This window comes from Castor canadensis, chromosome 1 (assembly GCF_047511655.1).
Source record: "Castor canadensis chromosome 1, mCasCan1.hap1v2, whole genome shotgun sequence".
Classification (NCBI taxonomy): domain Eukaryota; kingdom Metazoa; phylum Chordata; class Mammalia; order Rodentia; family Castoridae; genus Castor; species Castor canadensis.
The window spans coordinates 19,421,407-19,539,913 of NC_133386.1; the positions used below are offsets into that span (position 1 = coordinate 19,421,407).

At 36.4% G+C, this 118,507-nt stretch overlaps 1 protein-coding gene and 1 non-coding gene across 3 annotated transcripts; both read left to right on the forward strand.

The window, feature by feature from the left end:
* Window positions 1-783: 783 nt before the first annotated feature.
* On the forward strand, window positions 784-83,779 carry Shprh (SNF2 histone linker PHD RING helicase). Of its 2 annotated transcripts, XM_074072637.1 has the most exons (30): window positions 784-993; window positions 10,719-11,382; window positions 13,822-13,951; window positions 15,910-16,125; window positions 18,256-18,334; window positions 18,989-19,139; window positions 20,984-21,092; window positions 21,598-21,854; window positions 23,250-23,906; window positions 25,014-25,265; window positions 25,952-26,030; window positions 30,877-31,040; window positions 31,147-31,403; window positions 32,481-32,602; window positions 38,411-38,499; window positions 40,426-40,518; window positions 43,967-44,074; window positions 44,963-45,105; window positions 48,096-48,269; window positions 48,569-48,631; window positions 53,234-53,459; window positions 54,013-54,156; window positions 54,988-55,089; window positions 58,340-58,411; window positions 61,193-61,381; window positions 73,133-73,225; window positions 73,957-74,043; window positions 74,784-74,962; window positions 82,177-82,257; window positions 83,345-83,779. In XM_074072637.1, the coding sequence occupies exons 2-30, from the start codon at window positions 10,741-10,743 to the stop codon at window positions 83,439-83,441; spliced, it is 5,055 nt and encodes a 1,684-aa protein (XP_073928738.1). In that variant the 5' UTR covers window positions 784-993; window positions 10,719-10,740; the 3' UTR covers window positions 83,442-83,779. The 2 variants fall into 2 exon arrangements, with proteins under 2 accessions (XP_073928738.1, XP_073928734.1); XM_074072633.1 differs by lacking the exons at window positions 784-993; window positions 10,719-11,382; window positions 13,822-13,951; window positions 15,910-16,125 and having other exon boundaries at window positions 16,462-18,339.
* LOC141416767 (small nucleolar RNA U13) lies at window positions 68,944-69,045 on the forward strand. Its single transcript, XR_012441364.1, has one exon. It is a non-coding gene; the product is annotated as a small nucleolar RNA U13 (small nucleolar RNA).
* Window positions 83,780-118,507: the final 34,728 nt, after the last annotated feature.

Sequence of the window (118,507 nt, forward strand, 5' to 3'; positions counted from 1 at the left end):
ACATGTTTTCAACTTGCCTCATGAAGTACTGGATAAGACAACTTATTGCCTTCTAAACTGACATGGGGGTAGCTCATGCAAATTATTTTTTTGGGGCTATTTTTGAGATCTGTAATATGGTCTATACTGGGTAACCTATGTATTATTCTGGACGTTCATCAACTTCAGTTCTTTTAGGCAGGAACATGCTTCAGTGTTTCTGAGATCACACCCCAGATGCCTCTCTGCAGCACATATTGAGTTCTTATTATGTTGTAAGTATTCACAGAGATCTCTGTGTTTCCTGGGTTTAGTTTACAGGATCCTGGTTCTGCAGACTCTGTTATTCCAAAGTTAACCAAGGGCAGGTTTAACTCTATGAGAACCACGCAGCAAAGGAAAATAGACTTCAGACAGTGGGAGGCCAGTTGCTGCACAACACATGTAGTCTTCCTCTCATCTTAAAATATTATTTACATTTCCCTTTAATGTCTGAACATTTAATTGAAGAAGATAAGCTTCATTTGAAGCAATAAAATAGACGCTTTTGGAGCAGTCTTTCCTGCCTTTGTTATTAAAGCCGAAAACAATTCACACCAGCCCTCGCTGCAAGGTGAGCTTCGCCCACTCCGGGCGGAGTCCCGCCTCCTCCTTCGGGCTTCCAGCCAATCGCTAGTGACGGAAGGGAGCGGCAAGCGCTATCGCGAGACTCTAACGGTATCCAGAGACGGGCTTTACAGAATGGACTTGCGCAGAAGAGCTGTATGAAGCCCGAGCCGGGGAAAGGGGGCGGGGCGCCCCGACGTGCGCGTTCACCTGACCCCACGCTACCGCGCGCAGCCGGCTGCTGGGCGCTGTGACTTCTGGGTCCCCCGGGAAGCCCAACACAACCCGGCATAAAGCGCGCGCGCCCACCTTGGGCAGAGGTGGCGGATTCCTGCCCGGGTTTGCAGGGGTATTAGAAGAGCCTGGGCCTGGTGAAGAGAGACTCGAGGGACTTGGTGAACCAGCTAGGTAGGTGCTTGGGTGACCAGAGGTCAGGGGTCAGGGGACAGAGGTTGGGGAGGGGAGACGTTTCTGGCTTGGCAGGGCCACTGAGAGGGGACTTGAGGTGTCCCGGAGCTGCGAAAGCTCAATCCTGCGCGAGCCTCCCGACCTTTTTCCCATCCCAGACTTGCGGGCCTGTGGACCGACTGAGGGACTTTACGGGGAGAAGATGGGGGGCCGTGGAAAAGGGGGTTCGGGCCGGCCGGCGGGGTGTTCGGAGCCCCCTCTGCGGTCCTCCTCCTCGCGCGCCTGGTTTGCCCGGCCTGCTGGGAGTCGCTGAGCGCTGACAGCCTGGCCCCGACTCGCCGAACATCTGGGTGTTTTAGGAGGACAACCTATCACTATAGACATATCCCGGGGGGTCTCGACCTGGTGCGCGGGATGGTATGAAGTGAAACCGGGAGACAGAGACTTCCACTTTAGTCTGCCCCAAAGTTCTCAGCTACTTTGGAGTCAGGTCCATTGCATTCGCATTCAGAACCAGCCTGTGTTTTGACTCTGCGGTAAAAGTAGGTTCTTGAATGAAGATGTGATTTGATCTCGTGCACAATTAGTAAATAATGACCACTAAGCTTTGTGCCTTTTTTCCAAATGGCTTGGCATTAGCATGAAGTAGAAACTCGAGATGTTTGGTTTTTTTCCCACTTAAATTAACTTGAGGCTTCCGCTGAACAAAATAACAATTTTAGAGTCATCACTGCTATTTTTAATTTTCTTAGTGGGCGATAAGAGTGATGATATTCCCTTGAATAGAAATGATCTGTAATATCTGTACTGTCATCAGAAAGACTGGTTTATGATCAGTAACTATGCTGGAAGCAGAGCAGTGGTGTTGTGTCTGTACCAGATAACCTGCCTGTGCTGTAGCTTTGAAGGACCACTCACCCATAAGCTGGCCGTTGAGGATAAACTAGTTATCTTATGAAAGGTGCCATTATATATTCTCTTCAGGCCAGAAAGATTTGGGGGAAACAGAATTTGCTGGTGAAAAACCTGTTTATGGGGGGGGGGCTATAACTATCATGTGTGAGGGTTCAGTAGGAGTAAATATTCTCACCTTGCTGGAGTAAACCCTGCAGAGAAGGAAAGAATTGTGGTAATACTAGGTCATAAAGGACTTTTCAGTCCCCGGTAATGATTGCACTTGCTTGCATAAGCCAACACTTTGGACGAATGTGGCACAGGCCTGCTCCTTGTTGACCTGGATAGTCTGAACCCTGATCTGTCATGGATTTATTGTAATTCAGGGCTTGTGTGTATTTTTAATGAAGAGATAATAATTTGGAGATGAATTTGCCAACTGTACATCACTAGGACAAAATACCTGAGAAAAACAATTTAAGAGAAGGAAAGGTTTGTTTTGACTCATGATTTCAGTCCATGGTTGGCTCCATTACTTTTAGGACTATGGTGAGACAGAACAGAACGGTGGTGGGAGCATGTGGTAGAAGATGCTGCTCACCTCTTGGCATCCTGGAAGCAAAAGCAGAGGCAGGGAATAAGATATAAAACCAGGTCATACCCTCAGTGACCTGTTCCTTTAAGGTTTCAGCTCCTAAAGTTTCCACCACCTCCCAATAATGCCATCAGATTTTGAATCCACCAGTAGGTTAATCCATTGATGAGTTCAGAGCCCTTGTGAGCCAGAAGGCTTACCGCTGAACACTGCTTCATTGAGGATCAAGCTTTCAGCACATAAGCTTTTGGGGGACATCCAGATCCAAACCATAATAGAGAAAATTCTGAGTTTAAGTTTAATTGATAGTCATTTGTTGTTTCTCTTAATAACTTAATATTTATGTTTGTTTATTTCTAGCAAACCATGCTTATTTTCTGTTAAAGATGTAACGTGGTCAATTTTTTCTGTATTTTTCTGGGCCAGAAATAGTGAAAAGTACTCTCCTATTATCTGTAGTCATCAAGAATGTGGTAAGAGACTTCTCCATGAGGAAATGTGAATAAAGTGCTCAAATGGAAGGAGATATTCAGGAAGTTAAGAGGTCTTTGTTTTACCTTATTTTGTTTATCATTTACATCCTGGTATTGACCTGGCTTAGGGGGCACAATACTATATAGGATGCTATTTGAGCTTTCAAGTAGTTCACAGTGAATACTGGTACCAGTTGGGATCAAAGTGGAGAGGTTCTTAACTCAGCTGTCTTGGTCATAGAAGGCTTTCTAGGGAAGACTGGGAGAGCCACTGGCAAGAACTGGTGAAAGGACATGCACAGTAAAAAGTTTTCTGCATTTAAATACAGGGCAGTAAAAGTATGATCCATATAGAAAACTTTACATAATCATATTTATTCAAACACTGGTGTTTAAGGAAAAGTAGTAGTAGAACCATCAAAGGTGTGATTGATAGGTATGGAGACACATAGAGAAGGATATGGGATATGGTTACTGATATATAGAATTTCATGAGTATTTATTAACTGCCAGTTCTCATTTTAGTTTAAGAAGGTCTTCCTGGATAGGAGTTCCTTAGGGAAAGGCTCAACTAGATTTTTTTTTTCTTTTCTTTTTTCCTTTTGTGTGTGTGTGTGTGTGTGTGTGTGTGTGTTTGCTTATCTGAAAACTGGACAAAGGGAAAACCTTTGAAATACTTTGAGGCTCTAATATTAGAAGAATCACATTGAAAGCAAACATCAAAAGGAATGTATTACTTTTGGTGGTGTACATAATTTAAAGATACAGAATGGGTTTTACCAAAGAACAGCATAAATAGTTGAAGGAATGTGTTCTGGTTTAATAATATCTCTGTTACAAGTTTATTGTAAGAATTGTGGCACTACTTGTCAAGTTCCATTGACTGTCACTAGGCTGGCCAGCTATTCTATACTTTGGAAGGAAAGAGATTTTAGTAGGCAACTGGTTTCCATAATAAGGTTTCTCCAATTTGGTGGCACAGTGGAATATTTTAGGAAGACTTAAAAGTAATGGGCACAGTGCTATAGCCCTACCCCCAGTCATTGTGACTTAATTGGCTTGGGTATAACATTGGCATCAAGACTTTTAAAATTTCTCTTCTTGTAATATACATTTAAGTTTAAAAAACACTCATCTGTGTACCACATTAATGTTTGGTTATAGTAATGTGTAGTTTAGAATAGCCTTAGGATGATAACAATTGAAAGTACAGTTAAGGAATTCATGTTAAACTCTGGGAGTGTGCTATAGTACTTCAGTTATTCTAATAATCCTTGTTTCTTCCCCAATTTAGAGATGAGAAAACTTGCACAGAATAGTTAGAAACTATTTCAGTGTCACATAGTGAGCCACGGTAGAAATTACAGTCTAAGACTTCAAAGTCCACATTCTCCCCTGCAAGCCACATTGCTTTGGAGATGTGACTCTATAGCCAGTTGCTTTTTGAGCTTTCAGAGTTATGTTAGATGTGCCATATTTTGTAACTGGTGCAATTCTCTTCCATCAATTCCCAACCCATATCCATGCTTTTGGCATGTATGTACTGTTCTGTAAAGAAGTGTAGTATATTTCCCATCTCTTGATTGTGGTTCCATCACTGTGACTAAGAAGTCACATAAGCTCATGGACACCAACCTCCTTTGAGTCACAGGGCCCGCATGCTCCTAAATAACAGAAATGTTCTGTCAGCCAGGAAGAAGGATAGACTTTAGGTGGGTAGTAATGTTACTTCAGTCTCTTTTGTGGTTACTAGTCTATTCATATTTTCTATTTTTTGAACCAATTTTGCTCACTTACAGCTTGTTAGGAAATTAATCCATTTTATCTAGATTTTTCAAGTTTATTAGAATAAAGCTCTTCTTACTATTCTTTTATAATTTTAAGCTCCGATTGCATCTAATCTTTGTTTTGGCTATTTGCATTAGCTTTATTAAGGTCTAATTTATATATAATAGAATACAATAATTTTAAGCGTACAATTTGATGAGTTCTGACAAACATATAGTACGTAATCATATAACCACCATCATAGGGCGCTTATGTCATCTCAGATCTTTCCCTCCTGCTCCTTTGCTGTCAGTCACCTCGTTTCACTTCTTAGCTCCTAGTTACTGCCAATCTGCTTTTCTATCATTGCCTTTTCTAGAATTGCACGTAAATGGAATCAAATGGTATGTGGTCTTTCACATCTAGCTTCCTTCATAATGTTTTAAAAATTCACCCATTTTGTTGTATGAATCAAGAGTTTATTTCTTTTCTTCACAGAATAGTATTCCATTGTATAAGTATGCCAAGTTTATTTATGTGTTCAACAGTTGATGGCTATTTGGGTTATCTAATGTTATTAGAAACTGATAGACTTTTTTTTTTTTGGTTGTTCTGGGGTTTGAACTTAGGCCTCATGCTTGCCAGGCGGGTGCTCTACCACTTGAGCCACTCCACCAGCCCAGAAACTGAAAGGCTTTTCCAAAGTGTTTCTACTGTGGCGGAATGTTTGAGAATTGAATTCTGGTTGCTACACACCCCCAGGGTTTTAAGTTGTAACCATCCTAGAGCATATGGAGTGGCATCTCCCTATGTCTGTAGTGGTCTTAATGTCTGATGATGGTGACATTATCATGTGCTTATTTGCAACTTATAGATCACTTTTGGTGAAACATGTTCAAAATTTATGTCCATTTAAAAATAAGTTTATTTCACTGTCTATCTTAGTGTTGATTTATAAAAGTTCTTTATATATCCTGCAAACATATCCTTCATCAGGTATTTGTTTTGCTAATGTTCTCTTCCATCCGTGTTTGCCTTCTTCTTTCCATAACAATCTTATGAAAAGCCAAAGTACTTCATTTAGGTGTAACTTCATTTATCATTTTCTTTGTCTCTAGTTTTTGGGTCTGATTTCCTATTTTAAAATTTTTGCCTCTCCCTCCTTAATCCAATGTCACTTAAATTTTTTTAATTTATTTTTTATTTATTTTTATTGTTTTATTCATATGTGCATACAAGGCTTGGGTCATTTCTCCCCCCTGCCCCCACCCCCTCCCTTACCACCCACTCCGCCCCCTCCCTCTCCCCCCCTTCAATACCCAGCAGAAACTATTTTGCCCTTATTTCTAATTTTGTTGTAGAGAGAGTATAAGCAATAATAGGAGGGAACAAGTGTTTTTGCTGGTTGAGATAAGGATAGCCAAACAGGGAGTTGACTCACATTAATTTCCTGTGTGTGTGTGTGTTACCTTCTAGGTTAATTCTTTTTGATCTCACCTTTTCTCTAGTTCCTGGTCCCCTTTTCCCATTGGCCTCAGTTGCTTTTAAGGTATCTGCTTTAGTTTCTCTGCATTAAGGGCAACAAATGCCCTTAGATGTAACTTCATTTATCATTTTCTTTGTCTCTAGCTTTTGGGTCTGATTTCCTATTTTAAAATTTTTGCCTTTCCCTCCCTAGTCCAATGTCACTTAAATTTTTTCCTCTATTTAAAAAGTTTTATAGTTTAAGCTTTTATATTTTAGGTATTGTCTGTTTGAGGTAATTCTTATATATGTTATATGGTAAAGGTCAAGGTTCATTCTTTTTGCATACGGATATCCATTTATTGAAAGGAATATACTTTCCCCATCAACTGCCTTTGAATTTCTTTCAAAAATTGATGGTCTGGGGCTGAGGTTATAGCTCAGTGGTAGAGCATTTAACCTGGCATGCATGAAGCCCTGGGTTCACCTACTGCATTTAAAAAAAAAAAAAGTCAGTTATCATGTGTGGGTCCATTACTGGACACTTAATTTTGTTCCATTGATCTGTGTGTCTGTCTTTGCATCACTGTCACACTATTTCGATTATTTTTGGCATAAGTCTTGGAATTGGTGTAATTCGTTCAACTTGATTCTTCTTTTTCAAATTGTTGAGGCTTCTAGATCCTGGACATTTCAGTATGAATTTTAGAACCACCTTGTTCCTTTCTACAAAAGAAGCCTATTGGCATTTTGAATGAGTTTGCTTTGACTCAGTAGATCAATATTGAGGACTTGGTGTCTTGATATTTTGTCTTTCAGTCTATGAACATAGTACAAATATAGCTTTGTGAATATACTTCTGTGTAATTTTTCTATCTTTATGTATGCTTGAAAGTTCTTAGAATAACAATTTTTAATTCAAAAAGTTGACTATCTTTTAAAGAAATTTAAAACAAGAAAAGTCCTATTGTAGTACACATATATTTTCCATTTATGCCTTTTATTACTTTGCAGAGGTATAGATTTCCATTTAATATTACATTTCTTCTACCTGAGAACTTGTAACATTTGTTGTAGTGTATGTCTGCAAGTAGTAAATGCTTTTGACTTTTGTCACCCATTCACCTTTATTTTTGGAAGATATTTTACCAGAGTTAGCATTCCAGGTTGAGGGAAGTGTCTAAATCAGAGAGGTAGGACTTGGAAGGATCCTATTGCTTTTTGACAGTTTAATTATGGCTTACGATTATCCTTGTGTTTGCGCTCCATGGGTTTCACTGATCTTCTTGGTTTCCTCATTGATAGTTTTTTGTTGTTGTTGTTTTAATCAAGTTTGGAAATTTTTCTTGCATGATATTCTCAAATATTTTTTCTTACACTCCTCCCTTTCTTTTCCTGTTGAGATTCCAACTCCATGGCCTGACATTCTCTAATAGGTCTCTGATGCTATTTGTTTTTCCACTCTTTGTTTATCCCTTTACTTCATTTTCAGTAGTTGCTTTCTCACTGGGCTTAAACACCCTCTGCTTGTTTTAAATTTTAATTTTGGCATGTCCAGTCTGCTAATCTCATGGTATAAACCTTTCATTTCAGACACTGTGCTTCCATGTACATTGGTTCTATCTCACTTCCTTGTGTATCTTCTATTTCTCTTCATCATTTTTGTGTTTTCCTGTACCATCTTGAACATATTCAGAATATCTGCAATAACTATTTGAATTTTTATGTCTTCTAATTATGCCATCTGTGACATTTCAGGGTCTTTTAAAAAAAATTTTGCCATGGGTCGGTCTTGTGTGTGTTTGCTTTAACCCCAGGCAAGGTTTTTTTGTGTTTTTTTTTTTTTAATTTGATGCCACATATTTTGTTAAATTTTGTGCTTGTTTTTAAGGTTTGTTTGGATGGGTTCAGAACAAAGTCATTTTTATTTTAGCTATTAATCAAGGCTAATTTGATAAGACAGTTCTCACTTCTGAGAACTATACATGTTTCCTCCTTTATTGGAGGTTTTTCCATAAACTATTCTGAGTATGGGCTTCAGGGATTGTTGTGCCTATTTATGTTGGTTGGTTCTTCAATTTTGACTATTTCCCTCAACTACAAATACAAATCATTACCATCTCAGAGATAAAGGGCCTCAACAGTATGTGCAGCTTCTTCCAGGCTGGTTTTTTGTGTTACAAATTTTGTTTTCTTAACTCAAAAGAGACCACCAGACTGTTGAGTTCTCCCTTCCTATGCTGCTCCTGGAATCTCTTTCCTAGGCACAAGCTGGGAGAAGAGCCACCAACCACCCTGCTTTGCCTGGTACTGAGGAGCTTCGTGGGGTTCAGGGCTTTCATTACTTGAATGGGGATGTCCCAGGCAAGCCAGGAATTGTTGGTTAGAGCTGTAAAAATTTATTTCCTTTGCTTTACTTTTTCAGAGATCACTGTAACAGTTGCTTCGTACTTACATCCATTCTGCTGTTGAATCATTAGCCTGCTTTTTTTTCTTTCAAATTTAATTAATATACTTTGTTCTTCTAAAGTTGCTCAGCATCTTCTGTTTTAGTCATCTTTTGGTGTTGTTGCTTCCACCGTTGAACATGGAAGCCCTCTTGATGATGCTTTTCTCTGTTGCACTAGAACATTGCTGCTGTTGCTTAACTTTTCAGTCTGTGTTGTTCTTTATTTTTTTTCTTTTTTTGTTTTTGTTTTTGCAGTACTCGGGTTTTAACTCAGCAGCACTCTACCACCTGAGCCACACTCCCAACCCTTTTTGTTTTAGTTGTTTTTTAAGCAGGGTCTTTTGTTCTTCCTTAGATTACAGTCCTTCTACCTGTGTCTCCCACATAACTAGGATCTTAGACGCGAACCATCTTGCCCAGCTTCTTTGTTGAGATGGGGTCTAGTTTTTTGCCCTCTGGCCTTGAACCACAGTCCTTCTAATCTCTGCCTTCTGAGTAGTTGGGATTATAGGGATGAACCACCAAGCCCAGCTTCCTTTGTCTTATTTTTCAGGAATTCTCTCTGCTCAACTGAGATTTCCTCTAGTGGTTTTGTTTTGTCCTGTTTTAAACAGGATTTGTAATTGAATTTTTTTCACTAAGACACCTTTTTCATCCCTTCCAGGATTGGTATCATATTATTAGGGATGGGGAGTTAGTAGCAATAAAGGAGTATGTTATGATCAGTTTGTCTTCAAGAAACCAAAACACAATTTATTGTCTGTCTTATATTAGAGTCCATGATTTAATTTATAATTATTTTGTATCTTTCCCTAAAATAGAGCACAGTGCTAAGTACTTAGTGGAGACTTGGCAAATACTAATTGGATTTTATCTTAAAAATGGATTTATTACCTTGTGTAGGTGGCTTGTGCCTGTAATCCTAGCTACCGGGGAAATTGAGATCAAAAGAATTGTGGATCCAGTCCAGGCCAGCCAAAAGAGTCTGTGAGACCCCATCTCAATAGAAAAAAGTGGGTGTGATAGAGCATTCCTGTATTGCAGCTACAGCAGGAAGCCTTAAATAGGAGGATCAGGGTCCAGGCCAGCCTGGCCAAAATTCAACACTGTATTTCTAAAATAACCAGGGCAAAAAGGGCTAGATGCTTGGCTCAAGTGGAAGGGTACTTCCCTATGAAGTACAAAGCTTTGAGTTCAAATCTAGTACCATCAAAAAATTTTAATGGAATTATTGAGAACATTTCTTAAATTGTACTTAAAGCCAAATTTTAATTTTTTATATACTCCCCGACCCAGCTGCTAAGCTAGAATAGACACTGTCATTGTGACTGTGTTTATCTCTGTGAATTGTCCTATATTGCATGTAGGAATTGGCTGCTGTTGAAGCAGGTGTAGTTCGGGGCAGACCTTATCAAGCTGCATTCAGCTCTGTTTCCTCCTTTGAGATGATTATGCTCTCTTCTCTTTTATCCCCTGTAGTTTTTTCTTTTCCTTCTTTTCTTCAGTATCTGTCCCATTTCTCCTAGTTGCCATCACCATCTTCTTCCTTATTAGCTATTCATTTTTTGTCTGCTATTTTTATTATTTAAAATTTTTATCTATACTTTCATTTTTCCCCTTTGAAAAAGAAAATATATTTTTAGGTGTTTTTAAGCTATGTAAGGGTCAAGTGAAGTTTTTTTTTTTTTAATGCTTTGGGATTATAAAACAAAATTGGAATTCTGTAGCAATAATATGAGTTTAAATATAACTGACAATTCAAATTAGCATTTCCAGGCTATTAGAAACTTACCTTCCTATCATGTTGCTTATCAAGTGTAGTTTTAGAATTTATTTTATACAACAGATTGTCTTTTCTAAATTTGTCCATTAAAGACCAATAAAACTGTTAGAATTTATTTGATAAATGAGATTGTGGGTGATGTGCTCCTTAGCCATGTGTGGCTTAGTTTACCCGTTCCTTTTTGCACATCTCTTGGAAGATTTATGTATGTGCTTGTAAGTTCAGGCTGACTTTTTCATGTGGGATGCTTGCCTATTCTAATCCTCTCTTGGTGTGCCCACTGTTTCGTTTATCTTCTAGCATTCACGTCTGCCACGTGAAAATGAGCAGCCGACGGAAATGTGCTCCTCCTGTGAAGGTGGATGAAGAAAAGCAACAGCAGCTTCGTTGGAACATGCATGAGGACCGGAGGAGTGAGTTGCTCACCTTGACTGATGATGAGCAGCCATGCCCAGGTGCAGACTCCTCTCCTGCTCACTTCATCTTGCTGGATGATAGTCCTCAGGAAAAGCTGGCTCGCAGGCCTAAGAAGAGGTGTTCTGAGGCTGTGAGCTTCTCAGAGCCAACTGAAAAAGACGAGACCTCTGCTGGTGTTTTTTCCTGTTTGTCTGTGAAGTTGAATGTTGTGATTTCTCCCTATCAGTTTGATAATTCTTGGAAAGCACATCTGGGAGAGTTAACTCTTCAGCTTCTTCCTGAACAGAGTTTAATTGAAAATTTTTCTGAACGGAGTTTTACATTGATGAGTTCAGAATCAAGCAATCAGTTCCTGATCTATGTTCATTCAGAAAGTGAAGACTTAGAGAAACAAGAAAAAGGAATAAAAGAATCGATCAGCTTTTGTGATAAGGGTATTCGAGTGGAGTCATCCTTCAGTGGTGAAATGTTGGAAGATTTGGGATGGCTACAAAAGAAGAAAAGAATAAAACTTTACCAAAGACCAGAAGGAAATCACATTATCAAGGTATTCAACTTCTGTAATGAGTTTTAAAGTTCTTCTTACATTGGCAGTTCGTTTTGAAGGTAACTTAGAAGGAAGGTCTGACAGACTAGCAATAAGTCTTAACTGCTAAGTTTAAAGTATACTTTATTTTGGACTTTGAATAACTGTAACAGCTGTTTTGTAGCTATTCATTTTGAAGCTATACTTTTTCAAGATGACCCTTCTGTTTCCTCCTTTCTATCTATACTCTTGTCTGTCTGTACTTGTTTTGTTCTCATCTCTATCTCTCACTGCAACAATCATTTGACCCTTTCTCTGGTTTCTGTCTTTCATTTTCAGATCCCTCATCTACTTTGTTTCAGGGATAGTACAATATGAATACAAATCTTTCCTGCCCAGTGAACCAAATAGCATCTTTCTAATCCTTTGATAGGCCCCCTGAGCCTCTTTTGTCACTTGTCTCAGGAACTCTAAAATGATTTGTTTCCTGCATATACCCTGTTGTCTTTTTGCGTCTGCATTTCCTCTGACAGTTCCTTTGCCTAGATTGCTCCCTTTCCTTTCTCTACTAACTCTTGGCCTTTCTTTAATATTCTGTCATTTTCTTAAATTCCATGGCTGGTGGTATACTCTTCTCCCTGAATACCTAATGTATGTTTTGACTTTTGTTTTGGCTACTTGTAGTATGCTTACGTTTTGGATCCTTCCCTCATTGCTAGATGGAATGAAGTCTTTTATCTTCACAGCCTCGTAAAGGGCTTGGTACCTAACAGATTTTCAGTAAATGAATGGATAAATTTGTAACTCATTTATAGCTTTGCCATTTACTAGCAACTAGCCGTATAATTTTGTCTGTGATTTTAACTTTTTTCCAATTGAAATGTAAATAATACCCATTCTTTCACTTTAGAATTGTGTTTAAAAGTCAAATGAGATAATATATATGAATGTATTATAAAAAGATTAATACGCTTTCCTGCTAAAACTTGAAAGAAAAAGAAATTCTGAAATGCTCAGTCACCTTTGCTGAACTGAATAGTTTTGTTTTCTTCTTTTGGCATATTGGAATTTCAACTCTGCCTCATGCTTGCGGGTACTACCACTTGAGCCATGCTTCAACCCTTTTTCTTTATCTTTCAGGTAGAGTCTGATGTTTTTTACCCATGTTGACCTATAATCTTCCTACTTGTGCTTCTGGCACAGTGGGATGACAGGCACACAACACCATCCTCAGCTTTCTTTGTTGAGATGGAGTCTCATAAACTTTTTGACTGGACTAATTAGTCCAGTCCGATCCTCCCAGTCCTGCCACCTGAATGGCTAGGATTATAGGCATGAATCTCTCACCCCATAGCTTGAAAACTGTTTCTTATGCATTCTCACTTTAAAAAGTAATTACATTTATAATGTATTTATAGTGTCAGAACTGACCAAAGCACAGGAGAAAATTTAGAAGTATTAGACTGCAGCTACTTCTTTCCTGAATAATGAAACTACATAACCAAGTAACTCTCTACCTATTGATTGTAAGTACAAAATTGAGGTTCAGTGGTAACAAGTATGTAAGAATTCATGGCCTGTATGTCTGCAAATGATGTCTTAATCTATTTTCCCAATCTTGATTTTTATAAATATTTAAATATTTATTGCCACTGTAGTAAGCCATCTCAAGGTAAACACCAGATCAATCCAAATAATAAGGAAATATAATATTTGGCACTCATTCCATGTAATGCTGAGGAGTTCTTTTTCTTTGGTGAAAGGATAGAGTATCTCAGTGATTAGGGAATCAGCCTCAACATCTGGAGAAATGAAGGAAACTGGCATTTATGGTCTACCATTAGAAAATTTTAAAATTGTATTATTTAGGCTCTCATGGGCTTCTTTTTATTTTGTAAACGATAACATTTGAGTCAAAATAATCATTACATTTCTTATTTATTTATCCTTAATATGAATGTTAGTATTCAAATTCAAGTATTTCAGTTGCACAGTTTCATACTGCATTGTTTCACTAGTCAAGGTACTTAACATTGGTCAAGGTCTGTTTTCCTATACATTTTAATATTTAATCTGATAATAAGGTTTCCCGAATTAGCTGTGCATAAGTATCTTAGCATATGTAGTACAGTCTTTTGGGGAAATCTGCATTTTTAACAAACTTCACTAATTATCTGATACTCATCAGGCTTTGGAATCAGTGCCTTGGAAGTAGAATTTGGTGTTGGTTTCAGCAAGGGAAATATTTTTTTCCAGCAACTCAAGTGTTACAACACATAATGAATTCATCATTGGCAGTAAACATATGTGGTATAATGTGGTAGGTCTGCATGTTGTGTTTGTGGACAGACACTGTGAATACCTGTAAACATGGTGATACCAAAAAGTGTTTTGTCTCACGCCCTCTTAAAGAATGGTGTATTCCAGTAAAACCATTTTGATGTTGCCAATTCTTTGTAGGTTGGGATTTATATTCTGGAAGCTGGCCTAGCAAAACTAGATTTTTTCAGTGATGCAAATTCAAGAATGAAAAAGTTCAATCAACTCATGAAGAGAGTGATGGAAAAGTTATACAATTTTATTATTCCAGGTAATTTTTAAGGTAAACTTTAAAATTGCTGTTAGTTTGGAGTTGTAGGCGTTCCTCAACTCCTACACATAACAACCAGAAAAACAGGTAATAAATACAATAAAAATTAAATGACCTACATAAAATCACCTTGTAGCAAAATTATACTCATCTAAAATGTTCTTATTAATATAATTTTTTTCATTTTTCTTTATTTGCTTAGCACTGTGCTTAACTTGTAGTAAATATTCAAGAAATGTTTGCAGAGTCAATATGCAAGTCAAAAGTCAGAGTCTAAATGTATGTGATCTTGTTGAATTTTATTCATCATGCCAGAGATCCTTGGCTGGTCTTTGTTCTACCTCTCCTTTGCAGTCTGACAAATAATCTCAAAACCCTGGTTTATATAAAGGCCACATGACATTGCTGTTTCTTGGTAAGACAGTGTATCCTTGGTCAGGACTGCAGTTTCAGAATTGCCTGTCATTGGTGCCAAAGGAGAGTGTGGATGGCTTGGTGCAGCCAACAGCACTACTGGAAACAGCTCACATTCTCCAGTTCTGCCTGGAGAATTAGCAGATAAGCGTTATTTTCAGGTACAATTTATAGAACATTCTTATACTGGAATATTTTGGAAATCACTTTCTAATCTTAGTCATTAAGTTGATCCTAAGCACATTATTTCAAAACTTCATAACCTATAATACTATTAATAGTAAATTATTTTGCAAGTTACACACTTACAAGGAGGAAAATCTGGTTTCAGAATTAGAAGGAATGCTTTCAAGTACATCCAAAACTTCTTAAAATTTATGAGAATTCTGTTATTCTGCCTTTAAAAAAAAATACAATTTGAACTTCTAAATACATTGTTTCTTAGGAAAACTTCAAATTAAAATTTAGATATTTGATTATGTAACTGTTGTAATAATATGAAATAAGCAAGTGTGTAACTATGCATTACTTGTGTGGTTTTGAAAATCCCAGTTTTTTATGTAAAAAAAATTAAGTTTTGTATTTTTTGGTGTAATCTTTTAGTTCTAGATCATAGTAGGTATGTCCTATAAAACCATACAAGCCTCTTTGAAAGCAATTCAGAAATAAATGGTTAATTTCTTCCCCTTGAAAAATGATATTTTTAATAAGGAATCACCTTAGGTGGGATATAAATTTGTTTATTATTTTTTCATGTTCCACAGGGCAATTGTGCCCACCCATGAATCTGATATTCTTACAAATTTATGTTATTAGTTTAAGCACTCATTTCCTAAGTAACTGATGCTGATACCAAATAAGTGTCTTTTTTAGCATAAGAAATAGAATGGGAATATTTCTAATATACATAGGAAAATTATATCATCCCTGTAATCCTGGCATTATCATTAGACTGAGGCAGGAAGATTACAAGTTCCAGGCCAGCCTGGGTTACATAGTGATACCCTGTTTCAAAAAACCAAAATAGTAAACAAAAAAAATTTGAAAATTGTATCTTGCATATGGATGTAAAATTGAGATACATTATCATTTTATAAAGTGCAAAGTATACTCACATTCAGTTCCTCATACTGTCATTAATATCCACAATGGTCAAAGCATGTGTCAACTTCTCTAAGGAAAACAAAAGACTGCCTTTGCTCTCAGTGGGGATGACAAGTACACGAGTGATTTCAGTACCAGATAGATTACAATGCGCTGTTAAAGCCAAAGTCCAAAAAGATCATGTGAACATAGAAGAGAACATTAATTCCAGCCTGGGAAAACAAGAGAAATGCCATAGAAAAAGTAGCAGATGAACTATCTTGAAGAACAATGGGTACATTTTCTGCTCAGTGAGGAATTGATAAGGATTTTCAGTCACAGAACATACTGTGCAAGGTGCTGGAGTGGGATGAGTGCATGGTGTCTTCTTAGAATAGGAATTGCCTGTGGTTATACCAGGCAGGTCAAATTGTGAGTGCATTTCTGTTGGATATACATAGATGTGTTGGAAGATGAGGAGGATTCGGAAAGTGAGACAGAGGGACAGGACATTGATGAGCTGTATCACTTTGTGAGGCGAACCCATCAACAAGAAGCGCGGCCAGTCCAAGTTGATGTCCAGCACCCTGCATTGACCCCTGTATTGAGGCCGTACCAGAGAGAAGCGGTCAACTGGATGCTGCGACAAGAGCATTTCAGAAGTGCTCCTGCTGGAGGCAAGTGTGCGATGCTTAAGGAGAGGTGCACCAATTACAAGGGTTGTGAAAGAAAGTGGGGACGGGGAGGAGCAATCATTAAGAAAGCACATTGAAGACAGGGTGGAACAGGAGTTACAGGAATAAAATTATTTTAATTTTATTCATAAAATAAAATTAATAAAAAATTAATTCATAAAAGTTTATTTAATGAATTTAAATTAATTCATTAATTAATACTATTAATTAATTAATTAATAATTAATAATGAATAAATTAATTCATTAATTAATACTATTAATTAATAGTATTAATTAATTTAATTTAATTATTTATTAATTTTTATTTAATAAAAAATTAATTCATAAAAGTTTAGCCTGACTTTTCTGGTGGCCTTCGTTGGAATTTTTAAAAACTAAAATTTGTTTGCAAGACTTGTCAGCTAAGAATTGCTTTTAGAACCTGGTCAGATAGGAATTCTGATATCCATCAGCATTACTTATTTGGAGATGAATGTTAATGACAAAACATGAATTTACAAAAGTGGGAGACTTCTGGGTGACTAATTTTCCTAGATTTACATTTTCTTTGCCCCCCTCCCAAAAAGAAATAATGAAAAGTCATCTATCAAGTATTTTTATTTTCTGCAATACTGGGGTTTGAACTCAGGGCCTGTAGTTGCTAAACAAGGACTACATATGTAGTCCTTTTGGCTTTAGGTTATTGTTCAATAGGGTCTCAAACTTTTTTCCCAGGGTTGGGTTTCTGGGTGTGTACCACCAATGTCCAGTGTCAACTGACCTCATTTCTGTGGGCCTGAAATGAGTCAGAATATTATGGCAGTGGGAGCATGCGGAGAAGGAGGCTATCACCTTTTGGCAACCAGGAAGCAGAGATCAAGAGAAAGGCTGGAGACAAGATAGAGTCCCCAAGGACTTGTCTCTAAAGACCTACTCTCTTTGCCTAGGTTCTCCCTCCTAAATTTCCATTATCTCCCAATAGCCCATCAGATTATAAGCCCATTGATGGATTAATCCATTAAAAAACTCAGAGCCTTCATGATCCAGTCATTTCCCAAAAGCCCTACCTCTGAACATTGCTGCATTGGGGACCACACCTTTAATATGTTAGCCTTTAGGAGACATTTCAGACCTGAATCATAGCATCAGTTAACACAGACTGTCCCTAAGTAGCCACTCGCCACACAGTTCTTGAGGTGAAATATGAATATCCAAATTGAGATGTTCTGTAAGTTTAAAATGTACTATGGATTTCAAGTAGTAACAAAACAAAGAATGAATGTAAAATGTTTTAATAATTTTTATCGATTATATATTGAGATAACATTTGAGTTACAATTCTATCAGACGGTACCGATGGGGGAGAGATTTGCTTCTTTCCACATAGTGTTTTTGTACTGTACTCCATACTGCACACATCAGTAATCCATTCTTCTTTTGCCACAAACATCTGGTTGATTAAAATCCCCATGTAACAGCAGGTCTTTTGTCCCTTGTGGTTCCCACAAATTAAAACTTTGTCTTTTAAATTTTGCATTTTATAAAAAAAGTTCATCTACTAATACCTTTTAAAAGCAACAAAAAATGACTTGCATTTCACTAGTAGATAGAGATGCACTTCCTATTTGCAGTTAATTTAAACAAGTTAACATATTAAGGGGAAAGACAGCAGAAGGTTCTGGTTGAAACAAGCTCAGTATTGAATATTAAGGTTTGAGGTACTGTTTTCCTCAATTAAGTAAGCCTGTTCTCCCACTCTCCAGCCCACGTAAGCGGCCAGTTATGGTTTGGGTAAATGTACTAGCTTATTAGCGTATGTCTTTTGCATAATTTTAAAATACCATCAACTTCTTGGATGACTTATAAAAGATAAGCTTTGTTGGGTAGGAGGTGGTTGTATATATTCCCACTGTCTTCCTGTTAACCCTCTGTATTTGTTACCCTGTGTTTCTGCCTTATTACTTAGGCATGTGCTAAGCAAGTGGCCTTTCCTGAATGAGACTTCTCAAGGACATAGGACTTCGGAATCAGTATTGCAGGATGTCCTGTCTCTTTATTTTTATCTTAATGTTAGTTTCTGACAGAAAGTAAAACAAACAAAAATTATTCTTATGGTTATACTTTTCTTTAGAAAGTTCTCTGCACTTCTTATGGCGAGAAATTGTTACATCTGAAGGGCTGAAACTCTACTATAATCCTTACACAGGCTGGTAAGGTAAAATTTTATTTACGTGATTGATTTAAAATATAACTATAGTGAGAAACTTTATGACATTGTAATATGTGCTCTTGGTTACTATCACGCATTCCTCAAAACAGAATGCTAAGTTAGTTTTCTTAACCATTTTTGTAACTAGGTAGATTTGTCATTTTTAGTAAATAAATGCATCTTAAGGACATAACTTAGTTACCAAGAACTCTTTAGTCTAAGTAAAGTGTTACCTTGTTTATTATAGACAAGTTTCTATACTTTTTATTAAACATGTGAATTTATATTTATTAACTGTTTTAGGGATCTATAAGCATAATTAATGAATCAGTAGTTATTGCCCTTCCTGTTTTTTACTTACGTATTCATAAAGGTCATACAAAGAAGGTAGACATGTTTCTTTTATTTACGAAAGAGAAAAATATGACAAATATTTATCAGCCCCACTCTTTTCAGACTTGTCAGCTCAGACAGTTTTTCGTTATTACAGTTCTTTTATCTATGGTCTGGAGATTTGAATTGTTTTACCTTAAGATATAATTTCAATAAACTTAGGCTTTTATGCATTCCTTCCAGCTGTTTTTATGATCACTAAGTAGGAAGAGTAAACTTTTCCTTACATTCCTGTGGTGTGTTTTCTTGATTTTTCCTTTAGCATCATCCGTGAGTACCCACATTCTGGGCCACAGTTGCTTGGTGGCATCTTAGCAGATGAGATGGGTCTCGGAAAGACAGTGGAGGTCTTGGCTCTGATTCTGACACATACTCGACAAGATATCAAACAAGACGCTCTCACCCTTCCTGAGGTAGGGAGGAGTATTGTCATGCTTGGGAAAGCAGGGGACATATGTTCCCAAACAGCATCATATAATGAACATTTGCTTGGTACTCGAGCCAGCACTTTCCGTTCACGCTGATGATTTTTATTAATGGTTAGTTAACTTCAAGTGAGCACAGGGAGTGGGATGTTTGTGACCTGGCAGAGTTTTCTCAAGTTTTGTTGGCCAAGTAGGAAGGGGATATGCAATCGACTACCACGCTTCCTACTAGCTGGCAGAGAAACTCCTTTAAACAGCATCATTGACTCTTCAGATGTTTTCTCACTGCTACAAGACTCTATATTACAGTAAATATTTAAGAACTATTTAAAAAATTATACAAATCTCATATATACATCTTAGACTCTAATAATGAGAACTTTTTGAAGGACAGGTAGTTTAATAGATTTTTAGAAGAAATAGACTCAAGTTCTTGTACTGAAACATGTAACTGTTTAAAAATGTAGATCTTAGAGTTTATATTCACTAAGGCAGCATGGTTTATAGCTCATATTTTCCAGTGATGAAATTTGAAGCTGACGTGTTAAACTCTGGTGAAATGAGACCACTGGTCAAGGACATAACTGCAGTTAATTACCTGTAGGGCCCACCAGGTTCACAACCTTAGTAAATTTGTAATCTCTTGATAGGATAGAGTTTGCAGAATTAGCCATTTGGACTTGAGTAGTGAATAGAAAAAAAAATCTATTTCTTGTAGAAAAATGAATCAGTGTAAGGTTTTAACTATTCATAACCTCTTTCTGGAATTTTCTACTCATTACTTATTTTAATTTGAAGTTATTATTTTCAGTATTATTTTAGATTCAATGTACTAATTCTGTTTTTAAAATACACCTTAAAAGATAATTTTAGAAATTCCACACTTTTTTTTTTCATTTTTCTTTTATTATTCATATGTGCATACAAGGATTGGTTCATTTCTCCCCACTGCCCCCACCCCCTCCCTTACCACCCACTCCACCCCCTCCCTCTCCCCCCCCAATACCCAGCAGAAACTATTTTGCCCTTATTTCTAATTTTGTTGTAGAGAGAGTATAAGCAATAATAGGAAAGAACAAGAGTTTTTGCTGGTTGAGATAAGGATAGCTATACAGGGCATTGACTCACATTGATTTCCTGTGTGTGGGTGTTACCTTCTAGGTTAATTCTTTTTGATCTAACCTTTTCTCTAGTACCTGTTCCCCTTTTCCTATTGGCCTCAGTTGCTTTAAGGTATCTGTTTTAGTTTCTCTGCGTTAAGGGCAACAAATGCTAGCTAGTTTTTTAGGTGTCTTACGTATCCTCACCCCTCCCTTGTGTGCTCTCGCTTTTATCATGTGCTCATAGTCCAATCCCCTTGTTGTGTTTGCCCTTGATCTAATGTCCACATATGAGGGAGAACATGATTTTTGGTTTTTTGAGCCAGGCTAACCTCACTCAGAATGATGTTCTCCAATTCCATCCATTTACCAGCGAATGATAACATTTCGTTCTTCTTCATGGCTGCATAAAATTCCATTGTGTATAGATACCACATTTTCTTAATCCATTCGTCAGTGGTGGGACATCTTGGCTGTTTCCATAAATTGGCTATTGTGAATAGTGCTGCAGAAATTCCACACATTTAGATAATTTATAATAATACACACAAATTTAGGAAGTAATAACTAATTTTAAGCTCTGGAATGAAAAATAATATTGTATATATGAAAAGAATGTTTAACCCTTTCATAATTGGGTAAAACTGTTTTGCATTTACTTAATGGAAGTAAGATTAATTTTAATGAATAACTCAGAATACTGAATGTGTGACTACTGAATGTTTCTATCAGGGAAAAGTGGTGAATTATTTCATCCCATCACATTGTTTTGGAGGAAAAGTAAAAGACACAGAAACTCAGATTATGGAATTCGAACCAAAAGAAAAAATTCAGTGCCCCCGTAAGTATGTCTCTCTAAGAAAATACATTCTTACAGTGATTTTTGTCATTTTTTTTCGTGTCTTGTAATTGTATGAATAATTGTTTTTGTAATTGTTATACTTTGTATAAATGGTTTTAACTGTAAGTCATATCTTAATAAAAATAAAGAGTTACTCTTTGTTTCGCTTGTGCAGGCACTTACTTGATTTATTGTATTTAGATTTCACAGCCCAGGATTGAAACCAAGCTTTGTTTATTCTCAAATACTACTAGCAAATGAGTTGCCTTTACTAATGGTACACAGACAGGATAATTATGAGAGTTGTCTTTTATAATTTTGAATGGTTGTTGTTTTGTAAGACTAATAAATTAACCTGAATAATTTATCCCTAGATTATTTCTATTACAATAATTTTTTATTTCAATTATTTTTCTTAGTCCTCAATATACATTAAGATTAACCAAGTTTCATTTTCATTTCATGTTAACCATTTTGGCTAAATTAGCATATCCTTTGCATTTAGCTACACGTGTGATGATCCTGACAGCTGTGAAAGAAATGAATGGAAAAAAAGGCGTTTCTATCCTTTCCATCTACAAGTATGTCAGTTCTATATATAGATATGATGTTCAGCGAAACAGGAGTCTTCTGAAACGGATGCTGAAATGTTTAATTTTTGAAGGTCTTGTGAAACAAATCAAAGGCCATGGTTTCTCTGGGACTTTTACATTGGGGAAGAATTATAAGGAAGAAGATATATGTGATAAAACAAAAAAACAGGTATTTTTTTCAGCATTTATTCAGTACTTTTATCTATATGTGTTGCCTTACAGAATAAGTTGACAGACCTCTACTTTGACCTTGAAGCTCTTACAGTCTGAAGATAAAATAAACACCTAGTTAGGGAAAGCACTTATGGCAATGGCTTATGTTTTCTCCCTTCTGAATGTAAGCTCCAGAGGAGTAGAAACTTAATTTTCATCTCCATTAAGCCCAGAGCAGAGCACTTGGCACATAACAAGTACTTAGTTGGGTGAGTTATAAAACTAGTTGGGTAGACATATTATCAGTTTAAGATAACTTCTTTATTTTATCATGTGCTGACAGAAGTTAAAAAGTTTGATTCACACTTTAGCAATATTAATAATGCCTTAAATTTGCATAATGCTTTTTAAACATTTCTAATCTTTCATATAAAATTCTCATTTTCCCAATGTTGTCATCTTATAAAACTTTTTTATTTTGTTAGAAAACTGCTTCCATTTGGCCAGCAATTTCAACTTGCTTTTAGGAAAATATTTGCAAACATAAATCAAGAAAAGACCAATGACAACCAGTCAAAATATGCAGCTACCAGATTGTCCACTGTGAAAGAAACAGCAGAAAAAAATTATATTTCCTGGAATAGGGAGTTCCTATATTATCCCCAGGCATCACAGAAGACTACAGTGAACTTCTATGCCTTTAGTAATCCTGCTGCTATCAGAAAATCTCCTCCAATTAATGCCATTGATTCTGTGTTAAGTGTCCTAACTCTTCTGTTTGACCTTAGCTCTGACACCACTTGGAAGGAGGTATTCCTACCACCTGTCTGCTCATCACACCCCCACTATGTTATATACCCCTCTTAGGTATTGCTATAGTACATTTCACTTTTTATTATTCAGAGACCTCTTGAGACCAGGGACCATATATTACCTATATTTATATCCTTAACATCTAATTATTCAAAAATAAATGCAGCAGGGGGCACAGAAAGTGAAAGAATAGGAATTTATTTGCTATTTGCAGTAAGTAGTACATTAACTTATTTTTTGAAGTACTTGGTGCTTTTGTAATTGCCCTTGTTTGTATGTTTATGTACTGTAAACTTGTACTATTTCATTGACTTAAGCAGACTATAAATTATAAGAAGTTAATACCAAAATGTCAATAGCTCTGTTTATCTTTCTGATCTTTGTTGTCTTCAGATCATACTTACATGGAGTAGAGCCTTTCACTTCTCTGCAGACTATAGAGAGGGTTCTGACAGTATAGATTAGAAAGCACTTAGCAAGAAAAAAGGGTAGCAAAGACTGGCTACTGGACTTTTTGTAAAGTATGTACAGAAAGTTGGGAGTTTAATTTCAGAAATATAACTGTTGGAATAAGTTAATTATATAATATTTTTTATAGGCAGTAGGAAGCCCAAGGAAAGTTCAGAAAGAATCCAGAAAAACAGGGAACAAGGACACAGACTCTGAATATTTACCATCAGACACTTCCGATGATGATGATCCTTATTATTACTACTGTAAGGCCAGAAAAAATCGTAGTAAACTGAGGAAAAAGCCTGTTTTTCTCACAAAAAAAGGAAAAAGTCAGCCTACCATCAATCCTGATTCACAAGGTTACTGTCCAGCTACTAGAGATTCTGCAGTTACTGATGTTTCTGTGTGCAGAAGTACATGTGCCTCTGAAGTCAAGCAAGATCAGGAAGCAAAGGACCATGCTAACTCTCTAAGTGCTGCTGGTCATGAGGTGCCCCATCATAACACCATGAGTCCCTATGATACCGCTGACTATCGCTTTGAGTGCATATGTGGTGAATTTGACCAGATAGACCGCAAGCCTCGTGTTCAGTGCCTGAAATGCCACCTCTGGCAACACGCAAAATGTGTGAATTATGAAGAGAAGAACCTGAAGATTAAGCCTTTTTACTGCCCCCACTGCCTCGTTGCAATGGAGCCAGTATCGACAAGAGCTACTCTGATCATCTCTCCAAGTTCCATCTGTCATCAGTGGGTGGAAGAGATCAACCGGCATGTGAGGTCTTCATCTCTTCGAGTCTTGGTAAGACACTTCGGGCTGAAGAGGGATAGAAACATGTAAATTTTTATATCCTCAAGATAGTTTTTATAATCTAGGGTTGCTTTTTGCTTGTCTTCATAGCTAAATTGTTGATATAATAGTAATATTGTCAGAGCTTTAAAAGGAAATTGAAAATAAGAAATGGGAGACTATATTCTTTCCTGACTTCAGAATTTCAGAAGTTAAGGCGCTATGAGTAGAAAGAAGGAAAGCTTTTCCAACAATTCTTGATCACGTCAGTAATGGAAAAGAATTGGGTTATCCCTTACTCTCAGAGAGAAATATAGTCTAATCACTGCATTATGTAATTTTAGCTGCCTGTCTGATCTGTCACCTCTTAGCTCCAGAATTGTCCACTGAAGCCTCAGTTACTTCATTGGTGAAATGAAAGTTTACGCATTTAACAAATTTTTTTGAGCACCTATTCTGTGCTGGCAATTGTACTAAGTTCTGAAAATGATACCAGTCACAGACTTACTATGAAGATGAAATGGTGTGATAAAATATTAACACATACTAAGTGGTCAATGAGTGTTACTGTTTATTAGCTTTGTCCATTCTTCTTTGATGCAAATGTTATTATAAGTTTTTTACATTTCGGCTACTATCATAGATATGAATAAAATAATAAATAAATTACAGTTTTTGCCATTGAATGACTTTGCTCTGTGTGAGTAGGCAAACTTTAGTTTGAGTCTTAGTTCTTTCAGTTTTGAGCAAGTCACTGATGTTTCTTATGTGCAGGGTAGGAACAATAACCACTAACAGGATTGTTGTTCAAGTTTGAAGATAATGCTTAGCCCAGGATCTGAAACATGAGAGGCGTGTTATACTACATTTTCATGCCATTGTGCCCTCACACAGCTACTGATTCTATCTTCCTATCAACCTGTTACAGTTCCTTTTGTATTGCTCATGTTATTTATCTTCCACACTAAAACATGTCTTTCTTTAGACAGGTATGAGATCTGTCTCTGAGCATGTGTGGTAGTACACAAATTGAAAGAGCTCAGTAATGGAATAAATGAATGTTCATTTGTCTTTGAAAAGCCTTTTTTGTAATAACTATTGGTGCTGATTATTTCCTAGGTATATCAAGGAGTGAAGAAAGATGGCTTCTTACAGCCTCATTTCTTGGCAGAACAGGACATAGTTATCATTACGTATGATGTCCTTCGTTCAGAACTAAACTATGTTGATATCCCACATAGCAATAGTGAGGATGGGCGTCGCCTGCGGAACCAGAAGCGATATATGGCCATTCCCAGCCCTCTAGTGGCTGTGGAGTGGTGGCGGATCTGCCTTGATGAAGCTCAGATGGTTGAATGTCCTGCAGTAAAAGTAAGAGACTCTAAAATCTCTTGAGAGTTGGGGAAGAAAAGGAGAACTTGAACAATTTAATAGTTGAGATACAGTTTACCCATAGCGTTGATATTGGCTGAACATTAGCTGTTAAACACTATACATTTCCTTTTCTCTAGTGCTGGGAACTACATAACCATTTGGAATTATTTTCATACTGTGACTCATTGCTCTGTATGCAGTACTCAGATATATTTGGATAAGATGTCAGTATGTGTACAATATAAATCAAAGCAAAGTGTATTTAGGGCTTTTTAAAGAATTTCTGCCAACTAGGCTTTGGTTTCTTTGAGCCAAAGTTTACTTTGGCAGTTTAGTCTCTACAAGAGATCCAGTGGTTACAGAAAATGCCATCTTAGGGCACAGAATTTTGATTCAGCCTTCATCATATATGTTTATTCTGTCTTCTTTGACCAGTCTGTAACCTGAACTAAATTCATGAATCAACTATTACCAAAGAAATTTCCATGTGTTGTATGTAGTGGTGTATTTTGGGGGATATTAGTCATTCAGCCTTGAGTGTGATAACTGTTAAATAAAGTAGGTGCATCTCACACGAAGCATAGCTTTCCATGCCCGTTTTCATGAATGAAAGGACACCTGACTTCTGCATTCTTCCTGTGACTCTTTGCTTTTTTATGAATTTCATGTTTTTCTCTCCTCAGGCTGCAGAAATGGCCCAGCGTTTGAGTGGAATTAATCGATGGTGCATCAGTGGCACTCCAGTACAGAGAGGATTGGAGGGTAACATAGGGTTTCCACATATATTGCCTGTATTTGAAAAGCTTACTGCTTCTGAGGAATAAGTACTATACATTTAACTTCTTGAAGTCCTTATTCAAGTGAATGTAATCATAGTTCACTTCAGATAGTTTCAAGCATTTATCTTCTTAAATGGAATTCATTTGATTTTTCTGGTTATGTGAGTGAGGACAGATGTATAGTGAGTAGTCCCATTGCCTTAAATTGAGCAATTGTTGTACCTACTAAACAGTATAGGTATAAATCTGAATTGAGCTTATGAGTTCTAAGTAGCACGTAGACAACAGAAGGAATCTGACGCAGGAGAGAAGACAGAAAAGAGAAAGAGGGAGGAGACGAAGGGCATTAATTTCAATTGACTGTTAAAATAGGGATCATAATTTTCATTTAATCCATGTGGGATCATAATCTTTCTAATTTTAAAAGTTACAAAATAATAATAGATTTGTGATGCTATACGATAGTCATATACTGTTACTTCTTCAGCCATTCCACCTCCTAAATGATTATGTTCACTCTAGTCCTTTTCTGCCCTCCACATACACTGTGACATTTCTACATCAATCTAACTCTTATTACTTACTTTGTCCATAGAAAAGACACTGTATTTTTAAAACCTTTATTCAGATTGTGAATACTTAAAACTAAATTTAAAGTAAATATCATTTTTATGTTTCCTGAAAAGCTATCATTAAAATGTAGTTAAGTTAAAAATTTAAATATACTTGGAGTCTAGTAGTTTTAATTCATCTATAAGAGTTAGCTTTCTGAAAATTCAAGTTTTCATATATTATCTTTGATTTTGACAGGATAACTTATTATTGTGCTAAAATTAAAATACCAACATCCATTACTACCACCTCAAAAATGATTTCCTGATGGCTAATTTTAGGGGAAAGTTTTTGTAGGAAGATTATAAGTAATTACTTAAGTATTCACATAATTTAAATGCTTCATTAATTTAACCTTTGTATAGAATAATAGCAGGCTCATTAGAAGGCCAGATTTAGCAACCTTCTTTCATATTTCGAAGCTGCAAACATTACAGATATTTAGACATTATTAAGACCCATTCTGCTCAGAAGTTAGCTGGAAGAGTGTAAAAAAGAATGACTGTGAGAATTACTGTCTTTCATTTTAATGTTGAAGGAGCATGAGCAATAATTCATCACTTCCCTGGGTAGGTTATTTTAGAGATGGATCATGTTGGCAGGTGTTTTGAGTGCTTGTCACCATTCAAAAATTGAGTAATTAAAAAGAAGTTTTGAGCTTTATTGATGTATAAATCACATATAATAAAACTGTTAACTACTTAAAGTGAGAAATTTGATAAGTTTTGTCATATGTGTATTTTCACGAATCTATTTCCACAATAAGACAATCATGCTCCAAAGTTTCCTCATGTTCCAAATCACCTGAAAAACAGTTTTTACCAAACTTCCCCTTTTACCAAACTGTTTTTACCAACAGTTTTACCAAACTACTTGTCTTTTCTTTTGCTTCCGTAACTCTCTGGTATCTTTAGCACTTATGCATTCTTGCAGTGTGTCTGTATTTTCTAGTTGTTAAGGTATGAATGTTAGCTTGCCCGTATTTTCCTGGGTTGTATTTGTATGTAGAAGTCCCACTTGTTTTCTTTTTTGTGTTAAACCAGTGTTCATCAAATTTGTCACTGTTGACATTTTGAGCCACTAATTCATTTTCACTGGGGATTGTCCTGTGTGTAATGGGATATCCAGCTCCTATCTGCTAGATGCTGGTAGCATTTCTGTAATTCTGATACCACAGGTGTTCCAGACATTGTCTTGAATCCCCTAGCAAGCAAAATTGTGCACATTCAGTTCCACCTCAGCGTTGAGCTAAACTGATTATGCTAGACTGATTGAGAATCACATTTGATAATTTGTTAATTAGCGACAACCCAGAGATCTTGTGAATCTTAGATTGGCCACATACTGATCAAGGAAATGAAGGTAGAATATTTTCATTCCATAATTTCCTAGATCTTAAGTATGTTCTGATGGCAGACTGAAATGCTGTCAGTCTTCTTGGAAAGTCAAGCAGGCAAGAAAGCTGCTCACCCTCTTCTCACCACCCTGTACACCTCATGTCTATTTAATACACTTATTTGTGTAACATGCAAACCTTTGGCTTGAGGATATATAATCTTGGGGTACATTCTAACTTATTAGCTGTATGCCCATAGATAAGTTGCTTAAACATCCAAACCTTTACTTCCTTATTTATAAAATAAGGTGTTTTAAGGATTAATTATAATAAATTATATAAAGCATTCAGCACAGTGCTTGGCAGATATTAAATATACAATGAATGATAACTGCTTCCACTTCTACATTTGTCTTTATTTTTTATTTATCTAGCTATTATTCATTTAGTTTCTTTGAAAGTGTTGACTTTAAATAACTTGAGTTCTTTGTAATGCATTTGTTTCATTTAGTGCATGTGAAGTATTATGGTGAGCAAAAATAGACAAAGTCCCTAACCTTTTCAGCTTACACATTGCATAGAGAGTTACAGTTATTAAGTACTTGCACAAATATTAAATTAGAATCAAAATCACTTTTTTACAAAGAGAAAAATATAAAGTTCTAACTAATTGGATTTTGTAAAGAAGACATCACATAATAAGGAAGAAGTGACGATTGAGCTGAGATTTGAAACATCATGATCTACGTGAATGGGGAGGAGGAGTTCTTCAGCATAATGAAACAGAAAATAGGAATATCTTAGGCAGCAGAAGACTGAAAGGGTCAGTGCAGCTAGAGCACAGATCAAAGAGTTAGGGAAAATGTGCGTGGAGAGACTGAGTAGGTGGCTAAAGATAGGACATGGGCAACCTTGCATGCCATAATAAAGAATTTATTTTCCTTGGTAGTACTGGAGTTTGAACTCAGGACTTCACCCTTACTAGGCAGGTACTCTTACATTTGAGCCACATACCCAGGCTGTTTTGCTTTAGTTATTTTTCAGATATAGTCTTGCATTTTTGTCTGGGCCTAGCCTCAGACAGTTATTCTCCTACCTATGCCACCTGCATAGCTGGTATCACAGGCATGTACCAACCATCCAGCTTATTGATTGAGGTGGGGTCTCACTAACATTTTGCTCTGACTGACCTCCATCCACAGTTACCTCTCTACCTCACTCTCCACAGTAACTGGGATTATAGGCATGAGATACCATGCTGGCCACTGGCTTTTTTAATTTATTTTATTTTAAAAAATGGGAGCAATTGAGAGGAGTTTACACAGTGGTTTGGGGTCATATTGTAGATAGATAGATACATAGATAGATAGATTGATTTCCAAAGATTGCTCTACTTGTAGTGTGGAGAATGAGTTTAGAAGAGCAGGAGAGTGGATGTCAGGACAATACTTGATTGGTTGCGGTAAGTAATTTAGGCAAGTAATGGATTTGGATTAGGATTGTCCTGGAGACACAGAAAAAAATAGATAAGGAAAATTAACAAGGCTTGGGGATAGACTGGGAAATGCCAAGATTTCTGACTTGCATAAATCCTACAATTTGAATAACACCAGAAAAAAAAGCAAGTAGGTTGTGAATTTGATTTTGGCAGGTAGAATTTGAGAAGCCTTTGGGACCTCACAGAAGAAGGAGCACATTGATAATTGGATTGATTTGAGCTGAAATATGAGTGTTTGGATCTCTGCATATAGGCAGTGATGCAATGTTCTTTCATATGTTACTAACTCCCAGGTAACATATGGGAGTTAGTTAAGTTGAATTAACTTAATTCAATCTAAATATTTGTCATTTTCAAATAGTCAGGATATTTTTAAAAAATAATTACTATGCCTTTTGAAGAGAATATATACTCATTATAAGAAATGTTAACAATACAGACAAGTACAAGGAAAATTATACTCACCTGTAATCTCCATTTGAAGACAAAAGCCACATCTAGGGCTGGGGGTGTGACTCAAGTGGTAGAGTGGCTACTTAGTGAGCACGAAGCCCCGTATTACATGAAGAAAGGGGATAACACACATATACTTTTCTATATAAACATTTTTTGTATTTCAGCTCACTATATGCATTTTTTTTTCACGTAACATTTGTATCTTTAACAGTTTCCCATATGTTAAAAAACTCATCACAGGTAAATATATGAAAAACTACTTAGGTTATGTCAGATGGAGCAATGGAATATAAAACTGAGTGTGCCCAATCAAGAAATGTAGAAGGAGTACTGTGCTCTAGCACTAGTAATGAAGAACTGCCAGATCAAAACAGAAAAATAGCTCTGTATGAGGGTACCATAATTTACTCATTTTTCTTTATTGAAGTCATTTAGTCCTATGTATTGTAACAAATCACTAAGTGAATCTTACTTTGTTTTTTTTAATCACTAGGCTTGTTTCTTAGAAGTGGAATTGCTAGATCAAAGGTTTTGAGGCAGATTGGAGAATATCATAGGTGATTCTCCATATCACTTGTGCGATTAGAAATTTTCTTCTGATCCAACAAGTCTTGCCTTGATGCATTTTATTTCTTAGCCAAGCATACTCCATTAAATGGTTTTTCTGGTTTTCTCTGATAGTAATTTCAGACTTTGTTTGTTGGTTCTATAAAACTTTACAACATTTAAGCAGTTAGAATGAAACAGCAAAATAGATTCTCAGTAAGTTGAGTTGGAGTTAAATTTTAGATTCAACAGACTAAATCTGCATTTGAATTCATGGAGAATACTGTGTGTTTTGTAATATATGTGAAAGTGCTTATTCAAAATAGTAAAGGAAAAGCACAAAACCACTTATTGTGCTTTGGCTTTTTTTTTTCTTTTCAGATCTCTTTGGGCTAGTCGTCTTTCTTGGTGTCGAACCTTACTGTGTCAGACACTGGTGGGTTCAACTTCTCTACCGCCCTTACTGCAAGAAGAATCCTCAGATCCTCTACAGCTTTATTGCCAAGATACTGTGGAGGTCTGCAAAGAAAGATGTGATTGACCAAGTCAGTATTTTTATTGATTGAGGATATTATAAGAAAAAAAAAAAAAGTTGAGATGAAAAGTTAAATTTTCACTTGAAATCCTTTTATTTTCACCTCCTCATTCTAGATCCAGATACCACCTCAGACTGAAGAGATACACTGGCTCCACTTTTCTCCAGTGGAAAGACATTTCTATCACCGTCAGCACGAGGTGTGCTGCCAGGATGCTGTGGTGAAGCTCAGGAAGATTTCTGACTGGGCTCTGAAGCTCAGTAGCCTGGACAGAAGGACAGTCACCTCCATCCTGTACCCATTGCTGAGGCTCAGGCAGGCCTGCTGCCACCCACAGGCTGTTCGTGGGGAGTTCCTGCCACTACAGAAAAGGTCTTATTGTCTGTTTCCTTATCCTGCACTTGATAATATTACAATAATAAATAATTTAGCAATTACATTTTGACTCACAGTTTTCTTCAGGGACTTGAAACTGAGTGTCAGATTTTTTTAGTGATGTGGTACATTTCCTTTATATGGAACCACGTTTGTGAAAGAATCATCTCAAAATTATTTTTGTGATTTTGAACATTTCTTATAAAGTGTTGGCTGTTCAGTTGGTTGCTGTTTTGGTTTGGGGAGTTTTTTTTTTCGGCTGTATTTTATGAAAGACTTTTGTTCTAATTACATTTCTTCGTTCCCACATCAGGGAGTTCGATTACCATTAAGTATTTTCTTTATAATTGTATTAGCTATATCTTTTGGGTTTTTTCCTTCTAAAAAGATTAGGGGATTTTTGTCCTTACTACTTTGTTATCCCAGAAAATTTGTCTGAATTAGAGTGCACCTCAAAAACTGTCCAATTTTTAGCATCTGGTATTCGAAAGAAACCCTGGTAGATACCATAGAGATATAAACAATATCAGATGCCCTTACCTTTGAGTAAATGATAGACAAGTAGTGGAAGTAAAACCAAAGATCATAAACTTGAATAATTTTCAGTAAATAAGATAAATTTTGTAAATGATACGTAGAAATTCTTATGGAAACAATTTCTGTTTGAATGGCTAAAGATAGGCAGTATTCTAGTGGAAATGACGTTTGACAAGATCCTTGATGGGTCTTCATATTTTTTTGTAGATTTGAAAAAACTCAGGCACAGAAGGCTAATTAATTAGGTTGCAATGCTGGGATTACTCTCACACCCATTCCATTTCAAATGCATCATTTTACTATATACTGTAAAAAGATTTTTCTGTCCCTTGACCAAAATGGGAAAATCTTTAAAATGATGTGACCAGATAGAAGAATGGTTGCTAGAATAGTAAGAAATAATCAGTAAAAATGTGAATGAAGAGTGCTGAAGGTGTTGCAAGAGTGCTTGCTCTTTATTTTTGTGATACGGTACTCCTACTGAAGTAACACTTAGGGTTCTCTTTCTAGTTTTAAATGGTTTGCCTTTTCTTTTAGCACCATGACAATGGAAGAGCTGCTGACATCTCTGCAGAAGAAGTGTGGCACTGAATGTGAAGAAGCTCACCGGCAACTGGTCTGTGCCCTTAATGGCTTAGCAGGCATCCATATCATTAAAGGTAGAAGGTGATTGTTTTGTTATCTCAGGTTCTTCAAAGACTTTTTGAAAAAAGTTAATTATACTTAAGATCAGCACACTAAAAAAAATGCATTCTCACACACTTGATTGTAATTTAAATAACTTCCATTTAATAGGGAGCAGTGCTTCAGGACCTTTCCAAATTCAGTTTACATGTGCTTTTTCCAGACGTTTCCACTTTGGAAAACATGCGTGACTATGCGTGACTAATGTGACTATGGTTAGCGATACATAAGAACTAACATGCATCAATGCGAGACTTGTTGGAGATGAAAAAAATATTGAATTATATAGGTAATATGGAGAAATCACCCATGATATTTTCTGATCCAGTATTCCTCATAATCTCTGATCTAGTAATTCCAGTTCTAAAACAAGAAGCCTGATAAAAAATACAGACAAGTGGAGTTATTCCAGTGGGAGGGGGAAGACATAGGGTGAAGGAGGGCAAAATGGTGGAAATATTATGTAGTCATGTATGAAAATGAAACAATGAAACCTGTTGAAAGTATTCTAAGAAAGGGGGAGGGAGATAAAGAAGAATGATGGAAGGGGAGGTGACTCTAAGATATATTGTAAACACTGCTATAAATGTCACAAAGTACCCTGCAGTACAATAATAATATGCTAATAAAAAAATAAAATAAAAACCTAAAGTACAAAAAGTATATAAAGGCACAATTTGATTATAGTAAATTAAGACTATCTGTTCAACAAAGGATATCATGGATAAAATTGACAGTAACAGATTGGGAGGACTTGATTTATATGCTGATAAACTGACTAGAGATTAATGAAATATTTCTTGCACCTCAGCAAGAGAAATGCCTGAACTCCAGTAGAAAAATGAGATATGAGTAGCAAATTTGTATAAAATTAAAACAAATGAAACCAAACGGGCAATACAAGGAGATGACAGAAATTTATTGAAATAAAAAAATATCAAACCCCATATGACTGGCAATTAAATTGTACAGACAAGATTTACTCATAGTGATTTATAACAACAATAAGAGGATTAAATGACTGAAATAAAGAAATGTGAGCAAAGGTTTGCCAATCAGATGTTAATCTTAGTCTTTTCTAGAGATGATTAAAAACAACCAAAATACCTAGAAAAGGAAGAATGGTTAAATTTTAGCACAGTATCTTAAAATAATGTTATGTGTAAATTGATTTTTCTCACAAATATTTACATGCCAGAAATAATCTAGGAAAGGTGATGCAAAGTAAAGTCTCAGACATTATGGACTTTAAATTCTTTCAGGAGCACATACAAACACACAGATGCCCAGGTACACGCACACATAATGTATATGTGTAAAATTACAGTTATATGTTATACACACAATTAAGGCAGGTCAGAAAGAGCCTCAGTTGTTACACAGAAGGGTGTTTACTTGGCTATTTCCCTTAAGAATTACTGTTTTTCTTGCTGTATGTGTAATATTTTGTAAATTGTCATTTCATGTATCTTGTCTGTTACTTCAGTTGTTGTAGGAAGGAAATTAAAGCCATTTGCTGTTAGTCTATTTTAACTGGGAGCAGAAGATACATAATCTTACACTTTCAGTAAACACATTTGGGAAACACCTTCCCATAGAATCATTAGAACTATGCTCTGTAGATACAAGAGTAAAGGTTTAAAATGTTAAGTGGATATGAAAATATAAAATCAAACTTCTAAAGATGAAAATTTCAGTGTCTGATATGGAACATTGACTAGTAAACAATTGGGCAAAACTTGGGAAGATTTGTGTCATGTCTAATACAGCTTTCACAGTGCTGAGTTAATTGGACAGGATAATTGTCATTAGAGTTTGTAGATTATTGATTATCACAAATGAGAAATCCATCAATCTATGTTTGCCCTTGAAAATGTAGCAGAAATGAGGGTTTTTTTTTTTTTTTGGTTTTTTTGGAGACAAGGCTCCGCTACATAGCTCAGGCTGACCTTCAAGTTGCCGTATTGCTCTGTAGTCCAGGCTGTCTTGAACTCATGATCCTCCTGACTCAGCCTCCTGAGTGCAAGGATTTGTGTGCCAACACACCCAGCTGAAAAAATGCTCGTTTTTATATCATACATGATGCTTTCAGACGTGAATGCCATTTTATCCTACAAATGCCAATGACTGATGCATTACCCTTACTTTATTTAAGGAAACAGGTGAAGTTCTTTCTTAAGATTATAGTTAATAAAGTGACAGAATGTGCTCTGAGTCATTTGATTTGTAATTAAGCACTAAGTTTTTCATGATGCTCTGCTTCCTTATCAAATAAATACTTATAAACCCCAATATTATGCCATCTGTAGTAGGTTGAAGCTCAGAAAAATTTCTAAAGTGTGATTGATAGAATACTTACAGATTATCCCAGTAGCAAAACTAAATTTCACCTTTCCCATCTTGATTTTAAAATTGCATTTCTCATTTCATTCTAGTTATAACTCAAAAAGCTTACACAGTGAATGAATTTCCTTTCTTGACCTTTTTCTTGTCTCCCTTTCAGGGTTATTGTTGCCTCTTCCTGCTTTGAAGTTAGGGCTGGGGGTAAAAAAAATAGCAGCTTCCTAATCTGATCATTTCCAGACCAGCTCTGCAACAGGGTCAGCATGTAGCTGCCTCCTGCCTGGCCAAGGACCATGCTGCACTCCTGCTCTAGTCCCTTGTCTGTCTGAGGATGGAATTAGAGCAAATTAATGCTAGTTATCAAGAGAAACCCCCCAAAGAAAGTCCATTAATACAGGACATGTTCTTGTCCCTTGAATGTAATTAGTTATCAACTTAATGGCAATGGACTTGCTGCTCTTAGTTTCTGTTACTTACCCTTATAACCTGTTAAACAGTATCTATCTTTAAAAGTTGCCTTACAGATTGACCTTCCATTATTTAAATTCTTCTAATGAGGACATCAATAAAATGATCTAACTTTAAAGAAACCTAAAGTTACTTTCAAATTGTAGAAAGAGTTGCTTATTATATGTGAATGTAGTATGAACTAAGGAAAGGAATGTTCTTGGGTCCTCATTAACTGGTGTTAAACTCATGGTATCCAAGCTGTGAACACCATGCAGATACTTTTTGGAGAAATTGAGCTTGGCAATATCAAACGTAGTACAGTTTATTCACTTAGAAATGTTAGTGCTATCAAGTGGCTAAGAAGGGTATTTCCAAATGGGGCTTAAATTTGTAAAATTTATTGAAAATACGTATTTTGTGTCTTCCTCAGCAAGATGTATTTCTTAAGTGTACATAAAACGGGTATAATAATGAATAGTTCCAATTCAGCTGTTTATATTACAGTATAGTCACTATATGAAGGAAGAATGGCTTAATGAGTTATTCTCTAGATGATAGTATAAATCCTCTCCCTATGCCTACTGAATACCATTAATCAAGAATCTTAAAAACTAGGGCTAGAGCCAGGGCTCAAGCAATAGAGCACCTGCCTTGCAAGCATGAAGCCTTGAATTCAAACCCCAGTACCACCAAAAGAAAAAAAATTCTTAAAAACTAAAACCAAGCATGGTGACACACATCTGTAGTCCCAGCACTCTGGAGGCTGAGGCAGGAGGATCTGAGAGTTCAAGGCCAGCCTGAGCTACTGAGTGAGCCCTTGACGCCAAAAAAGAAAGAAAAAAGAAAATTTTCATGTGAAGATAATGGAATGCCCCTACATAATGTCATAGGATTTTTTATTGTGAAAATAACCTCTTTTGTCCCGCATCGAAGTGCATAGACATCAGCTGACTGCAGTACTGTGACAGTGTGCTTTAAGACCTAGATACAAAGCAACAGTGTGAGAGCACATTTTGTACCACAGAGAAGATATGCATCATACTGCTGAACCTCACACTTAAACTGGTGGAAATAATACATTTTATTCCACGTATTTTACTACAAGTAATTTCAGCTTTAACAGAAGAGAACTAGCTGAACAATCTATAAAAGGGTGTGTGTACAGAAAGCCGATTATGCACACATGGTATTAATAAAACTAGTTGATTCCTGTGATATTCAGGAAAGACATTCTTGACAAACAAACTGGAACATTTCTACACCATTTTTTTTCGTATTTTGTGATTTTGCCACTGTTAGCTCTTAATTTTAATTGTATTTATAATTTACCAGTTTTGAATTTTTCCCCCAAATAGCAAATAAAGTAGATTCTAATATTCAAGCCACTACAAATGCTTCATTTCCCCCTTTCCTTCTGGTGTCTCTGAGTTTTTCTGTAACGAGCCAGGTAGTCTCTTAGGCCTGGTGAGTCAGTCTTAGGACCTCTGTGCAACCCCATCCCTGCTCTTGTTAGCGCGGAAACACCCACAGGCCGTATGAGGACTCGGGCTCTAGTAGAACTTTATTCGTGGCCCATTTGATTTCACTTAATTTTCACATATCAAAAAACATTACCCTTTGGAATTCATTTCAAATGTTTAAAACTGTAAAACCAGGCTAGGGATATAGCTCAGTGGTACAGCACTTGCCTGGCACAGCACTTGCCTGGCATGTGCAGGGCCATGTTCAATCCCCAGCCCCTCCCCCCTGCCCCCCCTCCCCCCTGCCCCCCCCCCCGGCCAAAAATGAAAAAAATAAAAAGATAAAAGTTGTTCTTACTTGATAAGCCATATAAAACACAGAGGGTCAGACATAACTCATTTGGCAAGCTTTGCTTGATAGATACTTTTTGAATTGCTTTATTTGAATGATCTGCTGACTATGAACAAAAGAAAAGAGGATACAGTTCAGATTAATTGTGATTTTTGACCAGAAGAGGAAAGATTTCTAAGGGTTTTATTTTTTGTGTAGTTCTTTGGTTGGGTGTTTGTATTGGTTTTAGAGCCCAAGCTGGCCTGGAACTGACTCTGTAGCCAGGCTGGCCTCTAATTCCCAATCACCTTGCCTCAGCCTCCCTAATACTGGGATTATAAGCATGTGCCACTATGCTCAGCAATAAGTTTTTGAAATGTAGTTTTTAATTGCAAATTATTTGAGCCTGGTACTAAGAAAAATAATATCTACAAAGAAGTGTATTTTTTTCTGAGAATTGGATTTAGGTTGGTTATAGTATGTTGAACATTTCTTTATAAATGCCTACATTTATCCCAAATTTGTTCATAATTTCGAAATCATAATGACTACTAATTAGTACCTTTTAACTTCAATAAGGACTATTATTTATCTAAATTCAGGGTTCATTTTTCATTGTTATTTTTAAAATGTAAACATATCTTGCTGTAAATATATATCAGTATAATTTGAAATCATTATAAATATAATATTATAAATATATAAATATTATAATATTTATATTATAAATATAATAAAAACTATTACAATCTGTGGAATTACAAAAATCAGTTTTAAAAAAAATAAATCTAGTGTGATCATATTAATACCAAGCCAAATTCCTTTACTAAAGATATTGCATATATCTGTGTGTGTATGTGTATATATATATACACATATATATATATGGATGACTAGGCACAGTAGATTGTAGTTTGAGGGGAGCCTGGCCAAAAGCCAGACCCCCCCCATCTCAACAAATAAGCTAAGTATGGTGTTGTATGCCTGTTGTCCCAGTTATACAGGAGGTATAGGTAGTAGAATCCTGGTATGAGGCTGACCTGAGCAAAATGCATTACCCTATCTGAAAAATAACCAACAACTATAGAGGAAAGGGCTGGAGGCATGGTTGAAGGGGTAGAGTGCGATTCTAGATGAAAGGTGACACTGGGAGTTCAATCTGTGGCTTTTGTGTGCTTCAACACATTTTAATTCCTTAGGTGAATATTCCTTAGCAGCAGAGCTGTACAGAGAAGTACTGCGCTCATCTGAGGAGCACAAAGGAAAACTCAAAACTGATTCACTTCAAGTAAGTGAAAACTAAAAACTTCAGTTTTATGTTGTGTTTATTTTCTGTAAAATAATTGTAGAAATTGAATGTTTAAGAGAATAAAAGATATCAAATAGGCTGAATCATAATCACTAGAGAAAGCTTAGGGTTTGTTCTTCTTAATAATCACCCAGGATGATTGTGTGTATAATAAAGTTTGAGAATTCCATCTACTCGAGTTAGTGTGGGCAGAAGTCTGAGAAGATACATCTATAACCTATGTCAGAAAAAGTTCTGGTTGTAATCCAGAGAACATGCCAGTTTTATTATTTTTGCATATGAACATCAACTTATTTAGTTAATACAGTTTTCACCACAAAGAAAAAATTAGTTACACTCAGCTATGGAACCAACAAAAATAAAACCTATCCAGGGATCTAATTTAATTTTTAGGGGAATTTGAATATTTCAGTAGTAGTACTTCCTGGATCACAGACAAGCCTTGCTTAGCCACATGGGACCTATAGACCATTTTTATTAATCTTGGCAAGTTTAGACTTGAGTGGACCTGAATTAACTCTGCCATTCAGAATAAAGGCCTTTACCTTTGGTATTTGGAGAAGTATATAACCGCGTGGGGGAAGAGAAAAGCTACAGTAAAGGGCTTCTTACTTTCTGTGTAAGTGAGGATTACAGAAGGCAGGATCTGGACCTTACACACATTTGTTTACCTCATGGGAGAAGGAGGACGTACAAAGAATTCTGCTTCTGAATAAAGAAAACGAAAGTAGAAAAGTGGGCAAGGCAACAGAAAAATCCAGCATGCCTAAGTTCAGGATAGAAGAGTAAGCAATCAGCCTGGTTCTTGCTTTTTTAGTAACAGTGACACACTGACTGGCAAACCCTGGCTCACTGAATCCTCTGTTAGTCAGGTTAGTTGTGCTGTTCTCTTGGAATGAAGCATGTAAGAACATGCTTCTTATTGTGTAAGAACACAGAAGGAGACCACAGAGTGTTCTTCCTATTTTACTACCGTGTACAGGAAATAACAGCTCTTCCACATGCACACATAGGGGAGTCATTTACACTTTTCCATTTTGGTATTAAATCTGATAGTGCTATTGTTCATATTATCTCAGATAATACAATTTTCAAAACCTAAGACAGTTTAGGTAACTTTTCCAAAGTAGACTTTACAAAGATTTGTACTATGGCCAATAACCTGTGGCCTGACAGAATGAGCCACTAAAGCCTCAGATCTCTCAAATCACTGATCAAATCAGATCTTACCAGAACTCTTTCCCAATCATCTTTTAGCCCTTTGGATCCTAAGTAAAATGTTAATTTAACAGCTAGAAGCTACTTTCACTTTTATTTCTTTTTCATAGCTGACTCCAGAGGGAACCTCTTACCAGCAGCTCCTTGTTCCTCTAACATCTCAATTCCAGCTTCTCCCATTTTCAGTCATTAGCTCAACATGCCCAGTCATAACCCTGTCTTATGTATTTGATTATCCTTATTTTTATCTTAATATTGCTATGCTCATTTGGACTCACTTGCTAGAAGAAAAGGAATCAAGTCAGTGCAGTCAACCAACCTTTCTATGTTTCTGGTCTTAACTTGGGTTTCTTACACTTCCCCATGTAGACAAATGGATATTTAATATACTACATATTCTATATATAAAATAATATACTACATATTCTGCTAAATGCATAACCATACTTTTAACTGTACAATTTTTAATTGAAAAAAATTCACATTATTACGATTTAAGACCTTTGCTATAAAACTGACAGTTTTTTTCTGAGAAAAAAATGGTACTCAAATTGTTTCAGAGGGAACAGTATTTGGTGATATGATCTTAATGAAGAGGTCAGTGCTCTGTATGCCATATTAATAGTAGGTCTAGTTTGGAGTACATTGCATTTCCTGTCATAAGTTTTGCCTTTTGTGTATTTGTAGAGACTTCATGCTACACATAATTTGATGGAACTGTTGCTTGCCAAACACCCGGGGATACCTCCTACCTTGCGAGATGGCAGACTTGAGGAAGAGGTAATTGCTGTTTCTTTTCATTCTGCCTATAAATGTGTATTTTTCAAACTTTATGCTTTATATAGTTGATATTTCCACATTTATATAAATATAACCATGTTTTCCTGTTGCTTTGATATTCCAAACTTTGCTATGGTGACTTTGGATTGCAAAAAATGGCATACTTCCTATTATTTAGCTTGCTTACAGTGTTGTTACCTGGTAACTGTTGTAGATATGGCACTGGTTAAAAAAAAAAAAAAAAAAACCTGATGATCTCATGTAGAACTATGGGAAATGTAGTTTTGTAGTCTTTCCATCTTGCTGTATATTATGTAAGCTAGTAAATATACTCAATTTTTCAGTAGTATTTCTGTCAAAGTTCTGCTACAGTAAGTGTTGCCTCACTGGAAGAAGTGGTATTATAATTATTTCATTGTAAGTTGTTTTTTTATTTTTTTCTTGTTTTGTTTTGTTGTTACTGGAGTTTGAACTCATGGCTTAATGCCTATAAATTGTTAGTAACTTACTATACTAATGCTACCAAGGATTTTTGCCTTTTTTTAAACATCAAATAGGAAAAGCAAAGCTAAAATTATTGAAAGGTATTGAACTTGTAATACAGACTTTATTTGAATCAAGACAAAAAATGACATATAAGTCATTTTGACTGTGCTGATTTTTAATTAAATATTTATTGCAAATGACAAAATTGTGTATATTTATGGTATATAGCAGGGTATGTTGCTTTGTTTTGTTTTCTGAAACAGGGTCTCACTGTGTAGTACTGGCTGGCCTCAAACTGGCAATCCTTCTGCCCCTGCTTCCCAAGTGCTAAAATTACAGGTCTATACCACCACACCCAGCAAGAACATGATGTTTTGATGTAGGTAGACACATTATATCTTTTGATCAACATCTTCCGATCTTTCCGGCCCCAAGCAACCACCATTCTACTCTGTTTCTGAGTTTTACTTTTTTTTAGGTTCTACATACAGCAATTGTCTTTCTGTGCCTGGCTTGTTTCCTGGCTTGCTTCATTTAGTATAATGTCTTCCAGGTTCATCTGTGTTGTTGTAAATAGCAGGAATTCCTTTTTGAAGGCTGAATATATATAAATGTATATATTGTGACCATATTTTCTTTACTCATCGGTTGATGGACACTTGGGTTGATCGTGTATGTTTTGACTAGTATAAATCATGCATCAGTGAACATGGGAGTACAGCTCTGCCTTCAGCATTCTGATTTCATTTTGGATGTAGAAGTTGAATTGCTAGGTCATGTAGTAGTGCAGGTTTTAATTTTTTTAGGGACCTTCATACATTTTTAGAATGACTGTAGCTGTGTACAGGGTTCCCTTTTCTCCATATCCTTACCAACCTTGTTACCTCTTTTTTTTTTTTGATAACAGCCACTCTAATAGGTATGAAGTGATATCTCATTGTGGTTCTAATGTGCATTTCCCTGATGATTAGTGATATGAAATACCTTTATCAAATTTATATGTTCATTTTCTGTTGTTTTTAGAGAATGCATTTTCAGTTTTAGGGTTATCTATCTATTGAGTTGTTTGAGTTCTTTATGTATTTTGGATATTAACCTATTATCAGATGTATTATTTTCTTCCAGTCTTCATTCTCTTATTGCTTCCTTTGCTATACTTTCAGCTGCACTGTTCCCAATATTCAATGGCAGTCTAAGTGTTAAATTTTCAAGTGAACTTCATTCCCAGTACAGGCATCTAGTTCTTGCTTATATAATCAGTCACTCTTTATTTGAATACCTTCAGTGACACAAAACTGTCACTGGGAGATAGCACAGTCTGTTAGTAGGTACATCTTAATAACCAAATAATTATAGACAAGGAATTGTCATAAAATTAATTGCAAAGTTGTGACAGGTAAAGGAAGAATGCATTGTATCAGGAGCATTCATACCATGTAAGTGTTTCCAAGAAGCCTACCTTACTTCTTTGCCTAATGCTTACAGAACCTAAAGCCACAGTATTTTGAACCTGGACAGGACCCTATACTTCAGCCACCTCCTTTTGCAGATGAAGTAACTGAAGCCCAGAAGAGTGAAATGGCTAGTCCAGAGAGATACATATTCAGTTGAGCCATATGAAATTGCTATTTTTCTAAGTCATAAGTGGTCCAGTACTGGCAATTTCATGTGACTCAGTCCTCTCTGAGTGGAAGCATCAGTATTTTCCCTTCAGTAGTCTTTCCAGTTTTCTTCCCTATGTCCATGGGCTAGCCTCTGACCCCCTGTTTTTATTGTGTTTCTAAAGCCAAGTGAGTATTTCAGTTGCATAGAGAAAGTGAAGAATTTTCATGTTTTCTAATGTTAAGTTTATAAGAATAAAACATTCCTATTTGTATATATTCCTATAGTGTTTTATGCCTATAATCCCAGCAATTTGGGAATTGGAGTCAGGAGAATTACAAGTTCAAGGCCAGACTGGGAATAGTTAATGAAACCTTATCTCAAAACAAAAGGACATGAGTATATTTCAAGGTTAGAACATTTACCTAGCAAGCTCAAAACTCTGGGTTCAGTCCTCAGTAACAACAAAAAAAAAGAAAATATTTTGATTGCTTATAAATTACTTGATCAAAATTCCCTTGAAATAGATGAAAGAATAAGAATTTTGAATCCCCTTTTATATTGGTCTGGTAGGACTGCCATAACAGATTGGGAAACTTAAACAACATACATTTATTTCTCCCAGTTGGGGAGGTTAGAAGTCCAAGATCAACCTGTGTTGCCTCAAACCTGAGGGCTTAGTCTCACCTGAAGGTCCTTCTTTGGCATACAAATGGCTGCTTTCTCCCTATAGCCTCCTCACTTGGCCTTTTCTTCATGTCCCGGTATCTTTCTCTTCTCATAAGGACACCACTAGTCATGTTGGACTAAGGCCTTATTCTTGTGGCATTATTTCACCTTATTTATTGCCTTAAAGGCCCTGTTTCCAACTATAGTCATGTTGGGGGCTAGGGCTTCATCATACACATTTGGTGGGGAGGCATAGTTCAGTCCGTAATACCTTTCTTACTATATATTCTCAAGTATTATTTTTAAACCGCAGTAACTCTAAAAATCTGTAATAACTAAATTAGACAAATAATTTGAAAGGTATCTTTTACCTCATATTGTGACATTTTGACGTTTTTTTCCTCCCTTTCATTTTTCTAATTAAAAAAATAGAAAAAAATTTGGGGGACAAGTCTTTGGGATTTCTTAATCCTTAATTGGCTTGGACAGGTCAATTTTGTTCTCTTTAATGTGTGTCTTAGAAATTTCTAGCATGACTTTTGTGTTCTCTTCAGTATCCTTGTAGAGTTTTATGTTTACATCAAATTATGTAACTAAATATGTGAAATGACTACATTTTTCTTGAAGTGCCATATTAACTTATTTTCTAGACCTAGAGTGAAAGTTTATATTATTTTCTATTTCAACACAGGCCAAGCAGCTGCGAGAGCACTATATGAGCAAGTGTAATACAGAAGTTGCTGAAGCCCAGCAGGCTTTACAGCCTGTGCAGCAGACCATAAGAGAGCTCCAAAGAAAGGTACTTTCCCAAGTGCAATGTATTTGCTTGTGTTTTCTCCAGTTATCATTTTGGTTCCTGTTTGGCTTGGAACTTTCTCACCTTGAAATTCTCAACACCTGTTACTATGCCTATCCCATAATACAAATTTATTTGTAGATAGCCATATTTATTGGGTCAATGAACAGAAACATAGATAAATCAACTATTTTGAGGTTCTAGTTTTTGGGGGGGTTTTTGTTTTTTTTAAGCTATGGTGGGTTTCCTCTTAGCTTGGAAGTTGTTTTTTGGAGAAAGTAAAGATTTCGTTATCTTCTTTATTTCATCCTAGAGGTATATGATACCAAAATCGCTTAAGATGCTGGGACATTGGAACTACAGCTGTATTTCTTACAGACTGTGCTGCTTGTCCTTTCTAAAGCTCCTGTTTTACAATGTTAGTAGTAAAGTCTAAAGAGGAGACTGCACAAAACATTGTCTTTTACTTTTAAGTTTTTAAACCAGCTGTTCCACATTTCATTCTTCCTAATTCATTAATTGTGTAGTATTCAGGTATAAAGTTTTACTCAGGCATAAAATTTTATTCAGTAGAATCTACTTTAATAGTTATGGATTAGAATGAAGCCTGTTTTTCTTATCCTGAGAAAGAAACTTGTAACACAGCTTTGTTATACAGCCTATAGAGTAAATTCTCATTCATCCAGGACAGTCTCTTTAATTATGAATGCAAAAAGGTTTTTATCCAAGGTATACAGATAATATGTATATTTGTCTCCCCTCTGTTATAATCCCTTGGGGAACAGCATGTATTGATTCCTTTGAATTTTTCACATCACCATTTCCAGTTATGGAAAATAGTGGGTACTAAAATAAATATTAATTGATCATCTGTTATATTTTTTTCTACAGATTCATTCTAATTCTCCCTGGTGGCTTAATGTGATCCACAGAGCAATAGAATTTTCTGTTGATGAGGAACTTGTTCAGCGAGTACGGAATGAGATAACCAGCAACTACAAACAACAGACTGACAAGCTTTCTATGTCAGAGAAGTAAGAACATAGTACAAAACAGAATTACCTCAGATATTTAGATCATTTGTTATTAGGAGGTGCAGGTGCAGTTAAATACATGAACATCTTGAGTTTTATAGTTTGTTCAATGCATTTCAAAAACATTAGAAATAAGTCTAAAAGACCCATTTTTTCATATTTTAACTTTTTTTTTTAACCAGTGGCTTTTCTCACCTAAGACCTTTCTCTTCTTTCCCTCTCCCCCTTTGGCAACACTGACATTTGAACTCAGGGCCTCACAATTACAAGGCAGAGACAGATACTCTTAACTGCTTCAGCTACTGCACCAGCATCATTTTTAAATATTCTCTTTTTAGAGCCTTTTAAAAATCTGCTTAAAGTTTTATTGTTGTTGTTGAATACACCCTAGCCAACTTAAGCAACATTTTGAAATGGGTTTTGTCCCTGATGTTCATACTTCCCTTGTGTGATTTGCTCTCTAAGAGCTTAAGCATCCAGTACCACAATGGCCAAGCTTTTATGTTGGACTGACTTACTCTCCTCTGTCTGTCTTCTTATCACACTTACCATTTTTCAGGATGTAAATAGTGAATAATTCTTCCCAGGGGATACTTTTTATAGAAATTATCCCTTCAGTGTTTTAACACAAAGGAATGCCTGTCTAATGTGGAGAATTTCAATATTGTGGCAGAAGTATTGATTCTAGGTAGGGAGACAAATAGAGTATCTTTCATGGTCTCTCAATCACATCCCCATGTCACTTCAGTCTTGCAAATGAAGTTAGTTTTCTGTAAAAAATTCAGCCTAAGAATATTTTTGAAAGGCCTTAATGTATTTTTATTTACCTTCCAAAAACTTCTAAATATCTACTAAAAGAGGTATGTGATATTTTCCTTGTATCTTATTACAAACATCACCTGACAGGCCTCATGTTTCTGAGGTATGTGCATGCTTCCTTTTCCCTGTTAATCCTAAGAGTCAGCGTTCCAAGATAAGCTACCATTTTAGTTGTAATTCATTTTATCCCATTTTAAAACTATATCCTAATTGTATTTACATTATGGAATCAGTAGGAAAGTCCTAAAATTATTTTGAAGTTGTTTTGCTTAAATTGCACAGAAATTACTTAAATTCTTGTATTAGAATATACCCTATTTAAAGTCTCAGGCTATGAATAGCTTAATAGTAAACATAAGACATACCTTCATGTAGAAATATGGTTTTCAAAACATGAGACATTAAGTAGAAGAATAGAAAACATGAATTCCTGTAGGTAAGTGAATTTTTATATTAATGTATGATCAGAATTCATTTTAACACCTTTGTTTATGTTTTTGATGAAATTGATATCTCACATGCCAAATTATTCATGTTTGCCTTTTAGTAATTATTGGGGAAGTCTGTGTAGGTTAGTGACTTAGAGCACAGATGACGTCAGACTCCTGCATTATCCCAATTCTGTCACCTCAGAGCTCTGCGTTCATGGAAAAATTCTTTAAGCTATGTGCCTTAGTTTCTTCATCTGTGAAATCACACAGCAGCTGTATGAATTAAACAAATTGATATTTGTAAAGCACTCATGTAGAATAGTGCCCAACATATAGTATAGGGTATATGAGCCTACCACTATTGTTTTTTCTTCTTTCATTTAAAGGACTGGTAAGAGAGAACATCGCCAAAATGGGTTAAATGCGGATCTGTGATACTTTTTCAGCTTCATGTACATGTGTCGTATTTGAGTGAGTGGAGAGAAATTTTCCAAATCTATTCTTCCCTTTGCTTTAAAGTCAATATTTGAAGAATAACTTATATTTCTAATTAGTTAGAAATAAAAACCCTATTTTCTTTTTGTAATACTGATACCTTATCTAATTTTATTCAAGTATCTATAAATCTTTTTAGAAATTACTGAGCAGCAATTCTGTACCTGTTATATATGTTTTTAATAAAAGGATATAAGTGATCCATGCTTTCTAAAAGTTAGCTCAAAGAAAAGACAAGATCAATGAATAATTTGAGAAATGTGTATATATATGAAAGCTGAATATAATGAAGTACTAAAATGAATATTTTCATGAATTCAGTGGAGAGAAAGAAGCATAGATTAGTGTTGAAGAGTATTAACAAAGGCTTCAGGAAGGATAGAGTCTCTTTTGAACAATCTGAAGAGGCAGTCACATGGCATTTCAGGAAGAAGACATATACTCTATAAATTGCACTTCCTAATTTATCATTATTCATTTTTTCCTTCCATACACCCATACACATATCCACAACTTTTTTTTCCCTCATCCACACTTCATCAAAATGGTTAAGAGCACTATCTGGGGGCTTGAGGGTGTAGGTTAGTGATATTTATCATGTGGGTATATTCCCCATTAATTTTTTTTTAAGTACTGTATTTGTGTTTAACTTCTAATTCTGTCACATAACTTTTATAATAACTTTGTAATCTTAGGTACTTTAATTTGTTACACTTCCTGACAGCAGAATAGAACAATTAAAATTATACAGAAGTACTTGGCAAAGTGTCTGGCATGCAATAATGTTTAATTTTAAGTTAATTATATTTTTGTAATGAGAAATATGACTATTAGCCATTTCTCTTCTCAATTTTCTGTTTTTATGTTGTATCCTACAGTCATCTCTCTACAGAATTTTATCAGAAGGGAGAATCTATGGTCACGCAGCCTTAAAAAAGGAAGAACAAGGCAATTCTTACCTGTTAAAGATAACTAAGACAGACGTAGATTTTTGCATACTCTTTCAGTTCCTGAGCATTGACTATCAAACTTTTTCAGTATCTTTTGTAATAGACAACTGAATTTCTATACTTTGACTACTAGTAGGTAACATTGGATACAGTCCAAAGGAAAACTCACCCAACTGTGATAAGTGAACGTAGCACATAGCTTCTTTAACACTTTGCTTGGCAATCAATTTTGGAATTTGAAGAGCTAACCTATTCTTTTCGTTGTATTATGTGTGGTGCTGGTGATGGGAATCAGATTTCGTGACTGCAGAGGTCTTCAGTTCTTACTTACAACACAAACAGAAGAGCTAAGTAAATTCCAGAAGCTGGTAAGAGAAGCTGTAAAAAACCTGGAAAAACCTCCATCTCGTGAAGTAATTGAGTCTGCAACAGTCTGCCACCTGCGACCTACCAGACTTCCTCTCAACTGGTAGGTAATTAAAGAAATCATGCAGTGAAGTAACATCATTCTAGTAAGCTAGATATTATCTGAAAGAAGAAATAATGACTCACAAAACAAAGCATTTTTCATTTTAATTTTGGACAGGTGTAGAAAGAGATGTATTAAAACAACTCAAAGACTATATATGTGAAAAAACATGATTTTTTTTTCCCAAAAATGTCCTATCTGTTGTAAAGAAAACATGACATAAAAAATACTAATCCTTCTTTAGAAATTATCTGATTGCTGGTTGTGTTTATGAATATTTTTCTGATAATCTTTTTCAGTTGTGTTTTTTGTAAAGCTGATGAATTGTTCACAGAATATGAATCGAAACTATTTTCTAACACGTAAGTTCTCTGTTTGATTTTTTTTTCTCTATTCATTTGTTCATATGTGTAAACATTGTTTGTGCTATTTCTCCCCACTACCTCTGCCCCCTCCCTTTCCCCCCACCCCCTCACTTCCAGGCAGAACCTGTTCTGCCCTTATCTCTAATTTTGTTGAGGAGTAGACATAAGCAATAATAAGAAAGACAGTGTTTTTGCTAGTTAAGATAAGGGTAGCTATACAGAGAGATTCGTAGCATTGCTTCCATGCACAAGTGTGTTACAACCCGAATTGATTCATCTCTACCAGACCTCTTCACTACTTCCCAGTTACCTTTTCATACTGACCTCTGTCATTTTAAGGTTACTGTATTAGCTCCTCTGCAGTGGGACATCAAACACTTTCAAGTTTTGGGTTTCCCACCTTTCCCTATTCCTCCTATATGTGTTCTTCCCTTAGCATGTGAGCCAAGTCTAATAATATTACTGCATTTGTTTTAGATCTAAAGTCCACATATGAGAGAATATACCATTTTTGGTCTTCTGAACCTGTCTAACTTTGCTTAAGATGATGTTCTCCAGTTCCGTTTACTGGCGAATGATAAGATTTCATTCTTCTTCATGGCTGAGTAGAATTCCATTGTGTATAAATACCACATTTTCTTAATCCATTCGTCTGTAGTGGGGCATCTTGGCTGTTTCCACAACTTGCCTATTGTGAACAGCACTGCAATAAACGTGGGTGTGCAGGTGCCTCTAAAGTAACCTGTGTCACATTCCTTTGGGTATGTCCCCAGGAGTGGGATTGCTGGATCTATGGCAGATCTATGTTTACTTTTTTAAGAAGCCTTCATACTGTTTTCCAGAGTGATTGTTCTAGCTTGCATTCCCTCCAGCAGTGTATGAGGGTTCCTTTTTCCCCACATCCTCGCCAACATTTGTTGTTGGTGGTGTTTTTAATGATAGCTATTCTAACAGGGTGAGGTAGAATCTTAGTGTGGTTTTGATTTGCATTTCCTTTATAGCCAGAGATGGTGAGCATTTTTTCATGTGTTTTTTTGGCCTTTTGAATTTCTTCTTTTGAAAAAGTTCTGTTTAGTTCACTTGCCCTTTTCTTTATTGGTTCATTGATTTTGGGGAAGTTTAGTTTTGTGAGCTACCTATATATTCCGGTTATTTGTCTGATGTGTAGCTAACATTTTTCTCCCACTCTGTGGGTGGTCTCTTCAGTTTAGAGACCATTTCTTTTGTTGTACAGAAGTTTTTTTATTTCATGCAGTCCCATTTGTCCATCCTTTCTTCTAGTTGCTGAGCTGCTGGGGTTCTATTGAGGAAGTCTTTGCCTATACCTATTGCTTCCAAAGTATTCCCTGCTCTTTCCTGTACTAACTTCAGAGTTTCAGGTAGATATTAAGGTCCTTGATCCATTTGGAGTTGATACTAGTATAGGGTGATAAGGCAGATAACCACTTTTCCTAGCAACATTTGGTGAAGAGGCTGTCTTTTCTCCATTTTATATTTTTGGCGCCTTTGTCAAAAATAAGGTGGGCATAGCTGTGTGGATTCATAACCACATCCTTGATTCTGTACCACTGGTGTTCTTATCTGTTTTTGTTCCAGTACCATGCTCGTTTTATTGCTGTTGCTATGTAATATAGTTTGAAGTCGGGTATTGTGATACCTCCAGAATTGCTCTTTTTGCTAAGTATTGCCTTGGTTATTTGTAGTCTCTTGTGTTTCCAAATGAACTTTAGGGTAGATTTTTTTGATCTATGTAATGAATGTCATTGTGATTTTGATGAGAATTGCATTAAACATGTAGATTGCTTTTGGTGGTATAGCCATTTTTACTATGTTGATTCTAACAATCCATGAGCACAGGAGATCTTTCCACCTTCTGTAGTCTTCCTCAGTCTCTTTCTTCAGGGGTTTGTAGTTCTCCTTGTAGAGGTCATTCACATCCTTTGTTAAGTTTACTCCTAGATATTTGATTTTTTTTGAAGCTATTATAAATGGAATTGTTTCCATATATTTGTTCTCAATTAGTTTGTTGTTGGTGTACAGAAAAGCTAATGATTTTTGTAAGTTGATTTTGTATCCTGCCACCTTGCTTAAGCTGTGTATAACGTCTAGGAGTTTTGGAGTAGAGGTTTTTGGGTCTTTAAGATGTAGGATCATGTCATCTGCAAATAGGGATATTTTGACTGTTTCTTTACCTATTTCTATTTCTTTTATTTCTTCTTCTTGCCTGATTGCTCTAGCTAGGAATTCCAGGACTATGTTGAATAGGAGTGGGGATAGTGGGCACCCTTTTCTTGTTCCTTTATTAGGGGAAATAGTTTCAGTTTCTCTCCATTAAGTATGATGTTGGTATAGGTTTGTCATATGTAGTCTTTACAATGTTGAGGTACATTCCTTCGATTCCTAGTTCTCTTAGAGCTTTTATCATGAAGGGGTGTTGAATCTTGTTGAAAGCTTTTTCTACCTCTATTGAGATGATCAGTGGTTTTTGTCTTTGCTTCTATTAATGTGCTGTATTACATTTATTGATTGGTGTATGTTGAACCATCCCTGCATCCCTGAGATGAAGCCAACTTGATTATGGTGAATGATCTTTCTGATATGTTGTTGGATTTAGTTTGCTATTATTTTATTGCAGATTTTTGCATCGATGTTCATTAAGGAGATTGGCCTATAGTTCTCCTTTTTGAAGGTGTCTTCATCTGGTTTTGGGATGAGTGTAGTACTGGCTTCATAGAATGAGTTAGGCAGTGTTCCTTCCCTTTCTGTTTCGTGGAAAAGTTTAAAGAGAGTTGGTATTAGTTCTTCTTTAAAGTTCTGATAGAATTGATCAGGTCCTGGACTTTTCTTTTTTTGGGAGACTCTTTATTGCTGCTTCAATTTCATTTTGGGTTATAGATCTATTCAGGTTCAATATTCTTGGTTCAATTTTGGATGGTCATAAGTATCTAGAAATTTGTCCATTTCTTCAAGATTTTCAAATTTATTTGAATATAAGTTCTCAAATTAGTCTCTGATGATTTCCTGGATTTCTGTGTTGTTTATTGTTACCTCTCCTTTTGCATTTCTGATTTTACTGAATTGGGTTTTTTCTGTCCTCATTTTAGTCAGATTTGCTAGGGGTCTGTCAATTATTTATTTTTTCAGAGAACCAGCTTTTTGTTTCATTGATTCTTTGTATGGGTTTTTTTGTTTCTACTTCATTAATTTCAACCTTCTTTGTTTTATTATTTCTCTTCTTCTGCCTGTTTTGGGTTTTGCTTGTTCTTGTTTTTCTAGGAGTTTGAGCTGTAGCATTAGGTCATTGATTTGAGATCTTTCTGTCCTTTTAATATATGCACTCATGGCTATAAACTTTCCTCTTAGGACTGCCTTTGCTTTGTCCCATAGATTCTGGTAGATCATGTTTTCATTTTCATTAACTTCCAGGAACCTTATAATTTCCTCTTTTATTTCATCAGTGACCCACTGATCATTGAGCAATGTGTTGTTTGGCTTCCAATTGTTCGCACGTTTTTTGCTGTTGTTTTTGTTGTTGAGTTTTAATTTTAATGCCTTGTGATCAGATAGAATGCATGGGATTATTTCTGTTTTCTTATATTTGCTGAGGCTTGCCTTGTGCCCTAAGGTACGATCAATTTTGGAGAAAGTTCCAGTCAGCAAAAGGAAACATAAGACTTGATGTTTGATTATAAAACTGTATTTTCCACTGTGACTGTTGTTTTATTTTTTTCTTTTGTTAAATCAATTCAGTAACCTCTGGCATTTGAGTGTTTAACACACTAGTTTTACCTATATAGAAGTTACCCCTAAATGTTCAAGGTACAATCATAATTATTTGTGAGGCAGTTGAGAGTGCTAAGACCCCATACTCTAGAGTCTGATGGATGTGACCTCAAATCCCTGCCCACTGATATGAGCAAATTATTCTTGTAGCCATTTCGTTTCCTCATTCATAAGTGAAGATAATAACCATTCTTCCTTTATTGAGTTTTTATAAATATTTAATAAGAAAATACATAGAACTGTTTACAAAGTGCTCAGTATATAGTAAATGTCCTATAACAAAATGGTTAACTCTCAATATTAATACCTTTTCTTCAACAGAATGTTCATTCTTTTATGGTGATTAATTTATTTAATAAGTGTATAAAACCATGGTATTAGCAAATTATCTCTGTTTAGCAAACATAGAAATTAAGAAAACACAATGTTCTGATTGTCTCAAAAAGAAGGATTTGATAGTGTATGACCAAAGTATGAGATTTAAATCATAGTATGAGTTTTTTTCCTTTCACTTTCTCTTTCTTTCATGGTTGGTGATAGTGGCAATTTATGTTTGGATCCTTAGAGTGAGATTTATAAGCAAGAATTTAGAGATTACTAGATTATCCTTGATTACGCTCAAGAAACACTAAAGAAATTTTCAGAGTTGCTGCTGGTTTTCCATACATCCACAAGTGTGTTCTTGTAGGCATGACATTGACAGAATTAACAGTTGTCAAAAAGTAACTGACCTTTCTTTCCTATTTGTTCTGCCTGTATCATTCATTGATGGTGCTTATTACCCACTGACATTAGTTGCTGTTGGTATGTTTTCAGAGTCAAAGGTCAAACTGCAATATTTGAGGAGATGATAGAAGATGAAGAAGGACTGGTGGATGATCGAGTACCTACCACCACTCGAGGTCTATGGGCGATAAGCGAGACAGAGCGCTCTATGAAAGCAATACTGTCATTTGCAAGATCACATAGGTTTGATGTTGAATTCATTGATGAAGGAAGTACTTCAATGGATCTCTTTGAAGCATGGAAGAAGGAATATAAGGTACAGAGAATTGCAGAATTATATATAACCACATTCTTAAGGAAAAAAGACAAATGATAAATTAGGAATAGTGATTACTCCATCATTTGTCACTGAAGAAGGAAAATGAATGATATAATTAAAGCTTTCCAAGGAATTTGTCTTATTGTCTTTTCTTAAATTGGATGGTGGGTACTCAGTTGTATATTTTAGTATTTCTTATTGCCATATTTACATATTACTTTGAATATGTGAAATATGATCAAATAAAAATATTTTAAAGCAAAGCAAAGATCCCATCAGTGTTGTATTAATTTCTAAAGATCTTTGGCCTCACCAAGAAATCTTTGAGTTCTAAGAAATCTTTTGTTCTAAGAATCTATAGAGGCAGTATCCTGTAGAAATTATTCAGTCACATTTCTTCATCCTAAAAATGGGCTAAAGAATTGCTTGTTCCTTAGATACTTAATGAAAAAAAGGAAATATTATTAAAGCCTTTCGCTCAAGCACATCTTAGCAGTTTTAACCAATTTTAATTCTGTGCTTTACCACTGTCTTTTGTCTTTTCTTTCAGTTGCTTCATGAATATTGGATGACGCTGAGGAACCGTGTATCTGCTGTTGATGAACTTGCAATGGCTACAGAACGACTAAGAGTGCGACATCCTAGGGAGCCAAAGCCAAATCCACCTGTTCATCATATCATTGAACCACATGAGGTAAATTATGAGGGAATCCCAGAAAAGGGCACAAGAAGTTGATTCCACAAAAATCCAAGACCCACAGAAAAGGTAGATTGAGAGCAGTGGTCTCTTCTAAGTGTGTGTTTCATTTCTAGGCATGACCTAAGACACATGAAATTGTTTTTGAAGGTCTAAAAATGAGCAATTTCCTATCTAATCTGTGCTTAACATCCATTGTTTAGATGATGTTATACAATCTCTGTTTTTGAGGACTTTTCTGTGGACCAAATCCTGTTCTTGCTCACTCTTTAGACCTGCTTTTTATTACTTCAGCTTTACCAGAAGTAGAAAAATCCTCCTAAAGTATACTTTTACAGAGTTTTTCTCTTGTTAATGGTAAGTATTTACAGCTTATCCTCTAATTAATTCCTCTTTGTGTCTCAGGATTAAATTATAACTCCACAAATTTTTCTATTCCACATTGAAAAATATTTCCTTTATAATTTATTTTATCTCTTGTGTGTGTTTAATGCTTTAAATCTTTTGCTATCTGTATAGCTCAGAGACTGTAACTTAGGAAAAGCAAATTCCTCTTACTTGAATTCTCCTTTCTGCTGCATTCTATCTACTTGGGAGAGGGGATGAAAGGGCAGGCTCATTGTTCCTGTGAATTTTGTCTTCTGTAAAGCAAAAGAAGTCCTACCAGAATATCTTACCTAGTGCAATTTTATAAATTGGAGTTTTGATGTAAAAATAGTTTCTCATAAAACAGACACATTCGTATTATTGAGGAAGAATTGTGCATATTTCATATAGTTGAACCATCTTTCTGAGAGAGAATAAAGAAGATGTTTTATTTGTCTTTAGGTAGAACAAAATCGTATAAAGCTACTGAATGATAAAGCCGTTGCTGCATCACAGCTTCAGAAAAAACTTGGACAGCTTCTTTACCTAACTAACTTGGAGAAGGTATTTTTTTAAAAGATACCGCTTTTTTACATACTATATTACCATAAACCACTTTAGTGACTTCTTTCATTTAAAATGTCAACCTGTAATTAATACTATAGATATTTTAATTGATCTTTTATTTGTGTTAGTCATTTGAGCCAAAACACTGGCCATGTCTACAATAGCTGCACAGATCACAAAACATATCTGTAGAAATTGCACAGATGTTTTGAAATGCATGCACTGCATTGTAAAAAAAGAAAAAAATGATGTTAAGAGACTATACTTCAAAGCCCTGAGTAGTGATATTAAAGCATACCTCTAGGTAAAAAAAATCACATTTTTTACACAACATATACACATGCATTCAATTATACAGAATAGATATTTTTAGTTTGTTCTTTGAAACTGTGAAATGTGTTTGGAAAGCTAGTAAGTCAAAAGAAATAATAATAAAGTTAGCGTTCAGCTGTTTTCTGAGCTGGGATCAACATGTTATATCACATTTATGAATTGATGGGTCATTGACAAATATAATTCTGTTTTATTTAAGAATTCATAGTTTATCAATTAGCAGAGCATCTTATCAGAACTAGAACTAGTAACTACATAGAAGTGTTTTTCTTTGAGTGCTGTAGTAGTAGACTGGCATTTTTAAAATGCTGGAAGAAAAATTTGTTAATCTAGAATTCTACACCTAGAGAAAATATCAAGGAGGAATTGATGGAAGGACGGAGAGAGGAAAGAGGGACAGATGGAGGAAGGAAGGAAGGAGAGATAATTTTTAGATAAACAAAAGTTGAAAAAATTCATCTTTGATCGAGCTACAACAAATATTAAAATAAATACTTTGGACATAAAGGAAAATTACCCCAGATTGAAGGATGGAACTAAAGGAAGGAATAAAGAGTCAGGGAAAGCTTAAATATGTAAGTAAATATGAAAGAATATTGACTATTAAAGCAAAAGTGCTGTTGTGTGAGATACACAACATATATAGAACTAAATTTATGATGATAGCACAAAGGAAGGAGGTAAGCACAGGTAAACTATTGCAAATTTCTCTGTACTTCAGAGAAATGGCCAAAAAATCTTTAAGAATGTCACACATTTGAACACTTTGAACAACCATGGCCTAATTGACACAGACTACTATACCCAACAACTTCAGAAAATACCTTTGTAAAGGTGTACATGAGACATTTACTAGAATTGGCTTATGCTGTTTCAAAAAACAATTCTTAAAGTTTTCTAAGGATTAGAATTGTTTAAGGCTATATTTGCTGAGTAAAGAGAAATTGAACTAGAAATCAATAATGGAAAGATAACTGAAATCCCCAAATTGGAAATTAGCTAACTTTAAGTAACCCATGGCTCAAAGAATTGCACTGGAAATTACAAAATATTCTGAACTGAGTGAAAGTGGAAGTATTTGACAATATGCAGTTAAGCCATGCTTAGAGGGAAATTTCTAAGTATTTTAATGTTCAAATAAAGGGAAAATGTATAGCTTCAAATTGAGGATTTGCAAACTACCGTACATAGGACATACCTACCACTTGTTTCAGTAAGTAAAGTTTTATTGGAATACAGTCACATTCATTTAATCACCTGTTGTCTGTGGCTGCATTTCACACTCTAGTAGCAGAGTTGAGCAGTTAGTTGCAGCACAGACCATACGGCCCTCAAAGTCAAAAATATTTACAGTATGACCCTTACAGAAAAAGTGCCAGCTCTTTGTTTAAACAAATTAGTTCAAAAGAGAATATCACGAGTTATGTTTGGTTACCAGTGATTGCAATAATGTCCCTCTAGGGCTGGTGGGGTGTCTTAAGTGCTAGAGCACCTGCTTAGCAAGCATGAGGCCCTGAGTTCAAACCCCAGTACCACCGCCACCACCAACACCAAAAAAGCTGTTAATGTCCCTCTATGTGTACATACCCTAAGTAGTCCTCTCCCATACTTACCCAAGGCTTGGTCAGATGATTTACTTGACCCTGTGACATAAGGACCTGAAAAGTCCACACACTTCTGGGTTCTCACAGTCTTGTTGCTCTTTGGAAGCCTAAAACTATGTGAAGAAGCCCAGATGAACTTTCTCTTGAGATCTGAGCCCTCCAGTCAGCCTCTGTCCTCCTTCCCTTGACCACCTAGCCTACCAACTGCTAGACATAAGAGGTGGCCAGCCATCCCCAGCCCAACCAGCCCAGACTGAAATTACCAGGTGACCTGCAGAACCTTCAGAAATAGATGTTTATTTTAAGCCACTACATTTTATGTATGTTTGCTGTATGTTATCTGAAAAAGAAATCAGTAAGTAGTTTAATATTCAACTTTTTAAAATGTCTCCATACTTCCATCTTAGCAGTAGAATTATTTTTCAATCCTTATAGGTGCTAAATATAGTACAATTTTTTGTTTTTGTTTTTTTCTGTTACTACTTATAAATCAAAGGAAAACATTTTTTAATGTTTAACTATTTGGTCAGTGAAACTAGGAATAAAAACTTTAGTGATTTTTGACCCAATTTACTTTCCTTCATGTTTCCTCAGTTTCTTGTCCATTTTGGTAAATTTTTTATTGTTTTATTTGTCATTTTTTATATTTTGATGGGACTGGAGTTTGAAGGTAACTTTTTTAAAGCTCTTTCAATTTTTATAAAAATTTTCAGATTTTGAACAGTTATTATATTCTGATATAATATCCAGGCCTAGAGAGCTCATATCAATAATATTTCTATTTTCCAGTTGTTTGTCTTAATGAAATTAGGAAAAGTCTGCCAAGAAGCAGTTAGTAACTCTAAGGCACCTCGTCCCCTGCTTCTGATCCTGTGCCTAATGGATATTGCATTATAAGTGCACATTTTCTCTACAATTTTACTTCAGAGTTCAAACATAAGTATTTTTAAGTAATCTTTATTTCTTTTTAGCAAAATAAACAAATAGCCTGAAATTAAATTTTTGAAAATTTTGCTATTACAGTTTGCTTTTAATTTTGCATTCTATTATAAACACAAGTATAGTAAAATGGTAACTTAAGCTGTAACAAAAATTGTTTCCAGTTTTTGTTTATATCTTGGGTAAATTCCTTTGTAAATCCCATGAATAATAGTATTAGGTAATATATAAAGTACTAGGTCATCTCAGTAGTTGCATTATTTAAATAGCAATTGCCATAATTTAATAATTGCCATAATTGCAAAGCATGTAGTAGGTTTTAAATGTAAAAATGTAACTAATATTTTTTGGATTCTTCTTTTTTTGCATAGTCTCAAGACAAAACATCAGGAGGTATTAATCCAGAACCTTGTCCAATCTGTGCTCGACAGCTGGGAAAACAGGTGAAACTACAATTTCATATGATGAATCACATGTATTTATAAAACACCTTAGAATTTTTAAAGGCTTCTGCATACAATCTTCTTTCCCCTCTCTCCTTTCTCCCTTTCTCTCCCCCTCTTCTTTTTCCCTCCCTTTCTCATGATAACTATGTATGAAAGATATTAATTACCTCCCATCTTAAAGGTAAGACCCAAGGCAAGGCATGGTGGTTCATGCCTATAATCTCAGCTATGCTAGAGGTGTAGGTAAGAGGATCTTGGTCCTGGTTAGTTCTGAGCAAAAGGTTAGTAAAACCCCATCTCAACAAAAAAGCTAGGCAAGGTGTTTGCGCCAGTAATTCCAGCTACACAGGACGAAGATCACAGCCCAGGCTAAGCCAAGACAAAAACATGAGATCATATCTGAAAAATAAGAGCAAAAAGGGCTGGGGGCATGACTTATGTGGTAGAGCACTTGCCTGAGGTCAAACACCAGTACCACCAAAAATTAAATAAGTAGGACCCAAGGTTTTATGTGAAAAAATATTTCTAGAAGAACCCTATCTTTTTAATTAAAGATGCATAGTTTTGTACATATTTCCAATCATAAGATTGTTTCCAGGTAATTTATTTTTGCCAGATTAACATGCTTTTTGGCAGTTATAGAAAAATAATATAGCATATATACTGAAGGAGGCAGTAAGTGACATAGCAAGGGCAGAATGACATTGTTCTTAGCATTATTAATATTTCATAACATAGGCTTTAAAGTACAAATAACATCTCTTCTAGGGGAATTCAGATGTGACTTTTAGAAGATTGTTATAGTGGTTAAGTATATTTTCTTGTGAAATTTAGCATACAAGTGTCTATTAACATGGGGGTGCAGTATCAGTTCTCTGAGAGGTTCATTTTTTATCCTACCACCTGTGATTTATTCCTGCTTCACTAATGTCAGTAAAACAATATCAGAATATTCCTTGCTTTTCAACATTTGAAAGATAAGCCAAGACCTTCTAAACAAGTATTCTTGGCTTTTATCCCCCACTATGGAACTGATTGCAGAAAGTTAAATATGTGAATTACATATTCTGACCAGAAATAATCAGGAAGAAAGAACCTCCAGCTCCACAATTTATGGAGAAAGGCAAATTCTCAAAGGACACTTTATTTAATTATAAATCTTAAAAGGAAGGATAGCTATACATTGAGCAGCAGAATAGTAGTGGTAGAATGTGTGCCTAGCATCCACTATAAGCTTACACAAGGCCCTTTGTTCACCAGCACCAAAAGACAAACAAACAAAACAAGGTGGGGGGGAAGGCTCATTACACATAGAGTTAGAGCTGTATCTTATATCTTTTTTGACATTAGTTTTGATGATATCCATACCATTGAATTGTCTCTGAAATGTTATATCATTTCTGTCTCTTAAACAGTGGCAGCTTTTAAATTTCTTCCACATACATTGTTTCATTCAATTCTAGAATACACATATCTCCAATTTTTAGAAGAATATATGTACTTTTCAAACCCACAATCTGTAGGAACTCTATATTCTTTCTCCTTAGCTTCCTCATTCTCCTCCTCCCTTACAATCTAGGTCTATTAAATTAGAATCTGTCAGAAATGGCTCATCTCTGCCTATGCTGCTGGAGGCACTGCCATTTGTCTGTTCTTCTGTTGGGGCCTCCAGTTAATGTCCTGTTATTCCTCATTCTCAGATGTAGATTAGCATCAATGAATGCTCTTTGATTTTTTTCTCCATTCTGGATATAGATAGGCTTCCCTTGCTCTGTGTTTTGTCCTTCTGAGCTCCCATTAGTCCAAGAAAAGTTCTCTCAAGTAGAAGAAGGACACCTCATCCCCAGTGGTACTCAAGGTACACAGGATTCTGTCAGGCAAGCATGCTAGTGAGATTGTCTGCAGCTCCTGAGAACTCTGGCACAAACTCGTGAGAGCAGAGGTGTCCCTAGAGAGAAACGATTTCTAGTCCCCCTGTAAAGTACTTGGGTAGGCCCAGCTACACATTGTCATTCTATACAAGTCCATACATGTCCAAATTCTAGAAGAAACACAGTTGAGAACTGAGGAGCCTTTATACTCATCACACCACTTAGTTTTCATTGTTACTGGTTTTAACAGGTTAAAAAAAATTAAGTAATTTTCATGAAACGTCATAGCTTTAGAGCTGCACCTAGACTCAATCTAATGTTTTTCTATCCCCTATGGCCAAAGAGAGGTACTCCAGAGATTCGGTTTATTATTTTTCTTTTCTTTAAATAGGACAAGAAGTTTCCCAAAAGCATCTTTTTGTTTGAGCCTTTTTTTTAATGTATCCAGAACCACTTTTGAAATGAATTAGAAATACTAGCTTATCTTATTTACTATATAAATGCTTTAACATGTAAAAGAAGAAATCTGCTTAATAAATTTAATATATTGAGTATATTATCTACAAATTAATGTTCTCAGTTCCTTTATTACATCTGCTGTTAGGATGTTAAAAGAGTAATTTACATTCTTTCTAAATCTGAAATGAGAACACCAACTTCTTACAAAATAATGACTAAGTGACTATTTTTAAGGGTGAGTAGAACTAAACTCTTCTGAAAACTTGCTCCCTTTAGACTAAAAAATAATTAATTTAAAAGCACAACTTGGCTTTTATGACTTAAAGAATATTAATGTCATGAAATATTTAAGGAAGTGAAATTGTCTTTTCTCCTTTTTATTACATTTATTTTGGAAGGTGTCTTTGATAGCATCTCACTGGGGCTTACTCTGCATTTTCTTTTTCAGTGGGCAGTGCTGACCTGTGGGCACTGCTTCTGTAATGAGTGCACTTCAATTATTATTGAACAATACAGCGTCGGGTCTCACAGAAGCTCCATCAAATGTGCCATCTGCCGCCAGACCACGTCACACAAAGAAATCTCATATGTCTTCACCTCAGAGAAAGCAAGCCAGGAGGAGGACATCCCTGTGAAGGTAACGTAGGTCAAGAACACTTAGAAGCATAGTTAGAGCAATATAATAGGAACCAGTATCTGAGCAGGGAAAGAATGATAGTCAGAAGAGCTGACACAGTGAGTGCGTAGAAACCACTGTTACTATAAATGTGCCTCAGCTTCACCACCTACGTTGTCACTGGGGAGGAGCACAACATCCCTCAGACAAGGTTAGCCACAGTCACAATACTATGGCGAAAAGGAACCTCATTGCCCTGTCATCGTTACTATTTCTGTTCTACAAATAGAGTTCTGGTTAAATTAGATATTTATTTAAAGAAAGCCTTTTCTTCATTCCTTACTCAATCCTGGATATCAGAGAATAAAGGGTGTGCCCAACTAGACTGAAGGAAAAAATAGATTGTGTGCTGACATTAGTGAACATTGCTACAAGAACGACATAATGTGCTTTTAAACACCGTAGACTGCTATTTAACAGTACAGCCAAATGTGAATTTATTTTCCTAATTTTTTCCATACTTCATTCAGAATCTTAAAGAAATTACTAATTAGAGGTACAAACGAGATCCATAATTGGACTTTCTACCCAAAGAGTATTAATTTATGAAAAGCTTTTCTTTTTTTTCTCTTTTTAAATCTAATATATTTTTATTAAAACATCAGACAAATCAAGATGTAACTGTGGTGGGGAGTACAGTCCTCAAGAAGTAGTTTAAGAAATGGCAAGGCTAGCTCTTCAGCAAGAATAATTTTCTTCATTAATTCCCTCTCTTTCTGGTTTCTTGATTCTTCTCACTCACCTTTAAAGAATGTGTTTTATGTGTAGAATTAGCTGTAAGTTCAAATTTACTGCCAGGAATTAGGCAGCTGTTAGGGTTCCCATCGCCCCAAGAAAACTACAGTTGAATTAAAAAATTTTAATTGTTTTTTCCCCCCACTGTTGACGAAAACTTGAGTCACATTGTTCTCTGATGTGTTGGATAAACAGACTCACGAAGTTGAGATGTACTTTTATTTATTTATTCACTCCTTACGTACTTATTGCACACATCGTGTGCCAGAGTGCTGGTTCTCACAGATACAGTGCACTTTCATGGGTAAAGCAGGGGTGGTTGCTGTCCCATGGATTTTATAATTTAGCAGTATTCGGGGAGGAGTTTGAGACAAGAAGTACAGACATTAAACAAATTTTTTTTCCTTTTTCATATATTCATATGTGCATACATTGGTTGAGTCATTTCTCTCCCCTGCCCCCAATTCCCTCCCTCTCCCCCCTCACCCTCTTCGCTTATAGCTATGGCAAGCACTACAAAAAATAAAAGCAAAACTGGTTTTTCTGAGAGAATAACTGTTAAACAGATACAGTATCTAAAGGATGAATGGATTAGCCAACATTCGAAGAGGATGGGAGTGATCTTGTAGGAGAAAGCTCCCAGACACACCCATACAAACCCAATATGTGAAAAGACCTGAGATAAGAATGACTCAATGCAACTGAGTGGCTGCAGTGCAGAAAGCAAAAGTGAGAGTAGAGGTGAATGAGTCCATGGACCAAAGTGGAACCAAGCATTGAAGGGCCATCTGAAAGCTTGAGAATTTTATTTCCACCTAAGCAGAAAGCTATTAAATGTTACAAACAAGGAAGAATCATGATTAGGTTTAAATTTTTAAGAGATCCCTCTTGCTGCAATGTGGCAAATAGATTAAAGGTATAAAAAAAAATAAAGTAGAGAAAAAAATTGAAGAAGCCTGTTTAGGAAGCCACAGCAGTTGTATTGGTGGCTTTAAGACCATTGGTAGAAACATAGAGATGTAGGTATATTGAAGAGATATTTAGAGTAAAGTCAATAAATTAGAATGTTGGAAGCATTGCTAAAAATGGAAATTTCATAGATGATCCACCATTGAAGTGATGAGAGGATCATGACCTAAGGATCATCTAGTCCCATTCCCTTCTGAATCCCCCGGATAAATATGTATTTTAAAGCAAATGAGAAAGTTGTTGGAATGAAGAAGTAGGTGTCCTCTGGAGCAATCCACTGATGAGCTTTGAGGTATTTGGTGGTCACTCTTTATCCTGTTCACCACTCAAAGATCTGTTGTGCTGCCCAGTCCCCTTCCCACTTTCTTCACACTCCTATAATTCTCTCTCCATTCTTTCCCTAAATATCATCTTTCTTAGCTTGTTTTTGTCTTCTGTCTCTTATTCTGGCTCCAGGCATTCCAGGAACCACAAGTGGCATTCATTACTAAGAAGAGGCAGCTCAACCTTAAATGGTGAAAGCATTCATCACAGTACAAGGACCCAACATGAAGCAGAACTGCTGTGTCAGGCTTCATGCAGTGAGGTTAAGGAAGGGATTGCACTAGCCTCAGTAAACAGCATTGCCTCTGTGAAACTGAGTCATTCAGCCCATCAAACCAAAACACCTGTTCATTTTGTGGCAACTTTCCTAGACACCCAGGACAGTTAACATTTGCTGCCTTGATGAGGCAGTGATGTCAATGTTGAAATACTGTTTATTATTCTCTCCTTCCTGGCTTGTCATGGGTGTTGATGAACACATGAATTGAAGCATCTTATTAAAAAGTTATAAGAATGTAAACTTCACTTAAGTTATTAATTCCTTCTTGCCATTGATACATATATACTTATGTTTCCTTCTTATTAAACACCTGATTGAATTTTTCACCCATTACACAAACAAGTCTTATCCCTCCTCCACTTTCTCACATTGCTTCTTGCCACATTTGTGTCTGCTTCTCACTCCCTTTTTCTGTCACCATTTGTGTCTGCCAGTTCTGCCTTTTGCTACTGTCAGCTTTTGTGACTTCTGCCCTTAGTGTCTGTGGCTTTCTCTTTAAAGCATTTGTTTTAATGTATTTTCAGACTTCACCTCACTCTTGTGACTCGAAACTTCCCCATTAAATGGTTTTATCACCCATCTTGGAGGGAAAAAAGACTTGATCACATAGAAAATAAAAATGAATCTATATAAATAATTAAGGTGTTTTCAGATTTTGGAACTAGGGTTCACACTGTTCCAAAACCTAGGGGTATTTTTCTTTTATGTTATTGTTGATTACAAAAACCTTGATGCTTAATAAATTATATTGAGAAGTAATTTTTTTGTTTCATTGAAGTTTTTGTTTTATTTAAAATGTTTATGTTGATGTTATGCTTATGTTATGTTCATGTCAGGACTTCTGTACCTATCAGACAATATAAAGTGACAACATACATAGGGCTTACTCATAACAGATGTTAGATAAAAAATATTTGTAAAATATAAAAATAAATAATCTTTGGGATTTTTTTCCAGTGAGAGTTTTGAAAATTAGAGATTTCACAGTGTAAGGAATCCTACTGATTGACCACAGAAATAAAACGAACATTGAAATCACAAGTGTCCCTTTGGTAGATGGATCTACAGACAGTATCCTCTTAACAACAGTGTGACCATATTCCTAAGTGACCTTGGGAGCCTACTGGGCATTTCACAAAGTAAACAAAATTCCCCCTTGCAAGTTCTGACGACTGCCAAGCATTTTGGATGGTGAAGTAGGTCTTCTGGCAGAACATACCCATCACGTGGCTGGTTCCCTGTGTCCTGTGTTTGGCTAGGTTTCATATAGAGCATTTCTGACCATGGAAACCCTGACCCTATAATGTGCAAGAATCTTATGTCATAAGAAACTTCTGTCCAGAACAAAATATTCTATGTAATAATGGCCACAGCAAAACACCCTCCCCACCCCTCACCAGCACCTCACACATACACAATTCATCTTCTCAAAATTTGGAGTGGCTTGCTTTTAAAATTACAGTTTTATCAGGCCCCACCCTCATAAATTTTGATTCATAACCTATAGATACGATCCAGGAACTATATTTAATAAGCAAATCCATTGAGGTCTTATACAGGCTTTTTGTAGAGAAAGTGTTGTGTCTGTGAACCCCCAGAGAAGCCTAGCGATACTGCGCACAGAGTAAACTCCCAGAGAAGCCTAGCGGTACTGCGCACAGAATTCTGTGTGAGATCCTTTTCTTTTTGAGGTTTGATTCAGTTCAGAGGAGACTTGTGTCATCTGTCTCATACTTTTCAAAATGTAATTAAAATAAGCATCTAGATAGAAAAACTGGTCATGAAATTCTGATTGAGTTTAGAGTAGGCATAAAACAATTTGATAAATGTAGTCCACAAGTGGTTACATTTAAATATATATATAAATACCTAAGATCTAACATGCATCAGTATTAACTGGCACATTTACAATGCAGTTGTATGTTTTTGTTAGCTGTAGCTTGCAGTAAACTGAACACAGACTAGAGACTTCTAAGACATAACCTAGAAATTACCTTTATAGGTTATGAAATTATGAAAAACTTAGCCTTCTGTGCAGTGTAAACTCCATTAAAATACAGAGGCATTGTTCATGAGGTAGGGCTTTGCTTTATTCAGTGCTGGACCCTGAGCACCTAGAGCAGTGCCTGGCATATAACAGGTACTCTATGAGTGTCTGCATGGATAAACAATTCAATGGTACTTACATAAAATACCTCTAAGAGCCTTTTGATTCAAATAAAAGCTCTAACTTTCTTAACGTTGCTATTTTATGTCTGAGATAATTTTGGAAAGTGTTTAAAAGAATAGAATAGGATTATTGTGGCCTAATACACTTGTAAGATTTCCCACAATGTAGGGGAAGTTTGCACAGAGCTTTATTCAAGTGACTTGTACATGGGTGAAGAACGCAGTTGTTTGCCCCAGTCATATGCTTGAAAAGTACTCCTGCTTTGTGGGACCAATTACACATGCCTCATAACTGCACTAAATTGTGTCTGTCACAACAGCCAGGGTTTTTAACATGGAGAGCAGGTGCAAACAGAAAGAAAACAATGTTAACTGATCTTACTTAGCTAAAACTGCTGTGGGCAATAGGCATTTTGAAGGAGTTAGTTTTATTTCAAAAAATAAAAAGTCCAGAATAAAAGTAATGAAAGTCAGAAAATGAGAACTTTCTCTATACCAAACAATAATAAGGATATTCAGGTTATTTGCAAATTATAAATCATTAAAGAAACCTAAAGAAAATCTATTACTTATCGCCAAGTACAGTCCCCATTCATTTTATTAACTAGAAAACATAATTCTCTTTATTGGGGATAGGAAAAAAGATAAGTTGTGTGGATCTGTCTTCATTAAAGGGGTATTTTTCAATTAGAGAACATCTTCAAAAAGTCTTTAGTCTTAAGACCTTTGGTTATCATAGTATGTTTAAAAGATTGAAAAAAAAAAAACCGAAGTCATAACTGGAATGTTAAAATATTACCGGTGCTACTTCAGATATGATTGCCCCACTTCTGCAAAGGTGAAATTCACCCTGTGGGACAGGCATCCTTTTGGCCTTGGGAAGAGGAAGTGCTGCAGGTTCGCTAGTATGCAGCATTGCAGTAGGGACATGGTTCAGAGGACCATTTTACTTGTAGTGAACACAGTCCTGAGTATGTCACAGAAATAGTAAGCCAAAAGGCCCAGAAATATAGGCCTCCTGCTCATTCCCTTAAAACTCTTTATTTCTCTGTAAGAAATAGGTATTTATTTTTTAGTATGAATAATTCACAGAAAAATTACTTCAGAATAAAACAAAATGTCACACAATGGAAAATAATGCTCACCTCCATTTCCCTTTTTTGCCTTATCACTGTGAGCAAGTGCTGTTTTAGTTCCAGGGATGGCCTGTGTAGCTTTCAATAATTACATAATTTTTTTTTCTCAAAATACCCTTAGACAGAATCTGCTGCCTCTAAGATATGGGAAAATTAGTGCATCTACTTTTCCTTCAATCCTTCATCTCTCTACTACATTCTATTTTTTTAGTATCACTTTTATATTATAATGTGTATGAGGTTCACACTTCATTATCTAATTGTAGACACATTTTCCATATCCAGAAAAAAATCTGTAAACGTGTGCAATATTAAAATATAAATACCATTCACCATAGAAGAAAGAAGAATAATTGAAATTCAGAAGGGAATGGAATCCCAGTTTTATGTCATTTAAACTTTGCCTTTTAGTGAAGTTTTCCAAGCACCCCAGTCTAATGGAACATCCAATTTTTTTTTTCTAGTTAGCTTCCTTCATTTCTGTGTTAACTTTATCTAGCTCCATTGTCCATGGCATCATCATTCTAAGGTTCTTTTTTCTCTGTTCTAGACTACTTAAAGGAATTTTACCATGACAATGTAAATGGCAACTTTTAGAGTTCTAAATACTTCTTTTGGTGGGGTATGGTCTTTGAACTCAGGGCCTTGTGCTTCCTAGACAGGTACTCTACCATGCTCCCAGCGTTGTTAATACTTCTGAGAATGAATTCATTCTGCCTTCAATTTAGAGTGATGAATGACAGACAGTCCCCTCAATGTATGTGTATTGTGTTTATTTCATATACATAGAAAATAATATATAGTATGTATAAAATCTGTAAAGATATGGCTTGGCTGTTGGCATAAAGTAGCCTCTGAACATAAATGTCCTCTGCTAACAAATAAGACTAAGGAGTTCAGCATCTCCATTGTCAACTTTTCTCTGGTGTTCTTCAGGACACAGCAGACACTCCATCTCTAAATTCTATGAATGGGGTTAAGCCATGGGAATCCCTAGATGCTGAACAGAAAAAAGGAATAAATAGAAAAAAACCAAGGTGACACAGGAGTAGCTAGACTAGTGACAAAGAGATACATAGGCAACAAAGTCCTGGTTCAGCATCATGGATTTGCATGCCTTGCTTCATATTATGCCCAGTATTGACATTTATTGAGAAATCATTAAAGAAAAATTCAAGCAAAGCATGATACCTCTCCAATCATAGAGCACTGTTTTTCATTTATTTACATAAATCAAGTGCAAGTAGACCTTTGCCCCTGCTAAAAAATCTCCTATCTTTTCCTCCTTTCATTTCTAACCCAAATAAGGAATCTCAGCAGATAGGAATGGATGTAAAGGAAACAATAAAACCAATTACAGTGTATCTTTACACACCATACTCAAAAATTTTTACTTTTTTTTTTTTTTTGGTATTGGAGTTTGAACTCAGGGCCTTCACCTTGAGCTACTCCACCAGCACTTCTTTTGTGATGGTTTTTTGTTTGTTTGTTTTTTGAGATAGGCTCTGCAAACTATTTGCCTGGGGTTGGCTTTGAACTGCGATCCTCTTGAGTAGCTAGGATTATAGGCGTGAGCCACCAGCCGCCAGCAAAATAAATTTTTACTCTCATTGTCTCCTCTTTCCCAGTAATAAGACTTCAGGGGTTGAAATGCAGCAGCTTACTCTAGGATTGCATTGATAAAATAGTCTTAGCCTAGAGGAGAGAGACGGATTGAATTCTAATCAATATTTGATTGCTTTGTTATTAGAAATCTCAGTCTACTAAATATTTAGGAAAGAAACAAAACACCTTTTCTTTTTGACCTTTTAGCACCTTTAACAACTTCTAACTCAAAATTTAGGTGCTCAGAACTTTACGGCAGGAACCTACAACCGCAGATCGCACTTTTCCAATTAGATTTAACTCTGATCTTTTTTGGTTCATTAGTGTGATGATTGGATTTCATGCCATTCTCTGACTTGTGCATCCCTCAAACCTTGTTATGATATTGGTACATTTCTCATCTAACATGAACTTAGAGGATACTATAGAAAGAAAAAAAAATTGAAAAATTGAACTCTGTAATGAACCTAAGTTAGTTGCACCAATTAGAGCATATAAGAAGCTGCATGGCATTTCTGACCTCGGGTTATGCTACTAGATGTCTTCTAGGCCAAACTTCATAAGAAATACTTTTTTTTGTTGGCCTTTGGTGCCAATGGGTCTCTTCTGTTATTTCAGTGCCTTGACTTTCTGCCCCAAAGTTTGGAGCATTTCACTTTGTACTTTATTTTCTGGAATGTGAAAAACTTCAGTTCAATGCTTCATTGTTAAATATTTGAATGTTTTGGCTGCTACCTTCACCTCTTGAGTGGGAAAACAGGAAAGACAGAAAACCTTGAGCTGAATCTTTGAACACTTCGTTTCTCATTCCAGTGACCTTAGAACTACTTAGTGCTTCAGGGAGAAGTCAGATTTGCAGTCAATTGAAGGCAGGGTGCAGTGTTCTGTCTTCACTCTAAAGCTGGGCCCTGGACATGGATGTTGCAGAAATGTGAAAAACCAACGAACAAAAAAATTAAAAAGCAAACATTGATCGTGAAGTTAAGCTTCATGGGTATATGTATATGGGAAAACTGAAGAGTAACAAGAAAGGGTCAGAATGAGAAAAGAGCAGAGCTTCAGAAGAGGACATACAATTTAAAATTAGATGCAGTTTTATCAATCTAACATATAAATATAAAAAATGTTCTGACAGTTCCCGCCTCCCTAACTGCATATCATTCCAGCTTAACTGAGACTACCAGTTTACCTGTCTTAAGAATAATCATACTCTGTTAACACGTTGCACAGGAATATTTGGCTGTCCACATTTCCTCATTCTTGTTGCTTTTAAAAGTCCATCCAGGATTACAGTTCAAAGCCAGTTTTGGGCAAAAACCAGAAACACCTTAAATGAAAAATAACTAAAGCCAAAAGGGCTGAGAGTGCTTGCCTAGCCCTAAGTTCACATCCCAGTACCACCACCAAAAGAAAGAAGATTAGACATCTTTGTCTTGTCCTAGTCTTAGAGGAAAGCATTCAGATTTTCACAATTGAATGTGATATCAGCCTTGGGCTTGTCATAAAGGCCTTTATGGTCTCTCTAAACCTAATCTATTAAAAGATTTTATCATGAAAACATGTTGAATTTTATCATATGTTCTTTCTGTATCCCTTGAGATGGTCATATGCCTTTTGTCCTTCATTCTCTTAATGTGGCGTATCAGATTTACTGAATTGTGTATGTTGAACCATCTTTTCATGCCAAAGATAAATCCCACTTGATCATGGTGAATGATTCTTTTAGTATTGTTGAGTGAAAAAATGAGTGACTTGAATAATCAAACATAAATTTACTTGAAATGTTGGAATTTGAGTGATTTCGAGGGAAGGGGGATGCAGAAAAAATTCTGCCCTAACTGTTCACCTTCACTGATGCTTAGACCAACAATTGTCTTTTCTATATTACTTGTGCACTCTTGCTTTTCACTTAGAAGTGGAGAAGCACAAGCACATGAATAATGTGGTAGGAATTTTTACTACCAGTTCCCATGGAAATCCACCATAGAGCCCACTCTGGATTAGGTCAAACTCTTCTATCACAACTGCTCTTGTCAAAGTCTCTCTGACTTTTGTAAGTGAAAAAACTACAGATTAATTATGAGTTTAACTTTCCTGTTGATTTCAGTTAGAATTTTAAATTTTATTCTGGTCCCTTTTTTGTTTTTTATTTCGTGTGTGTATGTGTGTGTGGTATTGGAGTTAGATCTCAGGGCCTTGGCGCTTGCTAGGCAGGTGCCCTATCACTTGAGTCATGTTCCCAGTTTTTTTTTTTTCTTTTGATAATTTTTAGGTAGGGTCTCATGCTTTTGCCACAGGCCAGGCTCAGATCACTTTCCTTCTACTTCTGCCTCTTACATAGTTGGAATTATAAGCAAACACCACATGCCCATCTTGTTTTATGAGATCACATCTCACTACATTTTTACCCAGCTGACCTGGAACTGCGATCCTCTCTTCCCCTCAATTAGCTGGGATTACAGGTATGAGCCACCAGCCTTTCATATTTTGTTAATTTGTATTAGCACATTTTGAATTGAAAAACCTAAATGTAACTAGTAGCTTATTTGCATACTGTTTATAAGGACCGTGCTAATCCCTAAGTGATATAAAGCTAAATGCCATTTCATCCTTGAGGGTATGAACTCATTTCAGTCCTCATGTAGCTCTCTCCCAAGCAGAGCTTTTGGTTTTCAGACTTCTTTATTCTTCTTCCATAGTAGATAGTAAGTAGACTGAGACTAGCTCATTCAAAACTGTGGCATTTGGAAGGATGTATTGAAAGCTACTTCTGAACTCACCAAACTTTGATAAACATCTTTTCCTACATTGAATTAGCATCCCCAGTTCAGTGTGTTGCTTATACAAGATTTTCTGTTTTCTTTTGATCTTTTAGTATGAAACAGATTAATAGATGGAAGGATACATAGCTATTCTGGTATTTCATTTGAAATATTTTTTAAAGTGAAACATTGTAAGGAACATGAGTGATTCTGTCTAAACTCCAAAATAATCAGTTTTATGTTAATTACCTGTTTTCTCTTTGTCTTATTTGAGATAATTGTTAGGCTGAAATGGGTCTTTTATAGTATATTTTTTAACCTTCTAAGGATAACTGAAAGTCTGTAGCCAGAGAAATAAATGTAGACTCAGGATTTTAGCATGAGGATTTTTTCCCCCCTTTGGTGGTGGTACTAAAGTTTGAACTCAGGATCTCACGCGTGCTAGGCAGGTACTCTTCCACTTTGAGCCACTCTGCCACCCTCTTTTGCATTGGGTGTTTTGGAGATAGGGTGTTGTGAACTATTTGCCCAGGCTGGCTTCCAGCCAAGATCCTCCTGATCACTTCTTCCTGAATAGGTAAGATTTGAGGTGTGAGCCACCAGCACCCAGCAGCATGAGAATTTTTAAACTTTATCCATGATTCTCTCTTGCCAGTTTTAAATTAGTGTAACTTTCTTCCTTGTTTTGCTTATATTTTACCTTTGAGTGTTTCTTCATGTAAAAACATATTAAGGGAGTTGAGGAGAGGGCTAATGGCTGCTTTGAAATAGTTTTGCATCATTTTGGTTAGCTCTCTACCCCCTTATGGTATAACGTACATCATTATAGTGCTCATACTTAAGGCTACAGAAAGACATTCACTCTGGCAGGTGTTAGGCTAAATACTTTGTGTGCATTTTGTCATTGAGTTGTCATAGTCACCTTTGATAAATCAACGTAATTATCCATCTTGTTTGACAGATGAGGAAAAGAAGGCTTAGAAAGGTTAGAATCTATTTAACTAGTGAGATGAGCTTAGATTTGTCTCATTTGGGATCCCATACCCTTCATCTCTGCCATGGTGCCCCTTAGTAATCCAGGACAACTTTATCAGTGAAGCTGTGAACATGCTTCTTGGAGTTGCCTCGTTTTTCTCTTTCTCTAATTTTGAAATCGTTTTCTCATGTTCATATTCTTTAGGTGGAAAGATGCAAAAAACCCTTATACCTGGTTAGCCTTGTATGAATCCATCTCAGTATAAGTGGACATCATTTGCACCTCTTATCATTGTTCTTGGTCATGCCGTTACAAGCAAGACTCTTCATTAATTGGATTCTTCCCTGTTTGCAAGTGCTCCAAGTTTTGCTTCATTGTATTCTCTGTATTTCTAATCCTATAATACCTGAAATGTGTAAGAGTGAAGGTTTTTTAGTATACATTCTGCCTCTCTAATATAACAAATTTATGTAACTATAAAACTCAGCTACTTAACTAAAAAATCTTTAGTATCATATCATTGTATGGCATTTTTTACATGCTTTATATTTAGTTTTCTGGGTACAAATTTCGTAACTTTTACAATTTGAGACTAAAGAAAATTCCCAACAAATAATAAAGTAAGCATGTTGCACCTGCTAATTGGTTTTGATAAGCTTATAGTTTTGATAAGAAAAAATATTTTATACTACTTTTCCTTGACATTCTTAACTAGGTTTTATTTGTACTGAAGTGTTTTCCTCTTTGTGTTCAAAGGGCAGCCATTCTACAAAAGTGGAAGCTGTGGTCAGAACTCTGATGAAAATACAGCTTAGAGATCCAGGGGCCAAAGCACTTGTTTTCTCAACGGTATAAATGCAATTTTTTATCCTCAGTAGTAACCCTGACTTGTTTTCTATCTCTAATCAGTTTATATCTAAGAAGTAATTTGTAATGCTTACCATTATATGGTTAAGATTTAGAATTACTGTTAGATTTTTTTCCATATCTTTTTTTTTTAATTGTTGTGCTGGGTAGGGGTACATTGTAGCATTTACAAATGTTCTAACAATATATCAAATATATCAGACTTGAATTCACCCCCTCCACTTCTCTCTTTTGTTCCCCCTTCCCCCAACCCTAGAATAGTTTGATGCTTCATAAGACAATTATTTTATACTAATTTCATTGAGAGATTTTCTTGCTTTAATATTTTAAAAATTGGACTCTAACCTTGAAAGTCTCTTTACAAACAAATTTGATTAAGTAAAAGAAAATCTCCTAAATAAAGTATTTCAAACTCAAAACTTTAGGAAGAAAAGTAACTGTATCCTTTAAACAATCTATTATTTATCTTAATTTATTTTTCAAACATGCTCATGTTTTTTACCCTGTCAGCATTTGATGGAAAAAAATAAATAAAAATTACTGTTTCACAGGAGAGCTAAATAATATTGATGGTACTACATCTGAAGGTTTTGTTTTTGTTTTTATTTCCTTAACTCTGAGGTATAAAACTTACTATGATTTAGTCTCTTCAGATCCTCTTTGGACAAAAGCTATGTGTAAATACTGATTTTCTTATGTTTTGTGTGTTCTAGTGGCAGGATGTATTAGATATTATTTCAAAAGCCCTCACTGACAACAACATGGAATTTGCACAAATTGGTCGTGTTAAGACATTTCAGGTATGTCAAGATTTTACTCCTATTCAGTTGTAAACCGAAACTGATATTAACTGGCTTATTTACATTTATTGTCCTGTGTCATTAGTCCCATAGCAGGATTTGAGCTCTTTATTAAATACAGAATTAGCATTTTAAAGCAAAGTAGAGAAACTAGATATTTTTGGTCTATTTGATTATACTCCTAAAAATACTATCCTTGTTTTTAAGATCTTCTTACTTGAGATACATTTCTTTAAAGTAGAAAAAGATTGTCTATGATGTACCTTTAGAATGGGGGCTCTATATACAGACTTTGTATTAGGCAAAGCAACATATAGTCAAAGTTTCCTTTACACCACACTTTACTCAGCACAGTGACCCACATCCCTTAAGACTCACACAAAGACTAAATGAAAATTTAGCAGTGTCTTGTCTCTTATCTCACATTAATTCTGGCACATTTTTCCTCTCTCTCCATCTTTTTCATCTAAGCTTATGTAGTTTTTCATACATTACATGCATCTGTTTTGTGATTCCAGTATATGTTGTAAAATGAGAGCTTATGTGATACTTTCCCTCACAATTAAAGACAAGCAACAAGTTTCCATTTTCTAAAATTGATAATCTTATGCTTAATTTTCTTAGTTGTTACATGTCACAGTGACTTAATTGATAGCACTGATGTCTTTAACATAAACTAGAACATACTGCTCTTACTTTAACTGATTCAGCTAAAATTAAAATGCACCTTTCTTTTTCAGGAGAACCTCTCGGCATTTAAACATGACCCCCAAATCAATATCTTGCTGCTGCCCCTGCACACCGGCTCTAACGGGTTAACTCTCATTGAAGCAACTCACGTGCTCCTGGTGGAGCCCATGCTGAACCCTGCTCATGAGCTGCAGGCCATTGGGAGGGTGCACCGAATTGGACAGACAAAGTAAGGACTCAGGTTAACACCAGTCACTTTGCCTCGGGTTGTAGAAACCACATCAGCATTTAAATTCTTCGTTTATGTTCATCATAGCCTATTTGTTTTGTCTTGCTTTTTAATAGTAGAGATATTTTATTGGTACAAAGGTAGGAAGACCTTCAGTTTTGTTTCACTTAGATAATCAATGTTGTCATCAAGATTCACTTTTGTTTGATTCCTTTATGATTTTTGCAACAGTAATGATAGCTTCACATAAAAACTGGCTCCCTCATATTAATAATATAGCTGTTACAATCTGATCTGTATGTTTCCTTTTCCAAGGCAAAAGGGATCTTCTTTTTCAGTAAATATGTTAGAAATACTTTTCTCATTAAATGATATCTTTATGTCTTAATAACTAAGTTTAGTAAAATACTTATTCTTATCAAACGTTCATGGCTCTTAGGCTCAAGATTATATTCCTAGAGCAAAAACTGCGGCCTTTTGGTGTAAACTTGTCTGAAAGCATGTTACCAAGGGCTGTCATGAGCCAGTGTCTTCCACGTTTCCTGAGGAATACATAGGCAGTAGGGGTGAAAGTGATGTCAGCAAGACAATCACATTGTTCCCCACAGCCGGCTGAGATGTGCGTTTTCTGTCGTTTGCCACTGGCCCTGCTGTAACAGAGCTTCTCATTTCGTTTGCCTCTTAGTTTCCACAGCACATATTTGACAATTGAAGATCAAATCTGACAGAGAGACCACAATGCACAGTTGCTTTACCTTCTTATTCCCCAGTCTTTCTTCTGACTTAAAAAGGAAGCTTTGTAGAATGTGAAATAGAAACCAAAGAGAAAAGAAAAATTTCCTCAGACCCAAAAGTTGAAGTCAGTCCTTAGACCTGCTCTCTACCCTGACTGTGATCCAGCTGGAACAGTCTGACAAATCCTAGAAACTTCACCAATGTTTCCAGTAGTCTAAAATCTAGTAAGATTTGAAAGTAAAACCTTTTACTTTTATCTTTGCTTAAAAAAAAAAGTTTTTATGCTTGTGATAGTTATACAGGGGTTTTGTTGTGACATCTCCAAATATGCATGTAATGTACCCCTTCTCCATTATTCTCTCCCCCACCTGTTCTTCTTAAAATGACTTCAACAGTTTCAGAGTTCCATATTCATACATTGTAGAAAATACATCAACTATATTCACTCTCCTTTATATTCTTCTTTTACCCTCCCCTCTGCATTAGTACCCTTCTGTTAACATGACTTGTTTTATATTCCTGCCCTTCATTTTAATTATAGGTTGAATATTCCTTATCTGAAAGGTTTGGGACAAAAAATGTCTTCAGATTAGGGACTGTTTTTCAGATTTTGGAATATTTGCATACGTGTAATGAAATATCTTGAGAATGAAACCCAAGCCTAAACCTGAAATTCATTTATGCTTCACCTCGTACATGTAGCTGAAGGTAATTTTATACATTATATTTAGTGCACCTGGGTTTTGGTGTAACCCATCCATTTCCATAAAAGTGGAAATTTCATTTGTAACATCATGTCTGTGTTCAAAAAGTTTTGACTTTTTGGATTAGGGATGCTCAACCTGTGCTTCCTTTTTTAAATATTTAAGCATTACTGTATGACTAAAAGGCATGAAATTTCCAATTGTCCCTCTTCCAAGCAGCAGCAGTAGCTGCAAAGTTGAAGGCATCCACGATGACTTAGGGAATTGATTTTTGATTGTCTGACATAGCATAGTTCATACATTTCATATGTGACTGATAGCACCTGTCTCCTTTTGAAATTCTTACCCTAAAGAAAGACATCGCCCTAGGTCAGCTCTGAGAGACAATTAAATTTGGTTCAAGACCTGAAACAAACCTAATAAGGGAATATTATCTTGCATGTACGACCTTTTTTGCAAATATCAGAATGAATGACTTTGATATAGCCTCATGGATATTAGATGCCTTGAATGTTTGAAAAACACACACAATTGGGCATGATGGCTCAAACCTGTAATCTCAGCCACTTGGAAGGTAGAAATAGGAGGACCACAGTTTGAGCCAGCCAAGAGGAAAAAGTTAGCAAGATCATATCTCAAAGAACAAGCCATATGTAATGGTGCACACCTGGAATTCCAGCTACACAGGAGACTTAGGTAGGAGTATCACACTTCAAAGCCAGCCCAGGCTAAGCACAAGATAAGCACAAGACCTCATCTGCACAATAACTAAAGTAAAAAGGGCTGGAAGTGTGGCCCAAGTGGTAGAGTGCTTACCTAGCAAGTACAAGGCCCTGAGTTCAAAACCCCAGTACTGCCAAAAACAGAAACACATGCATACATATTAAGCACTCATTAATATTGAGCATCTAAAACATGTCAGGCGTTATGCTAAATACTGAAAATTCAAATTAAGTAAGACATAGTCTCTTCCCCATATCGGAACATATATAGGTTTGCTGTGTGGTACAGGAAACGGATGATTTAAAGTTAAATGAACAAAAGAAGCCAGTGACCTTTTGTGCCCTAGAGAGTCAAGGAAGACCTCATTAGATTGAATCTTGAAGGAATAATTATTTCAAAGTTCAGCTAGAAACAGGTTATCAGTCAGCCAAAGAGAGTTGCATGTGATATGTCAAAAACCCAGAGATGGTAAACAACATGAGATTTCTAGAGCCTGTAAGGAATTTGGAGTTGTTGGAGTCGAAAATATGAAAAGGGTGACAGAAGGTAAGCTCTTCTATGTCAGGCTCAGAAATACTGAGTGCTGTGTAGCAATAGGTGGGAGACCAAATAAAGGGTTGTCATTTTAAGTCGAAAAAAGACAAGCCCTTATCAAAGCATGACAGTATAACATAACTGTAATACATGCAAGCTTGCTCTAAAGTACCACCAAGTATCATTTAAAGTGCAGTTGTGTCTTAGATTTTCTTCTTGTTGTTCACTGTATGGTGTACTTTTAAACATTGACTTCTTGTCCTATTAGTGTTTTCCTGAAACATGGACTGTGCTCATTTCAGATTTAAAATCACAATTCTGAAAAGGCTATTCAGCACTGCCCAATTGTCTTATTCTGATTACCTAGTAAGTAGATTTTTCTTCTTCTTGAAGGGACTAGCTTATGTCTTCTGTATCTTCTAACTCCCCACTGATGATGATCTTGCCTCATACAGGGAAAACAGGTATAATCATCTTCCCATCAACTTGAACAGTCTCCCTACATCAGCCCCCATAAACTTCACTCAGAAGATTTTATTGAGCACCTTCTGTGTGCCAGGCACTGTTCTCCACACCTGACATGCCTTCATGGAATTTATATTCTAATTGTAAGGGGGTTGGCAGGGAGAAGGCTGCCAAGTAATAAATATGAGATATACTATGTTAGGAGCTGGAAAAGTAGAGCACAGTGAGGAAGATTAAGAGTGCAGGAGGTTGGGCTGCAAGGCCTTATTGAGAAGCTGACATCTTAGCAAAGACTTGAAAGAGATGGAAAAGATGCAGATACCTGGGACAGACATTTAAGCAGAAGCCAGATGCTAGTGGCTCACTCCTATAATCCTAGCTACTTAGGAGGCAGAGATCAGGAAGACTGTAGTTCAAAACCAGCCTGGGTTAATAGTACAGGAGACCCTATCTTGAAAAAACCCATCACAGAAGTAGGGCTGGTAGACTGGCTCAAGGTGTAGGCCCTGAGTTCAAAACCCAGAACCGAAAAAAAAAAAGATGTTCAAGCAAACAGTACACTCACTACAAAGGCAATAAATTAGGAGTGTTTCTGGTATGGGTGAGAAATAGCAAGGAGCCAGACTTGCTAGAGTAAGCCATGAGGAGAAAGTAAGAAGTGAAGTCAAGTGCTTGCGGGCAGGGGATTACATTGGGCCCAGGAGGCCACTGTGAGGACATTGTTTTGCCCTGTGTGAGTTTGGGAACCATTGGAAGGCTGTGAGCAGAGAAAACGTGTGATCTAATGTAGACTCTGAGAGAATCTGAGTGCTGTGTTTGAGCCAGCAGTGAAGAGGAAAAGAGAGAGCAGTGGAGACCATTGGAGTCAAACTGGTGAGAGTGGAAGGTGACCTATGGTGGCAGCAATGTGTCTAGTGAGGAGTGGTCAGGTTCTGGATATATTTGGAAGGTTAGAATGGAAAGCACTTGTGGACACACTGGAGATTGTGTGTGAGAGAGCCAATGATAACACATGGGCTTTGGGCTAATCAGCTAGAAGATGAAAAGCCTTTAGCTGAGCTGAGAAAGTCTATGAGGAAGAGCAGGTTTGGTGTTCCTCAGAATCTACTTTAGATATAAGTTTGAGACGTTTATTAATATACAAGTGGAGATTTCCATTCTCTTTGGGAGAGAAGTCTGGGCTAGAAGTACACATTTGGAAGTCAACCGCAACAGTGGCATTTTTAAGTCATAAGTCTAAATGGGATTACCTAGAGAAGAGGACCAATAATTGAACTCCAGGCACACCAAAGTTAGAAGACTCTGGGAGAAAGGAAGTGACCAGCAGAGGTGACAGGTAAAGATCAAACCAAGGAAGAAAACATACTTAATCAACTGTGCCCTAGGTTGCAAAATGTCAAGATAGCGAATCTTATTTTGGGGAATCAATCATTAGTTTTAGCAGTAAAAAGATCAAAATCAGTTTCAGTCGAGTAGTATAGATGACTGCATATAAGAAAGAATAGGGTTTTGTGTTTTTTAACTTAATATTTATATAACAAAGACAGATTAGGTGAGTTGTTCATGGTCACACAGCTAGGAATAGCATCATGTGTAGGCACAGCCCTTCTATCTCTCAGTCCCTGCAGTAACTGCAGCTCACTGCTGCTGCTTTGTAGCTCACAGGACTAGGATGTGGAGGGATTTTACTGCAGAGAAGAGCAGAAAAAAGGAAGAGAATGAAATCAAAGGGTATTTTTTTTTCTTTCAAATGGAAGAAATAACTCATGAATGATTCATTGGAAACAAAATTAGGAAATGAGAGAAAGGGGAGAAGGACCTAGCACACAAATATGAAGATTGGTTTTCAGTAGGAGAATAGAGAGTTCATCTCTACTGATAGGATGGAGAACACAGGGTATGTCTTTGCTTTCATAACAGTGGGACAAGTACCCCTTTTCTTTTAAAACCCAGACATTCCATTTAGCCGTAGATCCCCTTCCTTCTCATATTCGCAAGGATTTTCCTCTTGGAATATATCATAAATATGTCCTACTATTGTCCATCTTTAAAAATAAAAAAAGACTCTATTCTTCTACCTCCTTATAGCCCATTCTCGACCTTTTTTTGCTTTTTTTTTTTTTTCCCTACTATACCACTGAAATGAGGCTCGTAATGTTATTGATGACCTACTTCTTGCCAGTGCTGTAGATGTCCTTTTTCTCTGACAGCATGTCCTACAGGAGTTCTTCCAGTGGTATTTACAAACTGGGCACCATGGCTGAGGGCTATCATGCCTGCTATTTGGGAGGTAGAGATTAGGAGGATTTCAGTTCAAAGCCAGCCCAGGTAAAAATTTAGTGAAACTTTATCTCAACAGATAAGCCTGGAGTGGTGATATATGCCTGTCGTCCCATCTACATGAAAGGCCTTAGGTAGGTGGATAATGATCCAGGCTGGCCCTGGGCAAAAACACAAGACCCCATCTAAAAAATAACTTTAAAAAAACAAAAAGGGCTGGAGGAATGGCTCAAGTGACAGAATGAATGCTTTCCTAGCAATGCAAGACCCTGAATTCAAATTCCAGTACTGTATATGTGTGGATAGATAGATAGATTACAGATGGATGACTCTTAACCCAAAAATGCCTTTTATCTCCTATCTCAACTTCATATGTCCAGTTCTATGTATCTGTGAACTCTACATCTGCTCCAGGATATCTGTCTGATAGGTATCTCAAGTGTAAAGAGGACAAGACAAAGCTGTATTCCTCCTGCAGCCCCCACCCCTCTGCCCACCCAGCCCAAGTCTTCCTCATCCTTTAAATGTGGCTCAGACAAAAAATCTAGAATGCTTCCATATTCTCATTTTACATCTCACATCCAAATTATCATTTAATTCTTGTCAACTCTACTTCTAAAAGTTATTCACATCTGCTAACTACTTGCTATCTCTACTAATGTAAACAGTCATCCTCTCTTGCTGGGATGACTACTAAACTTTACTGGCTTCACTGCCTACACTGCTCCCAATGGGATTTTTTTGTTTTCTTTTAGGTTGTACTTTTAATTTTTTTCAGTGTTCTATTTTCTTTTTTACATTTCTTTTTTATTTTTATTATCATAGTATTGTTGTACTAGGGGTACATTGTGACATTTACAAAAGTGCTTACAGTGTATCTTAGTTAAATTCAGCCTCTCCGTTGTTCTTTATCCCTCCTCTCCCCCCCTTCCTGGAATGGTTTCAGCATGTCTCATTTTTCCATTTTCATATAGGAGTACATAATATTTTCACCATATTCTCCCTCCTTCACCCTTTCTTTATATCCTGCCCCCCTCCCACTTGTACCACCTCCCAGACAAAACCTGTTTTACCTTCCTATTTTCCATTTTTGAAAAAAGACAGTTTTGCTTGTTTAAGATATCTGTACAGGGATTTTCATTATGGCCTTTCCATGTATGTGTGTATTATATCCTGAATTGGTTTGTAGTCTAAATTAAATCATATGTAAACCCCTTGAGCTGTTTCTTGTAACAGCCACAGTAAAATCTAGTTCCTCGTCATATCCTGTAAGACCCTTTACGATCTGGTTCCTACCCAACTCCCAACCTCATTTCCACCTCTGATCCCCTTTGTAATATACTTTTGCATGCCAGCCTTCTGTCGGCCCCTTAAGCATTTTTGGCTTTTCCACACATGTTCTCTTCCCAGCCACTCTGTCTGTATGTGCTGTTTCTTCTGTTTGGATGTTGTTTCTGCTCTTGTGGTGCTTACTGGCCTCAGATCCATCGCTCATGTTGCCCCTTATGTGTTTAAAATCCTCATGGCATTCTCTGTACAAGAAACTAATTTCTTTGTGTGGTTATGGTCTGTCTGTCCCGACACAGATGTGAGTTCACGGAGATGAACTAGTTGTTTCTCTTCCCTGTTCAGTTTGTCCCTCCAGGACACTGATGAGTACCTGCCACAAGTGGGCACCGACTGAGTGGTGAACACAGCATATAATATGTGAAGTTAGCTGCTACTAATCTTCTGAAAGTGACTTTAAACTTTTAATTGTTATGTATCTTCTAGGCCTACTATTGTACACAGATTTTTAATTAAAGCAACAATAGAAGAGCGAATGCAGACAATGCTGAAAACTGCTGAGAGGAGGTAGGTTCACTACAAGTAGAATGGAGAGCTTCCCTGTTTAAGTTTGAATATGTGTTTGGAATTTCTTCACTTAAATGACAAAAGTAGGAAGTAACATTTTGCCTACTTAGTTCAGTGTTTCCCAATTAAAATTTTAGACAGTCTAAATTTGACTTAATTTGTTAATAGGTTTTAATATGTAAGAGTATCTAAACTATCTGACTTTTCTTTGCTACATTGGATTACTTTTTAAGTGAAATATATCCTTATACCCTAGACCTTAGTCTGATATGTACAAAACTAAATTTGTATTGGTGCTTTGTGCCTCATTCTTATTAGTTACATGCAAATAGGAATACCTGAATTTGAAAATGTGTCTGGTGGTTGTGGTGTCAATTCCCAAGGCAGAACTGAAGCAGAGAGATGAAAACAATCTTAATTTAAAAAAGTGTAGCTTTGGAATCATTATACTTCCTAATGTTTGTGATATAATATTCCTTGAAAGTCATTTTGAAACAACCAATGCCCTTTTACCTGCTTGTGAGATTGGAAGATAACTTTTTTTTTTTTGAAGAAATGATTGCGTCCTGGAGGTAGTTTGCATAGCAAAGAAGCAGCTTGAAACCAGAAAGTTCATTCACTGGTAGTGTATAGGAAGGAAAAAAGCTAACTACCTCAAGAGCTGTTCACCTAAAACAGGAAAGAAGGCTTTTGTTCTTGTTGCCACTTGTAAGAGACCTCAGCGATTTTTATCACTGCCTAAATAAAATAGCAGAAGAGCTTTTAAACTTCTCTTTAAACAAAATAGCTTTACATGGGAGGAAGATAAATTGTTAAGTTAGAACTTTAGCAGCAGTTGTCTTCTTTTTTTTTTAATTGTTAAGAGAAAAGGCATCTTATGACAAAGCCTGAAAATTATTTATAGATGTCTTCACTAATTTTGATGAGATGTAGTAACAGTCTTATTGCCTACGTTCTTCTGGGAGTTTTCTGTGGCCCAATTACAACAACTTAGGAGCAAGTTTGTGTCTGGTCTTTTATTATCATAAATGTAATCACCGATTTCTTGGGATTTCTTTCTGATGTGCTCACTTGGAAAACCCTGCAGCCACACAAACCCATCAGGGAAACATTCAGAGGCTTCCGTCCTGACTGTGGCTGATCTGGCAGACCTGTTTACCAAAGAAACTGAAGAGCTCGAGTGAACTACTGTTGAATCATTCCGCAAACGTTAATGTATTAATTAACTGTGATGGCTGTACAGCAAAGTTGTAAATTTAAAATTCAGTAAGCACTGTTTCCAGTTGAGTGAATTTATTTCTTTTTTTGGTTATACATTGGCCTACTACTATCAATATACTGTTTTCAAAAGATCTAAAATGATTTTTAATTTTACCCTCCTAATTAAGCATTTATTTCTGTTCCAAAGAACATCTATATCTGATGAGGCAAGGGAATTAAGAGAGGTAATAATTACTTTTGATAAGATCACTTGTGAAAAGAGTTGAAATAAGAAAAAATAAACCAGTTATATATGACCTGACTTATTCAACCAATATAGATCTCATTTTTGGAAGGGCCTTCGGTGTCATTAGTTCATGATTCCCCAATATCTTGTAATCGTTTAACTAAATGATAAACTATAGAAACTCCTAGTTACTTGCATAAGTTTAAAGTGTTGCACTACACACAGTAACTTTATAGTAATACAACCCCCAACCACAAGTTGATAGGCAGTTCTTTCTTTTCCCTGCATCTTGCTACAAAAAATTAAAAACACTGGAAACTTCTCACATATCTATTATGTGGTAAGTGGTGTCAGTGTTCAGTGGTATTTACCTTTGACATGTTTCTCTTAATTTTTTATTAAGTTTTTATATGTTTTAAAATTGGTATACCTATAAATATTGCAATTTTGTGATAGTTTTTTATCATTATCATACGATGTCTTAGAATGTGTTCTTTTCCTATGTTCTTACGTTGCTAGACATTTTAGCCACTAATATCTAAATTTATATAGTTTGTTATTTCATTTCAGTCATCTTCCCTTAAGCACTAGTATTTGATCTTTTGCACAAGAGAAGGCCATGTTCACATAAGCAGATAATTGCAAGTAATAAAAACTGAGTGTTTCTTCTTCTATGAAGAATTAATGGACTTTAAATTGCCATATAAGAAGTAACTTGTTGTATCCTATCCATTTAATGTAATACAGATGTTCTTATTTTGTTTTGTTTTCTTTGAGCCATCAGAGTTTTAAATGACCCTCAGGACTCCTTAGCTCCTACTTACGTGTCCAGAAAACTGTAATAGAAATATACCCCTGATCTCCTTTATCCAAGAGGCTCTGGTGCTTAGCTAAGGTGCATCTTCTTACTCTAGATTTATAGGTGATATAATTCAGCTGAAGAAAACACATTTTTGGTGCTTATTCTTCAGTGGAAGGAAGATATGCATTGATTCTTTTGTATGAAATTAAACATAAGTATTTTTATAGCTCTTTACATATTATAAAGAGCTTTCCTATATATTCGTATGTTTGATTTTCCCAATAGTCCTGTGAAACAGATGTAGTAAATCTCATTCCTGTTTGAAAGATAAAGAGCTAAGGTTCAGAAACTCTGAGAAACTTGCCTGTGACATATAGCAAATAAAGAGTGGAGCCCAGGTCCCCTGACTCCAAATTTCTTGTGCTTCCACTAAATCCTGTCAGGCTGAAATTCAGATATCATTTAACACTGAAAATTTCAGTTATTCCTAATATTTTAGGAAAACAATTTGATATGCTTCAATTTTATAAATATATATATGTAGATAGATAGCTATACTTATCTGTATTAGAGAAAAACTGCTCTTATTTATTTCTGTAAGATATCTTTAATTAAATAAGTGAAATTGAAATTGTGGAATTGTTTAATTTCTGAGCCATAGACGGTATGAATTTTTTTGTTTTATTTTTTGTTTCTCAGCAAAGGATATCAAAATGGCTAATTCTATAGAATTCCATATTTTATATACATTTTTAATTCAAATCAATTGTGACAAGTTGTTCAAAACTAATACACATCTAATCCCCACATCTGCTTGACTGCAAAGAATTTTTTTTAGTTTCTTCCTTCCATTATTTTATTTTCTTTGAAATACTACTGTGTAAGTCAGTTGTTGTTAAATGGGTGGACTACTAATGAACCACTGAGAAAACACCATTCCTTAGAATAGCCCTAACCCTTACAGCTTAAATATGTTTCCATCTGGGGAATTGTTCTGTGTTAACTCCAGAAGAGTTTATTAGGATTAAAAGGATTTATTTATATACATTGTAAACTACATATTGCCTAATTTCATAATCTGTTGTTTTAAACACAGCTTTACAATGTTCATTGAAACTTCAACTGTTCTCTTTGTATGTGATCTTAGCATAATGAGTCATGTATTTATTTTTGGGGTTGGGGGATAGCTCAGTAGTAGAATATGTGCTTAGTATGCACAAAGTCCTGGATCAGTCCCCAGCACCAAAAAGAGAAAGAATTGGTCCCTTTCCTATCATTAATAACAACAAACTAAAAATGTTAACATGATGATTCAACATGTAACAATGAAAACCCTGCAAATAATAACAGTGGTGACAAAACAACTACTTCTCAAAATATTTAGGAACTGAATTTAGTAAGATCTTTCCATGAGATAGGAAAAGTAATATCTTTTAGCTCCTCTCTAGCTTATTTGCTAGCCCTCTCAAAATTTAGTGTGCTTGAGTTTTCTTTTTATTCAACTAGAGGATAACCTTTTGAAATGCAGAAACCACTTGAGATAAATTACCAGCATCTTACTTAAACTGAGTAAAGGCATCATTCAGACTTTTTAGAATTTAGCTAAACAAAATTTTATGATAATATAATATTACATAATTTATAACTGGCATACAAGTATAAAATTGAATTGCTATTACCACCTTGCAATGCAGACAGTGCATTTGAAGCTTGCCTACTCTGATAAAGGAAATCTAATATTTCTTCGAAGTGAAAGGTTAACTTTTTGATTAAATGTTCTGCTTATGAGAATGTCTCTGCGCCTCTGTTACATTTTGAAGGCCCTGCAAATGCCCATCATGTGTGAAGGCTGAGTAGGAGCTACCTGCACACCTTCCATGAGGAAAAAGCAAAGTAAGTAATGAGAACCCCAGAGGGAATTCAAGTCTCACAATAGGTATGTAGTGTTGCCTCTAAGTTATAGAACAGTTAGTATCACATACAGAAATTGGCCCAAGGAACTTGGCAGGAACCAAAGATGCCATCTCCGCTCTTCCCCTGCCTTCAGACTGCCTTTCAGAGGCACTAAAAACTCTTTGAAAAGCACAGGTCCTACACTATCCCTAGGATGCAATTTTATCATTATCATTGGTTCTCTCAAGACTGATTTTGTTTATTGAAACTGACTTTGTTATATTGAAACTAAATCCTTCATATTGCATCTTATGCTTCTTTTCCTGTGAAATGTAAATAAAATTTAAATAGCTTCCATTATCTATATAATGATTGTTTATACCAGGACACTTATTAAAATCAGTAACTCTTCCTCTGCCTATGAAATGGTCTTAATGGTGTTGGACTTTGTTATCTTTGTCTCTCCATTAAACCTGCTCTTAACACTCTGTATGCCTCACGAGCCTATTTTAGGGGAACAATTCTGTCTAAGGATACATTTTCCACATTCGATCTTTCCAGACTTATGGTTTGTATGACAGCATAGTTATGATCGCTGTCCTTTCTAGTACCTTCAGGAAAAAGCGTTTGTGCCCAGATTTCCTCAGAAATTTAGCTTCTTTTCACTTTATTAATTATTGATTTAGAATATCCCTCCTGAAATTAACCTGGGTTCATTTTCTTTGATGACTCTTTACCACATTGTGTCCCTAATTCTGGACTCACCTATGAACCTGCTCTCCTGGCTTCCTACAGTCAAATGAGTGCTATATCCATTTATCTTTCCAGACCATTTCTGGAAATTTCTGTTGCATGGTGAGTGCAAATCTGTGCTTTTAAAAGGAAATTTATTTTTAGTTTCTGATCATTCTCCACCAGAATGTTTATAAATGCTTCAGTATAATACTGTTAACAGATGTATTTACCTAAAACCTCCATGAGCTTTCCACTATTCAAACATCTCATTCTGATCAGAAATTCAACCCTGCACTCAAGTTCAACTTCCCAGAGGGATGATATAGTGCAAATAATGCTTTGCATAGCACTTCTGCCTTATTTGTGATGACTTAATTAATCAGTCATCAAGTTTAGACAGTGACTTATTTTAAGGGATTATTGTTTTTATCATAATCTTTCTATACAAAAGATTAGCAAGTTTGCTTAAGTGACTTTGGCCTTTTCAAGCATTGTAGCAAAGATCTTTACTGAGTAAATCACCTTTCAATTCTCTTTTTTTCCTCTCTTCCATTATTCCTTCCTTCCTTTCTTCCAATCTAATTCTCCTTTGATTTTGAAACTCCATGACTAGATATTAGAAAAAGTCACTTATCCACATTACACAAAAAGGGCTCTTATCAGACCACTGCCCAAGCATTACTAATCAAGTCAGCAGACATAGGAGGAAGAGGCCCAGAGGTGAGCCCCAAAAGGTAAGAGGTAAACTCACAAACTTGTGTATATTGGAAGCTCCCTAGAGAGAGTCCATGTTGTTTGTTAAGACTCCAGAGGATACAAGGCCCAGAAAGGACCTATTACAATCAACCAGCATCTTCCAGTGTGGACTTTAAAGTCCTAAAATTATCCTCATCAATGTTAATGAAAGCAACACACTCAGTACATTTATTAAAGAAGCAATAATAAAGAAGTCCAGTTGCCTTCAATTAGGGAACATTATAAAATGGTATTCTTTCTCTAAGTTTCTTTGCTTTATTTTGGAAAACTAATTTTTATTTAAAACTCTGCTATTATATTGCTTAGTTTTAATTTCTGACATTGTAAATGGTTGTGGATATAACCCATATAAACAAAAGTTCTTCAAGATCTTCAATAATTTTGGAACATGTAAAAGTTTCCTTAGACCCAAAAGTTTGAAAACCACTGTTAAAGCCTGCTTTTAAAACATATTCACCTTCTGATGAACAAAGCAAGGAATTGGCATAAATTGTTCTGGCCAACCTTGTAGCAAATTGCTATGTGCACGTTTTTATTGATCATAGTCATAGGCCTACTGTAGAAAGAAATCCACCACATAACAGCAGTATGGCAAGTTTGCTGAACTTAGTGTATCAAGGTCCATTTGATTTTGCACCTTTTGGTAGGGGAAAAAGCATTAAGGGTGTACATAACAGCTTTTGAAATTACACCCTTTCTCCCTATGAATATAAAATAAATAAGGATGTTCTCTGTTTGTTCTGTGTTCATAAAAATAATTGCCTCCTGTGATGGTCAGCTAAGGGTAAACTTGGCCAAGCAGTGGTTCCAATTACTCAGTCAAGCACTAGTCTCTTGCAATGGAAGTCTCGTAAACGTAATTAAAGTCCATAATCAGCCTATTTACTTAAGGAAGCTAATCTCAGATCACCTGGGTAGGCTTGAGCCAATCAGTTGAAGGATCTAGGCAACACAAGTAGATCTTCCTAGAAGAAAAAACTCCAGTCATGGACAGCAGCTTCAGCTTACACCCTTGTGTCCCTTGATGTCACCTGTCCTTGTCACCGCCAGATTTTGGACTTGGCTAGCCAGCCCCCGCAATTGGATAAACCAATTGCTGAATAAAACCCTTAGTAAGCATCTTCTATTAGTTTTGCTTCTTCAGTCAAACCCTGACTAAAAAATGGGAAACATGCCTAAATTTACAAGACAGGTTACCCAAACTGCAGGATTTTTACTTAGCAAATGGTTGATATTGTTTATGCTGTCACTTTTAAATAGCATTGTAATGTTTCTAAGAAAACGTGCCTAAAGTTGTTTAGACACAACCTAAACATGTTAAGAGTAAAGGTTGTATGAACAAAATTAGATAGCTTTTGACATAAGTATCACTGGTGTTTGTTAGTGGCCTTCAGTATGGTACATGCACAGCCCTGCAAGGGCATCCATTGAAGCATGAGAAGAACATGGGACTTACATCTAGTAGAGGATTATTTATAAAAGAGAATCTAAGCTTCTCTTTATTAAATTTGCAGATCAATGTGAGCACCATACTCCCACTCACTTAATGGGGTCATGTGTCACCTATGGTAAGTGGAGACAGGCTACTCAACCAAGAAGGGCAGGAAATAGTGTTCTCCCATTAACCCTCTTGATTTTCTTAGGTAATGTCCTAACTTAGCATACGTGGCAGTTTCTAGTAAAAAACAAATGGCCTTCCAACTAAAGTAGCAGCTAACAACAATATGTGCAACCTCAAAGTAGCATCTTCTCCCCATCTCAGAAATAAAACTCCATAGTGCCAATCTTTTGGGCCTGAAGTACTAAGGTAGACAGTTGAACCATAAGGTTCTACTAAAAGTATGCAATTGTGGAATGAGCTATGAGCTGAAATATAAGCCAAGGTTTATCAAGCCTCAGCACTATTGGCATGTTGAGCCAAATAATTATTTCTTGTGGAGACTATCTTGTGTATTATAAAATGTTGAACATTGTCTTCCCATGAAATGCTAGTAGTACATCCCACCCCAAGTTATGACAAACATTAATGTCCCCATATATCTTCTGCTGGGCAAGATTGAGAACCATTGGTCTTTGTCAAGAATTAACAATTTTTCATGGTAATTACACAGGCCATAAACGAAAAAGAAAAATCCATATGTTTAATTGCCACTTTATTTAAATGAGTGCTGATGACTTGGAATACTGAAAATATCATGTAAAAAGCAATTTAGTTTGATTATAAGAAGTTTAGGTGACCATATCTTTTGACAAGTTTATTTGGACCATTTTCACATTTTGCTCTAAAAATTGAATCCGATGCTGAAATTCCAGCTTGGGAGCCACAAAAGGAAAGAGTTGTTTGAATTATATTAAAAAGCTGCCTTGGGCTGGTGGAGTGGCTCAACTGGGAGAGTGCCTGCCTAATAAGCATGAGGCCCTGAGTTCAAACTCCAGTACCACCAAAAAAAAAAAGTTGGTAAAAAGCTGCCTTGGAACTTTCAAAGGGATAAAACTAAACAATCAGTTTTGCCACACAGTAAAAGATTTGCTAATATTGTTGACTATGAAGTGACAGATGCATTAATTAGCTTGATTGTAGAAGAATGTGTATATCACACATCACATTGGTATATCTTAAATATTTACAACTTTTACATATCAGTTGTGTCTCACTAAAGCTTGGTGAGAAATGATTTTCTATCTTGACAGAGAGTTTTTGGATTTGGATTTTTGTTGCTTTTGTTTTAAGACAGCGTCTCACTATGCTGCCCAGGCTGGTCAGGACTCCTGAGCACAAGTGATCTTCCTGCCTCAGCCTTCCAAGTAGCTGGGACTATAACAGGTGTGCCATTGCACCTGGTTAACTGAGAGTTTTCAGATATAATCAATGACTTCATCATTAAGGAATCCAGTCAGTATCATAGAACTCACCATTGTCTTCCAGACTATCAACCAAATTCCCTAACAATGAAAGATGAAGTAATTTAAAGTTTTAGATGTGAATTTATTGTATTCTGTTGTTTAGGTCACCCATTTTGTAATACTGTGTCCAAGCAAGCTAATACATTTGGCAAAGTTGTTCTGTTTTATTTTTAGTGCCAGCAGTAGAGTTTGTTTGGAAGGATGTCTATCTGATTGCTGTGTCTGCTATAACAAATTAATATGAACTGGGAGTGGCATAAAACAACAGTAACTCTCACACAGTTTTCAAGGCCAGAATTCTGAAATTAATTTCACTTGGATGGAATCGAGGTGCTGGCAGATCTGTTATCCTCCCATAATCTGTAGAAGAAAATCTCTCTTTGTCTCTTCCATCTTCTGATGCTGCACACATTTCTGGATTTTTACCACTTTACTCCAATCCACCTCTGTATTCATAGAGCTTTCTCCTATTTCTCATTTCTCAATCTTCTGTATCCACCTCTCAATCACAAGGACATCTGTGATTGCATTGAAGGCCTGCCAGGTTAATCCAGCATAATCTCTAATGTCAAGATCCTTCACTTACCTTTTATGAATATCCTATTTTTCTATTTAAGATAACATTTACAGGTTCCATGATTATAACCTGGCCATAGCTTGGACCTGGAGATTCCCCAAAGCCTGAGTGTTAAAAGCTTGATCCTGAGTGTGGTGTTATTGGGAGTAGAATGTTTAAGAAGTGAAGCCTAGTACGAGGTCTTTGGTCACTGGGAGCTCTTCTTAAAGAAGATAGTGGAATCTGGTCCCTTTCTCTTTTTGCTGCCTGGAAACCATGAGTTGAACAGTTTGCTCCACCATGCTCTTATTGTGATTACTGCCTCCTCACAGGTTCAAAAGCAATGGGCCAACCAACCATGGACTGAAACCTCCAAAACTATAAGCCAAAATAAACTTTCGCTCCATGTAAATTGATTTATATCAATATTTGTTACAGTAATAAAAACTGACTAACATTGACTTGTTATTTTTGGTGCCATTTTTCTTCTCACAACACTGATGGATAGATGACTCATACTGACTTAATGAATCCACATTATCCTCCTATAAACCTTGAATGAGTTCTCTGTAGTCTAACTGTTCACATTGATAGTGGGGAGATGAAGAGTAGGAAAGTGTAACTGAGCATGCAGAGACAGTGAGAAGCCATCCCAGAATATTTCCATAGTGATGTCAAATTTTAGCTTTAGCTTCCTCTTTTAAAGTTCAGGTCTTGTGTGGGGCTGGGAATGTGGCTCAGTGGTAGATCACTTATAGCATGTGTGAGTTCCATGACCAACACTGCAATAAAAAAAAGTAAAGTTTAGGTTTTATATTTTGGAGCTGAAATAAGTATTTTGAGCATAAAAGTAGAGTACAGATTTCTGACAGTCTGGATTGGCAATCTTGAAGTGTTTTGACAAACCTTTATATTTCCTGTATGATTTTACATACCCAGAATTCTACTCTCTACTCAATGTCTGTCCACTCTCTCACTTTAGCACAAAAGAGAACAAGTGACAGGTAATTGTGTGTTAGAGAAACTAATGTTTTTATGGAGAAGACACTTTTGATCTCTGAATCCCTGGAGGCAGAGGACCTGGAAAGAAAAAAAAAAAGCAACTTCTGGAGCCTCCTTTAACCTTTCTTTTCCACCAAGGGCCTCATCACTGGAATTAGAAACCATGGCCCAGTGTCAATGTCCCTATTTTCCCAGTGAGTGACTTCTGCACTTTTGCCTCTTTAAATGCTACCTAAGATGAACCCTTTGGCCACTTTCAAAATGAGGTCAGAGGTTGCTGGTTCTTGTACTGCCAATAATGTTTGGTGCTAATTACAACAACTGCAATTAGACCAGTATTATATAATAGAAAAACCACTTTGATATGCAGATTCTCCTGTCGGTGTATTAAAAATACAAAAGTAGATAAGATACATTTAAAGTCCTTAAGGATCAATCCAATTAATTATAACTCATTTAATTCTAAAGATTGAGGGAAGAAGGTAAGAATGTTATTGTCTCTGTTTCCAAATGAAGAAGTTAAGGAAAATTTTCAGAAAAAGATAAAAGTATGGCTTTCACACAGATATAAAATTGAACACATAATACTTTGTTTAACTCACTCAATGAGGGGACCGGAGAGATGTCAGACCAGTTTCAAAAAGAATGGTCAAGAAGCACAAATTTATATGGTGTAAAGGAAAACTGAAATTAATGGCAAATGGAAGTAAAATTTCCCCCTCCCTAGTAGGGGGAGTGAAGAGCTAAGGAGAAGAGAAGTAAAGAATCGCATGACCCCAGGAAGGGTGAACAGACAATAATAGGTTTCCAATTGGGGCCTGGGTGTGAACCTAAGACTTTTTGGCACAAAATTCAGAGTTTGTCCCACTCCACCACATTCAATGTCCCAACTGCTGAGAGAGGCGATCTTTTGTCACCTTGTTAAGTCAAATAGAGTTACAAGGCAAAAAAAGAGCGAATGAAAGCATAAAAGATAAAGTGGACAGAGGCTTCCTGCTATTCACAAGGCCTGGTTCATCTTGAAATGCTCTCTGAAGCAGTGAAAAAGCCAAGATGTAGCTGAGCCCAGCACTGGAGGCAATACCTAGGCCTCTCCCCATATTGGGGTCCAACTCCTGAAATGAAGCCAGCCTCAGTCCTTGTTCAAATGCACCCAGCTTCTCTCTACAGTTGAACTTACAGCTTGAATCAGTATGAAAAATGCATGTCTAAATATCTAAAAATGCTTCTAAATACCTATAAGAATACCTATAAGAGGTCAGGGGAATGACCTTGCTCCAGTGTTTGCTGCCACAACAAAATACCATAGACTGGGTGGTTTTGGCAATAAGAAGCTATGGTCTCATGGTCTTTGAGACTGGAAGTCCGAGATCAGGACTCCAACAAGGAAGAGTTCTGGTGAGGGCTTCTTCACTGGCTTGTGACGACCACCTTTTTACCTTCTCCCTGTTTCCTTATACACAAGAGAAGCTGAAAGTTCTCTGACTTCTCCTGTAAGGGTACTAATCCCCTCATTATCTACCAGGCTGCTATCTCAAAATACCATCAGGGCTTCAAAATATTAATTTCAAGGAGAAACAATTCGGTCCACAGTGGGGCCAATATATGAACTCAAATGGGCATTTGAACAGGGACCTGAGATGGTCACAACTATAAGGAGGAAAATATGTCAAGCCACAGTAATGAGATTATAATAATTTTTAATTTACAGTTGGAATATTCTGTTCTAGAAATAAGTAGGAAAGCGCCACAGTTTCATATTTTGTGTATGTGTGTATTTTAAACTTATTTCATAGGCTGAATAAAGGACATTAATTTTTTTAAAAGATGCAAATTTTATCTTTAACAAGTTTTCCTACCACCAATGACTTTAAAAATGGCAATTCAAAAGAAACAATCACTCAGTGTGGACTGTCACAGAAATCTAGGACATCATCTAGTCTTGGTCCCTTTGGGCTTTTCAATTGGAAAGAATGCGGTGTCTTTTTTAAAAACTTGCCTTTATCCTCCAAACCTCTTAAAGTCTTGCTCATAAGCTGTGTTTTATTCATGAGAGACTAAAAAGAAGAAAACCACTCCCATCTTTGCACCACATTACTGAACAGCATGTTTACAAAAGGCTTTATTGCTTGTATGGTGGTTTGTATTTTTTTTAAATCTTCCATTTCTTTTTCAGACTCCATTCAAAAATATTTGGCCCAAATGAAAATAATGATGCATATGTAACTTAAAAAAAAAATAATGGTGTTTGGTGGAGCAGCTCAAATGGTGGAGGACTGGCTGAGCTTAAGGCCCAACATTTTATGTGCCAGTGCTGGCAAAAATTAATTGATGAATTAATTAAAGGCATGTATTCAACAAGTTCTCCAAGGAGCAAATGTGAAGACCCCCGGATTTAAGCCTAAATCAAATGAAAAGAGGAAAGATATAAGGAGATAAGATCATAAATGGTAGTCCTAAAGAATTTGTCTTGATTTGCAGTTGAGACAGTGAAGGGGGACCTGACCCTCTCCAAGGGGATCTTTTTCCTCTACAAGGGTATTTGACCAGTATTGGATAAAATTTACCAGAGAAGAACACTAATTTCATGTTGAGATATTTGCTGCAAGCACTCTTTAGTGTTTTTTGGTTTTTCCCTTTTATTGAAGCTGTCAGGAGCTAGTAGTTTGACTTCTTGATTGACAGCCATCAGACCCTCCCCCCACCACTACTTCCTATACACAAATACTGTAAAGTGCATTTGCAACTATGGCAGGCCAGGCAGGGACAGAGGGCATATTGGGAAGCACTACTGTTGTCTCCAGGGTCCCCACATTTGCTGGAGAGACATTACTGCTGCGCCTGAAGTTCCATCAGAGAATCTGCAGCTGCAGCCCCACCACACACAAACACAAACACAAACACACATACACTTTCCCAGAAACTATAACGCTGTCAATCCAGCATTCACTTCTGCCATCAGGGTAGCTGTCATCATGACAACCATGCTATGTGAAAAGCATTGCACTCAGGGAAATGAGTTTCAACTGTGGAAACTGCAACAGTCATGGCTGCCACTAAAGCTGGGGCTTGTGTTCCCAAAGCCACCACTTTAACAGCTGCCATTTCAGGAGACTCCATGGCTGCTCCATGCCTGCTCCTCCCTGTGGGGGAGTCTGTGAGACATCCCTTCTGCCAGGACAGCTTCAGATGACCCACTACAGCCACTCCCAATGTCCCTACCCATCTTGTGCACATCTCAGATCAGGGAGAAGCACCTACCCAACCCATGACAACTGGAACAGGCAGGCCCCGTATGCCTTTGCAGCTGGCATGGTTAAGCAAAAGGTTTGTGGTTGGCAGACAGGAGATTGTGCACACGCTGACTGGTTCTACAAGCAGCCCTCCCCTCCTCTGACCAGGTCAGTCAGGAAGAGCTTCTTCCCGTGCACTGCTCCCTCTGCTGCAGGATAGGCCCCAATAAAGCCTCATGGTCTTTTATCACAGGCATAGTGGGCTGAGGAGTCTGCTAGCCACAAGCACACCCCCATCTGGAGGGTGACTGAAGAATTTCAGAGAGCAGCCAGAAGAACGGTGGAGAGCTGAGACTGCAGGAAGAGCCGAGGGTTTGGACACTGGAAAAGTTCCAGAAAGACACCAAGAACTACAGCTCCAGCTGAAGAGGAGCCACCAAGAGTGTCTGGGAGCTAAGCAGGTGGCACTCGGTACATACTATAACACTAAGAGCAGAGAGCTAATGGCACTCCAAGCTCACAGCTGTCACAGGAACAGCTGAGGGCCACTGACACAGAGGCTTGGAGCTGGTAACACTAATGGAACTGCTTTGCCTATTCATGACTTCTATCTGGAGACAGCAAATGAACCTCAGCTGACTGCTAACATAGTCACACAGCAAAGAAGAGGAGATATCTAATTTGTCAACAAAATGAAAGAATAAAGTGCTCATGTGAACAAATGCACAATAAGGAAAGCAATCTTCAATCAAATTGTCAGCATTCATTTCTCTTAAGCATCGCCTTGTCTGTCTCAGTAAATTTCCATTCATGCTGTGCTTACAGCACTTCCAATGTGATATTATCTTGTTCTGTTTGCTGATCTGCTTCTTTAAGATGAGATTCGTGTGTTCACCATTGTGTCCTCAAAACTAAGACAGGACCTAAGATATAACTGTCAATATCCGCAACCTTTAGGTTAAAACTCTTGTCCGGTGAAATTGAACACTACACAGGGTTTGTTCGTATTTGCTCAGTTGTTCACTCAACTAAAATTACCAGGCCATGTGTTGTGTAACATCCTTTAGAACACAGAGAGTGCAAGTACCTGGTGCCTACCTACTGCTAAAATCTGGAAAAATGAGCAAACTTACACCTTGGTGGTATATAATGGAAGGTGTCTAAGAGAGTCATGGAAATGAGTTGATAGAAAAAAAATAGGAAAATAAAGGCAACGATGATATGCACTTCTTTTTTCTCTTGCTTTTAATTTTATTTTCTGTCAAATAATGTGTGCGTATTAGTGGAGCTCTGTGTAATATTTCCATACATTCATGGAGCATTCCACTCCCCTCCTACCCTTCCCAGCCTCTTTTAGTCACTCTCTTCATTCAGATCAGCTCTCTGTAGTGTCCAGGTATGAGAGAGAACCATCAGGACTTGGCTCTCTCTGTCTGGTTTTTTCACTTAACATAATGTCCTCCAGTTCTGTCCATTTTGCAGCAGAAGACAAGATTTCTTCTTAACTAGCCTTTCACAGACAACTTCATTCACATAAGAATACTCTCTCAAAAAAGGAATGCAGCACCTCAAACATTCAGAACACAGAGGTTTGAGATTTGTGTTTTATTTTTGTTTGTTTTTACTTTTATTTTTTGAAACAGGGTCTCAAGCTGCCTTCAAATTCACAATTCACCTGCCTCAGCCTCCTGGAGTGCTGGGACTACCACAGGTGTGCACCACCACTTCCAGCTCAGAACACAGAGTTTGATGACTGAAACACAAAAGTAATTGCTCAACACCAATATGTGTCTGGCAAGTTTTGTGTAAGATACTATAAGGACAAAACACAATATCTACCATTAAGTGCACATTTTTTAAAAACTTGGTGTATTCAAGGAAAAGAACATATCCATGAAACCATCATCACAGTGTCATAAGCCTAACCACCACACAGTTTTGTTTTGTTTTTTGGCAGTACTGGGGTTTGAACTCAGGGCCTCAGTCTTGTTAGGCAGGCGCTCTACCACTTGAGCCACCCCACCAGCCATAGAACTTTCTTTTGTGGCATCTGGTTTATTTTACTTAGCATAATGGCCTCCAGGTTCATCCCTTTGTCAGAAAAGCAATATTTATTTTTATGACTGAATAATACCCCACTGTGTGTATTATAAATGCATATAAACACCACATTGATACACACTTGGATTGTTTCCATGTCTTGGCTATTGTGAACAATGCTGCAATGAACACACACAAGTATCTCGTCAAGAAACTGATTTCCTTTCCTTTTATTTTCTTAACCCAGAAATGGGCTTGCCAGACCAAATGGTGATTTTACTTTTTGTTTTTTGCGGAAACATATGTTTTCTACAGTGGATTCACCAATTTATGTTCCCCCTACACAGTGGAGGATCCTCCTTCTCCATATCCTCACCCATGCTTGTTTTCCTCTGTATTCTTCTATAATAGTCATCTTCACAGGTGTGAGGTGATATCCCACTGCAATTTTGATTCATATTTCTCTGATGACTGGGAGAGTTGTGCACCTTCTGTATACCTCTTGACCACCTTCAGAGAGTGTCCTTTGCCATTGTATAATCAGGGTATCTATTTTGTTTTCTGCTACTTAGTTGTAGGAGATCATTGTTTATTTTGGAAATGAGTCCCTTTTATCAGATATCTGGTCTACAAATACTTTCTCCTCTTTGATACTTTGCCTTTCCATTTTAATTTTTTCCTTTGCAATGCAGAAGTTTTTTAATTGACCATAATCCCACTTGTCTATTACTTCTTGTTTTTTGGTTTGGTTTGGTTTTTGCCCTGTGCTTTTGGTGCCATAGCCAAAAAATTATTGCCCAGATAAATGCTATGTAGCTTTTCCTCTATATTTTCTCTTTGTAGTTTTATGTTCAGGACTTATATTTAAGTTTTTCATTCATTTTGAGTAGATTTTTGTGTATGGTGTAAGTTAGGTGTCCACTTTCAGTCTTTTGCATGTAAATATTCAATTTTCCCAGTATCATTTATTGAAGAATAAATTTATGAACATAAATGTCCTCCCATTTATTTGTGCCTTTTAAACTTTCTTTCATCCGTGTTTTATAGTCTCTAGTATGTAAGTTTTTCATCTCCTTTAGTTGAGCTTACTCTTAAGTACTTTGTTCTTTTTGTTGCTATTTTAAGTGGAATTGTCCAACATTATTTTTTGGATAGGTTGTTGTTAGTATGTAGAAATACGACTGATTTTTGTATGTTGATTTTGTACACTGAGAATTTTCTTATTCACTTACTAGTTCTAATAGTGTGCGTGTATATGTGGAGTCTTTAAGATGTTCTACATATAAGATATGTCATCTGCAAACATGATGGTTTTACTTCTTTCTTTTCTATTTTGATGATTTGATTTCTTTTTTGTGCCATATCTCTGTCTAGCATTTCTAGTACTGTGTTGAATAAAAGTGGTGAGTGTGGATGTTCTTGTTGTGTTCCAGATCTAAAAAGGAAAGCTTTCAGCTTTTCATCATTGACTACAATTCACCATTGAATGTTAGCCTTGGGAAATGAATTTTTAACTCCCCGATTATGGGTGCCTGATACAGAAATACTTTTAACAATATAGGCAGCTATGTTCATATACAATTTAAATTTAGATTTCTTGCTTAGAGATTAACAGTGGTTACACAAAAACCTACCTTGCACTTTGTTGATGTACCTGTAAAATATACTCACTTTCACCAAGCAGAAAGAATAGATAAAATTCAATTTAAGATCCAGAAGCAGTTCTTCATCTCAGTATTCCAACACATTCTGCTTTTCTTCCCCATTATGGTTTCCACAGCCAGAAAAGCTATTTGACCATTTTCACCAAAACCTCCACAACTTTTATGTTGGTTTGGAATCAGAAACAATGTCAGGCAGAAGCAAATTCCATAAATTCCTACTGTCATATCATTGTATGTGGAGTCCTACTTCTGCTTAATCCATGACTTTTACTATGATTATCTTTTTGCTTCTTTGTTCTGCTATTACAGGTCTTTTTTCATTATTTGAAATTGAAGGTACTCCAACATTACCTTTTGGAAAAAAATTTGGTTTCTAAAATTAATATCACCACTCATTGATTTGTCTACCTAGATGAGTTAATCCAAACATGAGGCAGGCTAGGTTAGAGATAGTCTGGGATTTCTCCCCGTCTTGGCTCAAGGGCTCCTCCCCATAGCCCACAAGTGAGAGGAGCCAGGTGATGACATATTGTCTCCTGACCTCCAAGTTCAAGGTGATATAAAAATGACCTACCAAGAGACCCTGGTTCTTCTTCTTCCCAGCACTCACCTGGCAGAACAGGTGACTCCCCTTCAATAAAGCTATTCTACCTCACCCCATCCACGTGCTCTGCTTGGATTCTTCCATTTGGAAAGCAAGGTCCAAGGTCTTCTGAAAACACTGATTGTGAATAACAAACATATTAATGATGTACAGCTCAATGTACAAGTAAATACTATATTTGTAGCAGATGACATTTCAGAAAAAGGTATATTAAGTTGAAAATTTTAAATGTTACTTTGATTTTTCCCTTAGAAACAAATGTTATAAGAGTGTTCCTAGTAGGGAAAATCATGCATCAAAAATCCTTAAATGTTGGCAAATACCATATTTAATAAAAATAAGTGATGTATCTATCATTCAAACAGTGTAACACTTTCTAAAGTACATATACAGCAATTAGAAAAATGTAATAACTAGCCTTCAAGAGAAAATTGCAGTTAGCACCAGGAGTGAGCTCAAAGTCGCTTTCCTTGATTTAAAGTTGGGATTTATTTAAAAATTGGTTGGATCTGTATTCTATTTATACCTGACCTATAAATTCATAAATATACAAAAACCTCCTAAGCCAAAGTGCTGGGTGGCTTGTTATTCTTCTAAAGAGGCTTATATTGAATTTTTTTTATACTACACAGGGTACTTAGTCCATGGCAATCACAAGCACATTTGTTAGTCTCAAACTTGATTGCTAATATGTTATAGATTACAGAAATCAGGAGAACAAAATCAGGGTCAACCACAGGTTAGCTCCATTTCTCATAGAATTGTGGCATCCAAAATACCACAGCACTATAGGTCCCTGTGACAGATGTAGGTGTGCAGATCACCCTTATTCATTATTAGTGTTTTGCTTTGAGAGTTTTTATAGTTCTGTGACACATTTGTTGAACATTATAGAAGAAGAAAGGAGCAAGAGAAAGCTGTTGTCTAACAGTTTTATTGAGGTACAATCCACATATAATAAATATAGGACACATTTCAAATGCTCAGTTTAATAAGTTTTAACATATATAAAAGCATCCATGAAAGCATTACCACAATCAAGATAGCGAACATATTCTTTATCTCCAAATATTTCCATTGTACTTTGTAATTCCTCCTCCCTATCTCTTCCCTCACTAATTTCCCTCCCCACAACCATATCTGCTTTTTGTCACTGAGATTATTTTATATTTTCTGGAGTTCTATAGCATCGGAGTCAAACAGTATACACTTGTTTGGGTCTGACTTCTTTCACTGAACATAATTATTTTAAGATTCATCCATGTTGTTGCATGCATCAATGGTTTATTTATTTTTGTTGCTAGGTATCTTTCATTGCAGGGATATGCTGCAATTTATTTGTTGATTCATCTGTTGGTGTTTATGCTATTGTCAGTTTCTATTACCAGTAAGATGGTTCTGAGCACCCAGGTACAAATCTTACAATGTACATAACCTTTCTTTTCTCGTAGGTTAGTACATAGTTCATCCAGGCACTGGATTGTATGGTAGGCGTATTTACCTTTTTAAGCAATTGACAAGCTGTTTTCCAAAGAATGGACCATTTTACATTCCCCAAGCAACACATGAATGTTCCAGTTCTTCCACATCCTCACCAGCTTTTTAACATGGCCAATCTTTTTAAAGTTAGGTGTTATATGACATAGAGTCCTGTGTCATAGTGGTTTTCATTTTCAGTTCCCTGTGACTAATTATGTTGGGCATTGTATCATACATTTATTTGCCACCATATATCTTTGTTCGTGAAACACTTGTTTAAATATTGTATGCACTTTTAAACTGGGTTGTTTGGTTGATTTCTTATTATGGAGTTTTGAGGTCTAGCTGTAAAGTAGTTTGTGTATAAGTACTTTATTAGGCATTTGCTTTGCAAATATTTTCTCCCACTCTACAACCTATCTTTTCGTTTTCTGAATGGTGTCGCTTAAAGAGCAGCAGGGACATGGCTCAAGTTGTAAATCACACTGCCTACCATGTGTGAGGCCCTGGGTTTGAGTGCTAGTACAATTAATTAATTAATTAAATGAATAGGAAGGAGGAAAAGAAGAATACTAGGTTTTAAGTCTTTGACTTTGTTAAAGTAAAGTTACCATTTTTTCTCTCATGGATCTTGCTTTTGGTGTTATATCTAGGAAAATCTTCACCACAGTATGTTACATAGAGTGGCAAAGATTTTATCTTGTGTTTTTTCCCATGAGTTATAGGCTTGGCATTTTTAAGAACATTTGACTGAGAATGTGTTGAATACACAGAAGACAATTGGAGATTTGAAACCCCCACAACACTCAGGTAGACATTTATATATATGTGTGTTATCAAATACGTACTTATATATGTGTGTATATATACATGTATATGTGTGTTTTCATAGGTACACATGTATGTATGTGGGAATCAAACCCAGAGCTTCATATACTCTAGGCAAGTGTCCTACACCTCTGCCCCTCATGACTGGGATTTGTGTTCCTTATAAAAGAAACACCAGAGAGCTCATTAGCCCTTTCCACCATGTAAAGACATAGCAAGAAGCTGTAGTCTATGAACAGAGAGGGGTCCCTTATGAGACACTGAATTCACTGGCTCCTTAGTCTTTAGCTTCCCAGTCTCCAAACTATAACAAATAAATTGATGTTATATATAAACAACCCAGTTTATGGTATTTTGTTATGCTAGACTTAACAGACTAAAACACATAATCTTGTATATAACACATGTTCTACTCTGACCAAGAAGTAGATGATATCAGGCAGCGTCAATCCACTCTCAGAGAATGTACATTGAGGAGAAATTAATGCAACTGTGGGGTTATAAATCTCAGTAACACCAGTCTCTGAATAAAAAAATGCATTCTGTAAACTGATTCACCAGCCTTATGGGAATATTGTCATTTGAAAGATGACAACAACAACAACAATGATCAATGGATATTGAGTGTTTCTGTGAAAGGTGTCTGTTTAGATACAGAAAGTCAGTTTAGCCTAGTGTCTCCTTTCAGATCAGTGCTATCTAGTGCCTTTTGACAAAAAAAAGAAGAGATTAATATTAACTAGTACTAAAGCAAATATTATCTGCCAGGCACTATTATAATTCTTTACATTTATTTGCTAATATCTTTACAACAGGTCCCTTGGAAAGTACCATGACTATATGCATTTTACAATTGGAATAAGTTGGTCATCAGAATGATGAGGTGTCCTGTCTAGTGGTGGCTGGACCTTTTGAGTCCAGTGGTGTGATTTCAATGTCCTCTTCTTATAATCAGTTTCTCAGTTAGCCCTTAAATTTGTTTTCAAAATGAAAGTCAGGTGCTATCACAGCTCCCTCCATGGAGGAATTTGATTTTATTAAGAAGATGCAAAGCAAATCTCTGAATTATATTTTTGCAACTTTCCTCATATATACCAGATATAGCCCAGTATTTTTGTCATTAAGTCTGCTTGACAAGTTTCTCTGGTCTTTTAAAATATTATTTGAACTTTATTTTTGAATTATCATACATTAGTAACGTGGTAGAAGGGTTCATTGTGATGATTCCATACAGGTGGACAGTATACCTCGAACAAGTTCACCCCCACCATTGTATTTCCTTCTTTGGTCTTTGTAACAGCAGAAATGATGTAGAAAACTGAATTGTTGAGGTCCATTTGGTGCTGTCCAATAGAATGTTCTGAGATGATCTAAATGTTTTCTATTTGTACTGTCCAATAGCTGGTAGACACGTGGTTATTGAACTTTTTGAAATGTGCTCATGTGAATGAGTAATAAAATGTTTGAGTTACTTTTAGTTCACTCAAGTGTAAATGAAATAGAGACAAGTGGCTAGAAGCTACTTTATCAAACACAGCAAATCTATCATAGGAAAGCTTCCAGTAATCATCAGAAAGGGCCGTGTTAAAAAGCTTTTGTAAGATACAATTGAAACCAATGAAAACCAAAATAGCTTGCCTAGTCACTCTCTATGATTTCATTCCACCCAACATTTTTCTCTCCATCCTCACCTTCCAGACAAAACATATGCAACCACACACACATTCACATGCACACACACAGCCACACTCCCATTCACTATCACATCAGATAGAAGTGTATTTCCTCAGTATGTCCTGAACTTACATGTTGTCCTTTCTCTCCTGCTTTGCAAATGTCTCCTTGCAAAATGTCATCTCCTTTCCTAGCTCCTCCTATGTCTCTTTGATTGAATTGATTCCTTTTGTGTTGTGAGGTGTGATGGTCAATTTTATACATCCATCTGACTATGCTGTCGGGTACCCAGATTAAGGATCTATGAGGATGTTTTTGGATTAAATTAGCATTTGAGCCAGTGGACTGAGTAAAGAATATGGACCTCCACCATATGGGCTTGCCTTTAAAGACCTGAATAGAACAAAAAGACAGAGGAAGGAAAATTTGTCCATTTGACTTCCTGCCTGCAGACTTGAACTGGGACATCAATTTTTTCCTGTTCTTGGACTGAAAATTACATCATTGGTTCCAACAGTTAGCAAGCATTTTGGAATTGAACTGTAATTACAACTCTGACTTTCATGGGTCTCTCATTTCCAGAGCATTGGACTTCCCAGCCTCCATGTCTATATTTGTATCATATAGAACCCTGACTAATGTACTAGGCATGAATGACTTCAGTGACATAGAGTATTTACAAAGTAGTGCACAAAGAGAACAGATTGATGTAGTAGCAGAAAAAAGAAACTTGTGATGAGGAGATCAGAATCCAAATCAATTTCTCAGAACTGCAGAAGAGCATGAAATGTCCATTGTTACACATCAGACATTTTTGTAATGATCTCTGCTTTGCTCCAGTTATCCATAAGATGATTTCACCTTGTTATTTTTGACATATTTCCCTAGTTGAGTAATAACAATTTGTGTCATAAATGTACTTCATTGTGTTGCATAAAATATAGGATTGCCAGTTTGGGGCTTTTTAGTAGGAAACTATGGCACATAGGATACTCCAATATGATTTCCAAGCACAAGCTGAATTGAGGGTCCAATAGCACTGCGCATAGTGTTAGTCAACATGCTTGAGGTGTCCCCATGGTTTATAAGGATAATATAGACTAAAAAAATCATAAAGAGTACTTTTGAAGAAATTTAAATATAAAAACTTGAGGTATTTCTCACTACTAGTAGGACAACCAATATGTTCCACACAGATACAAAGAACTTTTCATCCTGCTGGAGTAGTGCAGGTAGCTGACTGCCTCTTGCTCTAGCACCATAAGGAGACTGAAGAGCTCCCAGATAAGGCCTCAGTGTAGCATACCAAAGCCTGGCCATCTCTCCCTAACGCAGGACTCTGTGGAAAATCTTTGTGCCAGAGCTCCCTTTGGACTGGCTAGTATTTTCTTAGAGTTATACTTAGACATCTCTGAGGTTATTCCTGTCCAATTCTTCTTTTCTACTTTTCTTCCACAGGGGTCAGACCTGCATCACAGACTGAAACTTTCCCTCTTATTCCTGCTCCAACCTGTTCCTTTTTTCTTTTAACTGGCATCTTCCTAAAAAAAAATTTGTTGTACTTCTAGCTATATTCTTGTGACTTATTCTTGGAGAACATGAATTGACAGAATTATATTCAAATTAAAAGGCAGAAATCAGGCCCATCTAAGCATAGAACTTATCTCCATGACTTCTCCATCCACCACTAGACTGAAATAGCAAAAGAAACATAAATACATTTTGTCATTTATTTTTACTAGAAAAGTTGGTCTTTTGTGGAACTATTTTCCAGAAAGAGAGGTAGGTTTAGTTACTGCCAAGAACACTCCCCCCACACTAATCCCATAAAATAAAAGTAGTGACAGTGGGCTTGGGTTCTGCTTCAAGTGGTAGAGTGTGCTCAAGAGGCCCTGGGTTCAACCCCTAGTTGGGAGTGGGGAGGAGTAGTGACAGATCATGATTTGTAACTACAACTGACAAAGGGGAATTACCTAGTTCTTTGTCAGTGAGAGCACATCAGGTTTGGGAGCTTATTCTCCCAATAGGAAAATGTACAAATGGAAATCTATATCTACAATTCCATCCTTTATAATGTATGCTTTTCACTTTATCAAAGACAGATTTGAATGGGGAAAAGTATTCTGGAATTGCTATTTTGGTGGAAGGATATATGAATTGCTCTTGCTTAGACTGGTCATAAGAAGAATACTAAATTCATCTGCTTTTCTCCTCTTCTTCTTCTTCTTCTTCTTCTTCTTCTTCTTCTTCTTCTTCTTCTTCTTCTTCTTCTTCTTCTTCTTCTTCTTCGTTCTTCTTCTTCTTCCTCCTCCTCCTCCTCCTCCTCCTCCTCCTCCTCCTCTTCCTCTATCACCACCTCCTCCTTCTTCTTTTTCTTCTTCTTCTTCTACTTGGATTTGAAATCAGAACCTCAAATTTGCTAAGCAGGCACTTTACCACTTAAGTCATGCCCCAAGTCCTTTTTTGTTTTAGTCAGATGGGGTCTTGGGTTTTTACCCAGACAGGCCTCAGACTGAGATCCTTCTACCTACAGCCTCTCACATAGCTAGGACCACAGGTACATGCCACCACACTCAACTTGTGGCTGAGATAGGATCTCACTTACTTTTTTTGACTGGGCTCACTTCAAACTGTGATCCTCCTGATCTCAGCCTCCCCTATAGCAAGGATTACAGGCATGACCGCTGGTGCCACTAGCAAATTTATTGGACTTTTGAAAGGACCTTTAGAGATTGTTTTTAAGCCACCATCAACACTAACTTCGTTACTTTGAAGCTATTTCTTAGCATTTAATGGAAAAAATGAAAAACAGTTACCCATATTGAATACAAGTTAACTCCAAATTACTGGTTTTTTTTAAAAGTAAAATCCCTTGCTTAAGAATAATCACACTTATCTTTATTGCCTCTGAAAGGCATAAAAAGTATTGCCATGTTATAAGGCTTATTGATGATAAGTTAGACACAAGTAATTCAAAGATAGATTTGAAGGAAATAATGGTTCACAAGTTGATCAGATCAAGTGATGAAAGACCAAAAGCAAAAAGGAGAGACTGAGGAGATGTCACAGGGCATGTGGGTGCTAAACCCTTCTCTGCTGTCTTGGACAAGTTCTTGGTGTCTCTGGATCTCAGTTTCCCCACCTCTGTTATAAGAGGGCAAGCCTTGAGAATGCCTAAGGTTCTTTCCTGAGTTAGCAAGGCTACTTCTCTTCTGAAGGAAGAACCAGGGATGACAATAAATACTTCAAGGGTGTAAAGTCAGAGCATAAAGAGAAACATATTCAGTTCACCCCCACCATCTTCTCACAGAAGGATGATTTAGAGAATATTAACAGGCAACAGCAACCAAAGAAAGTATTTAGGAATAAAACTTGCAAGTGTAGTTAAATGTAGCAGTCCATGGAAGAAGATGCTGGACAAAAAATAGGATTTGAGGACCCTTCTCCATCTTTAAGCTGCCCTTTAACACACCAGCTACAGAGGTTTCACAAGGAGAGTTATCAAAGATTTGAATATTACAGCAGAATGTTATTACTAAGGAGATTCCTAGTTTTTCCCACAACACCTTTATACACATACTGGTCAAATAAATTGAGTACATTCAACTTATCAGAATTTTCATCTTCTGAACCAATATAAAAACATAAGGTATAACTTTTACATTTCCAAGACCATGTAAAGTAGTGTTCTCCTTTTAATCTGGAAGGCACATTACTATCACAGTTGATATGGCATCTACTTGATCATATTTTCAAGTTAACTCTGTGTTTGTATCATTACAAAAGAAAGGGTAGAGGACATGGAGTATTAAAGATATGGGATATTGTTTTTGAAGAAATTATGATAAAACTTTTCATTATAGTCACAATTTAGGCCAAGAATAATCCAACTCATGATGCCAGGTTTGATGGTGTGCACAAAGCCATATAGTGAAGGGAAGGATTAAGAAAAGTGACACAACACCCGGATCCAGTCAGAGGCAATCAAGTCAGCAGAATAAGAATTGGAAGATAGACAATGAATGGGAACTAGCCAGAAGTTGGTAGGAGTTGGGGAGAAGGAATAACACTGGATCAGAAGTAACAGTCTTTGCAAAGGTCACAGAGGCAAGACAGATCTGATGGTATTTCAGATTAAGTATAGAGTTTGGGTGAATGGGAGGAGATAATACAGAAACACAAGATTGGAGAGGCTAGTGAGACTAGATCACAAAGAAAGGATGTATTTGTTAAGCCTTAATTTCCAGATAGTTTCATATACTGAATCCTTTTATCCCCACAACAAACAGGCTTAGAAAGCATATTGTCAATTTTGAAAAGAGGAACAAAGGCTCATAGGAAAGGGATTTGCTAGCATTTGTTAATAATTGTGCTTTTCTTGTCTGTGTGTGTGGTACTGGGCTTGAACTCAGGACCTTTACCTTGAGCCACTCAACCAGCTTTTTTTTTTTTTTTTTTGTGAAGGGTTTTTTTCAAGATAGGATCTTGTGAACTCTTAGCCCAGGCTGGCTTCAAACTGCAGTCCTCCTGATCTGTGCCTCCTGAGTAGCTAGGATTACAGGCATGAGCCACTGGTGCCTAGCTGTTCTCTATCTTTTGCTCATGAGACTGTACTCTTGAGACTAAAATGGTATAGATGGTGGAAGAAAAATGGTGACAGCAAGTGTTCTCTTGCCTTCCACTCTGAAATTCACAAGCTACTCCTAAACCACAGGTTTCCACACCCTTCTGCATCACCCTTTAGGAAATTCATCCATGGTTCTTACAGGATTTAAGCCTTAGGCTGACTCCCTAAGGGGTCGTTGGCAGAAATAAAAAGTGACTCATTTGACGGCATTAGGAGCCTGGAATTCTTGCTTCTATTTTTAATGATATTAGATCCAGAGAACTCAAGTTATTAATGACAAACTTCATGAGTAAGTTAACCAAATAAGAATGACAAACCAGAATTTCCCTGGAGACTAAATTGCATAAAAATTTGGCAAGGTTAGGAGGGAAGTTTGCACAACAGTTGAGTAAGGGGGTAACCTGGCTGTCACCTCCACACAAGTGATTAGTTACGGGTGTGACATATGCTAAACTAAATACAGATACTAGAGGAACTTTTTTCATGGTACTGGGGCTTGAACTCAGGGCCTCGCCCTTGGCAGACACTCTACCACTTGAGCTACTCTACCAACCCTTTTTTATGATGGGTATTTTTAAGATAGAGTCTCGAGAACAGTTTGCCCTGGTTGGCTTTGAACTCTGATGTGCCTGATCTCTGCCTCCTGAATAGCTAGGATTACAGGTATGAGCCACTGGCACTTGGCTATAAGAGGCTTTTAAGTAACATAAACTTAACACTTGGGCTCTAGCTGGATCTTTGAATGTATTGCTGATTTGTCCAGGGATTTTTATTTCAACTAAATGAAATAATGCCTGACACTGAAGTTCAGTGATAGCATTATTCCTGATTTTTTAATAGATAATCAAAAATATCTTTAATGTCTTCTCAATTCTTCTTAGGTGCTTTTTAGTTGGAAAACATAAGTACAATTGAAGATGATGAATGAAAAAAGTCAAGAAAACAAATTCAGATATTCAGCTAGGTTTTGATTTCCTATAATAATCTGTACTCCAGAGTATGGTTCAAATATATCACAGTTCTGCTACTGGCAAACTGGTAAGCTTTCAATGTACAAAAAGTTTGGGGTTGGGGATATAAGAATAAATAGAAGCCACCTTTCTGTCTTAGAACAAATATGACTGTGTGGCAATACATTTCATAAACAATTAATGGTTATATTAAAAACTTCTCAAAGTTAGGCTAAAAATTTATCTTAAATCACCTGAAGCAAACAAACAAAAAAGGAGGAATCTATCATCTTAAGTAACCAGGTAACCCATCGTGGGTCAGATAGGAGTAGATTGGACGAAATCATGTAATATCATCAGACTTTGTCACCACCTCTTGATCTTCCCCATAGAAGAGATGTTGCTTAGTTTGCTCTTTATTCTTAGGATTTCTAAGTCCTGGCAAAGATGATGGCTAGACACTCTAGACTCCATTATCCTTGTGGTTGCAAATTCCAGTGAAAGCAAGCACCACTCTTTCTGAAAATTAAAATGATAGTCAACAACTTGGCTTAAACTACTGCCTGTCCTAGATCACTCTAGCAAAGACTGAGAGACTCCTGACTGACCTCACTATCCTGAACTTTGTTGACCTGAGAGTAAGAAAGGAGGTTGTTCTCTAGAAGGAAAAATTTCAGAACAAGCAAAAATAGATGTTTTCTCCACAGGGAAATCAAAAGTCTTTAAAAGAACAAAACTTTTATTAACAGTAAAAAGTATAAACATCTCTAAGAAATAATTTCTTACAATACTTTCCACACACTTGAAAAATATGTTATACTGCTATTAAAAGCAAAAGACTTCTTTCTCTTTCTTTTCTATCAACAGATTATTTAAAAGTCCCAAAACGTGTCCAGAAACCATAAATGTGAAAATACATTTTTAGTGGGCTTAATTATATTGAATTCAAATGACTATGAGTTAACCTATTATCTTTTGGGGGAAAAATTTACTCTGATTATAACTTAATGGAAGTTAGTTGGTTGACACTACTGGCAAAGTCAATATATCAAATAAGAAGCAAAATGAAATTTAGGAAACTAACTAAATTAAGAGGTGGATCCCAGGCTAGAAGCATGACTGAAGTGGCCTGTCACCTGCCTAGAAAGTAAATCCCAAAAAAGAAAAGGGCAGACACTTGTTTACAAAACTTAAAAGTGATGGCATAATATCTCCAAACTCTTAAGACTATTATTGAAAATTCATAATATCATTCAAAACCTTCTGCACATCAGATATCTTTAATAAACTTGTCATTATACACAACCTAGGAGATAAAAACCTTTATTCTATTGTTGAATTAGTAAATACTTAAGCTGTCATTCTCGTAGACAACTTTGAGAGTGGAGGCTGGGGGAAAGAAGGCATGGTGGAGGAGGGAGAAGAGGATTTTGAGACTGGGAACAGTCAATATTTTAGGTTAGGTATTTTAAAAAAGAAAGAAGGAAGGAAGGAAGAAAGAAAAAGAAAAGGAATTCATGAAAGCTGGCACATATCAGACTATAAACAAAATGCCTTCCATAGCAGATTGTATAAAAGGCATTTAACAAGTTAAACAAATCCCCTTGTCACCACAGTCAAGAAAGAGAGCAAAGACTAAAAAGGGAAAGTCTTCCTTCTTTGTCTCCTGGTTAACCCAGAAACTCAATATCTTGGAGGGTGAATCTCTTATCATAAGCAAATTCCCTGACACCCTCTTCTCCTTACTCCCACCCCTTCTAGAAGTGTGGTAAAGCATCTGTTTTTTATGAAAATGAAGGGAATTTTATTTTTTAAACACAATTTGGTGCCATCTTTTGACTTAATTGGGTTACACTATGGGTTTTCTCCTTTCTGAAAGTGAGTTTCAGGACTGGACATTGAAAAGGAGCCAACCCCTGCAAAGTGGGCTTCTCTACCCACCCCATCCTCTCCTGCATAAACCTAATCTGATGGAAGTATTATTTCCACCCACCTGAGCTTCTCAAAATAAAGAATGGTTTCTGGATCGGAAACTAGCCTATGCTCACCACTACTTCCTGTGAAGGGTGTTTTGCATATATAGACTTTGATAATTGCACTGTTGTCCTTGATTCTGAACAAAAGACAGTAAGGTGCTTAGATATAAAAGAACTACAATACCTTCCTACTTACAGAGCCAGTATCATATTAAGAGAAATTTGGATAGCAATGGAGACACAGAAGTCTCTGTTAACCAAGTGTCTGCAATGCTGGTTTGCTGGAGTAATTAAACTACTAATTAATAGTTTGCCCCTTTTCACTCCTAAAGGGTCCAGGTGTGGAAGATAAAATATTTTGCCATCGTACAAATAGCCTAAATTTCTGCATTTACTGTTACAGTATGTAGACATATTGTATAGAGTGGTGTACACAAAAGCACAATGGTAAGAAATTAGTTTTAAGGGCAATTAATCAAAAGTCTGACCTCTTGTTAAGTAATTGCACTGATTAGATTTTCCATTTGAGTTGCCCCCCCCACTTCATTCCTCTAGACCCCTTACAATGGACAATGGACACACAACACATGATAGGCCAGACTGGGAACCAGGGGAATGGCTTTTACCAACCAGAGGAAGTAGAAGGAAGTCACAGGCTTTGGGATGCATAGTTCATTTAAATAGTGATGACCAGGAGGGGTACAGAAAAGGTGAGAGATAATCAAAAGTTGCCTTCATTGCTCCTGCAAGTTTTGTCACATCCTATGGTGGGGGCAGGGAAGTTAAAAGCACTTGTGTTGTCCCAGTCAAACTTACAGTAGAGGCTGAATAGCACACCAGTTATCCAGCACCAGCTTTCCCTGCGTGTCTGTACTTGTTGGAGTAGATGGACGTAGGTGAGATTCCTGGGAAACCAGTTCTTGATAGAACAATAGCTATTGTCCAAATTGCAGTAGGGATGCTAATAGTTACAACATAAACCATAAGAAGATTTCAAACCAAAATCATAAAAAACACTTGTTTAACTAAGAAAAACTATACTGTCTAGCATACATGCAACTGCTTGTCCATAGAAGAGGTGCCTTATTTTTGGAATAAATAAATTAAAAATTGCTCCCAAATGTTATGGCTTAAATATATGTGTTCCTCCAAAATTTACCTTGGAACTTAAACCTCAAGGTGATGGTATTAAAAGTGGGACCTTTGGGAGGTGACAATGCCAAACACGATTCTACAGCTAGAAATTGATTAATGCTCTTATAAAAGATGTTGAAGGGAGCACTCTAGTGTCCATTTGACCTTCTATCTCTTCTTGTCATGCGAGGACACTATTTGTTACTTGTTCTCCTCCTTTCTTCATGCAAAGACAGAGCAAAAGGTATCACCTTAAAGTAGTGGTCAAGCCTCACCAGACACCAAATTTACCAGCACCTTTATCTTAGACTGCCCAACCTTCAGAACTGTGAGAAATAAATTTCTACTGTTTATAGATGACCTAGCCTGTGGCATTTTCCTCCAGCAGTAAAAGGGCTAAAATACTAGCTTTGAAAAAGCTATTTCCAAGCCAGGCACTGGTGGCTCATGCCTGTAATCTTAGGTACTCAGGAGGCAGAAATCAGGAGGATTGCAGTTCAAAGCCAGCCTGGACAAATAGTTCATGAAACCATATCTTGCAAAAACCCATCACAAAAAAGAGCCAGTGGAATGGCTCAAAGTGTAGGCCCTGATTTTAAACCCTAGTACCAGAAAAAAAAAAGAACTACTTTCCTTGGTGTTTAATATTCTGTAACACATTATTAAAACAGACCAATAAAACAAGAGGTCTAGCTGCTGCGTTATTCCCTGAGGCTATTCAGATTCCACTGACCACTGGATTAGTCAGGATTCTACAAAGAATCAGAACCAATGTGGTATGTGTGTGTGTGTGTGTGTGTGTGTGTATTAAATTACATATACATATGTGTTTAGGTATAGGAATCTATACCTATACCTATACACACACACACACACACATGTTGAGAGACACAGATTTGTTGTAAGAAATTGGCTTACATGACTATAAAGACTTGGCAGTCAAAAAGATGCAGAGGAGGTTGGTAGCCAGAGACCCAGGAAAGAGCTCATATTGTAGTCTGAGTTTTAAGGGCATCTGCTGGCAGAATTCCTCTTCTGTGGTGGTCACTCATTTTCCGCTAGGGCCTTCCACTGTTTGAATGAAGCTAACTCACATTATAGAGGGTAATTTGCTTTACTCAAAGTCTACTGATTTAAATGTTACTCTCATCTTAAAAAATACCTTCATAGAAATATCTACAGTAATATTTGACCAAATATCTGAGTAGCCAAGGTAGCACATAATAAAATTAGCCTTTAAGTCACTTTCCCCAGTGTAATGCTACTTTGGTCTTGTTCAGATCCTCAAAACCCAATTAACAATAGTGACAGGCCAGGAAGCATTTTATACTGGAAGAATACACCCTATAATTTAAATTAAAACATAACACCTAGGGAGTGTTATCTGAAATTAGCAAGGGAGAGTAGAGGTCTTTCCTAAAATAGTACCAAAAAATATGGAAATCAGTTCCCTTGAGCTTTCACCCTGATCCACCTATGTTGTGGAGCAATACCACTTTTGGAAGAATAATCATACCTGCTCATTTCTTGCAACAGAGACCTATTATCATAGCTGTAAATAGTGTAAATAATGAGATGTAAATAAATATTGTAGCTGAAGATTCCATTGACTAATTCAAACATGCTTCTGACAATGTGTGGTTTATTTATCAAAAATTGTCAAGAACAGTTTTTGGAATTTGGAAGTGTACTTGAAAGGGTTTGAAAATACTTTCACCTTTAGAATGTACTTTCTATTTTTACACAAGGATAGCTCCCTATTGCTCAGTGGCATTACTGTATGCAGCCCAGAAGGCGGCCTGGGAATGGGACGGTGACCAGAAAGCAACTATCCAAGGAGGTTTTCTAGGGGCTAGAATATCTGAACCCCAAATAGAAACTCCTGGTATGGTATATAGTCTGACAAGGACACAGAATATTTTAAGTAGCAACTTAAATCCTACTGTCTCAGAAAACCTTCCCAGCTTCTATTTTTCTACCAGAGACATTTCCAGGTACATCACTATATTTGCAAAGCTAATTTAATTCTTATGCACATTATTTCCCTTTAAACGCAATACTTTACCCTGAGATTAAATGTTCTTTACTAAAGAAATAAATTTGATTTGGGGGGAAATAAGAATAAAATACCATTATATTATATTTCTATTTTATTCCTGGTGGCAAACAATTATTTTTACATTGTCTCCCTCTTAAGTTTTATTTAGATCAATAAAATATATGAAGCAGTCATTTAATGATTCTTTCATCTTGATATACTGAAAATGTACTCAGTAAAGACTATTATCATTCTTTTATTTCTTAACATATTTCAAAAACCATGTACCACTTTGTGGGACATGCTAAAAGGGGTAAGACAAACTTCTGATCTGAGGAGTTCTAGTTCTAATAGGGAAGCAGGTAGTGCTATTATTTACATGCTTTTGCCCCCTCTAAAACTCAAGTTGAAATTAAATCTCAATGCAGCAGTTTTAAGAGGAATGGCCTTTCAGATGTGATTGAGCTACAAGGGCTCTGTCCTCCTCATAGGGATTAGTTGCCCTCTTAAAAAGGCTTGATGGAGGGAGTTCATCCCTTCCACCATGTAAGGACACAACCTTCATCCCTTCCAGAGGACCCAGCAGCAAGGCACCATCTTGGAAGCAGAGAGCAGCTTTCACCAGAAACCAGTCCTGCTAGTGCCTTGATCTTAAACTTCCCTGTGAAAATTAATTTCCGCTTCCTTTAAATTACTCCATCTGCAGTATTTCTTTATAGCATCACACATAGGACAGTAAACAAGAAGTGTAGGTGTTGTACAACAGAGGAATAAATACACAAGGAGGGTTGAGCCTTCTTCAGAGAGAGGAGGTTAATGACAGTCCTGGTCAACAGGAAAGATGTAAATTCTCTAACATCTACCATGTAGACAGGGCTTACCCCGAGTCTGTGGCTGCTCTCAGCATTAGATACCTTGAATCCAGCTGAAGAATTTGACTTCATAGCTCCTCAACACAGATGGCAGGCATTGGGCTGCATGGACCATGGGTGTGAGGAACAGGTGAACTGCTCACAAGCTAACCAGAACTGAGAATAGCAGGCAGTCAATGCAGAATCACTAAAGGCTGATCTTCAGGGTGCTAGAGCACATGGTTCGATAATCATCTGAAGGTAATTTTATACAACACTTCAGTGCACCTGCATTTTAACTGTTGCCCATTTCCACCTACAGTATCATGTCAGCACTCAAAAAGTTTTCAATTTTGGAACATTTCAGATTTTGGGTTTTTGGCTAAGGAATGTTGTCAGTCTGGATATGTTGACACTGTCTTGGGGTTTTATACATATTTCTTGCAATAACATTGTGAAGTAAATGCTATTGCTTTTCCACAAGTTACCTGGGAGAGAATGATGAGAGACTGAAGAACTCGGTCAAGTTATAAAGCTAAGAAATAGATATGGTGTGGGCTGACCTAAAACCCTGTTTTTTCCACTCCACTCACCCAGCCATGAGGCTTTCTGCTGATTTGATAGAGAGATAGAGGTAGAACAATGTGGAAAATGCTAGCTACCAAGACCTGACATCTCCAGTAACCATTGCCTGAGCTCAGCTTTTGACACAAATAGGACAGCAAGCAATTTGAATTGAGATTCCTGACAATTGCCTCTAATTCTGATGTTTTGTGCAAGAAACTTCCAATGTTTTATATATCAGATCTTTAAGAGACAAAACTGATTTTTTTAAAAATAAAAATTAGAGTCAGATATAGTCTTTTCAAAGAGAAGAGTAAATACTGTCTTTGTATAAAGACAGGCTTTTGTGGAACTGATGAGGATTAGGGCTAAATCTTTGCTAAGCAAGCCAGGTGATGCTTCAGGCATCCACGTACAATAAAGCTTCAGCGACTTCTCTTAGTAAGGAATCCTATTTGAAAGTGACAGAAACCAAACTTGAACCTACATACAAGAAGGAAAATAATTTGTTATTGTAAAATCTGGAAGGAATGAACATTCAAGCCTTGTGGAAGGCAAACATTCAACTCAGTCTCAAGGGAACATAGTACCAGGTACCTGGAGGACTCCAGCTCTCTTTTCCCCTCTCACTTATTTTCTCTCCTTCACTTGCTGTCTCTTTGCTCTATGCCAACTTTTTCTCACAGAGCCAGGCTTTCTCCATGTGGCAGAAACATGATCACTGACAGTTCCTAAGCTTCACATCTCAATTCCATCACAGGACAAGACTGCCTCACATATGCTACACCCCTTCCCCAACCAACAAACCAACTATCCAAGGAAAACCTCTGGAGGCAATAATCACAATAACTTAGTTTGGTTTCCCATCGAGCACTCCACACTTTCCTGGAGGCAGAGTTTTAATGGATGGAAGAATAGTTTGCAGAAAAATAAGTTGCTTTCTTCAGAATAAAGCAAGAGATGGTTGGTAAAACAAACAATAAATAGACCTCCACAGTATTGTCTTGGCTCAGTGGTTTTTTAAAACAGAAATTAACAACTTTCAGTTTTTTTTTTACACAATTGACTTAATATTTATTAAATTGAGGATTTTTTATTTATTAATATCTGATTGTAAAAGATACTTAAATGGGGATTCATAAAATATAACAAGAAACTACCAATAAAATTTGCCATTTAATAAAAAATTACAGATTGCATGAGTATAAAAAAGAAGTAACAAAAAAAGGGGGCAAAAACTACATGTATAGCTGGGCATGGTAGTACATATCTGTAATTCCAGCACTTGGGAGTCTGAGGCAGGAGGATCATGAATTTGAGACCAGTCTCAGCTATATAGTGAGACATTGTCTTAAACAAACAAAACAAAACTGGATGTAGAAATGAGTTAAATGGGACTGGGGTAGAGCACCTGCATAGCAAGTGTGAAGACTTGAATTCAACCCCCAGTACCATCAAATAATAAGTTAAATGAAAAATTCAATTATTTCAGCTACAAATCTTTACCATGACAGCCAAAGGGAAAAGGGAAATCTGAGTTGTGACACAATTCAGTCTCCATAAAATAAAAAACAAATCAATCTCTCAAGATAAGTAAAGCTGCTACTTCTAAATTAACACCAGAAAAGAAATGTTGAGGTATTTCAGAATGAATGTGAAATATTGTGTTATGAGTTGTATAGGAGGATTAATAGACCAATAGCAGATCAGGCCCAGGGCATCACGTCAAATGCAATTTGGGAACAACAATTCTGTAGGGATCAAAACAATACATGCATACTGAAATTATGTTTCAGTTTTCAACAGGATTTAATCTAGTAAAAATAATTTCATTCACTTATTCTGCTAACAAATTTTGCAGGGCACCTTGCCAGACATAGTGGGAACAAAATATAAAGGAATGGGTGAAACTGTTTTACTAAAATCACCCATGGACATTGTTTCCCTTACTGCAGTTTATAATAGTTACTTAAGTGACAAAGAAGTCAAGAATGTACTCACTTGCAATTAAGTAGCAATTTGTCTGTGTTGCCAATTAAGGAAACAATTACATAGTTCCTCTAGGGAAGAGCTGCAGTTAAAATGGATACTTTGTGCAAAGTAAAGAACTTAAAAGATATTTTCCTGAAGCCATTTTACTTCTCTTAGAGTTGAGTGAGGGAATTTCTGCAGGCAGAATTTCATCCTTAAAATATAATGAATTGTCAAAACATCCCAAATCTCTATTTCAGGTGTATTGGCAATAATTTCAGATGACAAAAGAATGATAAGGCATTGTGTCTGAGTGTGTTTGCATTAATGTAATAATATTCCTATAAAACACATGGGAATACCCAGGTTTGAACTCCACTAAAAACAGCTGTTTATCTAGTATACATCAAGTTCAATGAACAAAGTGACATATTACACTGATTCTTAGTAACTCTCAGCAAAGGCTGAGAGTTAGCAATCATAAGTAATGCTGACTTGCTGAGACTAACTTCACTTAAGATG

Bases quoted from the DNA above. Each gene is read 5' to 3' on its own strand.
- Shprh (XM_074072637.1), top strand. From the start codon at position 10,741: ATGAGCAGCCGACGGAAATGTGCTCCTCCTGTGAAGGTGGATGAAGAA. The intron at 21,093-21,597 runs GTAAGTATGTCT...CTTTGCATTTAG, and splicing joins AGAAAAAATTCAGTGCCCCC to CTACACGTGTGATGATCCTG. The intron at 61,382-73,132 runs GTAACGTAGGTC...TTGTGTTCAAAG, and splicing joins AGGAGGACATCCCTGTGAAG to GGCAGCCATTCTACAAAAGT.